Consider the following 124,078-nt stretch of genomic DNA (forward strand, 5'->3'; position numbering starts at 1 on the left):
TGAGCAGGGTCCCAATGACTGGGATGTTACATGTTCACCCTTCTACCCCCAACTCAGCTGGGCCTTTCTTGGTGGCCTCAGCCAAGGTCATGCTGTCAAGAGTCCCCACGTGGAGAGGGCGCCAAGGCACCCATAAGCGCGTGAGCAGCACATTTGGGGGAGAGGCATCTGTCACAGGCGCCTGAGGCCGGCCAGGAGGTGAGTGATCACCCTTGGCCCAAACACTCTTCCAGCCCCCCGCCCAGTATTGTGGGGCTGGACCCCACCCCTCAACATGTGAAGATGGTGATGGGCCTGCGTGTCCACACCCGCATTCATCCCGTGACCCAGGGCTATGCTGGCTGGGTGAGAAGGAGTGGCCTTCGGTGTTTCTGTGAATGTGTTAATGAGTTCATCTTCGTTTCCTTGCCCCACCTTGCCGGGGTGTCCCTGGCTGTCCTGGAATCACACTGTGTGTACATACTGGCAATGATGTCAAATGTAATTTATTTTAACCTTTTTACAATAAAGCCTGAGATCGACGGGCCAGTCTGGTGTGTGCTATGTCAGAGGTGGGGTGGGAGCGGGTGCTGGGCAGGGGCAAGGTGTGGGGGCAGTCTGGGAGGATTGGGGGCTCGGTGAACTGAGGACAGTGGGAGGGTCTCGACTACTGGGGGGAGTGTTCTGGAAGGGAGAGGAAAAGGAAAGAGGTGAGGGGGGGTGGAGGGGCAGCTTACTTAAGATGGGGTAGTCAGGGCAGGCTTGTAGGAGGAGGTGACAGTTAACAGGTCTGAATGAGGATTGGAGAGGAGCCTTGCAGAAAGTGTCCTAGAACCAGGAAGGAGTCAGGAGCCAGGGGAGAGAGGTGGGGGGATCTTGGCAAACTGTCAGCAGTCTGCCAGGCACTGTTCTGGTGCTTTATACCCCTCTGTGAATGAGCTCCTTTGATGGTGCAGCAGCCCTGTGCGGTAGGTGTACATGCTGTTTTACCGGCGAGGAAACAGGTACAGAGTGGTGACTCGGGCAAGATCTCAATGGATGGTGAGCCTGGATTCAAACCCATGCAGCCGTGCTCCTGGGTCTGTTCCCCAGCCACCGCGATGGGAGGAGGAAGCAAGCCTGTGCTTTTGTGGCGACTGACATCCCTGAAAGGGCTCCTGTCTCAGGAAGTTGGGACCAGCCTGGAGTTCGAGGGGTGGGCACCGGGGGCTGGAAAGAACGTGGAGGAAGGACTGACCAGGCTCAGCTGGGCATGTCTGAACCCATTTAACGAAAGGATCTGTCAGGCTTCTATGGTTCTGGGGCCCCCTAAAGCAGCACCACACAGGACATTAGTTAAACATTTGCGTCTGTAGGGAAACGTAAAGTTCTGTGGTTTCAGGGTGAGCCACATTTTTCACGAAGGCATGGATGTGTTCACAGAGGGTCATAGGTGTTTACAATACCACCGGTTCTAGAACTACTTGATAGCATCCCTACCTCTGCCAAAACATCTCTCCACCCCTCTCCCTCTCCTTGCCTGCACCGCCCCAACCCCCACACACAGGTCCAAGAGTCTCTGGCTTTGCTTAACACCGTTCAGCTTCAAGGTAACAATTCCATCACGCTAAGTGCTACCTTTATATCCCTCGGAGCATCCCCGTGGCACAGGTTATTTGACCCCACTTGCAGCTAAGCAGATGAAGGCTCAGAGTCTGACTTTACCCGGCACAGCTTCGCACAAACAGAAGCACAAATGGAAGCCTGGGGTGGAGGTGTGGCCTTGGGCCACTGTGGCTAAGATTAGTCAGGAGCTTTCTGAGCAAAAGGTCTAGAAACAGGAAGGTGGCAACAGCTGGAGCAGAGGGAGGGGCCTGGGAGGCCCCAAGTTGCTGAGGGATCAAGAGCAGAGGCAGGGTGCCACGTGGGGAGTAGGAGTGTGGTGAGGTTTCCTGTCACCCTGTCATTGTGAGCTGCCTGGGATGGTCGGGAGAAGGCCCTGACAGGGAAATCCCTTGTTGACACCAGATTCAGAACCTGGGTCAGTGAGACCCTGATAAAGAGGCCAGTACGTTCATGGGGTGCACTGCTCAACCCTGGAGGTCCACGGGGTTCTGAGGCAGACCCTCCCACTCAGTGGACCCACTCCCAGCAGCCCCAACCCCTGGCCCTCTCCTGCTCCCTCCCAGAAGCCCTCCTGCCCTGTGCTCTCCACCTTCATTGCCTGGACTCACATTCATCTGAATGTTTATTGAGCACCTACTGTGTACCAGACACTTAGAAAACTACAGTGTATAAAATGGACAAGCTTCCCCCCCCCCCACCCTTGCATTCATGGAGCCTATAGACTCATTCCCTTTGTTCTAATTTCTGGCTATTTTTCACGGCCTGTGCTTGGTACTGACGTCCGTATCCCTCAAGGCTCTTTTCATCTTGCCTCTAATACAGACCCTCTTCCACCCGGCTGGCACTGCCACCAGCAGGGAGAACCCTGAAGTCAAATCTGACCCCCTTTCTGTCCTGTCTGAAACTCCTCTGGGCTCCCACTCCTCTTTCGTGCACCTCTCTCTCCAGCCTCCTCCTCCTCCACCCACCCCCACCTCTTTCTGGGCTCCAGCCATAGAACAGTTTCTCAAATGAGCCAGACCTCCCCCCTCCCCGTCTCTGTCCACACTGTTTCAGGGATATGCCCTTCCTCTCTCCTGAGTCCTAAGGTCTGGATTAAAGGGGGACATCAGTTTCTCGGGGAAGAGTTCCGCAGTTACTTGTCCCCCTTCTTGGTTCTGGCTCAGATGTTTTTCCTCTGTGCCCAGAGCACCTCTCTCGACAAGCCCACTCTCAGGGCCTGTCTCCTAGTCTCCCGCACCCGGCCCCGGATGGGGAGCCCAGAGACAGCCAGGAGTGGCTTGTACACCTTTGGATCCTTACCGCAGGACCCGGCACAAAGAAGGGCTCAGTTTTTCTGGCGTTTACTGAAAGGAGGGGTGAATGAACCAGGGTGCTGAACCCTCCCAGTGGTAATTCAGTTCCCCCTCCTGGGGTAGAAGCCAAATCAGGAGGCAGGTCTTTTCCCACAAGGGCGAGTCTCGGCTTGTCGGTGGATGATCTTGAGGGACATTGTCCCAGGCTGTGGTGGCCCGGTGAGTCACTCAACTGTGCCAGGTCACCTCAGTCTGGCACGCAGAATGCGGACACAACACCCCTTACTTGTCCATACCCTCCTTTTGCATTTCCCCACACCTGTCTGCCCTCATGCCTCATCATCCCCACGGCGGCCCCAGCCACCACTCATTGATGACCCGGGGGACTGGGCCTTCGCCCCAGCAGCCCCCAAGTCCCTGTGCTTCCCGGGGGAATGCCTCTGCTCACAGTGACCCCTCACCTCGGTCGCCAGCTGCCTAGTTTACAAAGCCCTTTCACATGGGTTCCTGTGGGATTGTGCAACAGCCCTGGGAGCCAGGTGCGATATTTTACAGCCCAATTTAAGGGGCTTTTTTCAAGTGAGGAAACGGAGAATCTTGGTTTGGTTTCCCAGAGGCCTCAGAGCAGAACCGGGACGTGGTTGGAGGAAGCAGCAGAAAGGGAGGGGAGATGAAGATGGGGAAAGAGCAAAAGGCAATAAAGAGGGCATTGTTGAGTGGTTCAGCTAGTTCTACTGTGGGAGACTGGGGTTCAAACCTGCTGGGATCTCCTGAAAAACCTGTCCAATACACCTCAGAACTGTCCCTCTGAACGGGGGACATGTATCCACCCATGTATCCACCCATTCCCACCCCCTTTGCTTGAGGCTGACCCCAGGGGCATTAACCCCCACCTTCCTCCCACACAGGCTGGATGTGGCAGACCGCACTGTCCAAAGATCGCCGGGACAGTGTCTCCCATCCCACACACCAGTTGGCAAAGGGACCTGGCCGCTCCCCCAGCAAGAGGTGGAGTCTATTCCCTTTGCACGTGGTTGGGACGATTTTGGTCAATGGAACACTGAGGAAACGACCTTCTGTGCTTTCCGAACCTACCTGTTAAGAGGCCCGGCAGCTTCCACTTTGTGCTCTTGGAGAAGCCAGCCGAAATGTTAGAAATCTAACTACCTGGAGACCCGGTGCTGTGAAGAACCAAACTAGCCATGTGGAGAAGCCACGGGGACAGAGAATCTGCCCAGCTGAGGGGCCATCTTGGACACTCCAGCCCCTGCTGGGGCCACGTGGAACAGAGCCCAGCCATCCCCCCACACTGCATAATCACAAGCAAATAAATGATTGGTGGTGTCTTAAGCCTCTAAGTGTTAGGGTGGTTTGTCACACAGCAGTAGATAACGGGGACACAGGGTGGGCTTGCCCTGAGCTATGCTTCTGCCAGGCTTTAGAGAAAGCTCTGAGGTGGAAAAGCAGAGGAGCAGCAAGGCATGCTGAGGAAACACTTGGGCCGTGTGCATGGGGCTGTGCACTACGGCTGCGCCGACACCCGAGGTGGGCAGAGGGGTTGGGAAGTGGGGTACAGACAATAATCTGCTACCATGAATCTAAAACTCTTTTGAGGAAGTAGCACAGCTAAGACCAAACGCCCTCAGGTTTTGTAATTCCTAACCTAAGATCAAAGTTTTTTACTTTCAGGATATCAAAGCACCTTCTATTTTGGGGTCTCTAGCTATGTTCGGATCCTCTCTGCTATGTTTAAACAGTACCGGGACGCCTGGGGTCTGGGTCTGCTACCATCTAGCAGTGTGACCTAAATAGTCACACCTGCCATTTTTGGGATCCTCACCACATACGGGCACTGACCAGGACACTTTATGCCCATGGTCTCATTTAATCCCCGCAACATTATCTGCATTTGGAAGCTGAGGCTCAGAGCAGTTATGTAACTTCCCCAAAGTCACACAGCTAGACGCACAGCCTAAGTCCTAACCTGAAGACCCCCCAGCCTGAGCTACTAACTACCACACCAGTCTGCTTTCCTGCAAAACTCACCAGGCAATTCCTGAGCTCTGCCTTGGGAGATTCTGAATCAGAAGGTCAGGGGTAAAACCTTGGAAATACCCAGGTTCTGGAAACACCTGGCTGGAGACCTCAGAGGTCAGGTCCCTCTGCATTTCTGGCATCCCCTGCCAATGAATCCCTGCCTGTGTTTTCACTCTGCATTGAAATCTGTGTTTACCTCCAGTTATGGAAAACTTCCTCCTCATTCTTTGATTCCTTCACCTGCAGTCCCGGCCAGCTGAGCAGCTCTGTCTGGGGTGTTGACATCACAGTCCATTCAATTCAAATGACCTGTATTTGTGGCATCTCTCTTAGGTTACCTAGAACACCTGATGTTGGTTGAGGGCAGGAGGAAGCAAAATGAGGAACAGATAATTGCCTACCGGGCAGTCAGCAACCCCCCTCCACCCCATCTCTTTACTCAAATTCCCACCCTCAATTGTTCACTCCAGAGGAAAGTTCTGACCCAGTGTCCTGGAGCCTGTTCATACTGGCTCATGAGACCCAATGGTTATAGTTTCAGAAATTTTGCAAGCTGATTGCATTAAAAAATTAAAAATTAAATTATATAAATATGCAAATTATATTAAGAACAAACACAATGCTCAAAACTCATCCTTTCCTAATTCCATGCCACTGCTATTCATGCTTTGGAGGAAATTTGCATATTTGTAGGTATGTAGTGGGATTATTATATAATGGTATTGCTACTGTGTTTCTCTCCTCAACTTCATGTTTTGTGACATCATGTTGGTAGCTTAAAATCAGCCATGATGGGGGCACCTGGGTGGCTCAGTTGGTGAAGCGTCCAACTTCAGCTCAAGTCATGATTTTGCAGCTCATGAGTTCAAGCCCCACATGGGGCTCTGTGCTGACAGCTCAGAGCCTAGAGCCTGTTTCAAATTCTGTGTCTCCTCTCTCTGCTCCTCCCCCACTCATACTGTCTCTCTCTCTCTCTCTCTCAAAATAAATAAACATTGAAAAAAATATATTTTTTTTTAAATCAGCCATAATGGTTAAGCGTCCGACTTCGACTCAGGTCAAGATCTTGCATTTTGTGAGTTCGAGCCCCACATAAGGCTCTGCATTAACAGCTCGGAGCCTAGAGCCTACCTCAGTTCTGTGTCTCCCTCTCTCTGTGCCTCCTCTGCTTGTGCTCTCTCTTTCTCTCAAAAATAAATAAACATTAAGATTTTTTTCTTTTAAATCAGCCATCATGGAAGTATCTACACCATGGAAATGGGCGGACACTACAAATTAGGGCTCTCCCCTCCTCAGAGAGCCAGATATTCAACATTTACCAGCACACTGTTGCACTGACCTCCTTCTGGACTGGCTGTGTGGACTGGGTGGGGTGGGGGGCAGTGAAGTTTGCCTATCCTGGAAAGGAGCAGGCATGTCTGGGTTTCAGGGAGAGCATAGCTCATGAAGAGTCACTTTATCCCCCCTGACCCCTCAGACCATTGCTTACTAGCTGTGAACCATGTGACCCACATTGGTAAAGCTGATTGGACTAGGAGAGGAAACCTGAACCAAGATGGACCAATGAGATGAGCTCGCTAGGCATTCGAAATTAGGGTGTTGAGAGACTGAGCCAGTGAACCATGAGGAGCAGAGCAATGAGGTCATGGAGGCTCGGGAGTGGTGGCAGACATTTGGGGTTATGTGGGAGCCAGAGGACAGAGGTGTGCAGAGAGAAGCAGGAAGAGAGAGAAGACACATAGTAAGAGAGGCAGAGACAAGGGACCTGGACAGGCCTTGAGAGCTGTATCCTTATGTGGAATCTCACCTTTTATAACAAATGGGCCTTGATCCATATAATGGGCCTTGAGTATCCCATACGAAAGCCAATAAGCACGAAAGACCTTTATGTGCCCCTCACTTTGTCCCCAAGCCCCCACATTGTCCCGCTAAGACACTGAGCTCCCTGTCATTCAGAGTGCTCAGGGAAAGGCTTGGTGTCTACTTCTTATAGATGTTGGCAGGTTGACCTCATAGGTCCTGCTCAAACACATGATTCTGAATTTCCACAATGGGAAGGCATAGGGGTATTTTAAGATTGTTTTTTCTCCTTCTTGGCGCCCAGTGCCCCATGCCTAACACCTGGTCCCTGGCAAGGAAGCCTGTACCCCTGGGGATGGGGGTGGGGCACACAGTGAACAAAGAGCACAAGAAAGTCTCTTCTGTCCCTGCCCCCCACACACATCAGCACACACATCTCCATGGTGGGAGAATGGCAGGGGGGTGGAAACAATGGGAACCTATGAGTCATGGGGGTAGGCAGGATAATGTTTCTCCAAAAAAGCTCCTCTAGCCATGTCCGGAGTTGCTGACGTAGGCAGCTGCCAGGCAGTGGCACCTGGAATGACCCTCAGTTCTGGGCATTCACGTGCCCTGCCCTGGATGACCTGGGTTTTCTTTTTATCTTTTAATTCAGTTTTTATTTTTAGCAAAGTGATATATATATAAATACTTTCAAAAAGTCAAATAATACTACTCAAACGGTAACGGAAAACAGCAATTGCCTGCCTCACCCTTCCCCAGCCCCAGCCCCCAGAGGCAGCCTCTTTTAGACTTCTCAACTATTTCTTATTTTTCTTCCACTTCTTTAAATAACATCTAGATATTTTGGCACCCCATTATTATTTTTTGTTAACCTACTTTAACAATGATTATCTCTCTACTGGAAAAGATGAGGATTAGCTCCATTTTACCTCCCAACATGCATACTTCTTCCTCATCCCTCTACCATAGTTAGATTTCAATTTATGGTTGGATACCAATTCTGTGTTCATGTTATTATGACTGTGTAAATACTACCTAATGTACTTGGGTACCCTTTCTTTCCTGCATTCATTTTGTTTTCCATGGGTTTTGTTTGTTTGCTTAATTTTGCATGTTCCTGTCACTAGTTAATTTCCAAACTCCCTGCTACAATTGTAAAACTCCTCTTGGGATCATAGATCAGTCCCATTTGTTTATTTCTTGGTGAATTTCTTTCAGCACCAAACATCTTTCTGCCCCTGGGTGCTCTCCAGGCCTGCTACAGAGCTAGCTTCCCCAAGGGTCTCTTCACCCCTCACTGGGGATTCCCCTTGCGTCCTTCCTGCATTGGAGCCCCCTTTGTTCTTCTAGATCCGATGCCTTCTGTCTTTCTTTGTTTACTTCCTCGTTTGATGGAGCACTTCCATCAGTGGGTTTCTGAGAAATGGTACAAGGGAGGTAAAATGTTTGAGATCTTGTCTGTCTAAAAATATCTTTATCCAACCTTCAGCTTGACTGATAGCTTGGCTGGGTATCTAACCCTAGGTTGGAAATGGCTTCCTTCAGAATTGTGAGAGGGTTTTTTTCCCCCTTTGTTTTCTAGCTTCCTGTGTGGTTGTAGTGAAGTTCAGTGAAATCCTAATTCCTGGGCGTTTGTGTGAGACCTGTTTTATTGTTTCTGTTTTTTCACCTTGGAAAATTTTCGTAATCTCTTTATCTACCAGTGCACTGGTTTGTATATTCTTTAGTTCACTGTGTCAGGCCCTCAGGCTTCCATTCAATCTAGAAGCTCACACCATTTGGCTCCTTTCTGTGCTTAGTATGTTCTACATTTTTGAGTTAGAACTCTTGGGTTGGTTCTCTGATTTTCTAACCTATACTTTTTGTCTTCTTGTCCAACTTTCAAGAGGATTTTCCAAACTTTATCTTCAATACTCTTATTGATTAAAAAGAAACTCTTCTACTTTATTTTTATTGTTTATCTTTTTCTTTCTAACCTTCTATTCAGACAGATGCAGGGGTGCCTGGGTGGCTCATTTGGTTAAGCATCTGACTTCAGCTCAGGTCATGATCTCGAGGTCCGTGAGTTCAAGCCCCATGTCGGGCTCTGTACTGACAGCTCAGAGCCTGGAGCCTGCTTCAGATTCTGTGTTTCCCTCTCTCTCTGCCCCCTCCCACTCACACTCTGTCTCTTTCTCTAAATAAACATTAAAAAATATTTTTTAATAAAAAAAAAAGACAATTGCAAATATGCAGAAAAGTTGAAAAAAATAATATAGTTAACATTCTTTTCCTAACATTTAGGTCAGGGCTGTTTTAATAGACATGGGATGTGAGCCACATATGTAATTTTAAACTTTCTAGTAGTCACATTAAAAAGGTAAAAAGAAACAGGTAAAATTAACTTTAATATTTTATTTATTTCAAAATATACTTTAATAAATAATTATTTATTATTTATTAAAATAATTGTTGGACTGCCTGGGTGGTTCAGTTAGTTAAGTGTCCAACTTTTGATTTCAGCTCAGGTCCCACATCAGGCTCCAGATCTCAGGGTCCCACATCAGGCTCCATGCTTTCTTCCTTTCTCTCCCTTTCTCTATGCCCCTCCTCTGCTCTCTCTTTCACTAAAAAAAATTATTATTATTATTATTATTGTTATTAAGATATTTTACATTCCTTTTCTTTGTACTAAGTCTTTGAAATCCAGTGTACTTTATAATCACAGAGTATCTCAATTCAGATGATGTCAAGCACTTAGTAGCCATATATGGCTAGTAGTTACTATATGAGACAGCACAGGACTAGACTGAACATTGTTCTTACATATCTATCTATGAATTACCTATTTTGGTAGAGCCATTTGAAAGAAATTTGCAGTCCATATAACACTCACTTTTAAACACTTTAGCCTCCCTATCCTAAAATTAAAAGCATTCTGCTACACAATCACACCCCTGTTTTCAGACCTAAGAAAATTAACAACCATTCCATAATATCTTTAATATCCTGTCCATATCCAAGTTTTCCCCCATCATGTTCACAGTTTCTTTCAGAGCTAGTCTATTTGAACTGAGATCCTATCTAGTTTTATTTGGCTGTTGGGTCTCCTTAGTCTTTTTAAAATCTATGATTTCTCTTTTTGTTTCTTCTACAACAGACATTTGAAGAGCCTAGGCAAGTCTTACAGAATGTTCTACATTCTGGATTTGTCTGATTGTTTCCTCACGACATCATTTAACTCTTCCCTCTACCCCCTATATTTACCGGAGACTAGAAGTAAGGTCATGGTGAGATTCAGGTTAAATATTTTTAGCAAGGATGCACATAGATTGCTGTCATATTTTTAATTTTCAAGAGGTATTTTTTATTCTGTGAATGTAACTTTTTTATAGTGTCCTATTCTTGTTTCAAAGGTAACAGCATTTTTCTTATCACAAAGACTATTATCTCAAAGAGACAAAAAAGGATTCTGATTTTTGCATCCTCTCTGAGTTATGTTTTTTTATTTGCTTCTTTTGGTTTCCTTTTTCATGGTGATGCCTCTCTTCCATTACACAGTGACCCCCCGTTGTCTATCCATATTTAAGGCTGAATCTCTGATTGTATGAGCAGGGCTTGTGCCCAGGGGACCTGGTGGCAAGCTGACCTTTTCACTGAGAACTACCCCCTTAAATGTCAGTATCTGCAGAGTTTTTCTCTCAGGCCAATGTTCCTAAAGAGAATCCCCAGAATGTGCCAGGATCTACACACGTGTTTCCAATGTTCTGATGCTGAGTGGGGACGGGCATCTGGGAACTTACTGCTCCCTCCACATTCAGGACTGCACTTAATTCCCTGCCTCAGCTGTGTAAACTTCCCCAATGGCAAGCAAGCCTATTTTCCGCTAAGGTGGGGAAGGCTATGCAAGAAGTGGGAGGGGACCTGGTGCTATCACTGCTCCTTCACCCCTTTCCCACCAGTCCTCTTCAGCCCCACCTGCACCCCCTTTCAGAGGGATCTCGTGTGGCCACGTGCTGAACTGTTCAAGGCACTGGAGGCTCAAAGCAGCTTCTTGTCACCTTCCTGCCCATCCTTCCGGCCCCCACCCCAGGCAGTGAGGGTGCAGCTTCTGCTGGGCTAAGTAACTGTCCATCCCTTTTCAGCTTCCAGCATTTTGCTGCCTCCTATCCAGCTCCAGTCTTCTCGTCCTTGTGGGCGATGCTTTATTGTGATCGTCTTAGTGGGGCTCTAGGAAAGAGCAGACATAAAAAGCAGGCGACCTCCATGCTTTCTCTCCAGCAATGGCCCATTCTCTGGAGGCGAAGCTGAGGCTTAGAGAAACTTTGAGGCAATCCTACATCCGAATTCCAACCCAAGAAAGCAGCATGTCCAGAGACCCAAGAGAAGCTTGACCCCTAAAACCTCTGCTCTGCGGCCTGGCTACTGGGGAGTAGGGTGCCAGGGCCTCGATTTTGACCTTGACACTAGAGTGCTGAGATGGCCCCTGTGCCCCAAAGCCAGCTCCTGCATGGCCCCATTACATCCCCAGACTCAGGAACAATCCTTGGGGCCTGCTTGCCCTCCCTGCCTTCTAGGGCCTGGCCCTCTACACCCACTTCTCTCTTTGCTCCTCTTATTTCTTTTCTCTCTCTTTTTTTAAGTTTATTTATGTATTTTGAGAGAGAGAGAGTAGGGGACAGAGAATCCCAAGCACGCTCCTGCCCTGTAAGCACAGAGCCCAATGTTGGGCTCTAACTCACAAACTGTGAGACCATGACCTGAGCCGAAACCATGAGTCAGACACTTAATCAACTGAGGCACCCAGGCACCCCTCTTTTCTTTTTTTAATTTTTAATTTTTTTTAATTAAAAAAATATTTTTTTAATGTTTATATTTATTTTTGAGACAGTGAAAGACAGAGCATGAGCAGGGGAGGGGCAGAGAGAGAGGGAGACACAGAATCTGAAGCAGGCTCCAGGCTCTGAGCTGTCAGCACAGAGCCCGACACGGGGCTGGAACTTGTCAACCGCGAGATTATGACCTGAACCGAAGTCTGACACTCAAGAAACTGAGCCACCTAGGTGCCTCTCTTTTCTTTATCTCATTTTCTCACTCTTAGTATTTCTTCTTCCTTCTTTTTTCTCTCTCCACTTATTTCTCTCTTTTCCTCCCCCACCTCCATTCTTCTCTCCTCTCTTTTTCTCCACCCATCCTCGATGTTTCCCTTCAGTAAATCAGGACTTTTAAATCTACACCAGTGGCTCTCAGCCAGGGTTGATTTCCCCTGTTCCCCCAGGAAACATTTGGCCCCTGGGTAGGGGGTTGACCTTACTGATACCTAGTGGGAAGAGACCGGGGATGTTGCTAAACATCACTGGATGCACAGGGCAGCCCCCACGACAAAGAACTATCCAGCCCCAAATAGTACCGAGGTTGAGAAACCCTGATCTCCTATAACCCCTCCTTCATACACACTCCCTAGCTCCTCTCCGAGAAAACAAGAGTGGAGAGCAGAGGCCCAGAAAGGGAGCCATTGCCAGCGGCACCCAGCTGTGATGAGTAGCCCAGACAGTGGGTGGGACGCAGCCCCAGGAATCGCTGGTGTTGGCTTTGGCCTTGTCAGGGTCAGACAATCTGGTGGGAAAGTGCTCCTTAGCCACTCCAGCTGCTGCCGCCAGCTGTTTGCCTGGCTTTTAGGACCACCCCTGGTCCTGGCTCAGAAGCAGGTAATGAAAACACAGCCAGCCCACTCCCCACCCCAGACTGGTCTCTCCCACCACTCTGAGGACAGAAGCCTCTGACAAGTGTGAGCAGTGGAAGCCTACCTCTTCCTGAGCCTGTCTGGCCAACCTACCAGAAAACCCCCTAAGACCCGGGGTGTGGCGTAATGAAGGGCCAGGCAAGAGCTGGGGCAACGTTCCATGACTAACCGTATACTACCGATGCCTCCACAGGCTGCGTCAACTTCCTGACATTGGTAGGAATGGGGGCAGGTTGTGGGGCAGGACAGAGCCCGGCCCTGGTGAGCTCAGTAAAGGGGGTCAGGGCAGCTCAAAGCCAAGAAGCGAATCTTAGAGACACTTGGTTGGGTGTCCTGACTCCAACAGTACCTTCAGACTCTGTGTCGCCTTCTGTGCCCCCCCCCCCAACATTCCATTCTCCCATTTTCGCATTGGAATAGAATTTCCAACTGGACACACGCTGGCCCCAGCTGCAGACTTCATTTCCCAGACTCTCTTGCTGACAGGTGTGGCCACAAAACCTAAGTTCTGGCCAATGAGATATGAGCAGAAGGGCTGGGTACAACATCTAGATGGCACCTCTAAAAGGAAGGAGGGTCCAGATGTGATGGCAGGAGCCGCAGCCTCCATTTGGGATCCTTTGAGGCTATATGTTGAAGATGGCAGAGCAAAAAGGTTGAAGCCACTGCCTGCCCATCACCATTGATGGAGCTGCCCTACCAACTCTGCACCATCTACTTAGATTTTTACCTGAGAGACAAAGGAAACTTTCTTGTTTAAGTCAGTCTATTTTAGGGTCTCTTTTTCAGTAGCAACCTAAATGTGTCCTAATTCCTAATTCCTCGCTGGAGTCTCACACGAGCTACTCCCAGCCTGGGCAAAGCAGGTGTCACTTCCCGCAGTGCACCCGCAATACTTTTCAGATGAGAAACTCCTGACCCATGGTCACAGTTACAGTTAATTTATGATGGAGCTGAGGCTTGAAGACAGGTTCAAAGCATTGGAATGAAGCCCAAAGTTCTTCCCATTTCTGGCATTCTAGGATTCTCTGAAACTTATGAATCGACAGGTGTGGCAGGTACCAGGGAGCTCTGACTTCCTGGAGACTTTCACATGCAGTGTCATTTGATACAGTGGTCTTGCCCACTCTCTGCCCTCCAGCCACACTGATCTGTACTGTCTACTCAGACTTTTACCTGAGGGAGAAAGGAAACTGTTTCTGGTTTACGTCAGTCTATTTTGGAGGCTGGTCTCTTTCTAATATCAGCTTAAATGTGTCCCAACTACCACCAGCCATGTTCTGTCTTACCTCAGGGCCTTTGCTTGTGCTGCTTCCTCTGCCTGGAATATGCTTCTCTCCCCTTTTCACCAAAGTAACTTCTTCAAATGCAGCCCAAGTGACACTTCAGGAAATATCTGTCCCACTAGGCTGGAAACTCCAAGAGAGCAGGGACCAGGTCTGTTTTCTGCTTATTATTGTATCTCCCACGCATAGCATGGTGCTACACAAACACTCGTGAGGTGAGCGAATGAATCCATCTGGGAAGCCAGATACGTAGGCATGGCCTGGGGGCTGGGAAACGGCTGGGCCGACTTCACAAGGTGACTTCCAGACTCCAGTGAAGTCTACTGAGATGGTGTTGTCATCCAAGCCTTGCTCACAGGGAAGCTGTCATCCAAGGCCCAGGAAGCTCCTAGAGAAGTCCCTCCAGAAGCTGAATATGTGCATAGATAACCAGGCTCTGATTCAGTGCACCCGGGTTTGACCCGAGACTCTGCATTTCTGAGAGGCTCCCACGTCATGGTGCTGTCCATGGATTACCCTTTGAGTGGCAAGGCCCGAGGGGCCTCAGATTCCCTCTAGGGGTCCATCTGCCCATCTGTCCACTGTCCTGCTCTGTCTCTGCATGGGGCTGCAGAGTCTGGATCCTTAGTCCAGGGAGGCAGGTCCTTTGTCCTCTCAGCCTCCCAGGACAGCATTCAAGATCAAAGCCCAGTCTGTTTACCTCAGAGGTGCCACACCGCAGACCGGGCGACCGCGGCCAGCATGCCCTGTCCCTGCCGCCAGCTACTACCTCCTTCCCTCTCCAGGCCCGTTCTTCTCCATTTTGACACTGGCAGCTGCTGCAATACCCTGAGACCAGAGCCGCCCCTTTAAAACACAAAGGCTGTGTCTATGTTTGTGTCTGTGTGTATATGCACATGTGTGTTTAGGAAGGTTATATCAGAAAAGTGCATTGCCTGGTCCACAGGTGTCCCCTGGCTATATGGTGTGTGTGTGTGTGTGTGTGTGTGTTCCTGTCCTGTCTACCCATGGATCTTTTGGTGTGACTGGCCGGGCCTCTGACCCTAGGGCAGTGGTTTGAGCGTGTGTGGCACGGGGAGGGGAAGGCAGGAAGGAAGGGCTGAGGCCCCAGCAGCTCCATTCCTGGACCTCCCCTTTCACCTTCACCGAACAAACATCTTATTTGTTCACCAGACAGCAGCCCTAAGGCTTATACCCTACCTCTTGCCCCCCAGGGCTCGGGACTGGCTAGACCTGCACAGGAAGTCCACTGGTTGGACCATAATCCAGTGTGGGAGATGCCAGGGCGGGGAGGCGCCATGCCAGGCCTGTCGATAGGACCAGGCAGTGCCGAGGCCAGAGGTACCTGCATCACACCGTGGCTCAGAATACAGCCTTCTCACCTCGCCACTCTCACCTCCCTGGCGCCACCCAAGAGCACAATGGGGCCACTCATCTGTGACAGCTGTTTGCCCAGGAGGAGTTCCCCGAGGCAGCCAGGAAGGCTCTGGGACGCCCTGTAAAATGGATTGCAAGCTCCCATCTTCTTTGCCAGGGTCTGCTATTGACCAGGTGGAGGGCAGGGGACCCAGCAGCCTCGCAATCCAAATCCCCCCTGCAGAGGCGTCTGGTGAAGGCAAAGGCAGCTTTGAAAGAGAGTGAGCTCCCTGTCACTGGAGATGTGACCTCCTGGGAGATGGGCGGTCTTCCCAGTTCGGGCCCTGCAGTTAGAGATGTCGATTCTTCATTTTTCGGCCTCCAGCCTGATCGAACTGCAAGGAAGACAACTGGTCCTGAGTGCACAGAGTCCTAGGAAGGCTGACTCCACCGATTCTCTGCATCCCCAGATCACTCTGACTTCCTTTCCCCCATCTCTCATTCGGACAGTGTTACTTCTGGGGCACAGACTCTGTGTTCTATGTTTATAAATGAATTGCAGTGGTCCTTTTCTCAGAAAGTGACTAAGGTCATGCAAGTGACAGAAAGGTGTTTTCTTTAAAAAAAAATTTTTTTTAAACATTTATTTATTTTTGAGAGACAGAAAGAGACAGAGCATGAGCAGGGGAAGGGGAAAGAGAGAGAGGGAGATACAGAATCCAAAGCAGGCTCCAAGCTCTGAGCTGTCAGTGCAGAGCCCCACGTGGGGCTCAAACCCACGAACTGTGAGATCATGACCTGAATTGAAGTCAGATGCTTACTTTACTGAACCACCCAGGTGCCCCAAGAAAGGTGTTTTCTAAACATTATTGGAACTGAACCCCATATAGGGTCCCTTCCTTCCCACCTCTTGGCCCTTCCCAGCATAGAGCCCCAAATGAGGGCAATGGAACACATCCCTGGAAGATGCCAAGGCCTGCTCTCTCCTCTGTGGGCTCTGGAAGTCAAGACAGGTGTGTGTGATGAAAAGATGCTCAGCATGACTCATCATTAGGGAAATACAAATCAAAACCACAATGAGGTACCACCTCACACCTATCAGAATGACTAAAATCAACAGCACAAGAAACAACAGATGTTGGCGAGGATGCACAGAAAGGGGAACCCTCTTGCACTGCTGGTGGGAATGCAAACTGGTGCAGCCACTCTGGAGAACAGTATGGAGGTTCCTCAAAAGGTTAAAAATAGAACTACCCTACGACCCAGCAATTGCACTAATAGGTATTTATCCAAAGGATACAAAAAATGATGCTTCGAAGGGGAATATGCACCCCCAATGTTTATAGCAGCACTACCAACAGTAGCCAAAGTTGCCCAAATGTCCATTGACTGATGAATGGATAAAGAACGTGTGGTATGTACATGCAATGAAATATCACTAGGCAATCAAAAAGAATGAAATCTTGCCATTTGCAACAACATGGATAGAACTAGACTGTATTATGCTAAGCAAAATAAGTCAATCAGAGAAAGTTAAATACCATATGATTTCACTCATACGTGGAATTTAAGAAACAAAACAGATGAACATAAGGGAAGGGAAGGAAAAATAAAATAAGATAAAAACAGAAAGGGAGGCAAACCACAAGCAACTCTTAAATATAGAGAACAAACTGAGGGTTGCTGGAGGGGAGGAGGGTGCGGGATGGGCTAAATGGATGATGGGCATTAAGGAGACCAGTTGTCGGGAGGAGCACTGGGTGATGCATGTAAGTGATGAATCACTGAGTTTTACTCCTGAAACCAAGACTACACGGTATGTTAACTAACTTACAGACAGGTATGTGTGTGCGTGTGTATAGCGGGGATTCCACTTTCTTGGCCTGGCCTCATGGGGAGCTTGGACCGCTAGTGGTCAGCTCCACCTCTCCCATCCCAACCTGCCCCTGTGATGTCTTCAGTCACTGCACATGCTTCCTGTCCTTCTAGGTTCTGCTTCATTAGCAGCCAGACCGTGTAACAGGCCAGATGGAGGAAACATGTCCAAGACGGTGAGGCTCACACCCCATTCCAGTGACCACAGAGGACACCTCTACTGGAGACAGAAGTCATGCTCAGAGCCTCAGGGGCATTCAAAGCCCCTGAGTTCAGATGACCTCTGGAGCCTCACCCCTAGCAGCCCGACCTCAAGACTTTCCCTAACTTACCACTGAACCTGGGTCTCCTTAGTTCTTGGAGTCGGGGCTGTGTTTTGGCATCTACTGAGATTTGGTCTTGAGTGTTTTTAAGACTTCTTATGAATGTCTGCATGTGGGTGTGTACACGTGTGGGTTTCTGCATGTGTACACACATGGCGAAGGGAAAGATGCAGAGAGACAGAAATAGAGGCAAGACAATGGCAGGGAGACAGAGGATATCCTATCAGAGACCTTTCGAGATCAGAAAGTTCTTCTCTCCCCTCAGACTGTCTCTTCCCTCATCAGGATGTGTCTCCCCACTTCGGATAGAAGCCATGTCTCCTCTCAGATTGGAACTTCTGAGGACAGGACCATGTCTCCTCCTTAGACAGGGGCTCTTAGGACAGGGCTGTGTCTTCCCTCAGACCATTGCTCCCTGCTCCCTGCAGCAGGGCTATGTCTCCCTCTCAGACTAGGACTCCCTGAGAGAAGGACTGTGTCTCCCCTCAGAATGGGGGTCCCTGGGGTAGGACTGCTTCTTTCCCTTCAGACAAGGTCTCCCTGAGAAGCTGATCTACCTGGGAATGAAGAACCACAAGTACTCTGTGTGCGTAGCATGAGTTGTGTGACTGGTATACTTATGTCTTCAGAAGTTTCTGTAGAAACACTCAGGAAAGGTACTCTGTTTCTGCACTCGTGTTTAGGGAGGTCAGCCTGGATGTCCTCATCACCGAGATAACTTGGATGAACTTTAAGACCTGGAACATCCCCACAGGGCTGCCTGACCCCTGCCCAGTGAGTCCTGCCCCTCCCTCCTATTCCTTCTCTTTTCCCCTCTCCCTGCTGTGGGGCATGGAGGCTTGAGTCTGAGATCTGTGGGCATGGCAGTCCCTGACGCAGCGGTCCTTCTCAGGGAGTGCCAGTAAACTCGACTCATGGACGCCAGTGATGGGCCTCGGGCAGCCTGCTCCGGACTCAGCTCAGCAGGGCCTCTGGCTTCCTGCCTTCCGCCTGGCCACCCGCATGAATGGCCCTTCCAGTGTTCATCCTTTGGCCCTGTATGGATCCAGAATGGCAGGCCTCTTCTTGTCCGCCATGATGCCTCTTTGGAGGAGGAAAAAGATGGATCCAGGGAGTAGGAAAGGTATGGAAGAGATGGATGAGGGGTACTAGGAAAACAGGACAAATCATGAGGGTGGCATGCATGTGCAGCAACTACAAAATTGGTTAAGGTAGGGGTGAGCTTTTTTTTTTAAGTTTACTTATTTTGAGAGAGAGAGAGAGAACAAGTTGGAGAGGGACAGAGAGAGAGAGAATCCCAAGCAAGCTCCTCACTGCCGGCACAGTGCCCAGGGTGGGGCTCAAACTCATGAACTGTGAGATCATGACTTGAGCTGAAATCAAGAATCAGAGGCTCAACTGACTGAGCCACCCAGGCACCCCTATGGGTGAGCTTTTAATCCTCTATCCTGACATCTGTTTTTTTACGCCCAGCACAGGGCTTGAACTCACAACCCTGAGATCAAGACCTGAGCTGAAATCAAGAGTCGAACACTTAACCGACTGAGCCACCAAGGCACCCCGTCTTGCCGTTTTTGCTTGGTCACAGAACAAACAGAACACCCACTAGAATGTAAGCTTCTTGAAGGCTGGGATCTTTGTTTTCTTCACTGTTGTTTTGTTCACTATGCCTGGTACATAGTAGGTGCTCAATTAATATTTGTCCAGCGAGTGACAGATTCTTAACTAGTATGGTTTCATGGACCTCTAGACCGTTCTATCATGTTCCTGACAGTTACAGGGGTTTCCTCTGCTCTACCCTTAGCCCACTCATACACCCCATACGCCCTTCTCCGGGAGCTGCTTGGGGTGGGCCTGGTGGCCAGGAGACCTGGGGTTCAGGGTTGACTCTGCTCTTCTTGAGGTGTGTGTTTCAGCAAGTCTCTCTGTCCTTGGGTCTCAGTGTTTCCAACAAAAGGAGGATGGATTAGCTGAGAGATTTGCAAAGGCTTCTTCTCTGCCCCATCAATCATGCAGCCCTTTCTTCAAAAGAAATCCTAAGAAAATGTCCAAAATACAAAATAGCAAATACTAGAAGGTCCCAAAAGGGAGTGGCAAGACTCTAGTTCACTCCCTCCCACTCTCCCTTCCCCTCAGATTCCCTGGAGCAGCTCTAGGGATCCAATAAGACCTGTTGAGCCCAGTGTGAGAATCCCTGGAGGGACTGCTCTCTCAGAATTGTAACATCCTGAGGAAGGGGAGAGAAGCGGGGAGCACACAGGGATGGAGCCGACCCTCTCTGCCCACAGCGCCCCGGGAGCGAGGAGGTAGCTGATGTGGACTTCATCCTAACGGAGTCCCCGTGGAGGCCCGGGGGGAGGGGCTCCAAAGATTCTGAGTTGGGGCTTAAAGTGTCTGTTTGTGGTGGGAGATGGGGTACTCCTCCGGCACCAAAGCCAGCCGCAGCTCAGGAAACTCTGGAAAGATCACTCCAGTCCAAGTTATGTAACCTGAAAGCCGATGAGTCTCTCTGCGGAGGAGGGGGGTCTGGGAAGGGTCCCGGCAGCGGGAGCCCTGAACATCCGGGGAAGCAGAGCCCCTCCCCACTCCTGCAGACCTCAGGCTCCCACCAGCCGGCGTTCATCACGTGGGCGCTACTGCCCCCTTGTGGTCACTCTGACCACAATGCCAAGGCTTCTGTCCCTCTGGGATGCTCCAAGTGCCTGGGGAGGAAGACCTCCCAAGAGCCAGACTTTCTGGCTGGGGTCAGGACTGGGAAACTCAGGTGACTCTGCCTCTGGCTTCCCTTTCTCTCTCTTAGGCCAAGACTCCCAGGACAGCAACCACCAGAAACTGAAGCCATGTGGTGTGGTGGACCCAGCTCTGGGCTGAAGTCTGGACACCAGGGGCTTAAACGCTGCTGCCTTCAACATGCTGTGTGTCCTGGATAAGTCTGATAACCACTCTGAGCCTCCACATCCTTATTATAAAATGGAACTAACCATTTCCGCCCTGCCGGCCTCACCACCTGTGGTGGGGGCTTGTGAAACGCCCTTTGCATAAAGAAAGCCCAGGGTCCCAAACAAGAGTCACTGTTAAGAGGGGAGCAGGAAGGAGAAGCCTGGAGAAGGCAGTGCCAGGGAATTTGCAGGAGACTATGTAAAACATCAAGTAGGAAGGAGGAACTCTGGGCAACCGCAGAGTCAGGCCCCAGGATTCCTCGCCCCTTGCCTTGAAAAAACTCTGCTCTCTCCAGAACTTCTTACCCCCCTGCATTTCCCCACCAGGAGCTGCGGCCTGTCCCTCCAGGCCTCCCCTGTTGAGCCTCACGCTGACCCCATGGCAGGACACCGTAATGGGACATCAGAGCCCTCACGTTTGCCGCACACTTGACGCCCAGGGACCATTGCCTTTATTCTCCCCAGCCCTGAAGAGCGCAGAGCAGGGGCCGCCCTTCCTCCAGTTTCCAGCAACAGGCTCCTCATTTCCATCCAAGACCTCACCTTTAACACATGGATTTCTAGCAAGTCTCTTTCACCGCAATCTAGGCTTTTCTATCAGCCACCTTCAAACTCCTCCAGCCTCCATCTGTTACCCAGTCACAAAGCCACTTGCACATTTTTAGGTATTTGTTACAGCAGCCCCTCAGACTCCCCTGGGAGCTAGGAGAGAGGCGTGGATAGATGGGTTCTGCCTCTCTGCCCTCAGAAGGAAACAACCCCACCAACCCCTTATCTCGAACTTCTGGCCTCCAGAACTGAGACAATATGCGTCCTTGTTTTCAGCCAGCCGCTTGGTGGTCACCGTGTTCCGGAAGCCCTTGCAAACTAACACACACCACCTCGTCCTCCTTCAGCTACTTGCTCTGCTCCTGTACCCCCCGACAGCCCCTCTTCTTCGGTCCCTCCAGCCGGCCGCATTTTCCTAAATGAGATTCTCAGTGCCCTTGTGGTTCCACGTGTTGGGTCCCCATCACTCTGGTGACAACAATCGTTAATAGCTCACATTTCCAGCCCTGATCATGTGCCGGGCTTGGGGTCCGATGCTTTCACTTGCTTGCTCTCATTGAGTCCTCACGTGACGGAAGTGCCCACGTTATCCCAGTTTCCCAGACGAAAGTGAGGTTCAGAGAGGCTAAGTAACTTGCCAGAGTCACACAGCTGGAATACACCCGCAGGTTCCTGTTGGTTGAAAGTCTGCTCCTAACTGCCTGTGCCCTCCAAACTCCCACACCGCCCTCTCTCAGAGTCACCATTTCTACCACCGGCAGCACATTTCTGCCTAGACAGCCTGAAGTCTCCTCAAGTTCAGAGTGTCTGCAACAAGCTTGATGGTGTCACTCCCTTCATCCCCCTAACCCCCTCCACCCCTCACACACAGCAGCTTCCCCTGCCACTTCCTGTAATGGCCTCACGGTCACCTGGGCTGGACACCTGGCTTCCCTTCAGCTGTGCTCCCTTCAGAGTTTGGAAGAGACTGGGACCCACTTCTCCTATTTGAGATCACGGTATTTTTTTTTAATTAAAAAATTTTTATCAACTTTTAAAAATTTAAATACAGTAGTATTCACTGTTTTTGGTGTGCAGTTTTCTGAATTTTAACACGCCTAAATTACTGGTTTTTTATTGAGGTATAATCGACACACAACATTATATGTGTTTCAGGTGTACAATATAGTGATTCAGTATTTGATATATTGCAAAAGGATCACCACCACATAGTTACAAAATTTTTTCTTGGGATGAGAACTTTTAAGATCTGCTCTCTTAGTAACTTACAAATAGGCAGTACAATATAATTAGCTATAGTCACCATGCTGTCTATTACATCCTGAGGGCTTATTTTATGACTGGAAGTTTGTGCCATTTGAGCCCCTTTTATTCATTTTGCCTACCCCCACCCCTACCTCTGGCAACCATCGATTTGTTCTCTGTACCTATGAGCCCCCCCCTTTTAAATTTGTTTCCTTGTTTGTTTTAGATCCCACACATAAGTAAGATGACACATTATTTTTCTTCTATATCTAACTTATCTCACTCGGCATAACGCCCTCAAAGTCCATTCATGTTGTCACAAATGGCAAGACTTCTTTCTTTTTTATGGCTGAATAATATGCCATTTATATATACATTCAAGTATATATATCATATATATATTCCATATATATATTCCATTGATTTTATCCATTCATCCACTGATGGACAATTAGATTGTTCCCATATCTTGGCTTTTTAAATAATGCTGCAATGAACATGGGGGTGCACGTATCTTTTCAAATTACTGTTTTCACTTCCTTCAGAAAATACCCAGAAATAGAATGGCTGGATCATATGGTAGTTCTATTTTTAATTTTTGAAGAACACCCATACTGTTTTGCATAGTGACTGCACCAATGTACATTCCCACCAACAAAGATTCCCTTTTCTCCGCATCTTTGCCAACTCCTGTTATTTCTTGTCTTTTTGATCATAACTTTCTAACAGGTGAGGTGATATCTCACTGTGGTTTTAATTTGCATTTCCCTGATTAGTGATGCTGAGCACTTTCACATGTACCTGTTGGCCATCTGTCCATGTCTTTTTTAGAATAATGTTTATTCAGATACTCTGCTCATATTTTAATCAGATTATTTGTTTTTATGTTACTGACTTGTATGAGTTCATTGTATATTTTAATACTAAGTCCTTATCAGAGATAAGATTTGCAAATATCTTCTCCCATTCAGTGGGTTGCCTTTTCATTTTGTTGAATGTTTCCTTTGCTGTGCAGAAGCATTTTAGTTTGATGTAGTCCCTTTTGTTTATTTTTGCTTTTGTTTCCTTTGTTTTTTATGTCAACTCCAAAAAATTGTCACTGGATGTCAAGGAGTTCACTGCCTATGTTTTCTTCTAGGAGTTTTATGGTTTCAGATCAAGTTTTTAATCCATTTCGAGTTAATTTTTGTACATGGTATAGGGTCCAGTTTCAGTCCTTTGCATGTAGCTGTCCAGTTTTCCCAGCACCATTTATTAAAGATATTGTCCTTTCCCCATTGTATACTCATGGCTCCTTTGTTGTAAATTAATTGACCATTTATGTTTGAGTTTATTTCTGGGCCCTCTATTCTTTTCCATCAATCTGTGGGTCTGTTTTTATGCCAATACTAGTTTGATCACTATAGCTTTTTAATATAGTTGGAAATCAGGGTGTGTGATGCCTCCAGCTTTGTTCTTTCTTAAGATTGCTTTGGGTATTTGTGTGTGTGGTTTTGTGCAAATTTTAGGACTGCTTGTTCTATTTCTGTGAAAAAATGCCACTGCAATTTTGATAGAGATTGCATGATAGCTGTAGATTGCAGGGGGTAGTATGAACACTTTAACAATATTAATTTTTCCAATCAATGAACGTGGAATATCTTTCCCTTTTTTATGTCTTCTTTAATTTATTTCATTAATGTCTTAGAATTTTCAGTGCACAGGCCTTTCGCCATCTCGGTTCAATTTCTTTCTAGGTATTTTATTCTTTCTGATGCAACTGTCAATGGGATTGTTTTCTTAATTTCTCTTTCTGATAGTTCATCATTAATGTATATAAGTGATTTTTGTATATTGATTTTGTATTCTTTAACTTTACTGAATTCACTTATTCTAACAGTCTCTTGGTGGAGTTTTCTATACATAATATGTCTTTGGCAAAACAACAGTTTTACCTCTTCCCGACTGACTTGAATGCCTTTTATTTCTTTTTCTTGCCTAATTGCTGTGGCTAGGACTTTCCAAATTATGTTGTTTTCTTTCTGGTCTTAGAGGAAATGTTTTCATACTGTCAAGTATGTTATTTGTGAGCTTGTCATATATGGACTTTATTATGTTGAGGCACATTCCCTCTATACCCACTTCATTGGAGTTTTTATCATAGATGCTGAATTGCATCAAATGCCTTTTCTGCATTTATTGAGATGATCATATTAATGTCTACATTCTTTTTTTAAGTTTATGTATTTATTTTGAGAGAGACAGAGACAGCTTGAGTGGGGAAAGGACAGAGAGAGAGAGGGTGAAAGAGAGACAGAATCCCAAGCAGGCTCTGCACCTACCTGTGCAGAACACAATGAGGGGCTTGAACTCATGAAACCATGAGATCATGACCTGAGCCAAAACCAAGAGTCGGACCCTTAACCAACCGAGCCACCCAGGTGCCCCAGTGTCCACATTCTTGTAACCACCACCACATATACAAAACAATTTCAACATAAGGAATGTTAATCTCTGAAAACCATTGATCTGTTTTCTGTCCTGTATTAGTTTCTCATGGCAGCTATGACAAGTTCCCATAAACTTGGTGCCTTAGAATAATGGAGATTTATTCTCTCACAGTTCTGGAGGCCAGAAGTCCAAAATAAGTATCACTGGATTCAAATCAAGGTGTAGGCAGAGCTCCAGTCCTTCTGGAGACTCCAGGAGAGAATCTGCTCTTTGCACCTTCAAGCTTCTGCTGGCTGACAGCATTCTTTGGGTGTGGCCACATTAACCCAACCTTCAAGGCCAGCATCCTCAAAATTCCCTCTCTGTTCCACCTTCATATGACCTTTTCCTGTGAGAAAACTCTTTCTGCATCCCTCTTGTAAGGACACTTATGAGTGCATTTGGAGCCCACTTGGATAATTCAGGGTTATCACCCCATCTTGAGAATCTTAAATTAATCATACCTGCAAAACACTTTTTTTTTTTTTGTTAGATGAATTAATATCTGAAGGTACCAGGAAATAAGTTGTGGATACTTTTTTTTGGTGTGCGGGTGGGGGGATAGCTTAGTCTACCACGGGTCCCTATCACCTTTTTGGAAAGTCATATAAATGAAATCATGTAATATTTGAGACTCGTTTCTAAAACTGATCACAATGTATTTGAGACCTGTCTAATTTGTTGCATTCATCAATTGTTTATTCTTTCTTGTTGATGAGTAGTATTTCTTTGCATGGATATATCACAAGTTATTTATCCGTTCACTAGTTGAAGAATATTTGGATTATTTTCGATTTGGGTAATTATGAATTTGTGCTGCTATAAACATTCGTGCACAGGCTTTGTATGAATATAAGTTTTCATTTCTCTAAGGTAAATATCAGGAGTAGAATAAGTAGGTTGTGTGGTAAGTGTATGCATAGCTGTGAGACACCGACAAACCATTTTCCAGAGTCCCTGTACCACTTGGCATTCCCACCGCAATGCAGAAGACTTCCAGTTGCCCCATATCCTTGCCAGCACTTGGTATTCTCAGTATTTTTAAAAATGTAACCATTTTAATAGTTATAAAATGACATTTCATTGTGGTTTTAATTTTGTGTTTCTTTTTAAAAATTTTTTTAAAGGTTTACTTATTTTTGAGAGAGAGAGAAAGACGGAGTTCAAGTGGAGAAGCCACAGAGAGAGAGGGAGACACAGAATCTGAAACAGCCTCCAGGCTCTGAGCTGTCAGCACAGAGCCCGACGCGGGGCTCGAACTCACTGACCACAAGACCATGACCTGAGCCAAAGTCAGACGCTTAACCGACTGAGCCACCCAGGTGCCCCCATTTTTGGGTTTCTTTAATGACAGAGAATGTTGAACATCTTTTCATGTGTGTGTTTGCTATCTCTATATCTTCTTTTGGTGAAGTATCTGCTTAAATTTTTTGTCTTTTTTAAAAAAATTAGGTTGTTTTCTTGTTGTTAAGTGTTGAGTGTTCTTTATATATTATAGATATATTTGTCAGATATATGATTGGCAAATATTTCTCCCATCCTATGACTTGAATTTACATTCTCTTTTCTGTGTCCTTAGCAGAGCAAAAGTTCTAAAGTTTAACAAAGTTAAATTTATTTTCTTTTTCTTTTATGAATCATCATTTTGGCGTCATATCTAAGAACTCTTTGCCAAACTCAAGGTCACAAAGATTTTATAATGTTTTCTTATAAGAATTGTATTGCCTTACATTTTATATTTGGATCCATGGTTCACGTAGGTCAATTTTTTGCATCTGGTGTGAAGTGGGTTGAGGTTGAGGTTTAATATATGGAGATCCAGTTGTCCCAGGACCAACTGTTGAAAACATGCACTGAATTGCCTAAGCACCTGTGTCAAAACTCAGTTGATCATATTTGTGTGAGTCTGTTCCTGGGCTCTATTTTTCTCCACTGAACTGTATGCCTGTTCTTTCCCTAATACCACATTGTCCTGATTACTGTAGTGTATAGTATGTTTTAAGATCAGGTAGTGCAAATACTTCAATTTTGATTTCCTGTTTCAAAATTATTTCGACTATTCAAGTTTCTTTACCTTTCCATATAATTTTTGGGCTCAGCCTGTCTTAAATCTGCAAATAATCTTGTTTGTGTGCGTCTTTGTAATTGTACATTCAAATCCATTTGGTGATAACACCGAGAGTTTATATTTGATTCTCTTTTGAATAATCGTGGCCTCAAATCTAGCACATCATTCCCCTTTAGGTGCCAGGTCACTCTTTTTGGCCATCCCACATGCAGTCACCAGGTTCCATTAATTCCTTCTTCCATTAACTGTCTCACTTCAGTGCACCCTTCCCTGTCACCGTCAAGGGTGTCGCAGAGGCGGGCTCAGTCCCTTAAGATCTCACCCCTGAATGTGTGTAGTGGATTCCCACCTGTCCTTTCTTAGCCCATACTGCTCTTCCTGCATCTGGCTGAAATCCTCCTCACTTGTAACTCTTCACCGGCTCCCCTGTGCCTACTGCACTAAGCCTAGATTCCTTAGGTTAACATTTAAGGTCTGCTCCTTGCCCACCCCCGTCTTCTGTCTTCCTCCATGCTTGTGACACCTTCTCCCTGGTCACGTTTGGAGGCATCACCTTCTCCTGTGAGGACCTTGACATTTCCTACCCTGGTGTCTTTGCTCTTGCCATTTCTTCTGCCCAGTATACCCCCTTCCCTACAACTCCTGTCTTATTGTTTATACCCTGCCGACTGAGATATTCAACCAATGTTACTTGTTGGGCATTTTACTAAATATGCCCTGGCAGATGGAAACACATCCCTGTCCTGCAGGACGTGACTGGCACACACGTAGCTGAAAGTCTAGGTAATTTATGCTAAATTCCAGATCACAAGAACTTGGGAATTCAGACAAAACAAATACTTTGAACAATAATCAGAGAAAGTTTCCTTCAAGGCCTAATGCAAACTCAACTTCCTTATAGAAGCCCACCTACCTACCAACAGCCTAAAGAATGGTTGTGTGTGTGTGTGTGTGTGTGTGTACATGTGTATGTGTTAGAAGTGTGGGCCAGGGGCATTTAAGAACAATGCCTCTAGTTTATGAAGACAGCTTAGTGAGCTCTTTGGTGACTAGTAATACTTCTTCATCTGTATAATAGTTAGCTAGTTTAATAAATAATTCTTGTTGCATTATTCAGAGAAAAGAGGCTACATCATCTCAGAGTTAAGGAAATTCACAGGGGAGAAAATACCAGGTATAGCTCACACAGATTTTGTGAAATTAAAGGGCAAGGTATGTATGTACTATTTGACTCTGAAAGGGAAAATGGTTGAAAGAATTTCAGGAATGAAAATCTAGCCCCATGATGGCTAACTATTGCTGCAGGAAATAAAAAGAATGGATTGTAAAGATACCAATGTATTTTCTTTATCTTTGTACCCCTGATACCTAAACCAGCTGTAGGTTGTTGGTAGGCAAGTATTTGGCTCTCTGTATTTGTCCTTCAGTTACTGAACAAGTTGAACGAAAAAACACTGATTTGATTTTGGGACCCAGATATATGCACAGGCAGGCTTACTTGGAAGAAAAGCCATATGGCTGCAGCACCGCCACCTTGTGGCAGCATTGATAAATTGTAGGCTAAACTTCCAAGAAGATACACCTTTTTGAATGGTTAGTGTTCCTTAGTAAAGACTGTGCTAGCACATCCCTGCCAATGTCCCCCTTTTTCCCCAAGGTCTCAGCTAGCAGTGTCCTCATTAATGCTTCTAAGGTAGGTGATTTCCAAGTTGCTCCCTCATAATGCAATCAAGGCCTTCAAACACTCTTTAAAATGCAAAAAGGACAGCATTAGGTGTTATCATTTAAGTTTCTAGGGTCCTCTCCAAAATGACTTCCATTCCAGGCTCTAAAGCAGGTGTGTTTTTTTATTTAAAAAAATTTTGTTACTTGAAAGAGGGGGGGGGGGATGGGGAGAGGGGCAGAGGAGACACAGAGAATCTTAAGCAGACTCCACACTCAGTGCGGAGCCCGATGTAGGGCTCCATCTCACGACCCTGGGATCATGACCTGAGCTGTATTTAGCAGTCAGATGCTCACTGACTGAGCCATCCAGGCACCCCTAAAACAAGTGTTTTAAACTTGGGATCCAAGGATGGACTTCTGTATGAATCCTCTGAAACTATTTATCAAAGCGTGTGAGCATATGCATATGTGCATCTTTTCTGAGGTGGCGGTCCCTATCCTTTGACCAGATTTTCCAAAAGCATCCGTGACTCTGAAAAGTTATAAAATCCCTGCTCTGGGGTGACACAGGTCACACTGACTCTTAAAAGGAAGACAGGGACTTTTGTTTAAATAAATGAGAGAAACAGAAGACATTACTGAACTTCTGAACATAATGAAAGATTTGATCTCTCCTCCTCTTTTTCCTCTCTGCTCTTGACTTGCCCTCTTCCCAGACCCCATCCCTCCCCCCACCCTCATGTCCCCTATTTCCCACCCCCCCACCATGGGGAGTAAGGAGGGAAATCAAATTTCACTTGCAGTTGAATGACCATCTGTCCTTCCAAAGGTTTATGAAGGAAAGGAAGAATTTTATAGCCTCCTGGGGAGATAGATTAATCCAAATTAGCTTGAGGCAAAGGAATCAGGCTATTCAAGATAACACCATTTTAAAAAACAGCCCTCTTATTTGTCTCCAGATCAGGTGCCTGGGCCCTGCATAGGAAGTTGATAAATGACTTAGTTATGTTTTCTGTTTGGGGCAAGGGCCTGCTTTTATCTCTGTGATTGCTTCTTTATTTGGTAACTCACAAACTTATCTGTTTTCCCTAATATAATTGCCTGGCCCTTCTCCACAGCTTAAAGTAATGTCAGCAGGGCTATCTTTCCATTTTCCTCTGGAGTTTAATATTGTTTAAGCAAACGAATTGGACTCTATTTCACTTTGCTTATTTTCCTGTACCAGACCCAGTGATCGGTTATTTGGATTTTGCTTATTTTGTTCCTTCACCAAATTTCACTTGTGAAGTTCCCAAGTATATTGGTATTGCCCCTTCCCCCGCTCCCTTATTTCCTTCTGTAAACATTTCTCTTCCTCCCCTACTGGGATAGGCACAGGTCTAGATGAGGCAGAATTTATGGGAGTAAATAAGGCTCAGGACCTGTCTTCAGGGATAAACTTTGCATTTCCGTAGCCAGAGCTACGGAAATCATGAAGATGGTTCACTGGACAAGGGTGCCCTGCCCAAGAGCCAGCAGGAGCTGAAAATCCAGCTGCCTCTCTGCTTGTCAAGCCATGCACCCTGGAGCAGAGCTGTGTCACCAGGAAGAAGGGATCCCTTTTCTTACTTGCAAAAAGGCATCCTGTGGGCTAGAAGTAGTCCTTCCTCTAATAGATAGTTGTTTTTTACTAGAATGAAGGCACGTTAACATAGGGACATCCAGTCAGAAGTCTTGAAACCCAGAACCTTCTCCTCTCTGAGCCTCAGTTTCTTCATCTGTATAATGAGGGTGTTGGATTCAAAGATCTGTGGGGAGATCTTCACTTCCGACTCAATACTTGTCATATTTAACTGAAGTGATTCCATTCACCCATCTATTCATTCCATCCCTTTCAAGAATATGGGCATCCAGGGGGAGGAATGGGGTTAGGCCATTGTAGGAAAGAGATGAGACCTGATGAGCCCTTTTCAAGTAAAGTGTACTCTCAGGATCTCTGAGGACACATTTCTGCCTTTGACAAAGATCCTTTCCCTCCCATCTGAGAGTCAAGGTATTTACATGTCCCACTCCAGAGAGCAGCCATCATGTCATTATAGATGCAGTCAATACCATCAGTGCCTGCAGCCAGCCATGCAGAGCAGAGAGGCTGGAGCATGCGTGGGCTGAGCCACCCTCTACCTTGACATAAAATATTATCATGGCTGTAAAGACTAATGAACTTCTCCCTCCCAGCCCCTGATCCCATGAGGGGTGGTGGGTGTTTTTACAATCAAAGCACCAACAGCCCTAATGAGAGGCAACAAACAATTATAAATACTGGATTAAATTGACCTTGGGTGTCTGGGGAGGGCATAGAGCATAAGCAAGCATTAAAGCATGGAGGGTGTAGGTGGCAGGCTGATGTAGGAAGTGAGAGATGGCTCTGCCGTGGCAGTCATTCTTCCGGAAGCCCCATCCTGGGCACTAGAGCAGGCAGGCCAGGAGTTTTCTATTCTGTCGGGACCGTTTGCTTTCATCTGCCTGATTTACTTTTTCTTTTAAATATTTATTTTACTTCTGAGAAGGCATGCGAGCAGGGGGGGGGCAGGGGGGGGGGGGGGATAGAGGATCCAAAGCAGTCTCCGTGCTGACAGCAGGGGCTTGATGCAGGGCTTCAACTCACAAACTGAGATCATGACCTGAGCCCAAGCCCTCAGTTGGATGCTTAAGTGACTGAGCCACCCAGGGACCCTGATTTATTTTCTCTTTTATTTTTTTTTTAATGTTTATTTATTTTTGAGAGAGAGAGAGCCACAGTGCAAGTCGGGGAGGGGCAGAAAGAGAGAGGGGGACACAGAATCTGAAGCAGGCTCCAGGCTCCAAGCTGTTAGCACAGAGCCTGATGCGAGGCTTGAACTCACGAACGGTGAGATCGTGACCTGAGCTGAAGTCAGATGCTTAATTGACTGAGCCACCCAGGTGCCCCTTTTTCTCTTTTAAACCCAGCCCTCTGCCAAAGAGGATTTGCAATGGCTACCAATAAAGACACCTAAAAGTGAATTTAAAATGGGTCGGGAAACTTCAAAGCCTCACTGTAGGGAATCATTCATTCATTCATTCATGGATCTACCTGTTGAAATAGCAATTCACTATGTCACACCAGCCTTGTGCTGGGTACACAGCTTGATTCACGTGTTCCTTGTCATTTAGGAATTTATATGATTGAGGCTTGCATTGTCTACTAGGAAACTGGGGGTGGGGGGCACTAGGCACCCTGGTATAGAGACGCAGGATGGGCTAAAAGAGAACAACCTGGCTTTTAGTCCCTACCTCACTGCTTCGGACGTAGGTGACCTCAGGGCCTTAATTTCCTCAAATGTAAAATGGGTGGTGGGACCAGGTCAGTGGGCATTTGATTCTCTAGGGAACTTGTTAAAGCTGAAGATTCCTGAGATTCCCAGAGATTCTGCTTTCAAATGTCTGCAAAGGAGGCTGAAGTCTCTAATAGTCCCCTGACCTCCACCCCTGGAGGGATTCTGATGTTGGGGTCTCCGGATATACTTTGAAAAACTCTGGGCCAAATACTCTAAATAAAGGATATTTGCTGAAAAAAAAAAAGTCAATAGTTCACTGGTAGGCAGAGGTGATCAGATGGGAAAATGAAGGAGCCAAGAGGGCTCAGAGAAGGGTGATTTCAATGTGTGGGGTAGACCGGGATCTGAGGGCCCCTTAGAGGAGCTGACAAACTACCCCTTATAAGATGTGTGAGGCTTGGCTGTGGCCTTTCTTCATCTTCTACGGTTAGGATGGGGCCAGTTTGTTGGAATTTGGAAAAGAAAAAGTACTTAAATACATTACATTTTCATAACATTTAAAAACATTTATCAGGGTGCCTGGGTGGCTCAATTGGTTAAGTGTCTAACTTCGACTCAGGTCATGATCTCATAGTTTGTGAGTTCGAGCCCCACGTCGGGCTCTGTGCTGACAGCGTGGAGCCTGGAGCCTGCTTCAGATTCTGTGTGTGTGTGTGTGTGTGTGTGTGTCTCTGCCCCTCCCCTGCTCATGCTCTGTCTCTCTTAAAAATAAATAAACATTAAAAATATAAAATAAAAAAATGAAATAAAAACATTTATCAAGTACCCAAACTTTAGGAACTAAGACTAAAACAGATAGGTAGCAGGATAATGCTTAAGAGGTGATCTTTATTTGAATAAGTACAATTTTTTTTCCCAACTACAAAACTCAGGGATGACTTTCTTGGCCAGGCTAAGGCACAAAGGAAAGGAACTTTTAAAATGGAAAACACAAGTCCAGTACTCAAAGCAAATGCATATTTCATTCTGAAATATGAAATGTTCCAAAAATTCCTTTCACTGGCTCAGGCTGAAAGGCCAAGAGAAGCCTCTGGATTTTCCTGTGTGTGACACTGAAGGCAAGTGTGTGCATGGGGCAGTGCATATGCTAAAATGTGGAGGCCACCCTTGGATGGCAGTGAGGGTGGGAGTGGTTAAATGGGAACCAGAAGGAAGGTATAATTTTACACTGAGAAACTAAGGACCTAGAAGGTGGATATCTGTGAAGTACTTGAAGGACCTTTATTCCTGGTGACAGTCCAGGAACTTGGTCTCCTGGTCTGGAAGGGCTTTGACAAGGAAAATGGGTGGAGGCCCCTAAGGTAAGTTGGCCACAGGTTAGGAGGTGGTCCGATCACCCAGGGTGGTGGCATCCTCTTACTGGCAAGATCATGCTAGTACTCCTAGGACAGCATCAAATATGTCATCCATCACGGTTAAGGAGAGAGGCTGCTAGAGCTGGGTAGAGGCTGGCTGACAGCCACACGTTCCCTTCTAGATCCAGATCTTAAAGATCTTCCCCCAGGAAGCAAATCATGGTTTGTGGGGGTAAGAGTCAGGGCTGTCTCTGTGGGCATGCAGCTTAGACAGGCCCCATGTTTGGTTCAACGTTCTGCTGTTGCCATTTTGAAATTCCTAATAATTTTCTCTTTGAACTTGTGTTTTAGCTTCATGAGCACAGAATTCCGGGGGACCCACAATGTGTGGGAGTTGAGTGAGGCAAGGTAGAAAGCAAGGACAAGTTAAGCAGCGATTTAGGACTAAGCAGAGCTGCTGACAGCCTGGAGAGTCCACACTTTCCATTAGAACCAGAACCTGCTTTGAACACAGAAAGAAGGCCGTGATGTTCTAAGAAACATGAATGACTAAGGAACTCTGTCATATCTGCATTCGCCAATCACTTGATGCCCAAAATGGTAGCACAGAAGGTGAAGGCAAAGACATGGTGAAAACAGCTCCCTTTCCTTCAGTCCTTCCTCCTTGGTCAGCCGAAGGTAGCGGGTAGGTAGAACACACATGAATCAAGAAGTGAAGTTTAAAAGTTTAGTTTTGTGCAGTGTTTCCACTATTCTGGTAAGAACTAAACACATACACATGTATAAGCTACAAAATGAGAACCGTATAATTCTGGTGACTCTGCATATGACATAAAGTCTCTTTTATCTACTCTTGGGTTCGGCTCAGGTCAAGATCTTGTGGTTCATGAGATCAGGCACTGCACTGGGCTCTGCACTGTCAGTGCAGAGCCTGCTTGGGATTCTCCCTCTCTCCTCTCTCTCTGTTGCTTACCCGCTTGTGCTGTCTCACTCTCAAAATAAATAAACTTTAAAAATTAAATGCCAGAGGACAATATAAAGATGAATGGTAAAATTCATGCTTAATGAAAAAAGTCTAAAGTTTCGTTACTTACATTGATGTTAAATAACAAGTGAAAAACACCATGCCACGTCAAGAGACCCCAGGAAAAAAGAAAGAGCATGTGTTTTAGTACCTTTAATGGTATTTTCCCATTGGCAAATGCTTTTTGATCAAGGGACCTGAAATTTCATTTTGCATGAAGCCAGCCAATTATGTAGTTGGCCCTGGGTAGAGGACAGCTCCAGTTCTGGAAGAAGCTGAGAGGATCTCTCTGTAGTAGGATTTGATGATCACGTCTTCCTGGAGTTACAGCCACAAGTGTTTGAGGCCCTGGTGCCTTGGTTTTACTTGTATTCGTTTCTGTCCCCAGCTGGCAGCCTGCCTTTCCCTCCAGCAAGAGCTCTTTCTGCAGCACCTGCTGTCACTGACTTTCTGATCCCAAAGAGCAATTTAGGCTTTATTGCAATAAAGCCTCATCCCCCTCTTCCCCACCCCCCCTTTCTCCTAATTCATCCTCCTGCTCCTAAGTTCTCTGCTTATAAGCTTTTACTTCCTCTGCAGCAAAGAGCACCTGCTCTCCACCTTCCCACCCATGCTCCCGCAGAGTCAATGCCTCTCCACCTGCCAGGTCATTAAGAACTTGGGCTTTGGCTGCGAGGCTGTGCATCTATTTTCCAGGAGAGCTTTGATGGAATGCTGTGCCCTAGAGTCAGGGTCCAATTTCTCTGTGCCTCTCTGACATCTCGTCACTCAGTTTAGACTGGAAACGGACTCTCCTTTTTCAACCATTCTTCATTTTGTCTCAGAGGGAGACCTGTCTACCGCCTGTCTCCTTGGACCATGTATCTTCTCACCCAGGTCACCGGGTGTTTCAGCATCCCAGTGCAATTATTCTGAATGGGAGTTTCATGCTCTTGGTGCAATAGAGCTTCTTGTAGGACTTTCTGAGATTTCTGATAATATTTGATTCATTTACTGAGCTCAGTATTTCATTCATTCTAATCTTCTCCAGAATAGTTCCACGCCAACCCCAAGCCTGAGATTTTCTTTTCTGGAACTGAATAGCACACAGACATCATCTTCACTTTACTTAGCTTATCTTTATTACAGATTCTTTGGCTCTCTGGAAGTTTTTATAAAATTGCTTGTAAAATTGTGTGACCTTTCCACAGAGTGCCAGCTTTCCAGTGAATTCTTCATATTCTGCTCTTCCTCAGTTCTCCAAGCAGCCAGCACATTTCCTGTGCATCTGAATAATTTCTTCAAGTCATCTGATTATATCTTTGAGCCCAGATACTTCCTTAGGGAGATGTTTTTTTTAGGTCTTGATTTTCCTAAAAGATAATCTTTGCTGTTTTGATATTCTGTTTTAAATTTTTTTAAGTTTTATTTATTTATTCTGAGAGAGAGCGAGACAGAGTGAGCAGGAAATGGGGCAGAAAGAGAGGGAAAGAGAATTCCAAGCAGGGTCTGCACTGACATGGAGCTTGGACCCACGAACCCTGAGACCATGAGCTGAGCCACAACCAAGAGGTGGACATTCAACCAACTGAGCCACCCAAGAGCCCCTGATATTCTGTTTTTAACTGGAAACTTTTTACTTTGGAAATTTCATACCTACAGAAAGGTCAAGAGATTAGTATGATGAACATCCCATATACTCCTCAATTAGTGAACAAGATTCACTAATTGTTAACATTTTGTCATATTTTCTTTTTATGTATGATGTATACATTTTTTTGCTGAATAATCTGGAAGCAAATCATAATACGACTCCCCATCTCTAAATATTTCACCATAAATCTCCTATAAATAAGAACATTTTCCTACTATAATGCCATATTCACATCTCAGAAAATTAACAGTAATTCCAGAATCTAAAATATGACCTATAAGAAAATTTCCTTATTTGTACCAAAAATGAATGGGACAACTTTTCAACCATTTTTTAAAATTTTGCCAAGATAATTAAATTTTTTTTTTTTTATTTGAGAGAGAGCTCATGAGCAGGGGAGAGAGAGAATCCCAAGCAGGCTCCACACTCTGTACAGAACCCAATGCAGTGCTCAATCCCATGACCCTGGGATCATAACATGAGCCAAAATCAAGAGTCGGACACTCAGCCAACTGAGTGCCCCAGGCTCCCCAGCCAAGATAATTTTAAACTACTATGCAACCTGTTATTTGATCACTTGATACCTTTTACTCTTTATAGAGTGTTTTCCCCCAAAAGAAGTGGGCAAACACCACTCTCAAGGAGCAGTAAAAGTCCCATGTTCCAAAGGCATGTGATAAAAATCCAGCCTGGTGTCAACTCCTCAGGCAGAGTGGCCCGTAGTATCATGGCATATCAACTTAGGAACTCATCATTTCCACTGCCTGCATTTATTCTTGGCCATATTCTGAGGCACTGATGCTTCCAAGTTCACATACAATTAAGTTCCCAGACTCTGCTAACATATTTAAATCTTTTTCAGTCATTTCCATTCTAACAATGGACTTCTCTCTCCCAGGCAATGCTTGCTGTCTTGTTATAATTCCTTGTTATCTTCCATTCTGAGTGTTATTTGGGTTAAAGTTGGTCCTCCAGTAATTTCTTCAGGAAGAGTTCGTAAGAACAATCTTTCCTAAATTCTTGCATGTTCACAAAATGCTTATTACTATCTTTTAAATAAAAATTTATATGATTTTAAAGGGAATTTTAAAGTAAACATTTTAGGTTGCACTTTCTTTCCTTGAATGATTGTTAGGATTTGTTCTACTGACTTCTCATGATGGGCGTTGACTTAGAGACACCTGAAGTCAGCAAGTCACTAATGTTGTTTTTTTATCTGACTGCCCCAAAGGGTCTGTATCTCTGAAGTTTAGTAATTTCACTAGAATAGATCGTGATAATAAGAATCCTTGTTATTTATTTTTTTTTCTGGAACCAGCTATCCCTTTTAATAGCTAAATTCAAGTCTTCCTTGGTTTCTGGGAAGTTTTGATTAATTGTATGTATCTTTAAATATTTGTTCTAGTCCCGATTTCTGGGGTTTTTTCCCCCTCCAGAGCTGCCATTTATTTATATATTTTTTAGTATATTGTATTTACTTGGCTTTTCTTGTCCTTTCCTTCATTTTGGGGGTTGTATTTTTCTTCTGGGGTAATTATATACAAGAAGCAACACAAGTTTAAGTGTACGATTTGATACATTTTAACATCTATATATACCTGAGAAACCACTGCCACAAAGAGTGAACATATTTATCACCCCTCGAACTTCCCAGTACCTTTTATAATCCCTCCTCGTGTCCTTTCCCACCCTTTCCCCATTCGTGTGCACCAATGGTCTGCTTTCTGTCACTTTAGGTTACTTTTGTTTTCTAAAATTTTATATAAATGGTATCATACAGTATATATCCTTTTTTGGTCTGGATTCCTAGTATAATTATTGAGATTCATCCATGTTGTTAGATATATCAGTAGAAGTGGGGAGGGCAGACATCCTTGCCTGGTCTTTTTTTTTTTTTTTTTTTTTTTTTTTGAGGGAGAACGGGGGAAGGGCAGAGGGAGAGAGAAAGACAGAATGTGTGAGTGAACAGAGGAGGGGCAGAGGGAGAGAGAGACAGAGACAGAAAGAAAGAGAGAGAGAGAGAATCCTGCAGATTCCATGGCCAGCATGGAGACAGGCATGGGACTCAATCCCATGACCCTGGGATCATGACCTGAGCCAAAATCAAGAGTCGGATGCTCAACTACAGAGCCACCCAGGCACCCTTTTCCTTGCCTGATCTTAAGTGAGAATTTTTTCTCTAATTCTTAGATGGTTCATTCTCTATCCTCCCTAACCTCCTCCCTTGGCCTCCTCAGGTGGTTTCCTCACGTTGCATGCCCTTATCAGAATTCAGCTGAAGACTCAGGAGGGCTTTCAGTACATTTCTGGAGTGTGTGCCTGCTCTCTCTCTCTCTCTCTCTCTCTCTCTCTGAAGCTCCCTTCTGTCTCATGTTCTTCTCTGAAAACTAGTTGCCTTAGCATCTTGAGCCTTCCAGCTTCTACCAAACTGATTAGGTTTTTCCTCTCTGTGCCATGACCTAAAAAACTCTCAGTGGTAACCTGGGGCAGACTTGTAGGGCTCACCTCATATATTCCCCATCACTCGGAAATCAATGAATACCACCAAATTATATCCAGTATTTTGTACATCTTCACTGCAGATATTTTGTTTGCTTTTTCGTTTTTTTCTTTCTCTTCAGGCAGAGAGTAATTCTAGCCCTTGTTATCCCATCTTGTTCCGAAGCATAAGCCACTGTCGCACAGACCTTTGATGGCTAAACTGAGTGAGGAGCGTTTCTTCTCCATCTGGTACTTGCAGGAGTTCATCCAGGAAGTTAGGTTCCAAATCAGCAGGAATTCTCCTTATAATCTGGGGATGGAAGTTTGGTCTTTCCTTCTCTTCAGACAGTAGGTACAGACAGCCAGTGGGCTGATACTAAAGAAAACCTCTTCTCTCCCCTACTGTAACACTGAGAGTTTCTTCTCCTTCCTTCCTCAGGACCAAGCTAGATGCAAGCAAGCACTGATTCCTGGTATAAGCACCTACCTCTCACTCTTCTAAGCAAAGGATTGAGGTTCTATCACTTCAGGTGTGCCCCTCACCTCACATGAGTGTACTATGCAAACCTTGGACATCTGCAGCCTCTGCATTTTCTCCTGTTCCCTCCCTTGCTCCTGATGTACGTCTTTGGACACTCATTCAACCTATTAGAGTTTGACTTTCTTATAGTTTTAACAAAGATAGAGTTTGAATTTCCATTTCTTGTTCTCTTTGTTCCTTTTAGATGATTTCTAGGAGAACAGAGACACATCTACTTGAGGCTCTCATCTTCCAAATGGAAGTCAGTTAGTTGGGCCACTTAGTTATGGCTGTTTTGCATCTTCACTAAGCCTGACACAATCTCTGATCCCTAACAGGTAGTTAATAATGTTTGAAGAATGACTAGAAGAACCATACAGCAATCCCCCCTTAACCTGGGTCTGCACAGACAGGCCATGGCTTCCTCTCCATTTGAGGTATCCCAGAATGCATGGACATCTTTCTGCCATGGAGTCTGCAGCCCCCCAAGTGTTGACAGGGCTGATGAGAGTCTAAGAACATGAGACTGTCTGAGTCTGTCTATCAAGAGCATGGGCTTTGGAGTTGAACTGAGTCTGAAACTCAACAATAACATTTACTGCTTGTTGGACAATTATACTCAATAGGGTTCTCCAGAGAAATAGAACCAATAGGATGGATGTGGTTAGTTAGATAAAGATTTGGATACTATTTATTTATCTATTTAACTGTATCATTTTTCTGCCTACCTACCTACTTACCTACCTACCTATCTGGGGAGAGATCTTAAGGAATTGGCTCATGTGACTGGAGAGGCTGGCAAGTCCAAAATCTTCAGGGAGGTTCAACAGGCTAGATATTTTGTCAGGAGTTGATGTATATTGAGGTCTTAAGTCTAAAGGGAGTCTGGAGGCAGAATTCCTTCTTCCTACTCTTAGGCCTTCAGCCATCTGGATGAGACCCAACCACATTAAGGAGAGTAATCAACTTTATTCAAAGTGTCTTGATATAAATGTTAGTCACATCTCAACAATACCTCCACAACAACATTGACTGGTGTCTGACCACAAACTGGCCACCATAGCCTAGCCAAGTAGATACATAAAATTAACCATCACAGACTGAGTAATTCATTTGATCTCTCTGATCCTCAGCTTTCTCATCTGTAAAAAGAGGCTATTACATATTCCTCAGAGGACTGTTGTGAAAAATCAAATTGGATATATATGTAAACCACCTAACATAGCATCTGGCAAATCACAGGCACTTGCTAGATGAAAGCTACTGTTGTTTCGTCTAGAAGATGTCCCTGATGTGGTCTCCTGGAATCCAGTCCACTCTCTCCCATGCCCCCCACCCCCAACCTTCTGTCTGTATTACAAGGGCTGGGAGTTCCAACATCTACTTGGCCAGACTCCCTTGCAGCTAGAGATTTTAGGCTGAGATAAACTTAGGCAAAATTTGGAAAAAGGAAGTAAGCAAGTTTGAACAGATGTGGTTACAGCTGCCAGAGGCCAAGTCCAAGTTCCTGGTCACCAGGTTCATGGGTTCACATCAAAGTGACTGCACAGCAGAAGCAGCAATTTCCTGACCTCTGGCTGCAGCTGTGGAGGTATGACCTTGAACCATTAGTCTTCGAGTGGTTCCTGACTTCTATTCCTCCTGGAGGTACCTAATTGCTCATATTAAGTCTAATTGCTTTGGGCTTGAGAAACCAAGAGTGGTTTCTGTTTCCCACACTAAATCCTGATGGTTAACTTAAGACTTCCCTGAAGGTCACTTCATTATGCTTTCCTGTCTATATCTGGAAGGCTTTGTAGGCTGGCACTTTCCCCACCAGGTCCAGGAAGGCTCCCTGGTCCTCCTCAACAGGCCATGTGAGAGAGAGACAAGGCCTAGTGATTAGAGCTTTCATAATGATACAAACAGAGAACATCAGCACCAACCAGCCCGCACAGGGCATTTTACTACCTGCACTGGAGCTCTGGCTTTGCATTTGGATCTCAGTGTAGAACAGACACTTCTGCTAACTGGAATCTTACATCAGCATGATGCTCTGCCTCTGGATGTTGCTCAGAGCAGAGCTTGGGCATCTGTCTTTCAGCAACCAGACTTTATTGCATTGTAATATTTATAGCTATAAACACTTGGGCGCACTTAAAGGAATATCTTCTTAAAACAACAAACAAACAAACAAACAAACAAACAAAAACGAAATCACATTTCCCAGGTGAGGACACACACTGCAAACTCTTCATCATAGGTGAAGACATTCATAAAAAGTGGCCTTGCCTCCTCCCTGGCCCCCCCACTCCCACTGCAGCCCAGGAGGGTGCTATGAAAGGTTGATTTTTAAAAAAAAATTTTTAACGTTTATTCATTTTTGAGAGATAGAGACAGAGTGCAAGTAGGGGAGGGGCAGAGAGAGGGAGACACAGAATCCGAAGCGGGGTCCAGGTTCTGAGCTGTCAGCACGAGGCCCGATGCAGGGCTCGAACACACGAACTGTGAGATCATGACCTGAGCCGAAGTCAGACACTTAACCGACTGAGCCACCCAGGTGCCCCGAAAGAGTGATTTATAAAACATGGCTGGTGAGAATCTTAGACACATGGGTGGGCTGGGAGTGCTGACTTAATGAGCCCCAAGTTGAGGGTTAAGAAAACAGGGAGAGACAGGGAGATAGGAACATGCAGACAGACTGGTTATGACTGCTGAGGGCAGGAATGGCTTTGGAAGGAAGGACTTCTTTAAGATTTTTTAGTAATAGCTTTTACCTTTATCAAGTGCCTACTGCCTATATTTCACGTATGATATTATTTTATCTGTACAACAATCCTATGAGATAGGATTATTAGCCCCGTTTTACTTATGAAAAAACTGAGGTTTAGAAAGATAAGAACCTTCCTTCAGGACACTAGTGGAGTCATTTCTAGAGAGTCTGTGCCCAGAGCCAGGTTTGTAAACACTGTGCTACATTGCTGACTCTGAGAACGATCAGAGGTATTATACCAAAGAAGGGAATCAAAGCCAGTTTGGAAACAGGTTTCCAAAATTCTGGGTTAACAGAAGCAAAACAGGTTGAATGTTTTGTCTGTTTTTGCTGCAGGACTTCTCAGAGCCTTCAATGTGCTGTTGTGACTGATGGGAGGGAGAGCCATTGAAAGATGAGGAGGAAGAAAGAAAAGTCTTTTTTTCACAAGTGTTGAACAGCAGTTACCTAAGAAAGTATTCTGCATCCAACCTCAGACAAAATACCATGCATCTAAAACATAGACAAATTTGTGTATCCGGCAGTAGATAGCTTTTTAGTGTAAGTGAGAATAAACACATACATACAGTGAATAGACTACACACACCGGGAAGAGAAAACTCGGCTAAAGTGGCCATCATTAAGTGAGTTACACCAATGTGCCCATTATTTGTATATATTTTTCTTTTCTTTTCTTACAATGGAAACATCTGCTGTTTCTACACTGCGGCCAACAGAGCTGACTACATAATTTGTGGGGCCCCTGCAAAATGAAAGTGCAGGGCTCCTTGTTCAAAAGGCAGGAGAAAATGTTGTTAATGTTGTTAGGTGTACAAAAAAATAAATTTTTCCTTTCTTCTGCAATCCCTCAGCCTGTCATAGTGGGTTTTTTTGTTGGTTTTTGTTTTTGTTTTTTTCTTGCTATGTAAGGTCCTTCCAAGTAAAGAAAAATTAAGGTTTTAAATTATTAGCGTGAATTTTACTTCTTTATACTGTGCAATGCTAGTTTAAGAACCTTTTTTAATGTTTATTTATTTTGAGAGAGAGAGATCTCGTGTGAGAGACAGCATGAGTGGGGGAGGGGCAGAGAGAGAGGGAGACACAGAAGTTGAAGCAGGCTCCAGGCTCTGAGCTGCCAGCACACAACCCGATGCGGGGCTCAAACCCACAAACCATGAGATCATGACCTGAGCCAAAGTCAGATGCTTAACTGACTGGGCTACCCAGGCGCTCTTGTGCAATGCCACTTTTAAATGCAGACTATTAGACCAGGAACAGAGCCCTCCTGAGCACAGGACTCCGTGTGGCTGCCATGACTTTATGCATTTCAGACAGTAATATCAGGCTTCTGACATTTACAGTGTTTCTCCTGTGGGAAGTTATGGACGTTTTTGACTCACAGGGTCCACCTTTGGAAGACTATAATGATAGCTTCATTAGAGAGAGAGAGAGGAGTCAGCAAGAAAAATGTTTCCCTTGCATTTCTTGAAGCTGTAAATGTCACTGCTCATTGTAAGAAAATGTTTCCAGGGCCAGCGCTGATAAACCAATCAGGCGACTTCAGGTGAAGACATTCATAAACATGTTTGAAACTTGCCTGGCAGCTTTTAGGCCAGAGGCTGAGGAAATGACTTCCTTGGGAGAGAAGGAGAGAACAAAGACACCACTCTTCCAGCTAGGAAAGGCTGGGGAACTGGACCTCACTGGGGAGAGCACTTTTCTTTCTAGAGGCTGCACTGGACAGAGTTAAGACTGCTGGCTGCCTTTTCTCTCCATCTTTCCCTGTCACATGGAATCTGGTGTAATATGCCTTACATAGAACGAATGTTCTGCCCACTGGTGCCTCTTCTTTGCTCATTCATAAAACTAGCATTTACAATCCTCATAAGAACTTTATGAGGCTTGTGCTATCTGCCCCCCTTTTCCTGGTAAGTGAACTGAAACTTCAAAGGATGATGTGATTGACAGAAGTCACCCAGCCAGAGTGGACTGCCCTGAGCCTAGAGGCCAGGTCTGGCTGGCTCCGAAGTGTACCCTTGCCTTCAAGGTCTCCCTGCCTCTGGGTATCATCCTGAGCCCTGAAGCCAGGTACTGAATCAGCATCACAGTGCTGGCTGCAGGTCTATCTGCTGGTCTCACAGGGGTCGAGGATTTTATTAAATACCAAATGTATACGCACATGCGCACGCGCACACACACACACACACACACACGTAATGTATACTCTAAAAGAGAAATCTTCAAAATCTGAGCACATTCTGTTGACTGGCCTTCATGATACCAAATCTCTACCCCTGAAAGTATATTTGATTTTTGGAAATGGAAGAAAATAATTTGGAGTCTACGATACTGTGATTTATAATGAGAAATATATATTTGGTCTTCATCCCCAGTCCCTGACACAGGCTCCTAAAGCCCTTATAAATTCTTTTAAAAAATTTTTTTTAAATGTAGTCATTTTTGAAAGACAGAGAGAGACAGAGCACAAACGGGGGAGGACCAGAGAGAGAGGGAGACACAGAATCCGAAGCAGGCTCCAAGCTCTGAGCTGTCAGCACAGAGCCCAACGCGGGGCTCGAACTCATGGACCATGAGATCATGACCTGAGCTGAAGTCGGACGCTTAACCGACTGAGCCACCCAGGCACCCCTAGCCCTTATAAATTCTTAACTAATCTGAACACTAGAAGCATCTTTTGTTCTAATGAGGTGGCCTTGGGCAGGGTCCTCGATGGCTCCTGGATGGGGACTGGTCACCAGAAAGACCAAGCCATGATTAGAAGCTTGGAATTTTCAGCAGCCTTCCCCACTTCTCTAGAGAGGGGAAGGGGTTGGAAATGGAGTTAATAATTAATCCTTCTTGGGGCGCCTGGGTGGCTCAGTTGGTCGAGTGTCCAACTTTAGCTCAGATCATGATTGTGCAGTCTGTGAGAGCCCCGCGTCAGGCTCTGTGCTGACAGCTCAGAGCCTGGAGCCTGCTTCGGATTCTGTGTCTCCCTCTCTCTCTGCCCCTCCCCTGCTCATACTCTGTCTCTCTCTCTCTCTCTCAAAAATAAACATTAAAGATTTTTTAAATAAAAAAAATTTAATCATGCTTATGTGAGGAAACCTTCATAAAATCCCAATAGTACACAGCTCAGAGAGCTTCCAGTAGGTTAAAGCATCCATGTATCGGGAGAGTAACATACCCCACCTCCACAGAGACAGAAACTCCTGTGGTTGGGACCCTCTCAGACCTCACCTCATGTATCTCTTCATCTGTCTGGTCATCTGTATCCTTTATCATCCTTTAAGAAACTGGTACATTTAAGTTAAGTGTTTCCCTGAGTTCTGTGAATTGTTCTACCCAATTAATTGAACACGAGGAGGGAGATCATGGGAATGCCTGATTTATAGTCAGGTCAGACAGAAGCTGGGGGTAACCTGGGACCTACTAGTTGTGATTGGCATCTGAGGCAGAGGACCGCCTCGTGGGACTGAGCCCTTGACCTGTGGGATCTGTCGTTGTCTCTGGGATAGTCAGGGATCTGACTCTCCTGGGAGATAGTATCAGAATTGCGTTTCATTGTAGGACCCCCAGTCACAGAGAATTGCCAGCTGGGTGTCCCAGAGAAACTTCCTTACATTTGGTGATCAGATGTGTCAGAAGTGTTTTGTGGGAAAGTAAAGGGAAAGACTTAGGTTCTGCCTCTACAGAGCCTGATAATTCAGTGGATTAAGTGAGCTGTGAATTTATTTAGTGGGCAGAGTGGTAAAGGGAGGGAATGGCAGAATGAAGGTGTGTATGGATGGATGTGTCCATGTGTTTTACTGCCTGCCCTGAGCCACACACCCTGGCTGGTGCTGCTGTGTTCATCTTCCGCTCGTCTATGGCCACACTACAATGTGGGTATTATTATCCCCATCTTCCAGGTCAAGGTCAAAAGAGGTAAAATTACAATTTTCCACCAGTTAGTAGCAAAATTGGGAGTGGAATCCAATTTGCTTTAAGGGAATGAGAACCTTTTTTTTTTTTTTTTTTGTCAAAAAACAAAAGATATAAAAAGAAAAAAGAAACTCATGGCTATAAAGCAAAGAGACGATTTTCTCATTTGGCTCCAACAACTGGCTCTGCAGATAATTTTAAACCAATGAATTTGAAAATGTTTGGGGAAATGGAAGCATTATTTTAATGGGAGTAAAGCTCCCAAGGAGACCAGCATGATGGGAACGAACACTTCACGTAGCTGCTTCCGCTTTATTTTTGTTTCAAGTCAGAGAATTTCCTAGCCACATCTTGGATATCGCTCTTTAGAACCCCAGATCTTGACACTAGAACAAACTTCGGAGACCTTGTTCAGCACCCTCATTCCAGGGAGGCAAAAGTCAGCACCCGAGACGGGGGGGGGGGGGGGGGGGAGACTTGCTCAAGATCACACAAAGAATTTGTGCCAGAACCCTGACTAAAGAAACCCCAGGTGCTTCGGGCGCCTGGGTGGCTCGGTTGGTTGAGCTTGACTTCAGCTTAGGTCATGACCTCACAGTTGGAGAACTGGAGCCCCATGTCAGGCGGGCCCTGTGCTGACAGCTCGGAGCCTGGAGCTCAGGTCATGATCTCCCGTTCTGTGAGTTTGACCCCTCAAGGAGGCCTGGGGCCTCCTTCGGATTCTGTGTCTCCCTCTCTCTCTGCCCCTCCCCCACTCGCACTCTCTCAAAAATAAATAAACATTAAAAAAATAATAAAAATAAAAATAAATAAATAAACCCCAGGTGCTTGGCAATGCAGCAGCACACAGCTTCCTCTCCACTTCTCGGTTCCTCACTCATACACCTTTCTAACCAGACCTTTCTATGTGTCAGACACTTAAAGTGCATTCCCTTATTAAGTCTTCAAGGAGCCCTTATGAGTGAGAAGTATCATTCCCATTTCAGGGGTAATAAAACCAAGGCCCAGAGAAATTAAATAATAGGGCCAAGTTACAGAGCTAGGAAATCGAGGCCCTAGGACTTGAACCCAGGTCTGCCCACCTCCAGGTCCCATGTATTTAACACTCAGCACTGCCTCCTTTTGTCCAAGCTCCTTCTCCTCCTTCCTCTTGTGTCCCAAGGGGCCGAGGATAAGGCCCTGAAACCCACACTCCCTCCAGCCAGTCACTTCCCTTCTTTCCGCGTTTAGCAACACAAACAGCCTGTCCAGCCTGTCCTCCTCGCACGTTTGTTTTGTGTTTGTTTTGTCCGAGGCCTGTCTTATTCCCTGGGAACCCAGAGAAACAATGAGCTGTTACCCAAGCCCTCCGGGGCTCCGCCCCCATCCTGGACTGCTTCCTCAACTTCCCCTGCTCACGCTCATCCCCAGCAGAGACTGCACTGCAGCCCCTCCAGCTAGTCTACAAAGTGCGTCAATCACTTGTTTACTTGCTTTTCCTGCCCGGCTTTGGGGGTTCCGCTGGCTATTTCTTCTCTCTGGAAGTTCTCCTGAGGTGAGCTTTGATCTTCACAGAGGAAGAGGCAACGGGAAGATGATGAGAGATGCTAGGAGTCTATCAGCATCTGACTCATTCTGTGGGGGGGAAAAAAGCCCTCTCTTAAAGCAAGCAAGTATGCTTATGAGAACTGCATCCTGGCCAGTGTCTGGATGGGGGTCTCCCTTTTTTCTGGGATGGAGTTGGAAAAGGAGTAAAAATTCCACAAGGCAGAAGCCAATTCTCCAAAGCCATTCTACACTTAGCTTGCAGTAATACTCATTGAATAATAAACCAACATACAACCTTTTCACAAAAAGCCACGGCTGCAGACCGCCCCCCCCCCACGCCCCGCATTGGAGAGAGATGTTTTTAGACGTTTATCTAAAAGGTTGGTTGTAAAAAAAACAAAAAACAAAAAACAACCAAAAACAAAACAAAAACGTGCTGCCTTCAGGTCCTCAAAAATCCATATTAACGTGAAAATGTACCACTGGGTAAGGACAAGTAAATATTGAAATAAAATGTTAGGGTCCCAACAATAAATGGAAGAGACACTCAAAATGGTTCGGCTGAAGAAAACTGCATATGGAACAATTCATAGAGGTGTGTGTGGAATTAAGAAAACACTAAGGGGTGGTGAGGTAGGGAGGGAGAGGGGGAGAAATATCCTTGACCTCTGTCTCTCTTTCCTGCCTTCTATTCTCCTAACAGTGCTTCCCATTGACAGAATCCAGCTAAAAGCCAAAGAATAGAGGCGCCTGGGCGATGTAGTCTGTAGAAATCAGCCTCTGGGGCACAGAGCAAGGTGGACAGGGCAGAGAATGCATCAGGAAAGGCAAACGGAGAATACACAGCCTCCTACATCATACCTTCTCACTAATAGCCTAGGGGGTGGCTCTGGGTTGCTTTTCTATGCAGAGCAGTCTTTCATGGAATCCAGGTTCATACAACAGGATTCCAAGTGCTGTGAAAACAATTTATTAAAGTGGTCTGAGAAACCTGTGTTGCGCTGCTGGTTGAGTATTTTGCTATTCCTGTTACCTCTTGATTAGGGCTCTGAGAGAGGGAGAACCTTATGTCCTTTTTCATAGTTCCCTCTGTTTGAGACCCAGAGAGTACATATGAACATATATGATTTCATGGCTTCACAGGGTGGCTTAGCTTGGTATGTAAATTTTTATTGTAAAGTGTACAATATGTATGGAAGAGTATTTTAGATACATGTAGAGTTGAAAATATATTACATTTAACACCTCTGTACTTACAACAGAAATTAATAGAACAGTGACCAGTGCCTCAGAAGTCTGCCAAATATCCCTTTCTAAATAAAACCTCCAACCTCTTCCCCAGAGGTAACCATTATCTTGACTTTTGTGCTAATCATACTCTTGGTTTTACTTATAGGTTTACCACCTAGGTATATTTTTCTAAATAACAAGTATTGCGTAGAAGCATAAATCTAGCTGAGAATGAAAGAGCGATGTTGGAAGGCAGCCAGGAGAAGATAAACTAAACAGTCATTGGTCAGTCTGGTTTCAGTTCCCTCAAGTATCTACTTACAACAGCCTCTTCTGGGGAAGTAGGTGGGCAAGGTAAATGAGTGGGTCTTGGGGAAGCAGAGTTGGACATCTGGTAAGGCTGTGGTGGGGGCCAGGCACTGGGTATCCAAAAGAAATATGATCCAGAGGTGGACTGCTCTGGATTTTCTGCTTTACCACAGCCTACTTTCAGCTTCTGAAGTAGATCAAAGGAGAGGGCACTTCTGTGGGGGGTGAAAAGAGCATCCTCAGCTGATCTAGAAAATAGGCCATAGTAGGAAAAGCAGCATCCTCTACATCAGAAATGATTAAGGCAAATCACAACATACTATCTGCTCAGCAAGAATCACCTGGTAATTCTAACGCTCAGGTAAAAAAAAAAAAAAAAAAGATTAACAGCAGTGGGGGTCTTGGTGATGACAGCTTTAAACACATCTCTTTTGAGGCACTCTGCTATCACTTGGTCTGGTTGTCCTCCAAGCCTGGTTCACAGTTGTCAATCTGAGACCACCATTTACCATCCTGTTGGGTATTTCTTTCATCCCTTCCAGTGCTGGAGCACACGATTCCTATATTCAATGTATTTGTCTTTCTTGGTGTACTATTTTTTGTGGAGTATATACTCTAGTAATTCCCTGAGGAACGGTACATGGGGAGAGAAATCTGTTGAGACTGTACAGGTCTAGAAATGTTTTTATTCTATAGTACTTGGTTTATAGTTGGGCTGGGTATAGAATTCCAGATAAAGGTTAATTTTTCCATCAGTACTTTGAATTTCTCTATTGTCTACTTGTTTCGAGTGTTGCTGTTGTGAAATCTAAAGTCATTCTGATTCTAGATCTTTGAGACTATCTATAGTTTATTTAAAATATTTTATATTTATATAAATATATTTCATATTAATATTTATATATTTAAATATTATATAAATTTACTTAAAATATATCCATATTTATTTTAAAATAAAAATTTTAAATATACTTAATATTTGTTTCATATTTATATTTATATATTTAAATTTTATATATAAATATGTATATTATATAAAACATTTACATGTTTAAATATTTATATATAAATATTTATATAAATATTACATAAAATTATTTAAAATATATTTTTATATTATATATGTTTACATTATATGTAATATATATATATTATTATATGTATTATATTATATATATAATATAGCTCACTGCTGGTGGCTTGTAGAATTTTTTCTTTGTCCCAGTGATCTGAAATTTCACAATGATGTATGTGTCTTGTGAGTTTCTTTCTTTCATTCATTAGGCTGGATATTTGGTGGGCCCTTTCAATCCATGCCAGGAAATTTCTTGCATCCATTTGTAAGAATTTTCTACTCTTTCCCATTTTCTCTATTGTTTCTCTTTAGAACTGTCATTATTCTAATGTTGGACATTTATGATGGTCCTCTTTTCTTTTTTAATGTTTTCTCCTGTTTTTCTTCTATGTATATTTGCTCTTTTAGTTGGAAGGTGAGAGTGAGATGAAATTTCCTCAATATTATCTTTCTACCCAGTTGTTCATTTCTGCTATCAAGTTTCTCATTTTCTAGAGCTTTTTAATGTTCCTTGAATGTTCTTTAAAATATATATATATATATATATATATATTCCTGTTCTTGTCTCATGGAAGTTCTTTTATTTCTCATAATATACATTGGGGAACTTTTCTTCCCTGCATAGTTTTTATTTCGTCCAAATTGCTTCTTCCCTCTGTTTTTGATCTCCCATAACACAGAATTTCCTTAGATGTAAACTTGGCTGTATGATCACAACAATGAATGGGAAAGTAAAAAACTAATTAGAAGTTCTGAGCAGGAAGTGGGGCCTGAAAACTCTGAGATTTAAAGTAGGGTGACCCAGCTTAGCTATTGGTTGGGAGAACACCAAATATAAGCATTTACTTTTCAGATGGTCAGATTACCCAGGGAATGATCTTCCAGTATCCTGTCATGAGGGTCAGGGGCTAGATGCTAATGTACTGGGAGCCAGATGTGGAAATAACATAAACATATTAAGAGTTAGTTCCATGGCAGAGCTCTGTTTCTAATGAAGTCCTCACTAATGGGAAGTGGGGAGGGCACTAACTGTCCATGCATGCAAAACCTGTTGCCACCCTTGTTTTACACCAGGCTTGCCCTTGCTGTAGTAGAAAACTGAGCATCCAAGTGATGGGGTAGGAAATAAACATTTGCTGAGTGTTTGTTTCTTTTCTTTAAGCAACACAGTAGTAGATACATGTGCTTGTGCTTATTTAATATCCTCAAGAAGACTGCATGGTAAGCATAGGGGAATTATTGACAGTTTGTCCTTTTTTTTTTTTTTCTGTTTTGTAGTTCAGTAAACAATGGCTAGTGAAGATTAAATTAACTGACCCAAGACAGCTATTAAGTGACAAGAGTTAGGATTTACATTTCAGTCCTTTGATTCCAAAGCTCTTTATTTTTATTTTAAATGATATTTTTCTGAGTAAAGAAATACATGATCCTATAGACATCTTAGAAAACACAAAATTCTAAATAATTTTTTAAAACATATAAGGCCACCACTGTGTAACATTCTTTCACAGGGACACACCATAATTTATAATAAAACAATTTAGCATTTATTTGACTTTCCCCTAATATGAATCATTTAGGTTGGTAAACTTATGCTCTTTCCACTACATAGCTTCAGCCAAGGGAGCAGGCATGGGCAGGAGTCAGGTACAGGAAACAGCAAGGTTCTAGGCAGATCCCTAGGTACAGAGTTGCTGATTAAAGGCAATTTATATGGATATGGTCAGTACCTTGGAGAGCTCCACACAGTCACACTCTATTGGGGATTCAACAGAACAATGGCTGGAGTTCTCTAGGGTTCTGAACTACTTCTCCAGAATGGAATTAAAACAAACAAAAACAAAAAAAAAAAAAAAAAAACAAGACAAAAAACATCGTACACACATAGCTGGGATTGGGGGTCTTTTTGTCCCTGAGGCATTCAACCTCACCACTCTTCAGTTCAAACAGCTTTGTGGGAGTAGGTCATTTTTCTCACCACTAGCCTTTTTAAAATGCTGTCCCATTAGCTGAGAATGCCTAGCTAATTTCTATTCATCCTTTCATGAAAAAGCTTTCTGAGCTTTTTGTCTTCTCCCTCAAAAAGTTTTCTCACTTCCTTCCTCCACATCTCTCCTAATTATTATATATGCCCCACTAGATTATAATTATCTGTCCTCGTAGCTAGACTTTGAGTTCCTTGAGGGCAGGGACTGAGAATTGGTTATCTTTGGCCAGTACCAATAAATAATATTTAATATTTAATAAATGATGCATTTTTGGTAGGCAACAGGGAGGTTTTGAAGGTGGTTCTCAACCAGGGGCAATTCTGCCCTGCAAAGGACATTTAGCAATATCTGGAAACAGTTTTTGTTGTTGCATCTCAGTGGAGTGGGTGTTACTCAGTGGGATAGGTAGAAACCATGGATACTTCTCAACATCCTACTATGCACAGGACAGCTCCTATAACAAATAATTATCTGCCCCCAAACGTTATTCATGCAGAGGTTGGGAAACCCTGTTGTAGAATAATGAAATGGATTTAATCAAATTTAGTCTTCAGAGAGCAGTGAATTCAACTGGCTCATTTTACAGAAGAGAGAACTGAGCTGGATGGTTGTAGGGTCAGGACAAGAACTTGAACCATGGCACTCTTTCCACACAGTTGCACTGGCTAACGTCTTTTTAGCCATCTAGTACTTTAAGTGGTTTAGGAACAGAATAGTTTTTGTTTTTGTTTTTGTTTTTTTTTTATGCACATTGTCCTGGGTTTATCAAGCAGGTTTGAGGGACAAGGATGAGACTCTTTAGGCTGGAGAAAAAAATTTGGAGCCACATAACAGGCACAGCCAGCCTCATTCCCTTCCCCTGACCCCGAACCCACATTGGCCTCTCTTTTCTGGAAAGATATGCCATAAATCTAGGACTGAGTGAGAAGAAAGAGTTCTCTCAATGGCTCATTTCTGAACAATTCAGTCTGCTCCGGGAAATGAGAGATTAGCTTGTGGAAGAGTGAATTATTTTAAGCCACTCTGCATTAGAATCAATTAAAGTTCTAGAGGGCTCAGCCTGCCACAGGAGAATTCACACTAATTGCCACAGACCAAGGGGATCCAGCATAATTTTCCTCCTATCAACAAATAATAGCATTTGTGGAGATGAACTCAATCTCCATGGGAAGCTTTGAACCAAATGTGATGGTTATCTCCCTCTTCAAGTGCCTCAGATTTAGAAGGCTTCTGATCCCAAAGAGTGCCCCATACATACTTCTCATGAGCCAAACCTGCCATTTTCCCAGCAGTAATCATAGGCTTGGGTCTCTCCCATTCAGCTCTGTTGGCTTAAAAAAGCCAAATGATTCAGGCACAATACACAGTGAATCAGCAAAGGAAGGAAATGTGGAAAAAAGAATGTGTGTGGCATCTTGAATAAAAGTGCCTTCCAATAAATTTGGTGAATTGTCTTCAAGGGAATCAGCTGAATGTGTTAATCACTTATTGTATATCATAACTGTCTGGCGTATATGTGATTAGCTGGAAATTATATTTGTGGGTCTACTGAGGCTCTGAAATGAAGCACAGAGAAAGCTAGTTTCTGCAGAAGGAGCTCAACTTTCTTTGCTAAAGTTTGCCTTGGAGCATAAAAAGCTTTTCCTGTATTGGCTGTTACTGGCATAAGAACATGAGGGGCTAAGGCAGGTGGGGTGGGGATAGAACAGGATAATAAGCATCAGGTCCCAAGAAGGAAATTCTATCTCACCACCTCTGTTCCTTGTCCTCCTCTCTAACCCTCCCACCCCCAACACGCACACATACACACACCTGGGAGAAGTAGTTTACTAACTCAGAATTTGGACTGAAATATCTGAGTTTGAATCCCAGTTCTGCTTCTTTTCTGAGTCTGATTCTTCATGCATAAATTTGGACAAATAATCTTAATATCCCCAGCTTGTCAGAGTAGTTCACATGAGATGATATATACAAAGCACAGGGCTCATGAAGGCACTAAATAAATGTTCTATTATCACCATCGAATTCAGTCTCAGCCTGGGTAATTTTCTAAAGACAGAAAGCTTGATCCATGGCACTAGTGAGATGAGAATCATAGATATGGATGGTCAAATCTAAGAAAAAAATCTCTACCAGGAGTCCACTTTAAGTTTTGAGATCTAATGATTTTCCAAAGCCCCTTACAAGATGTAAAACAGTTGGGTTGGAAGTTAACCAAACATATAAGTTTCTAGAGAATGGATCTGTCATTGAGCAGGCTTGGAGGCCTAAAACTTTTGGGACATTGCAACAACCTGGGGCTTAGAGTTCAAAGAGAACACCAAACAAGAATCAACTTGTCAAAGGTCCAAAGAGAGAAAAATGTTTTCTCCATGAAAGAAAATGGAGCTCAACCGGTGAATCTGCAGTTAAATACAGGGTGGTTATAGGTCTTCTAAGTGCAAGGGTACCCACATCCAACTCTTCATCAGAATCACTGAAAGAATTTTATAAAAATGTATAGATTCCTGAGTCCCACCCTAGAGATTCAAGGGCCATTGAAGGGCTTAGGATCCTGTTTCTTTTTTTATTGAAGTGCCTCTTATTAAAGTTTCTTTTTTTAATTAATTTGGATGATGAGTCAGGTTTGGAAATAGTTCAGAAGGTAGATGGATCAGGCCCATTGGCTCCTGTTTAGAAGTCATTCACTGAGTATTAGCTTCTCCACTCCATTTCCCTTTGTAAAGACTTGACCCATGTCTCTCCAAAATAATGTAAGAAAGATTTAGGGGAGGCACTTGGAGCTGATTCTCACTTCAGAGGCAGTGATTTTGGAGTGTGTGCTTGAGGAATGGCACTATCCAACAATAAAGGTCACTGTCATCATCAGATGTGTGTTTGACATTCAAGTCCTGCACAATGAGCCCCAACCTTCATGATCTCATCTCCTTCTACCCTCCACTGGCACTCAAAGTGTCTCCCAATATACCTTGAAATTTTCTAACATTTTTTCACATCTTCCTCCCCAATCTGCAATGAGCTCAGCTTCACTAATCGAAGTAATATGACTTAGTGGTTAAGAAGTTGGCTTTGAAATTAAGGCAATCCACAGAATTCTGGTTTGGTTGTGAGCCACTTGCACTATACTGGCCAATACACTAGGAATGGCAGAAGATCAAAGTAGAGGAGGCCTGGGTCACTGCCCAATGGTACTCTCAAGTGATGCCTAGAAGGAAACACAAACTTCTATCTGGTTCAAGCTACTATTATTTTTGGTCTTTACTCAAAAATCTTAAACTATAACCTACTAGAAACCAACCGCTGTAATCCAGGTCATAAAGGCTACTCATAAAGAGGATACAGTTGGTGCTAGAAGAATATCTGGGGAACAAGATATTCTGGGGAATATCTAGGACAATTTCTAGAGAAGGAGATATTTAAGTATGTAAGACGAGTGTCACTTAATAGCTGAGGAGGGAGGAAAGTGTGTCCCAGATAAAAAGAAAAAGTGTGGACAAACGTATGGAGCCAGGAAACAACATAGCACGTTTGAGAAATTATAAATTGGCATAAAGAGTAGGGTTTTAAGGGGCAGCAGGGAGTAATGAGGCTTGAGCTTGGGAGTGGGTTTTGTGTGTGGTGGGGGGGGGAGAAAAAAAGAGGGTGTGGTGATGTGATAAAAACTCCAATCAGAGAATCGCTCACTGTGCAATCTCTCCATGTCTTGAGCAGCTCCTGGTAAGGAAGGAGACTGAAAGCCAATGATAAGTGCCACATGGTTTCCCCTATTATTATATGGTTTCCCCTATTATTAACTTCCTAATGGAAATCCCAGATTCATAAAGGGGCTCATTCCAGTATCCTGGCCAGCCAGATTTTTTGTGAGGTGGACAGGAATGCCCAATGGCTCCTACAAATAGACTGTGGGAGGCTGGCTGATTGACAGGCCTATCAATACCACCTCAAACCAACCTCAAAGTGAGGTCACTTGAGTACATTTAACCCAAGCCTATTAAGGTAATGGAAGAGGTTTATTTTAGTTCAAACAAGCTCTGGAGGGTGATAGGAGTCAGGGAAGAAGACAGAAACAGAAGCGATATGTCAGTTTTTTGACATGGAAACAATCTGAATTCAACCATCTCAGATGAATAGTATCTTCCTTGGTCTAAAAACCTACCAACATACCAATTCTCCACATGCATTCCATTATGTCTGGCTTAGGAAGATGTTCTTTTCTTCCCTCTGTTTCTTCCCAGGCCTTTGGTTACCCATTGGGTATGGACATGCTGGTTTCCTACTCTCTTAGCTGTCTATGTTGACTAAGCATCTACAATGATTCAGGTACTTCCAGGCACCCTCTATCAGCTCAGCTCATCCTGATACCCTCCTGTGAGGTATCATCCCTCCATTTATAGATAAAGAAACAGAGGGACAATTTGCCTTGCTTAAGGCAAAATAAAAGTTAGAAGCTAGGGTTTTTTGTTTGTTTGACTTTTACCACTCAATGGATTATCATGGTGATTACTCAGAGAACCACTACTTGTCAAGAGAGAATTCTGTCAACATCCTGGCCCCCTTAAATCACTACCCCCTCCCTCCCCACCTCTCTGAGGTTTCTTCTGGTTCCAAACTTCTGCTCTCCCCACTATTCCATGTCACCTTTTGAGCCTTTCTCTTTATAGTAAAGGAAATGGGGCAGTAGAGGATAAGGACTTTCCTTGGATTGTACAGATAATGTCAGAGCTGGGACTTGAACCCATGTGTTCGAAGTCCTCTGTACCTTAGTTGATTTCCTCCTGTCAGCTTACCTAAGTTCTCTCTGTCTGTCGAGGCCAGTCAAATGCCATGCTCCTCCATGGAGCCTTTTAGACCACCCTGGCCTCACAGATCTTCTCCTCTGCCCGATAAGTTCCTGCCTGTCTGTTCCATGGGCAGAACACTTAGCAGATGGTGCTGGGCATTATTTAGCATTTCATGTTCTCGTTTCATCTTCTCAGCATGTCTGTAAGGTTTCTGAAGGCCAGGGATCAAAATGTATACCTGTTTGTATTCATAGAACCTTGAAAGTGGTTTGCACAGAGGAGAAGGCAGAATAAGTGGATTCCTGGGCTCTGGAGTCAGACTCGGGTTCGAATCCTGGCCCTGCTCGTTGCTTGCTGTATGACATCAAATCACTTCATCTCTGTCCAGGTGCACTCCTGAAGAGTTGTTGAGAAAAATTAAAAAGCATAATGATTTTCAGGGTATAGCAGAGTACCTGGCACACAGAAATCACTCCACAAAGATCAACTATTATTGGAGCGCAACAAGTATTCGTTGTTGATAGTGAATTACTCAACTGGTCCTCAAGGTTAAAAAAAAAAGTGTGATTGTTTATTTGTTTGTTTCAGGAAGAATTTAGATAGAAAATCTCCTTTCTGTAGGATACGAGTCTAGAAAAGTAACACACAAGTTGGAAGGAGGCCGGATGTTGGGTAAGAATTGCCTCACTTCACCTCCATCATGTCCACCTTACTACAGGAGCAATAATGGCTCCCCAGGGTGCAGAGCATGGAAATGACTAAGAGCTGAGCAGGCGACAACCAGGCAGAGTCAGGCGCCCTGGCAGTGTTCCTGCTGCTAAGTCACGCAGAAGGGGCCAGCTTTCCCTCCAAGCCTTAGCAACAGCTAATGCTATTAGGATGAAAGATGGGTCCATTTGGACCCCTAACCCCCATGTTCAGGCAAGACTCTGGAAGGTCAATGGCTAGAGAGAAATGCAGGAGCAGCTATTCTTGTCAAGAATTAGGATATACACCATTCTGGGCACTTGTGCATATATTTTAGCAAAGCAGCCCACTTCTTCAAAGGACTTTTTTTTTTTTTTTTTAAGAGGGAGAGAGGGAGGGAGGGAGAGGGGTAGAGGAAAAGAATCCCAAGCAGGCTCCATGCTCAGCGCAGAGCCTGATGCAGGGCTCGTTCCCATGACCCTGGGATCATGACCTGAGCTGAAACCAAGAGTCAGACACTCAACCAACTGAGTCACCCAGGCACCTCTCAAAGGACTTAAAAGGGCAAAATCTTGCCTTCCTCCCAAGTTTATTCCCATATATAACTAGGGAGGAACAAGCTTACCTAAAACACAACACCTATGGCATTTTGTGCATCCTCAACTTGCAAAATGTTCTTCTCCAAATACTGAGAGATCATTTTAAGAAGAGTTTGGGGATGGGATTTACATATAGATTATCTTTGCTATAATTCTGTGGGCTTTGTCTGATCATCTGTCCTACAAACCCCGGAGGCATTTCTCTGAGCATCAGAGCTAAGCACAAAAGGACTCAAAATAGAATAATGCAGGGCAAGTCAGGTGGGCAGGGAAACTGTCAAAACCTGAGATTTGGGAGCTAAAGGGATTTAAAGACAGGCTGAAGGAGGTAATGAGGAAGCTTCAGATAATGGGATTGGGCAGAACTGACTGGGAAAAACTGCAGAGAATGCTGGGCTCTTTAGGAACACAGGATCCCTATAAATTGGGTAGGGGACAAAAAAGGCAAAGCTCAAACCAGCAGTAGCTGTCAAGCAAAAGCAGTTGTGACCACTAAGCCAAGAAGAAGTGGCGGGGGGGGGGGGGGCGGGTCAAGGGGGTCATGTGGCAACATTTTCCAATGCAAATGCAAAAGGTAGTTCTATAAAGAAAGAAACTATCGCCAGAAATATGTATTGTCTACAGCAATGCCCAGGGATTATACCTCATCAGTTTGCCGTTGCTGGCCTCAGTTTCCCCATATTTAAATCTAAGGAAGTCATACTTCTCCCCAGCCTGAGTTAGTGACCCTCCTCTGCTCTCCCAGACCTTCATGTATAGTTGTCTTTTAATGAGTCTGCCTCCTCAACTAGACCTTAAACTCCTAAAGGCTGGGACTGTATTTTATACCTCTCTGCATCCTCAAAGCCTGGCACAGGGCCTGGCCTATAACAAGTTTTTAGTCAACACTTGCTGACTAATTGGTCTCTAAAGTCCTTGGAGGATTGAATCATAGAATGACTGGATCCTGTTCTCCACGGGGCTCAACATAACACGTAAGCCAACCCATCTTCCCAGAAGCTGGCCCAGGCTGCTTTAGTTGAAGCACTGTGGCCTTCTCTTCCTCTTTTTTAACTTCTTTATTCCCATCTTCAAATATTCTCCTTGGACTGTGCTAGTCAAAATCCCTGTTTTGCTTGCTTTAAACTTCAAGACAGGGGTCTAGTAAATGTGAACTACCAACTAGCCTTCTGGTTTACTTCCCTTTCTGCCTTGCTTAGGTCTTGCAGTGTGGTCTTGCCTTAGATTCTCTTGGAAGAAGATCTTAAGATAATGATTTGAATGGAAGAAGTTTACTGAGGAAGTGAGTCCCAAGAGCACTGACTGGACAGCAGGAAAGTGAGACAGGAAAGGGAAGAAAAGTGATATAGGATGCTTTAATGAGCAGGTACTGCTGTGGGCAACTGAGGCTCCTTTCTTCTGAAGATCCCTGGGAGACTCTGTGGAAGGTACCTCAGAGTCATAACCCATGAGGAGTGAGGGGGGAAGAAAAAAAGGAGTGAGGGAGCTGGGGTATTTATCTACTAACTCCCACCCCCAGTTGGTTGAAGGCTCTTTGAGGGGTGGTGGGAATACCCTCCAACTGCTGCCAGTGTGGCTCATGCACTAGTTGAACACATTCATGCTGCCAGAGAAAGCCCACAGGTGCTTATAGAAATAAGCCATCAGCAGGTGCAGCCATAGTGAGTTCTGCCCCAGTGGTACAAACACCTTCTATGACATATTCTTAGCCTGATGCCCCAAAGTATTCCATTTAGGCTAACCAAATCTCTCCAGTTCAGAAAGCCCCTCTACAACATTCCTGAGAGATAGTGGTCACCTTCTGACTGAATACTGCTAGTACTGGGGAGAGCTCACTACTCTGAGGACGCCATGCTGTCACTGGAAATAAGTCAGTTGCTGAAAAATCCTTTAATTTTTTAAAGCTTCCATATATATTACCTTGTAATTTCTTTTCTTTTCTTTTTTTCTTTTATTTGGGAAAGAGAGAGAGCACACGAGCAGGGAAGAGAGAGAGAAAGAGAGACAGAATTTTAGGCAGGCTCCCTGCTCAGTGTGGAGTCCAACGTGGGGCTTGATCTCATGACCCTGGGATCATGACCTAAGCTGAAACTAAGAGAGGCTCAACTGACTGGGCCACCCAGGTGCACCATATATTACCTTGTAATTTCTGACCGTTGGCCTCAATTCTGCCTTTTGGAGCCCCGTAGAATGATTCCCCTCCCCACCCCACCCCCACAATATCTCTTTTAATAGTTTCTAAAAATAACTGGTATATTTTCACTATGACTCCTCTTCTCTGGCCCAAATCACCCACTGTCCTTACCACTCTTACTACAATATGGTCTCTAAACTAGTCATTCTCAACCTGGGGCAAATTTGACTCCCAGGGTACATGTGACACTGTCTGGAGACATTTTTGGCTGTTAAAACTAGTAGGGAGCATTACTGGCAGCAATGTGCTGTGGCCTAGGATGTTGATAAGGGTGCTACAAGGCACAGGACAGCCCCCACAACAAAGAATTATCTGGCCCAAAGGTCTAAAGAACCAAGGCTGAGAAACCTGCTCTAGAAAGATCATTATCCAGGTCACTCTGCTCTGCATATGCTATGGCTTGTCATATAAAGCATAGTGCTAAGAACCCAACATGCAGTACCTACAGGGATAGGACCTGAAAGAGCATAGAACATGGGGGGGGATCCTTTCTCACTATGACAACAGGATCGACTGTAGCAGCTGAAGCACCCACAACACACGCCCCCCTCCCCTCCAGTCTGTGGTCAGGGAAAAGCTATGAATCCTATTGAAACAAACTGGTCTCAAGCAGATGACTAAGAAACAAAAACAAAGACATAAAAACACAAATGCAAATCTAGAAGGAGGTGGAGTTCCCTCTAAGCATCTCCACAATATTTTCAACATGAAAAACTGGATCAAATTTATTTCAGTTTTCTCTACAGACATAATTATAGATCTTCTCTACTAAATTTTTGTCACCTGAAATTATGATAAAATGCCTTTTAAAATTTTCATCCAGGCCACTCCCAAAAACATCAGACAGGACAGACTAATGTCGATCCATTTCTTAACACTTTTTTGGTAAGGCTGTGTTGACTAGTCCATTTAACTGTAGCTTACATTTATTTACTTGATTAAGGAAACACCAGTTTTCTGGTGTTTCTTTTACTACAAAGTCCTACCAAACCTTCAAGAAATAGGTTAATTCCTATTTTATTCAAACTGTTCTAGAAAATGGGAGTGGGGGAGAAGATGGAGCCACCCTTCAGCTTATTTTATAAAGCTAGTATAATCCTAAAACCAAAACCTTTCAAATATAGTACATGAAAAGAAAACTACAGAAAATAATGTCATTAATGAACACGGATGCAAAAGTCCTTTAAAAATTACTAAACTGAATCTAGCTTTGAATTTTGTATTTTATAAAGTGACTGAGTTTTGCTTATTCCAGGAATGTAGGATGTTTTAACAGAAAATCTATTAATGTAACTCACTACGTTAGTAGATTGAAGAGGTGGGAAGGAGTCAGGAATAGACCACAAGCACACAGAGAAATGTTCTTATTCTTGAGTAGCTTTTTCTGTGTAATAAAACCCACAAAATTTCTGTGACATAAAATAAGCATTTATTTTTTTATACCTCTTGGGGTAAGCTAGGGTCAGCTATTTGAGGTTGGGCTCAGCTGGGCACCTCAGCTTTAAACTGCAGGTCTGTATGTCAGCTGGGTGACTATATATCCACCTGACTCTCATTATTCTTAGACCAGCTGGCTAGCCGTTACAAGTTCAACTCATGGCAGTACAGAGTATTAAGAGGGTGCATTCAATAAGACAAAGATGCTTCAAGCCTCTGCTTGCATAATGTTGCCATTATTCTATTGGCCAAAGCAACCTGTGTGGCTGAGTTCAAAGTCAAGGAATGGGAAAGTATACTCTGCCTTTTATGGCACAGATGCAAAAAATGAAGTATTGAGGCCAAAGACTTAATATATCACAGGGCATGTGAATATTTTATTCCTTTTAATGTACAAATATGATATATATGTATAAATATACCAATTGGCCCCAGGTGTGTGTGTGTGTGTGTGTGTGTGTACACATACATATACACTAAATTTATTATGTACAAACTATTTTATAATAAAAATTAAATTCACACATTAAGCACACTTTGGGACCTTTCTTATTGACTTCCTTTATAATCTTATCCAAAAAGAAAATATAAGTTATTAATGCAGCAGGAATTGTTCTTCATCTCTTTCACCATAACTTTTCATTCTATCGACCTTTTCCAGAAAAGGATTTAAAGAGGTTTACAAAGTTCTGAGACAAAATCAACGTATAATAAATCAGAAGACAAGGCAAAGGGAAAATCAGGTTACCAAAGCAAGATGGGCCTGGAATGGCATTAGTACTTGGCTGGATAGTCTCCATTTGCTCCCTCTGATCCTTTTTCCCTCCTTCCCTACCTGGTCTGTCCTCCTTGAAGGGCTCCCCTTTCTTGGGCTTTTCCTATAGTACAGGTCTCAAGGGGTCTGATGACCACTGTGTCCTCTTGTTGCTTGAAGCCCAGAGGCTGGTAACACTTCCTGTGAACCATCCCCAACTGGCTCCCTTAATCATGTCACACCTTTGTAATAACTCCTTCATGAAACTCTCCCTACTTAATCTGTTTGGAAGTGTTATTTTTCCTGCCAGGGACCCTGATTACAAGAGCCCACAAATTACATGCCTTAAGTGTAAATACCCACTAGAAGTAGACCATAAATATAGCTCTAAGGTCTCAGAGTGATTATCAAGTGGGAAACACAATCAATAAAAGAACCTCCAGTCTCTCGAGAGAAGCAGACCTACTCCAGACACCAAAATGGGCAAGAAATTTTCTCTGTGGTTTCTCTATCAAAGGTCATTGTGTTATAATGACCCCATTCTTTTCTGTCTTACAAACCATCTCTATTCAGGGCTCAGTCCTCCAATATCTTTCCTCCTTATCCACATTCACCTTCTATTTGATCTCTTCTAGTTTTATGGCTTTAAATATCATACATGTGGATGATTCCCAATATGTTTCTCCAGTCCTGACTTTTCCCTGAACTCATTTTTACCATCCAATTGCCTACATTGGATATCCAACAAGCATCTCAAACAAGCATCTTGGCACATCAAAAACAAAGCTCTCCATGTTCATCCCATACTCCTCCCTTCCTAGTCTCCCCTCATTTCAGTAGAGGGTCCCAGCACCATTCCCTTGGTTGCTCAGGGTATGTGGTCAGGAGGGAGAGAGAATGGCAGAAATCTATCATGCTTGATTCCTTTTTTGCACATTCCACATCCAATCAATCCACACATTACGTGGCTCAGCTCTTCAAAATATATTCAGAATCTGACCACCCCCATTACCACTACTGTAGCCCAAACAGCCAGTCTCTCTTGTCCTACTGTGCTCCTAACTGGTTTTCCTTCTTCTACCCTTGCACTCTTCCAGGACCCCATCTGAAGCAGCCTGTGTACTCCTTTAAAAATGTCATGTCATGTCGTCTCCTATTCAAAATCTTCCAGTCACTACCATCACACTCAGAATGCAATACAAAGTATTCACGTTGGCCTATAGGGCCTCACATCTGGATATCTGTGAGTATTTATTTTCTACTATTTTCTTCCCTCTGCACTGGTTACACTGGCCTCCCTGATGTTCTATGAGCAAGTCAAGCGTACACTTAAGGTCTCAGAACCTTCGCACTTGCTGTTTCCTATCACTGAAACATTCTTTTCCAGATACCTGCATGCCTCACTCATTTCACTTAGGTCTCTGTGGGAATGGCAATTCCTCAGAGAAGTCTTCCCTGGTCATCAGCTGTAAATAGTCCCACCATCTCTATTCCTTACTTTATTTTTCTTCATAGCACTAGTCAGTATCTGACATTACATTAAATATAAATATGTAGTTACGCATTTGTCTATTTAGAATGTAAGTAAGTGCTAATAAAACGGATGTATTTCATTCATCCCAGCATCTCTAGTGCCAGACACAACACCTGACATACAGCACGGTCTTGATAAATATTTGTTAAATCAATGAGACTCCATTCTACTTCATCTAGTTTCTTGACTCAAAAACTCAGCAAGATCCAAGAAATACTTGAGTCTCAATTATGTGAGTGGCACTTCGCTAGATGCTTAGAGCTTTAAAAATCTAACAGACACCTGAGTCTTTTGGGTGAATAGTGATTGGGAGAGGGGATAAGGGGCTCCTCAGTGTACTAGAAACGTTCTTTTCTAGATAGTACAATACTTACAGAGGTGTATTCATAATTACAAACCTATTGAGCCCCACACTTAAGATTTGTGTATTTTAAGTTGCACACTGATAAAAGTGTTTTTTTCTTAAGTCTCTGACCTATCTAGACACATCGAGAGGTAGTTTGCATTGTGGTAAAAGCAGTGACAATGATCTGTATGGCCTGCCTGTCTGCTATGCGAGAGGTGAGTCACCTCCAAGTGCTAAGATCTGCGTATCAAAAGGAAAAGGGGAGACTATACTGTGTTCCTTTTGGCACCAGAACTCCCAGATATGATGGGCCTTCTCTAATGCCCTGGGACCACCTTTTGAAACTGGCCTGCAATACTAGCGCCTAACTGCTAAAGGGATGTTCCCTTTAGATCCCCGAAGTGAGATGGAGCACTTGGAGAACTTTCCTCGGAAGAGCCCGCGGAAGAGAGGGGGCCAATGGAACAGTCTTTATGCTTTAAAAAAAATTTTTTTTAAGTTTTTATTTAAGTAATCTCTAACTCAAGGTGGGTCTTGAACTCTAACCCTGAGATCAAGAGTCGCATGCTCTTCCGACTAGGCCAGCTAGGCGCCCCTATGCTTTGGATGCTTAGCCATTTGCCCTCAGAGGTTGACACTCCGTCCACTAGCGTTTAGAGGGCATTATTAGCTGTACATTCAGCCCAACGAACGTCACAAACACTGGTACTCGCGGAGTCCCTGGCCCCCAGCACGCACGCGCGGCACAGAGCCGCCGCTACGCAGGCGCACTGCGGCCAGGCGCCGGGCAAAGCGGAGGGCAGGAGCCCGGCCGGCGGGTGCGCGCTCCAGGGCGCGCGGGGAGCGAGGCGCGCGCCATGGAACAGCGGTTAGCCGAGTTCCGAGAGGCCAGGAAACGGGCCGGGCTGGCGGCCGAACCCAACACTTCGAGCCGGAGTGCACAAACCTCAGGGAAGAAGGCGGAAGCAGCTGCGACTCCAAAGGCAGCTCCAGGCTGGCTAAAACGGTTCCTGGTGTGGAAACCGAGGCCCGCGAATATCCGGGCCCAGCCCAGCCTCGCTCAGGTGAGAGGAAGGCCTCGCCCCCCGGGACCTAGCTTCAGGGACGCTGTCGTGTCCACCCAGTAAAATCCGGCTGAGGCCACACCCACTGCCCGCCCACCGCGTGGCGGCCTTCAGGCCACGCCCCCACCGAGGAGCCGTCCCCGCCCACCACGCGAAGGAGCGGGAGTCCAGCCCCCTCCTCTGGTTCCCACCTTCGCTGGCGGGGCGGGGCTGCCGGCGCCTCCCGACTGTTGAGGGCCGGAGCCTGGCATCTCGGGCCACACGTGTCTGCACTGATCCTTCGCTTTGACATTTTCTTTCCAGCCCGCGACCCACGCAGATCCTGATTCCGGTCGGGAAGCGATGGTCTAGGGTCCTGGAAGAAAACACCTCTGCCCTTGAGTTACTCACAGCGAGTTGAGTTATTGTGATGCCCTGTAGCCTCCGGGAACTTCTCCACCACCGCTTTCATTTGCAGCCCTCCGCTAATGGAGGGTAAAGGTCTAATTGGATACTGCTAAAAAGTGGCAGTAATGAAGGCTTCCTTTCATTTCGCACCTGGGACACATGCAGCCAGTAGCCCAGAAAGCCTGTGCTTTAGAAATAGCATTTGAATACAAACGTGCAAAAGTGTGGTTTGTGTAACTGCCAGAGGCCGCAGATGCTTGTGCACCTCTATTAACTAGGGAAACTTACTCAAGTTCTCTGGTGAATTTTCAGGTGAAAGCATTATTTAGATTAGTATGATAGCCTTTCCACCCTTTGATTCTTTAGTATTCTCTTAATGTTCAGATGAACTTGGTATTTTCATTTCACATCTTGTATTTTCATTTCGTTTCCACTCAGGAGTAGAGTGGCAAGGTGCCCTGTGTGTGAGATTAGATTACCTATGTTGGAATACAGGACACAACATAGAGGGAAAATAGGTGCCTTGAGACAGTCTGTGACAAAGCCTTCCTATCTCAAAAGTGTAATAGGAGCCAAAAAATTCCTTTTGAAAATGAAAATGTATTGGAGCAGAAATGTATCTTACTCCTCTTAAAATTATTTCTCTTAGTTCATTTATTATTGCACAACATCTGGTTTTAGGCAATTTTTTTAAACCAAGGAGAACTTATGGCTACTCAGTTTTGATTAGATACTATTCTCCATACCACGCAGGGTTCCATCAGACTTGCAGAAAGAGAGTGCAGCAGGGTTCAGACAATCTATTTCCTTGCATGCGGTTTATCTCAGGATAACTTCATTGTTGATTAGAACTCACTGAGCACAATTGGTTAAGATTTTAGAATCTACTTCCCTTACCCTTTTTCCTCTCCACAGTTAAAAAACAATGTCTAGCCCACACAATGAGTTTTTGCCTGTGTGTCTCATTTCCAAAGGAGTATGAGATCATTGAATTGGACCCAGAGAAGCTGAACTTGGAGAAAGTTTCCATTATTAAAAACCTAAAAGCTGATGTCCCGACAAAAGGATGACAGGAAATGCTGGATCTCCAGTTGTTCTTATTAATTACTCTGTTTTTCATAAGGGACTCTGTCTTAAGCTTATTTTCATTGGCTCAGTTATCATTCGTGGGTTTGCTCTGGTGTGAAAATTCTCATTAAATTGTTTTTTTCTTTCTCCCAATTTACAATCCATCTCTCTTAATCATTTTGGAGACACACAGTGGCTGTCAGAAATTTCTCTAGCCTTCTATTTGTAATTGCTTCTTGGTTGTCATTGATAAGGAAGCATCCATATCCTCCTTCCTCCACTCTCGAATTCAGCTTGAAGAAAGCAGTCCCCAAGATCAAACATTTCTTTCTGTGACAAGCTTGTTCCACATTGGGACCAAAATGCTTGTGACTTTTTTCAACCCCACAGAAGCCCCCTGTCTCCCTGCCCAGGCATACCCTGCAGCAGTCCCCAGCACCTTCTAGCCCCAAGGTATCTTCTCTCATCCTGTGACTCTGCCCCTCCAGCCTTGGCTTGGACTGACCCACTGCTCAAATGCTCTCCTTTGGAGTCACCTGGCTAAACACAGCCTTTGCATCACTCCCTCAAACCCAGGAATCACCTTCTAATTTCTTCCCTTTCCTTGCCATCATTCATTCATTTATTCAGCAAAATTATATCCTGTGCCCAGTCTGTTCCAGCTACTGTCCCGAATCTGGGAAACAGTGGGATAAAGGCAGATGAAGCCCTGTTCTCACAGAACTTGCATTTGGGGCAGCAGATGATAAACAAAGCTGAATGATGAATGCTATGAAAGGGGGGAAGAACCGGATGCTATGATAGTGAACTGGGGGTGAGAGGTGCAGAGTGCTACTTTATTTTTTTTTTCAACGTTTTTTTTTTTTTTTTTTTTTGGGGGGGGACAGGGAGAAACAGAGCATGAATGGGGGAGGGGCAGAGAGAGAGGGAGACACAGAATCGGAAACAGGCTCCAGGCTCCGAGCCATCAGCCCAGAGCCTGACGCGGGGCTCGAACTCACGGACCGCGAGATCGTGATCTGGCTGAAGTCGGACGCTTAACCGACTGCGCCACCCAGGCACCCCCAGAGTGCTACTTTAAATTGGGTAGGCAGGGAGGACCTCCCTGAGGAAATGGCGTTTCATAAGAAGAAGCCACTCTTCGAGAAACCCAGGACAAGGACAAGGGCACATGTGGTCACATTTTTGCTGAGATTTGTAGGAGAGGAGGGAACCATCCAGGTCATGTGAGGGGAAGGGGGCATTCCTCTCAAAAGGAACCATAGGTGCAAAGGCCCTGAGGTGGTAAGCAGCTTGGTATTTGAGAAATGGAAGTATTTGCCCTAAACTATGCCTCTATGTGCGGTGACGACCACAAACACTTCCATACACAGCTTTTATAGCAGAAGCCACGTTGGTCCTAAAGCAAATGCCAAAGGAGGTAGAGGAATTTCTGTATCTCTCCTCTTGTTTGTTCCCTTTGCCAGTTGGTTTGACCCATTCCCCCATCTCCTAGCTCTCTAACCCTTCCCTTTACCATTCCTCATAAAGGCCCCTAATTAAGTACAAAGAGCTTTGGAGGGAGGCTGTGCTGGGATCCTACACCAGTCTCCTCTCTATCACTAGCTGTGTGACTCTAGGGGAGTTACTTAACATCTCAGTGTTTCCCTATCAGTAAATTGGGATTAACAGTGCTTATCTCCTGATTATGGGAGATGGGGTGTCTCAAAGGTGTGCCAGAAATCGTGGCCATAAGCATTATTCTTTTTTTACTCCTTCAATGATAAATTCAGTTTACAGTAAATTTCAAGTTGTACACATTCAAAATGTATTCTGCATTCTTCAGTCAGTCATTTCTCTCTGACTTCTGTGTCACCACCCTAGTTATGCCTGGCCCTTCTCTCTCACTGAGCCTCCTGCGTGAGCTACTCACAATTTCCCTGCTTCTAGCCTTGTAGCCCATTCTCTACCTGTCAGCCAGAGTAGTCTTAAATATAAATCAGATTATATTAGTTCCCTGCTGAGACTTTCAGTGATTTCTCTATTGTGCACACTGGTCAAATCTGAAAGGGACATTTATTTACTTAACAAACGTGTGTGTGTCAGGAGAGGGTGTGTTGCTGATGGCATGTTAAGGACTTTTCCAGTCTAACAGAAAAGGTAATAATTACAACCTTAACACTAGAAAAGAAGGTTGCAACAAAACAGAATGTAATGTAAATCAGATGACCTATATTTTTTATCAAGACCAGATAATATTTGTGGTCCCGTTTTAAATTATCATGGGAGGAATGGGGATATAATTGAAGAAATGAACTAAAAGTTATGCTTTGTATTGAGAACCTACGTGTGGGGTGCTCTCTTTGGCTCTGGAGACGCTAAAAGATAAATGGTAGTCCATTGGCCTCCTGGTAGCAATCTAAGGACACATGTGAACTGTATTAAAAGAAAAACACTTGGGGTGGCTGGGTGGCTCAGTCGGTTAAGTGTCTGACTTTGGCTTAGGTCACAAGCTCACGGTTCATGAATTCGAGCCCTGCATTGGGCTCTGCTGGCAGTGTGGGGCCTGCTTGGGATTCATTCTCTCTCTCTCTCTCTCTCTCTCTCTCTCTCTCTCTCTCTGCCACTCCCCCACTTGCACTCTCTCAAAATAAATACATAAGCTTAAAAACACAACACTTAATGAGCATATAGTTTGGTGCTCAATGAGACAAAGAGGCAGTAAGTGCTCTGGGAGGCAGAGGGGGAATTCCTCCTTGATAGCTGCAGAGGTCAAGCATACACAGTTCACCAGTCATGCTGGCCTGGAAGGAAGGCACAGAGCTGAGAATGGAGAGGAGGCAGGGCAGGAAGGGGGGGGGGGGGGGGGCAGTGTCTTTGGGTAGTAAATCCTGTTGAACTGGAGTAGAGCAGTGGATTGTGGATTGTATCGTACAGTTAATTTTTTAGATCATTGTTTTACAGACCGTACGTTGTGACCCGTTAGTGGGTGGTGAAATCAGTTTAGAGGATCTAGTCCTCTGTTAAAAACAAATGTTAAAAAAGTGGAATGGAAGGTGAGAATTTCAGGTGTGGTGAAGGTATTTGTTGATTTGTGAAACTTTTTCATATATACATGCATACATACATACATACATATATATACATACACACACACACACACACATATATATGTGGGGTCACAGTACAAAATGTATTTCTTATTATGGATCATACCCAAAAAATTTTGGAAAATACTGGACTAGAGATCAAGCCTCCCTAAAGCTATCTGAATATCTGTATCTCCCATTCGCACCCAACCCAGGGGCCTGTGTGCTGGCATTTCTATCTGTTGAATAAATGGAAGGCCTTGCATGCATTCCAGCCCAAGAAGTTTACATTTTAACCTGTAGGCAGTAAAATTTGTTGAAGGTTTGTGAACAGAAGGTTGGGGGGGGGGGTGTTTTAGGAAGTTCATTTAGCAGCTATACATAGGATGTTTTGGAGAGTCCAGGCGGGGAGGAGGTAAGGAGTCCAGTTAGGAGACACTGCCTGGGCTTGGTGGTGTGTAAGACAGTCCTGGGATGGAAAGGTTGTGGCTATAATGGTGATTTGTTTTTAAGAAGTGAAAGGGATTTTTGTTTCTGGTTTCATGTAGTCCTCATTTTAGACTCATGCCACTCACAAAACTGTAGCTCATCTAATCCAGTCAATAAGCATTGACTCTGTGTGTGAAGCACTAGGTGTAGCTGCTGCATTATCACTTACTGGGGAGTTTCTCTATGGGGCACAAATTAGCTCTTGTTAGCAGCAGACTGATCTGAGGAAATGACTCCCATGAATGGGAATCCACCTGAATGCTGTAAGGATTTTATCAGGTCACAGCTCACTAAGTGCAGATCAGTTTTGATTCAGTTAGAACAGGGCACGTGAGCTCTTTGGAGATGATTGTTTTAGGGAGCAGAGCAAGAAAATAGAAATCAATGAGCCGGAGGCCTTCCCAGAGCAATGAGAGCTGTCTTTCCAGATTGGTTTTTATCCTTTGAGCCCCATTACCCTTTATTCTTACTTCTGTTTGTTTGTGTGACCTAGGAAGTGGCTCAGCCGGGGAGCAGCACGTCACAGCCACCACGGAACGAAGCCATTCCTCTGCCTTCACCACAGGACCAGTCTTTCCTGATCAACATCACTTTCTTGAAGGTTCTTCTCTGGTTGGTCTTGCTGGGATTGTTTGTGGAACTGGAATTTGGCCTGGCCTATTTTGTCCTCTCCTTGTTCTACTGGATGTATGTCGGGACACGAGGCCCCGAAGAGAGGAAAGAGGGAGAGAAGAGCGCCTACTCGGTATTCAACCCAGGCTGCGAAGCCATCCAGGGCACCCTGACAGCAGAGCAGTTGGAACGCGAGTTACAGTTTAGACCCCTCGAGGGGAGATAGGCTCTGCTCTCTTGCAGGTAGCCTCCCACATGGCTCCCTCATAGCCTCTGGACATGGGCTCGTGGGTTTGATTTCAAGTGCCCAAGACCTTATAAGAACAGCTTGCAGGTTAGTTCTCTGGCTGTGAACTTCTGCATTCTTTCCCCAATCCTCTGCTGCGGTTTTATCATTGAACTTCTTTTTGGTTTTGGTGAAACCCCTTGAATGACACTCAGTGTGGATATGATGCCCTTTATAAAAAGTACATACTCAAAAAAGAGAGCTGTTTGTCTCATTATTTGAGAGAGGTACTTGTAAAGCAGTAGAAAGGGATTGGGGAGATAACTTTAAAACACCCAGCTGTTTGAAGGAATGGTGTGTCAAAATAAGTGTTCTCTTTAAGTCTTTTCATATATGCTATAAAGCATTTTTCCCCCCTGAAAAATTTAAGTTGCAAGTTTTTGTTTTTTGGGTTTTTTTGTTGCTGTTGATGATGTTTGTTTTTTCATTGTTTTTTGGTTTTTGTTGTGTGTTTTCTGCTTTAAATCTTGCTTTTTTTTTTCAGTCATTAATGGTAATGAAAAATAAAATAGCTTTAAAATACCTGCTTTTCAGAAACAGATCCCCATTGCCCATCACCATCTTCCATTCTCCTCAGTTATTCTGCTCCCACTTAATGAAGGAAGATTAAGAGAAGACAGAGTCCTAAGTGACAGGCGAGGGGAGGTAGATTGGTAGATTTGGTAAGTGGGTTATTTATGATGAATTCAGCAAGAAAAAAATTCCTGAGTGTGTTCAGATGAGAGCTGTGGAAGTGGAACTCTAGACTTATTGGCTGCGTGGGTTGTTTCTTATATTCTGAGGGCTCTGGAGTAAGCAGTCCCTTTCTTTGCCTGTGGGCCTCTGGTGAGAAATTATGTAAATAGGGGTAACCAGACATGATTTCAGTCGTTCTTCCTCTTCCAGTACAAAGTTAGTGTTTGGGTTCACTAAAATTGGACCAAAGCAAACCATTAAATACTTTTTTTTTTTTTTTATGGATCATACTGATGAGTAAGAGGAGTCTAGTTTTAAGCCAATACTTTTTTTCTGAAACTTTTAAAATTTTAAGAAATTAGTGATTCCTCAGTAGGATTTCAACTTCAGAATTCAGTTATTCACTCATTCTGACAGTAACTTTAATATTTATGAGATATTCTTAAATAATGGATGCTTATTGCTGAAATTTTTTTTTCTTTCTTGCCTGATTTGCTTACTATAGCCAAACCTTAGCTCCATTTAAATTTAACTTTTACTCATTGAATGCCAGCTCCCTGGTAGGCACTTGAGGGAAAAAGCAGACATATTCCCATTGCGCTGAGCATATAGTCTAGCTGGGAGGGGGATTGGTGGACAAAATAAAACAAGCAATAGCAATAATAGAGTGAGATGTGGTGCCTAGCTGGCTCAGTTGGAAGAGCATGCAACTCTTGACCTCAGGGTTATGAGTTCAAGCCCCACGTTGGGTATAGAGATTACTTTAAATAAATAATTTTAAAAAATAATAGAATGAGGTAAGTTTCAGTTTTAGGAGCGTACAGAGGGGATGTTCTCATGAAACACACTTTGTAGCCAACCACGTGTGTTCCAGCCCTTGCTGAAAATTCTTCTGATCTGAGGAGCAGCTTTGTCTAGCCCTTTGCTGACTGGCACTTTGGCTGTCCCTCAGAAGCCTCACTTGACCAGAAGTTCTCTATAGTTCACGAAGAAGTACTTTCTTTCTTTCTTTTTTTTTTATTTAAAAAAAATTTATTTTTATTTTTTTTGAGAGAGAGATAGAGCATGAATGGGGGAGGGGCAGATAGGGAGACACAGAATCCAAAGCAGGTTCCGGGCTCTGAGCTGTCAGCACAGAGCCCAACACAGGGCTCGAACTCACAAACCGAACCATAAGGTCATGACCTGAGAGGAAGTCAGACACACTGACTGAGCCACCCAGGTGCCCCACAAAGAAGTATTTTCTTCTGTGACTTCTGTCTCAGCTGGGCCTCTGGAAAGTATGGGAAACAGGTGAACCCCTATTAAACAGGCAAGGTTTGATCATGTTTCAGATACATGATTTTGTTTCCAGATTTATTTTCTTCAGGCTTTCTTCATTTCCCTGGATATTTTACTTGGGCTTTGACATTTCATAAAAGCCAAATACAAGGAATATCCTTATTCAGAGACTCACTACAATGCCCCGCTCAATAAGCATTGTTCTAGGAAAGAATTCTCATTTTTAAAATGTGTAATTCAGGGGCTCCTGGGTGGCTCAGTAGGCTGAGTGTCCAACTTCGGCTCAGGTCATCAACTCGAGGATTGTGAGTTCGAACCCTGCGTTGGGCTCTGTGCTAAAAGCTCAGAGCCTGGAGCCAGGCTGCTTTGGATTCTCTCTCTCTCTCTCTCTCTCTCTCTCTCTCTCTCTCTCTGTTGCTCCCCCACTTTCTCTCTCTCTCAAAAATAAAGATTAAAAAATTTGTTTTAAAAATGTGTAATTCAAACTTTTACTTAAAACAAAGCACCTGTAACTCCAAATTGAGAACACATGATCCGATTAGCAATCTCAGCAAAGTGGAGACTCTGCTTGGCATAGAAGAGACTCAGCTTAGGAGTGGATCCCACTAGCATCTTTAAAAATGTAGCTGTTTATAATGAGGTGGAGCTTGATTGCCTTAAGCCCATCTTTCATGGGATTTTCTATGCACGATCTGTCACCTCTCCTTGCTCACCTCTCACCAAAGGTTGCATGTAATGACAGCATTAACTTCTAGGAAAAGTGGGGTGTGAACCAATTAAATGCGTGGCAGGGGAGAGAGGAAAGGACAGTATGTATTTGCTGTTCTTATCAGACCATTAAGCTTTAGGTGCAGTCTTGATTTCCTGAATTTAGAAAGGCCTATTGATCTCAGAATTTCCACTCAGGGCCCGACCATTAGCTCAGCAAGCAGCTTCCATTAAAGGCTGCTTCTGTCACCAGGGAACTTGAAATCCCAGAGATGCATTCAGTCCCTATGATTGCTGTGTGCACTGTGCATAGGTGAGGTCATTTCTGTCCAAATCTTACAAGTAAATTGGCTTTTGCTTCTATTCACATTGTCCCATCTTGTCTACTCACAGAGACTGTTAAATGAACCTCTACTTATAGGGCTGGAATGGACCCCAAAATGCTATCAAATGCATCCCCCTTGCCTTGGGCAAGGACCGCATTTATTCCTGACCAAATATTTTTTTTCCTGGTGACCCCTAAAGAAGAAGAATCCGGGTACAAGATTTAGGCACTTCTTAGGAAATTCTTAACCGAAAGACTTGACCCCCAATGCCACCGCAGGTTATTTCTTATCTAATCTCAGGGGACATGGAACATTCTCCAAACTGGTGAACTGTTACTCTGTTCTCGCTCAGTTTTCTCTGTTCTTCAGACTAAATCATCCGCATTGTACCTCTGGACAATCACTTTCAAACTAACCCTGACACATTCTGAGGGTTCCAGTTCAGGGCAGAGGTGAATGTCACAGTTTGTGGGTACAATGACTTTTCTCAAAAACTCTAGAGTTGTAACAGTGATGATCTGGGCATATGTATTTTGTGCTATTAGGATTGTACTTTGAGTCTAGGAGGTCTTTGACATTTGCCTTTTGACCGATCTCTGCTCGTAAGCTCTGTGCTAAAATCAAAAGAATAAAAAATAAAGGAAGTTATACAATTGACAAAACCAATGATCGTCATCTGGGCAGAAGAAAGTGAAGTTTTGTGTTTTGTTTCCTGCCACTCACACTGTTAACCAATATTTCTATTTAGGCTTGGCGCTGCTGGGGAACCCATAAGTGAGCTTGGGCAGACAGTGCATCCACGGTAAGAGCCAGGATACCTGGTGGAGCTGGGATGCCAGTGAGCATCTTGCCACCAGGGGGTAGCATAGAGCTGCTGCTATACATCCTGGTCCCTTCTCCCCACACTTGGTAACTTATGTAATGTGGAAAACCCACTGGGATGTTTATCTGAACCATTTGTGCTGCTTTTTCGGATGTTCTTTTCACTTCAAGATTCACAAAGGAAAGGGCTCATCAAAGGTCCTGGAAAAGGCACGGAAAGCTACCAGAAGTGATTTATACCAATATTTTAAAATAAAACAACAACCCCCCCCTCTAGACTTAGCAGGCAGTATTGCCCATCTGCCCATCTTTATCCATTTATCCATCAGTCTGTCTTCAGGTTTGGGTCATTTCTTATGAAGAGAATCAAAAGCCTAACATAGTATCAACTGTGGATGTTGGTGGAGCAACTGATCTTTTCTAGGCCAGGTGCCCGGCTCTGATGATCAGTTATCACATTGATAATGAAGGCAAAGTCCCTTTTTTCAAGGAGCTCACAATCAGATGGAAGGGGCAGCCAATAATCAGACAGTTACCACAGGATAGTGTGGTAAGTGCTATGAGAGTGTGCAGTCTAAATGAGGGCCAGAGCAGAGAAAAAGAGCTTTCAGAACCCTAGGGTCAAGAAGGGCCTCCTGAAGGTGATATTGTATTGAGTTTGAAAGAGCATCCGGTACTCCCCAAAAAAACAGGGGCAAAAGGGCTTTTTAGTCACAGGAAACCACCTGGCAAAAAGGTGATAATCTGGAGGGAGAATTGCTTGCTTGGGAAAAAGTGATGCATTCTGAGAACATATATTATTTTTTCCAACTGGTTGTTAACATATATATAAGCTATTGATTTTGGTGTATTAATTTTGTTATAGCTCTTGTCCTTGATTGAGTTTTCTTACTAATTATAATGGTGTTTTACTCGTTTTCCTGGATTTTCCATGTAGATAATTATTTTCTTTTCCAGTAATATAAAATTTAACTCCTCTTTTTCCAGTTTTTTTGCCTCTTGTTTTTTCCTCTTTGTCTAATAACATTGGCTAGAACATCCAGAAAAATGTTAAATCAGAATGTTAGTCAGTGATGTCTTTGTCTTGTTCTTGACCTTAATGAGCATGCTTTAGTATTTTCCCATTAAGCATGGTGCTGTCTCTGGGATAAATGGAGAGATAATTATTCATCTGTATTTATGTTATTAAAAGTTTTTTTTTTTCCTTCTTAAATTAAGAATGGATTTCACATTTCACAAAATCTCTTTCAGTGTAGTGGAGATTATATGACTTTTCTCTTTGACCAATTAATGTAATCAGTTATATATTTACACGTATTAAACCATCCTTTTATTCCTGGAATGAGTGACCCTTGATTTTAATGTACTGTTCTTTTATTTTTTTTAATTTTTTAAGTGTTTATTTATTTTTGAGAGAGAGAGCAAGCAGGGGAGGGGCAGAGGGAGGGGGAGAGAGAGAGAATCCCAAATAGGTTCCTCACTGTCAGGGCAGAGCCAGACACAGGCCTGGAACCCACAAACCACAAGATCATGACCTGAGCCAAAATCAAGAGTCAGATGCTTAACTGACCAAGCCGCCCAGGTGCCCCTGAACTGTTCTTTTGGTACTTAGTTAAAATATTAATAGTTAAAATTAACTTTTTAAAATATCTCTGTTAATACTTTTAATCCATAATTTTCATGAGATTATAGTATTTTTTAAGTATTTTCAGGTATTGGAATATATAAAAGCATAATTTTTAGGTCTTCATTAAAAATTATTCCCTTTTATCATTATAAAAAAAATCTCTGCTTTCTTTATTACTTTTGCCCTGAATTCATCCTTATCTGATAGTAAGATTGGGACCCCTGCTTGCTTTTTTTTCCCCCCATGGTAGTCTTTTATTTGTTTATTTTTAAAATAAAATTTATTGTCAAATTGGCTATCATACAGTGTGTACGGTGTGCTCTTAATTTGGGGCTAGATTCCCATGGTTCATCGCTTCCATGCAACAGCCAGTGCTCATCCCAAGTGCCCTGCTTTCTTTTTGTTTGAATTTACCAAGTCTGCCTCTGTCCATACTGTGGTTTTCAGCCTGAGTCATTTTTTTTTTTTAACGTTTATTTATTTTTGAGACAGAGAGAGACAGAGCATGAACGGGGGAGGGGCAGAGAGAGAGGGAGACACAGAATCGGAAGCAGGCTCCAGGCTCTGAGCCATCAGCCCAGAGCCTGACGCGGGGCTTGAACTCACGGACCGCGAGATCGTGACCTGAGCCGAAGTCGGACGCTTAACCGATTGAGCCACCCAGGTGCCCCCTGAGTCATTTTTATCAGGTGTGTTGCTTGTATATAGACAGTAGTTGGATTTTACTCTATAATACATTGTGAGAATATTTCTTTTATTAGGTGAGTTTCACCCACTTATATTTATTGAAACCTTATCTATCTCATCACATTTTATGTTATGCTTTGTGTTTATATTGGTAATTTTACCACATGGTCTCTGGTTTTGTTTTAATTTTTTTCCCTTTGTGTGTGTGTGTTTCTTTCGATAATTTGGAAAACTTATATTTCTGTTCCAAAGTTGTTGGGTTTTTTTTTTTTTACTTTAATGGCTTAATCCTTTCGCATTTTAGGCAGTATTTATTAATATCATATGAAAAATAAATATAAGAAGTTAGTATTTCCCCCTTTACCCTACTTCTCTCTGCTCATCAGTTGTCAATTCTACTGACTGGTTAATTGACTTTACATTTTTAAATATAATTGTAAACTGTTACTTGATTTTTTAGCCTTAAATTACAGTCACCTTGACTATGAAGGATGAGGAACTCAACACACCTATGCTGCTTTACACCTCCTATCCATTTTCCTTTCCTCATTTTATTAATTATACCATTACTATATTTAAATTAACAAGAGCTACATTACGTTCTCTAATCATAATTTATACATTTGTTTTTGTCTTAGTCCTACCTATAATTGATTTTTTTCACTTAATGATAAGCTATGAATAAATTCTCATGTCTGTCTTCTACAATATTGATTTTGACAGCTGCCAATATCACTGCATAGATAAATGTATCCTTTATTTAGCCAATCCCCTATTATTAAACATTAAGTTGTAGCCAGTGTTCACTAGTATGAATAGTATAAATAGGCTAACCTCTTTGAAATTGAAAACTTCAATTCAAAGTTTGAATTGAAATTTCTACTGTTAGAAAAGAGTAATTAGAGGCCAGTCAAGATAGTGGTCTCAAACTACAGTGACCATTCACATCTCCTGGGGATCTTTTTAAAATGAGGATTCTGGTTCTGTAGGTCTGGTCCAGGGCCTAAGATTCTGCATTTCAAGTAAGCTCCAAGGTGGTGCTGATGCTACAGGTGTTCAGACCATACTTTGTGTAGCAAGATCTTTGAATACATTTTATGTCTGGAATTTTGCTTGAATGAAAAAAAATGCTAGAAAACATAGTCTGTAGCATTGCTTCTTGGGTCTTATGACACATTTAAAATATTAGGTTTGTCTCAATTTATAGCATATTATTATTTGTGAATGTTCATTTTGCAGTTTTTTTTTAATGCACCTGCAAGGTTACCTTAGGTTATACATCTGCTCACTTGCCTGGGCCTATCAGGGCCGTGTTCATGGCAGCCTATCAGATGTGCACATCGCTGTCACGTGGGAAAAAAGGCTGAGAACCTGAGGACCAGCAACAAAGCAGAGTTCAGGCAGGCACACTGGAGTGAACTGGTGAGAAAGAAGTCTTATAAATGATGTCTGCACTCCTAACCCTTCGGCACGTGTCTCTCATTTGGTGATTGGTTGGCTATTTATTGGTTTTATCCTAAAAGGCCCTAAGTGATCTGGCTCCTTCTTGCCTTTCCCAGTTATATTCACTTCCTTCATGTTCATCATACACAAGGGTTTAGCAAAAATGGTTTGGCCTTTCTCTGTACGGGGCCAGACAGAAAAACTTTTGTTGATCATACTGTCTCTGCCACAACGACTCAGCTTGGCTATTATAGAGCCAAAGCAGCCATACGTGACAATATGTGAACAGATGAGAATGCCAATAAAACTTTGTTTATAAAACCAGGCAGTGAGCCGTAGTTTGCTGACCCCTCCTCGAACACACACAATAAGCTTCTGCTTCAGGGTTTTTCCACTAGCTGTTCCTTTGCTTAGAACTCACTTCCCCTAGATGATCCTGGGACTTTTTTCCCTTGCTCCGGTCATATCTTTCTGCTGTCACATCATCCGAAAGACCTTCCCTGTCCCTCTGCCGCCCCCTCCCCGACCCCCAAGTACAAGATAGCACCACTCCTCCATATCTCCATGTCCTTTTTTTTTATTTTTACCTCTCTCCTATGGGAAATACTATATTTCGTTGCTTTACTAATATCGATCATATTTGGATAATTTCTAGAGAAAAGCATATGCATTTATAGGCAGAGTATTTTTATACATTTAGCAGTTCCTTTGCAGTGAACCAAAATAGATTTGTTATGCAGAGTTTGTTTTAATCATATTCCTTCTAATGATTTGCCCCCCTGAGACTTAGACTGACTTCAGCAGTGCTAAACATACCATATGGCGAAATGGCACAGGATGATATGAAAACATTGCTTTGTTCTAAAGTCTTATCAGTGAAAAAATGTCTTTGGCTATTCTGGCTCTTCTAATGGGTTATACCAGGTTCTGCACCTATATGTGATTTTCAAACTATTTATGGAAAGAGGAGAATTTCCTACACATTCATACGTTTCCCAGAAGCAGAGGAAGCCTCACGCCTGATGAAAGGCTGGTAAATGCAGGGTGAGTAAGGGAATCAGGAGGACATTTACTAAGGAGAGATGATCAAATGGGAAATTCACATTAGGACTTGATAGCTTTGGAGGATCCAGCCCCAGAGAGGAGAGAGGGGTTGGATTCCAAAAAGTCTACACAGGGTGTCCGTGATCTTGCTGCAGTCTTTGGAAATCTGTATCAGTGCACCATTTTGAGTACAGCTGAAGAAAGTCTCTTCATGTGGGCTGCTGTGCACATTTGGGGGCATTGCTGGGTTTCAGGTGACGCCATACCCTCAGGGGCTGTGCACCACAGATGCAGAATGTCTCAAGAGCGGTTGGCATTTCTTATGTGAGGAGTGACACCAAGACTTAACGCAGTGAGGGAAACAAGAAGCAAAGGTCGCCTCCTGCTAGAAGAAGGGCCGTATCTGAGAAGCAGGCACAATTCAGGGCCAGGAGAACATGAGAAAACGTGGTTGCAGCTGACGCCAAGACTGCATGAAGGTGGCATCTTTTCTGGACTTGTGGCCTCATCATGCTTTGGTTGGCAGGCTTCATGAACTTTACCACTTCCTGAAAGAAGGTGCTTTTGTAAATACCTTATGTAAAGTATGGTGTTATGGATGTTTTTCCTGATGGCTAAGAATAGTCCAACACAGTATAATTTGTAATGTAAGCTGATTCTTTTATATGAGATGTCTTTTCATCTGATTTTTTTTACTGTACCTTTCTAAAGGATGCTGTTGGAAGGACATTGGCTTAGCTTAATCAGAGTGAGATGTCTTTACTTTTGTGTGTATCTCCCACATTTTGGTTCTCCTGATCTCCATTTCCCACACCAGAACTTGAAAGATGAAAGAGCTTGAGGGCGGTTTCATTGTATAGTGACATCTAATCGGTAGATATCAGTGGGGTTCAGTAAAACCATAAATTTAATTTCCTAAGCATTTTTTTAAATGTTTATGTATCTATTTATGAGAGAGAGACAGAGACAGAGTGCAAGCAGGGGAGGGGCAGAAAGAGAGGGAGACGCAGAATCTGAAGCAGGCTCCAGGCTCTGAGCTGTCAGCACAGAGCCCGATGCCGGGCTCAAACTCACAAACTGTGAGATCGTGACCTGAGCTTAAGTTGGACGCCTAACCAACTGAGCCGCCCAGGAGCCCTGATTTCCTAAGCATTTTTAAAGTTATGAAGCTTTCGAGAGTTATGAAGCTTTCGACAATATTTGGTCGTAAAATACCTGTCTCTATAAGCCAGAAATGTACATAAATGGTTCTAGATTGTTGAAGATAGGACCTAAAAGGTAAAGTAACTGTGACCTTTTTGTTGTGGTTGTTAAATGTGTGTAGTTAAGGTGCCCAAGTCCTGAGCTGTGTTTCTAATTCCTTAGAAGTAGAATTAGAATAATTCCTTAGGTCATATGGAACTGAAAAGTCTTATATAAACTGTATTTATTATTTCAAGTCCTTGCTCTTTCACTGTAGAGATATGGAAAGTTAAAAAAAAAAAAAAAGTTGCTTGCAAATATCCTCTTGGTGTTACCTGCCTGCTTCCACCCCAGAGCAGTCCATCTCCTGGCACGGGACTGCTCAGGGTTTGTAATTCTCAGCTATTGATTTTATTCTTGGAGGTTGCAACACAGATCAACCCTGAGGTCCGTTGGTCCTACATGAGAAGGAGCCACAGTAATTCATTCTACCACTGGTGCCTGTATCAGTGGGAGAAATAATAAAAAATCTGTTGGACTTACTCTAGGCTGTGATCTTTTTCTCTTTCTAAAATGATTATGTTAGTTAAAATGAGCCTTTGGACAAAAGAAAAGAATCTACCAAGGTTTAAGATCAGAAAACTCTTCAGAGAAAGAGCTCAGATTTATGGAAGAAGGAGTTAAAAATACTGGCTGGAGATGGGGCTCCTAACTTGGCTCCCTATAGCTTCCCACTGGTAATTCCCATTATTTTTTTTATTGTTTACTTATTTATTTTGAGAGAGAGGGAGAGAGCACAAGCAGGAGAGGGGCAGAGATGGAGAGAGAGAATTCCAAGCAGGCTCCACGTGGTCAGCACAGAGTCTAAGATGGGGCTCGACCTCATGAACCATGAGATCATGACCTGAGCCAAAATCAAGAGTCAGATGCTTAACCGACTGAGCCACCCAGGCACCCCTAGTAATTCCCATTCTTTTTTCCACCTCCACAATTTCCTTGTGGCTTTTACTACAGCTCTTTCCCACATTTAAAGGTCTGTTTTTTTTTTCTTTATTTACTTTTTTATGTTAGGGCCTCATCATCTTTCCCACCTACTCTTCCCACCTTTGGGGACACTCAATTTCTACTTCTTCCTTGTCCCAGTATTGGTTCTGTTTTTCCATGCTCTTCAATATTTTGCCTACATTGTTTTCTATTCCAGGTTGCACTGCTGGGGTTTTCTCCCCACTAGTTCCAGTAAGGGAGACCCCACTGTTTTCAGTATTGTCTTTATTGTGTGTGTACATGCATGTGTGTGAGAAAGAGGGTGGTGGAGGGAGAGAAGGGAGGGAGGGATTGAAAGACACTGCATTGCACATGCCTAAGGCATATGTTTTTGAGGGGGTAGTGAGAGGAGATTTGGCGGTGGGAGCCAAACACTTGGGAATGCTTCTATACAAGGCATATGAGTGACATTCTTCACAAATGCTATTTGGAACTCAGTTATCCCCATCTGTGGGGCATCAGTCCCTGGAATGTGGCTCTATATTGCATGTGACCACGAGTGAGTCTGAAGGCCAAAAATTCTCATTTATTTCCTCCAGGAGAGCAGGGAAACTGCCCTTATCCCTTGTTCAGGCTGAGGTTAAGACCTGTTAGGCCCAAGTGCACCCTCTTTTCCTGAGGTTGTATCTGTCTGGCTTCCCTACAGATGTGGTGGTCATTATTGGTTTGGGCAGGTGTCTTCGTTGGGATGGGGAAGGGAGAGAAAGGTCTGAGATCCATCTTTCTTGTGCTGCTGAGTGGTGGAGTAAAGACATAGAACGCTGAGAACATCACAGGAGAGTGAATGAAGTCAAAAGCAAGACTGATGCAGACAAGCCAAAATGCAGATATTCTGTCTGCAGATACCAGGAGAAACGACATCTCATTTGCTCTCAGAGTAAGAATTATTATTAGGTTTGAAAGAGACAATCCCCAAAGCGTGTCTAAAAAACAGGTGTGTTTTAGGAAACCTTCAGATGAGCACATTGATCTTCAAATGGGTAGCTGAAATGGTGGCGGAACTGGGGAGAATCTGCAATTCCTCTGCTCTTCTAAAAAGAGTCAGCTGCAAGCTCGGAGAGCGAGCGATTACTTAAACTGGAGAGAAGTTCATTTTTCTGAAGATGAATCTCTAAACAGCAGCTCCATTCAAATTCTGTGGCTACTTTGCAAACAAGGCTTGTGCTTTTATGACATTAAAAAAAAATGGACTTAATGGACTGAGTTCATTTAGACAGGGGAGATCAAATGAATGAGCGGAATTAGAATACGCGTCCATTTGGCCATCAGTCATTGTTTAAGCCACTCGACCACCCAACTTCTCTAATTAAATGGCAGCGCAGTCCCTGTATAAGGGCTGCGACGGGTAAATTAGTACTTGGTAAGTGCTTTGAAGATGAAAATCACGACATGAGTAATGAGCAAGGTTTTTTTTCTTGGGCTGGAAACGGCATCTTTTGTGTTTTCCCACTGCACCATGAGTCACCTGGGCTGGACGCTGCAGAAAACCTCCTCTCCCGAAGGAAGAGCAAGAGAGACACAGTAATGACAGGCCTTTATTTGACGTTTACAAGGCAAATTAGGGAAGAGCCTGAATCCGTTTCACATCTGTGCAAGGAATTATAACACCATACACGTTTGCTACCTATATATGCAGGGTGTATTTTATATGAATTTATACATTAGGAAGTTGCATGAAAATTATCTTGTTTAAACATTCATGAGGAGCAAACATCCCCCAAGAGCACTGAAGACAGAAACCCAGCTTTGTCCCTCCCGAGAGCCTGGCTCCCCTCTCTCTTCTCGCATTTAAAGCTCCGCATCGAATCCCCTCCAAAACCAAGGGGATGTGGAAGTTTATCTGCTTTGAGGATGTGATCACTTTTACTGGGAGGAGCTTCAAATTGCAGATTTGGATGTGAAGTGTGGACCATTTGGCAAGGTCCAGCCCTATGGGTCTGGGGTGGATCTTGCTCCCTTGCAAGGAAGCCAAGACCCTAACTTGTTATGTGTTCCAAACTTTGCTGGGAGTTTTCACCACATTCAAACATTCTCATTTATATATGTTTTCCTTCTCCCGGATTGCTTTGACACAGTGGCAATTAGTCATGCTCGATTGTCTGGGTTGACTAATTACTGATAGTTTTGACAGGCCTCATCAAAAAGGTTGCAGAGCCCCAGTGTAAGTTAGGATCCAAGCCCCTGGCTGCAATGCTCCTCGCTGTGCCAGAGTATGGAATGCGGTGCATCATTTCAGCCCTGGCAGTGCCTCACTCTCAGCTGCACCCCCAAATTGGTCACAGCTGAGAGAACAGCATTCCTAGCAAAGCTAGTTGGGGGAGGAGTGTGGGGAAGTTCATTATAGGGCTGGCAGGGGTGGGGGAGAAGGTAGTGTGGGGTGGCAGGGGTGGGGGAAGTAGTGTGGAGATGGGGAGGAGCTTGGGTGCATCAGAGAAAAAATGCACCACTGGATAAGGTCCTGAGAAACTGGCTTAAAATGGCCAAAGGGGAGAAGAGAAAACTCTCCCCTCTGATAGATTCAGATGTAGGTGAAGTCCAAGAGATTTGGGTCATTAATGGGAAAACAGTTATGCTTATCTGCTTCCTGCCAATCTGTATCCATTGACAGAGCAAAAGTAATTATAGATACTGTAGACACACTGTGGCATTAAGTGTTTGAATTACACTGCTTCACAACACTTCCTGATATGGCCCTCCAGGCGCGGCCAGAGAGCTGGTTTGAGCCAGCAGCTAACACTGTAGGGGCATGACAATGTTGTCTGGGGAAGTTTCCCACATTTTCTTTCCCCCCCAAAACTCCAGCAACAAAAAGAAAAAAAGCCTGAGTTGATACTCATTTGGTTTCTGTTGAGTACTTAGTATGTCATTCACATAGCTGTCTTAGCAGAGGAAGCAGGCATATTTCATTTGAGGGTTTTCATAGTTTGGCTCCTCATAGGACCCAAAAGCAGGGTCGGCACTCTAGAATCAATTCAGTGGAGGGAAAATAAACCTTTGGAATATATTTTACCTTCCCTGAGCACGTCGCAGGCATTAGCAATAATGGGAACCCTGTCTGCGCATGGAGAGGAAGCATCTACAGCTCAGGCCCCCGCCTATCTTCGCCCTGGGCTGTGCGGTCCCATGACCTTCACAGTGGGTGGGATGATTCTGGATTCATCATCTCCTAACTTTATGCTGCTATGCACAGGACACACACACACACGCACACACACACACAATGTTCTTTCCTTATGGATGGAGACAGAAGCTGCTGAAACATGGCCCACACTGATGAGATTGAGCCTTTCGGGGGTAAATGTGAACTGACTCTCTTTGCCCTTGGTGGTGGCTGTGCCATCTTTGCTAGGCTAAAGCTGCCCAGTTTGCTAGTCTTCTCCAACTTCAGGGAGATGAGAGAGCCAAAGGGGGAGGCTTAGGACCTTTTTCCACTTCTTTTAGTTCACTCTGTGCAGCCAACAGAACAACTTGTCAAATAAGCACAGATGCATCAGGAAACCATTAAGCCAACCCATTAAAAGGGCACTGGATTCGCTATTCAAAGTGGCTCGCTTGCTGTTTCTATGTATATGTGTGCTCTGATGCATTTCAGTTTCTTAATTTTAAGACAAGGATGAGTGAGGTACTACAGTAGAGATAGTAAAGCACAGCCTTCCGCTCCTCTCAGGCTAAGTCACTGAGGAGACGGCATCTTCACTGGCTGATTTGTCTACCTTCGCTGTTGTATTTCTTTTTTAACAGAAACTCCAGATAAATAGTGCCAGCTTTTACTAAGAGCATCTTGAATGGCTCTTTTGTATTTCTTACCTATCCCTCCCAGAGGTCTCATTACACTCGGAGACCCAGCCCAGGACCGCCTAGCAAGTCATGTGCAAACCTCCCTCCTCTAGGTCAGGATAGGGGAGATGCCCAGGGTCTTTCCCTGTTCTGAGTCTTCAAGAGCTCCACTGGTGTGGGCTTCAGCGGGAATTGTATTGAGGCAATTGAAAATCACACGGGCCATCTGGAAAGTCATCTTGAAGGCAACTTTGCGATGTCAGCAGTTTGTTTCAGTTCTGGATTTAGCTGTTCTAAAGGTTGACGTAGTCAAGAGGAGTTGTCATGATGTCAGCCACTAAGAAGTGGAGCTGACCAGAGTGCTGAACCCAGTCTCTATTTACCAAAGTCCTCAGACCTTGCTGGCTGCACAGCTGATACACACATCACCCCCACCCCCCCCCAACCCCCACCAGTCAGCTATAGTACCCCCAGGACAGAGGCAGATAAGAGTGTGCAGAGCAAAAGCTCCACACTTATGGCAATATGCATGTAAACAGCTGGTGGAATTTGGGAGTACATTGCATGTGATAGTTCCCAGCTCTATTCGAGATATATTTGGCTTAGGAGAGCTCAAAAATTCTTTAGAGGGAGTTCACTGCCAATCAAATAAATATTAATAGTGTGGGTCTTGGAGCAAAGAAGATAGTTCTTCAGTATCTAATATGTATCTACAAAGGAAACAGTTCCTCAGTGTTACAAGGCTTGGAGCATGGGGTTTGAGGAGCCTTTTGAAATCAGGAAACACCAGTACCAGTTGGGAAAAGAACTCTATTTACAGTTTAAACCAAACTATCTGAGCTTCCCTGGTGCCTAACTAAACACCTTCTCCCTCCAATTTCTCCCCTTAACAATTTGTTTCTCTCAGGTTTTATCAATCTGGCTCTTTTTTTGTTGTTGTGCAGTGTATTAATGATTCTCAAAATCTTCCAGTTTACCCAGAACTGAAACACTTGTGCCAGAGCCATACCCCACATCAATTCACCAGTGCTCATCTCCCCTCTACCCACTCCAAAAACAAAGCCAAGGAGTGGTGCCTGTTGGAAAATCTTCCCTTATTCTGGGGAAGCAGGGGTGCTCCCGTCCCCCACTTCTCTACATTTTCTCCAGGAGTCAGTCTGCACAATTCATCTTTAGCCTGAGGTTCAACTTCCCCATTAACATAGACACAACACTTCACTGAAGCTGAAGTATAAGAAATTTTCTGCTTGATGTGTTTTATGTCCCATTATTATTTTCCCCGTACATCACATGGCTCTCTGAGAGGCACAGGAAAATATGTCTGGTGCAAGGCTTTGGGGAGGGTCCCCCACCACTTAAAAAGGGGAAGGAGGGAGAAATGGACTCATAAAGGAATTCATCCGAAGCTTCTCTCTCTGCCTTCCCAGGAGGTCGGGACTCCTAAGAGTTTTCTCCTGCTCTGGAAACTTCCTTTGCATCCACAAACTCCCTTGGATGGCTGTTTCCCTTTTGTCTGGGTCTCCGTGGTGCTGCTACAGGTCTGCCCTCTCACCATGGCTGGGGCAGGACTGATAGGTTTCTCCTCTCTAGCCTGTCTGCTGGTCATTATTTATGGGATCAAACTAGAGGCAGGGAAAACATTGATTAGCTCAAAATGTGGGTGAGTCAAATCAACTACCCCACTCCCCCCAAAAATATCACAATCACAATGATTTAGTTCTTTTTTCCATCAGGTGGGAGGAGTCAGAATTGCACACTTGCACATGCAGACTATTCACAGCAATAAAGAAAAATGCATTAAGTATATATACAGGCTTCCAAGCGGGAGAATTTCAAGGGGGAAGAAACCAACGATAGGGGAAGACTGCCTCCATGGTAACAGTGGCGACAGGTAGTTTCCCCAGAAGTCTCTTTTTGGTCACATCTCTTAGAGTTAGAGGGCACCCCCAAACTCCCATAATCTGGTCACAAATAAAAAGCATTTCCATGGAGAGGTGGAAGTAAAGCTCTCAGCCTTCTGGGTTCCCGACAGTTGCAGGTACACTGTAGCCCCCAGTGCAAATATTCCTAAAGTTCCCTAGTTGAACCCTAGAGGATTCTGGAGCAACTCTAGAATAGAATTCAGAGTTCATGCCAAGAGCTGGGCTCCTCAGCAGTGGACTTGCCCTGGTTCCCTGGACATAGTGGGAGCAGCCACCAAAGCAGGTCAAACACCCACGGGAGAAGTGGGCACCAGCGAAGGAAACCATCAGGCACCTTCTCAGTGTTCATTGTCAACACTTCTAGAAACAGCTGCCAGTGGCCCAACCAAAGGCCCCCAAAGACGAGGTGGCGAGATGAGGGAGCGAGATGAACAAGCAATGTGAACAGTGCCCCTTAATGAGGAGGCAGTGGGGGGTGGCACTGGTGACCTAACTGGAGGCCAGCAGACTTGGCTCACGTTCCCTAAGCTCTGTTTGGCTGAGGTTATGTGAGCCTCTTTCAGAACCACCTCCTCTTGCAAGCCCAATCCCACTAATAAGCCACTGACCTTGAGTGCAAGTCTGGGGCTGATTTGCTGCTCTGTCTTGGGGAACCCCAGGGACCTAGTGGCTTAACGGGAAGAAATCCTCCTCATTTTAGCAACATTTTTTCTCTCCTGCCATAGTGATCAAATTAGTAGGCTGTTTCTCCACAGAGGAAATGTAGCCACGGGTCCCAGGAGGCACTGCCCATTGCCTGCCTGATGGGTTTGGGAAGGGAAAGCAGGAATGGGTGTGTGCATGCGTCCCTCCCTTCCCCAGCCCCGGCAGGGTCTCTCCCACCCGGGGTGGCCACCCAGCCAGCAGTGAGACCACAGGAAGGGTAGGGGCTGGGGGGCTTAGCTGCAGGAGGCCTGGCAGGTGGCTGCATACATACTGCTGCCCACCGTGCCCCCGCTGGTCAGGCTACTGGTGGGACACTTGAGGGGCTTCATGCTGCTGTCCCTCTGGATGTGCAAGTGCTTGAGCCGCCAGCGCTCCCAGCTCCTCCGAAACTCCATCTGGACCTTCCGTGGGAAAAGGAGGGAAACAAAAGCCATCATGCAAACCAACTGCCCACAAAATGGCCCCATTATTACATTAGCAGGGAAGGGAAAAAAATCCACTGCATTATATTAAGAGACACAAGTCAAGGCCTTCAGGCACCTAAATTAATATCCCAATAAAATTGTTTATTGTTGTCTCCTATTTTCCGCCTTTCCTCAGGAGAGAGATGAGCTTGATGATCTAATTGGTCTCCTCCATCTCTAAACTCTGTGACTCAGCTCAGTACCTTTCACAATCCATCACAGTCTTATTCAGCGGAAGATAACAAGAGCGAGAGAAATGTGGGAGACGGGAAGGAGAAGACGAGGAGGGGGAGAATCGGACTTCAGCGCACAGCGGAGCCGAGACGGCCCAAGCCAGCCTGCCAGGATGTGCCTGGTCTCCTGGGCAGCGTCACGGGGCCCAGGCTTGGGTGCAGGAGGGGGCAGAGCAGACACGACCTGTGACCACCCTGCGGTGTGCCAGCTCGCTGCCTGGCTGAGCGGTTATGGCGAGTGTGCTGACAGGTGGGATGGGGACACCCCAGGCTGATGCGGCCTCTGCTTGTGAAGCAATCTTGTCTCACAGTCCTTCACTGGGGAGGGAGGGGGAAGGATGGTGAACCGAGGCACATGTGTGGGAAGCCACCTCAGGGAACGAAGCAGTTTCGTGGACACCAGCAGGGAATGGGACGGGACTGGGGCTTCTAAAAGTGTTGACACATGGTGCCCTTTCTGCCTCCATCAGCACTTTTCCTGGGCCTCTGTTATGCCCCCAGAATGACAACTGTCATTAAAAGCCACCATTTAGGGGTGCCTGGGTGGCTCAATCAGTTAAGCATCCGACTCTTGGTTTCAGCTCAGGTCACGATCTCATAGTTTGGTTGGTGAATAAGAGCCCCAGTGGGGCTCCACATGGAGCCTGCTTGGGATTCTCTCTCTCTCTCTCTCTCTCTCTCTCTCTCTCTCTCTCTCTTTGCCCCTTCCCTGCTTGCACTCCCTCTCTCTCTCAAAATAAACTTAAAAAAAAAAAAAAGCGCCACTTACTACATGCCCAACACTTTCCACTGATTATTTTCGTTAACTTTCTCAGCCACCCTGTGAAGTAGCTTCCATTATTATTGCCTGCTTCAAGGTGAAGAAACTGAGGTGCAGAGCATTTAAGTATTTCCCTCGGTCTCAGCCAGGTCCACACCTAGGTCTGGGCTGACCTCCAGGTTGGTCTCCTAAGCACTGGCCCCCTGGCTTCCACGACTCTTTAGGTTGTGCTGGTCCCTGGCATGTCTCCTCCCCCAACTCAGCTGGGAGCACCGTGAGGGCCAGGGCCACCCCTTCCTCACCTGGGTTCTCTGGACCCTAGTACAGTGCCCAGCACACAGCAGGTCCTCCGTGCGTGCTTTGTAAATGCGCTGAAGGAAAGAGCGAGTGAGTAACTGAGCATCTGACATGCAGCTCCTTCGGCTACCGAGGTATTACAGTGAAACACTAGGGGCGAGGACATGAATCCCAGACACCCCTCCCAGTGCTGAGTGCGGTGCACTTCCTCACACATGAAGTTTACCCTCACCCCTGCCTCTGAGGTCCTCTCTGGCCAGGCTCCAGGTTCTGGAATCTGGGATGAATGGGTTCAGCTCGTTCACTTCTGTTTACACTGGTGGGGAGAGGTAAAGTGACTGCCCCGCGTCACACAACTGGGTAGTGGCAGATCTGGGGCCAGTATTCTGGCTCCTGAGTCAGAGCCATGGCGAGAGGACACAAACCATGGCAAAACCACTCCTCGGCCTCCCCTCCCCTATGCCTACTCTCCTGGAAGCTGACGGAGGACTGATGTCCAGGCCATCTTTTCTCTTTGGGTCACAAGTACCTGGCATTGCCATGGCGACCCGGGGTCTGGAGAACAGCTTTTGTGGACAGAGGTCTCAGTCCAGGAGCTGGGGGGTGTTTTTATGGCCCAGTGATGGTGATGTGTCTGTTCTTGTGCCTGGAGGAACCAGGGCATGAGGTGTCTCTGAGGAACTGTGCAGTGCCCCTCAACAAGGCAAGTGTCCGAGCAGTGTCCCGGATCCCACAGCATAAGCCCGGGAGAGCCCGAGGGGACAGGCCAGCTGGGGATCTGGTGATTCAGGGGTTGTTAGTTGCCAAGGGGCTGAGTGGGATGTGTGCACTCCCCCTGGGCCAACCTGGGGGCAGACAAAGTGGGGAGGTGACGGGTGACAGGCTTTGAGGAATGGAGTCAGGGGGAGACTCGGCTAGGGTCTGGGAGACTCTCCATAGAAGTGGTGGGGAAGCCTCGCAGGTGCGTGTGTTGGGGGCAAGCATGTGCTGCCAGCATGGCTTTGGGGAAGAGGAGGGAGAAGTGGGAAATGGGAACCTCGGGGGACTGAGAAGATGAGAAGGGGCAGAGAAGAGCCTCACTCTCTCCAGTGTGCATAGGGACACCTGTCACCCTGTCCCTGTCCTTGGGACATAAGGCAGCAGAACATAGGCCCAGGGAGCGCATCACCCCCCTGGCTGAGAACCATTCCTGAAGGGAATGCCACCTGTGTTCCTCATATCTCAACATTTTCTTCAGTTTTTTAGGAAGTTCTTTGTAAGGGCTCAGATGCGGGGGAGAACCAGGGCTGGAACATCCTACTGTCCCCCACCCTCTCCCCCACCATGGATCAAGGGCCTGTAGGACAAAGGCCCCCATGAGTGTCCTCTACAACAGCCTCCTCTCCTTCCGTGGCCCACCCACCCCACAGGGAGCCTAGCCAGCCCTCTGAGACTGGCCCAGAGGAACAGCCAGAAGGCATTAATGGGCCACGCTGAGCCTGGCTCTACCTCCCCTTCCCAGTCCCTGCGTTAGTGGAGACCTCTCCCAGCCCCCAGCTCTCCCATCTTCTAGCTGTGGAACTGGGCTATTCGTTTCATTTTGCCAAGTCTTACTTTTCTCATCTGTAAAATGAGGATAACACCTGCTACGCAGGACTGGCTTTAATAAAACATACGGGCACCTTACACAAAGTAAACATTCAGGAAGTGTTTCCCTCCCTTTTGGAGCTCCACATGCTCTAAGCATCATGACCGCCATTTCACAGAAGAGGAAACAGGTTTCAAAACTTGCCCAAAGTCACACAGCTCACTAAGCAATGGGGCCTGGATGGGAGCAGAGACCTGACTCCAAAGCCCATGTCCCGCATCTTTCCTGCTCTTTGAGTCATCTCACAGCATCCTGAAATACCAAGGTCTCCTCCACAGCCACCCTGTGCCCTCCACACTCACAGTACAAGTAAATTAATGCATTAATGCAGACTCTTAAGCCCTCTGAACTCTGGGACACCAGACTCTGTGACAGAAGCCACACAAGGAGAGCCAGGGTCTTTGAGGAGCAGGGTTCATGGGTCATCTGAGCCCAAGACTCACTGATAGAAACCCTCACCTGGGCCTGAATGGAGTCAACAGAGCCCTCAGTTTGTCCCCCAGACTCTGAGGTGGGGGGTTTCCTACCCCCTCTTCCCTGCTGGGGTTAATCTTCTTGTGAATACTTCCCCTATGGTGCCACGTCCAGTACTATAATTTGTTCCCCCTCTGGAAGGAATGGGGTGCGGTGCTGTGGCATTTGTGATACCCAGTGATGATGGGGATCGCTCCTACTCTGTTCCAGCACAAAGCTGGGTGCCTGAGCAGAAGGGGCCTTCCCCAGCACCACAGGCACAGACATCCCGCCTAGGAGCTGACTATCTTGGACAGGGGAGGGCTATGGTCCAGCAGGGTCTGCAGGAGAGGACGTGGGACTCAGCAACAGCCCGCTTCTTCTACCCCTACAGCCTGAAAGCCACAGAAAGAACACACCCCTTGGCCATTGGCGGGCTGGGGCTCTCACCTGCACACACAGGGTGGGTGCTTTCCTCTTTCTATTAGGATGCATTTGAATCCCATCTCTGCCACCACTTCTAGACCAAACCTGGGGCATGTTTCCTACTCTCTCCGATCTTCAATGATATCATTGTGAAAAATGGGAATATTAAAACCATAGGGATTAGCAGAGATTTTTTTCTTGGGGGTGGGGTGGGGAGGGAGGAAGCAGTGACGATTAAATAAGATAATGAGTATTAAAGCCCCAAGGATGTGACTTGGGCATGTCTGCTGTTGAATCAACTTGTAACAATCACCATTGCCTGTTCATTCAGGACCCCCTTAACACAAGGCTGGGTCTTCCCCAAGTTCACATCCATTAGGGTATGCCCGCCCACGTGTGTGTGTGTGTGTGTGTGTGTGTGTGTGTGTGAGAGAGAGAGAGAGAGAGAGAGAGAGAGAGACAGAGACAGAGAGAGACAGAGACAGAGAGACAGAGAGAGAGAGGAGATATCCATGCATAGAAAACAATACACGGACAAGATGCCTTCTCAGCTCTAGCGCCCAGCGGGATGGATAGGGGGTTTCCGCTGAAAAGATTGATGGGAGCCACCACTGACAACTCTAGAACAGCCAACAGTAGCAGCCCACAAGGGTCCCCACATCCCTTCTCAGGCCTTACCTCATTGTTGACAAAGCAGTACAAGATGGCCACCATCAGCCCCTGGAAACAAGAGTCATATCAGCAAAGAGGAAGCAGGAGGGAGGGACCCTGTAGGTAGACCCTGAAGCTCCTTGGGGCCCCAGCCCCAATATCCACCTCCTCAGACTGGGCATAGCCAAAGCTGGAGTGGTGGGTTCCTTCTCCTTTCCTTGCTGGAGGAACAAGAAGCCTCCTTGCTCAGATACTGAGAGGCTCTTCAACTACCCTCTCCTTGAGGAAGTCTGACCCGAGAAAGTACACCACCTCTGATCGTGGGCCATTTTCCCCTGCCATGGCTCCATCTGTTCATTCAGCAGACCCAGCATTCCCAAACTGTGATCTACATGCGTGTGCACATATGTGTAAGGGCACATGCATGCGCTTACATGCTTGTGGCCCTCCCACAAGCCTCCTGAGGGGCTGAGGCCAGGTTCTCATATATCTATGCCCCCCAGTGACACTCATACACCCTCAGCATCATCTGATACTAGTGGGGAGGTTGAGTTCCTGACTTTGGAAACTACATAACCTGGAAAATCTTATTTCAGCATCTCTGAGTATCAGTTTCCTCCTTGGTAAAATCGGATGATCCTGCCCACCTCCTGGGATGCTATGAGGATTAAATGCACGATGTGTGCAAAGCCCCTGGTGCCCAGTAACAAACAGCCTGGTAGATGGCAGTTGTGATGCCAGGCTGGATGCCCACAGTTACATCTGGGAAGGCTTCTTGTCCCATGTGCTTATAGAGAAGACTGGCCTGGGTGCTGGACACCGATTTAGCCCTGGCTCTAGTCCACCCATAGCCCTCTGGGCATGGCCCACTTTCCCCCTAGGCCGCAGGGTGCCCATCTGCATGGTGCAGGCTGGTCTCTGCCCCACTCCCACTCTGACACTTGGCAAGTGAGGACCCCCAGCCATGAGGTCACCTGGAAGGAGGTGAAGGAGAGCTCTGTGAACAGCTTGATGAAGCGCAGCGTCCCCCGTGCATGTTCATCCATCACAAAGGCAAAGACGACCTCGTGGGTTCCCAGCAGGGGGATGAGTGTCAGTGTGGACTTGGCAAGTCTGGGGGTGGGGTGAAGACATCATTCTGGAACTCTCCCATGGATGTGTATCCCCTTTCTGTGCCCCAAACCCACACCTGAGTGACAGACATTCTCCCACCCCAAATATGCTGGGATGGGATGCCTGGTGGGAAGTACACCCAGGTCAAGACACCCAGAAGCCCAGGAGATGCCCAGGTCCAGGGCTAAGGGCAAGGCTTGGGGTCCTGGGCTGGGCCAGGTGGGAGAAGAAGGTCACACAATGTTCCAAGCTCCGAGCCCCAGGATCTCTATTCTGGAAGCAAGGGTGAAGGGCGCCCATGAAAGCCAGCTCAGGTATATCACCTGCACTTGATGTCCGTCTTGCACATGAGATTGGCTTTCAGTTTGGACACCACAATGCAGATGACCCGGACAAAGATGAGGAAGTTCACCTGCAGGGCAGATGGGAGGGAGTGGCTGGAGGCCCCTTCAAAACACCGCCCTGTTTCCAGGCCTTCCCCCAGCAACACCTGTCCAGCCAGAACTGCCACTCCCATCCCCACACCATCACTCACCCCAATGGCAAAGAGAATGGGCAGCCGGATAATGAGCCAGTAATTCATGTTTGAGTTTCTGGTCCAGCAGCTGGAGAGGAAGAGAAATACACAAGTACCCAGTTGGACACAGAGCCCCCAGCTCACAGTGCAGGTACAGGGGCACACAAGCACATGTGGCCATGCAAAGTGACCCTCACAGAGCCACATAAATGCTGCCACAAGGAGCTACCCAGTCCCATAGACTCATGCAGAGTCCTTCAAGCCACAAACACACACACACACACACACACACACACTCCTAAATACATGGTCACACAGAGAGATACACACAGCCCTTTGTGAACCAACAGTCATGATGCCTAGCATCATACACAAAATAGCAGGAACATTTCACAGTTATTATAGAAAAGTCATTGCATACCCCATGGACCCAGCACCATTTGTTATCACCCAGTCCCAGGAAGGGATAAGGAAGGGGTACTAAGGAACTAAATTCATAAATTAAGCTCCTGATCCCTCGGTTTATCCTCCCAACAGGTGGTAGCCACGTACCCCAGGGGCCAGGGAATCCCAGGGGGTTTGAGGATGGGGACCTCAGCACACCCATGCCCAGGAGCAGGACACTCACCCTTCATCCTCATAGAGGTACTTGACAATGCCCCAAGGGATAACAAACAGCAGGGGGACACCTAGAAGAGAGAGGGGAAGAGAGAGGGGAGAGGGCTGGCAGGCCTGACCCACCACCATGCACACCCAGAGGCCTCTATTTACCCAGGCCTCTCCCGCCTCCAGCCCTTTCCCTCACCTGACTCCAAAACCACTTTCTAGCAGGTTTGGAACTTGGATGGTCTGGGAGCCTGGGGGAGTGGAGGCAGCAGGAACACCTCCGTGCCCCCACCCCCCATCCCTGCCCAACTCCCTGGAGTCTTCCTCAGAGAGAGGATCGCACCACACTGTGGCTATATCTGAGATAAGATGAGATCGGGCGCGTTCAGGGTGGTATGTCCGTAGACACTGTGGCTGTATCTGTCCTAACCAGTCCCCCCCATCCCAGGCACACTGTGAGAGCTTGCCCCCAAGTCCAGGCTGAGACATGAGGATGCAGACACCAGAGTAACAGAGGACAAGGCCATGGAGTGGGAAGAACATTCTAGATGAGGTGGAGCAGGCCAACCCACTGATGCCCTTCTCCTCCTGCTGCTGCCCACGTGCCCATCTCAGTCAACTCCTTCACGCTCCAGAAGCCCCTCCAGCTACCTGTTCTCTACCCGCATGCACTACAAGTGGCTGGGCAGAAGCCTGGAGTAGAGACAGGGGCCCCGTCCTTGATGCCAACAGCCCAACTAATGGCACAGTGGCCCACGGTAACAACAGCTCCAATGTAACACTTTCCACTTGGCTGAGACTCAAGTGGTGTGGCAGACAGCCTCTAGGAAGGTCCCCAGCGACCCTCACCTCCTGGTATCTACACCACCATACAGGCTGTGCTGTATCGGGATTGGTCTGTGTGACCAAGAATGTACTCAGAAGCGATGGCAGGTCACTTCTGAGATCAGGTTATAAAAGACTGTTAAAAGGTTAAAAAAGGCTTGTCTTGGGCTCTCTCTCAGTCTGATCACTTGCTCTGGGGGACACCGGTGGCCATGTCATGAGGGCACTCAGCCAGCCAGTGGAGGCCCCTGTGGCAAGGAATGGAGGCCCCCACCCCACAGGTAGCAAGGACCTACACTTCTTGCCAACAACCTTGTGAGTTTGCAAGGGATTCTCCGACTCCACTGAAGACTTGCTGTGACAGCAGCCCCAGCCAACAGCGTGTCTGCATCTCTGTTAGAGACCTTGAGCCAGAGGCATGCAGCTAAGTTAAACCAGATTCCTGCCCATAGAAACTGCAATAGGAAATTGCTGCTTTAAGTGGTGAAGTTGTGGGGTCATCTGCTCTGCACCCGGAGCTAACGCATCCAGCTGGTTCCCAGTTCCTTGAGGGTACAGCGTCACTCATTCTCAGAGCCTCAGGGCTCGGCTCAGCCTGAGGGTTCAATATGTTTGCTGAATTCAAATGGACTGTCCGTCCTCACGACAGATGGAGATGAATGAGGAGCTCTGGAGGGTTCAGGTGGGACTAGAGAGCAAGGCTGCCAACCCACACCCATGCCAACCACCTTCGGTGGCTTTCTGCACCAGCTCTCCATGCCTGTCTCTGTGGGCGCCCCTCCCGGGGTTGGAGATGTGGGCGTCAGGTATAGGTGAGAGTGTGTGTGTTAAGGTGTGGACACAGATGTGAGTGTGTGGTGGGCAGGGCCATGCACAGGCATGTGTAGCTTTAGGGGGTCTCTCCCCAGAACACATTGCCAGGGCAGAGCCCTATTGACAGTCCTTCCTGTCATCACGATCCATGTCCTCAATAGCCATTCCCAAGCAGTTCATCTGCCAGGAGCTACTGTGCATGACAGTGAAGACAGGGAGGAAGCCGAGAAACTCACAGCTGGTCAGCATTCTTCATCAGGTACCTTCCTCCTTGGCCATTTGTTTTTACACAAACCAGACCTCTGAGCATCCACGATGCTTTAGTAACAGGCCTTCATGAGACTGGACAAGGGATGGGTGGCTTCCAAAGGCCTCAGAATATAGCATGGAGCCTGCCACAATGAAGATGCTCAGACAGCATGGAAGGAAGGAATGATGGGTGGATCCACTGGGAAGGGAAACTCTCCTGGCAAGAACATGCCAATTCCCTGAGCCACACACACATGCGGAAACCTCCTTTCTGGGCATTCCCAGCCACCTTTTGTCCTTTTTCTCTGAGATCCCACTCAGAATTGGGGAGCTCACTCATGGCATCAGCAAGACCTGGTGAACTTCACTCATTTACCAGCCTCTCCTTAACAAGGCCTTTTCTGCCACATGCAACCATTACACACCCCCTCATTCCCTGCTGGCTGCATCTTTCTCCCATTTAGAAAATCAACAAGACAGGCTGGAGAAAAATCGCACATTAAGAAACACAGAACTGGCCCCGAGAAGCAATGACTCCCTCGTCCATCACTTGCCTCCCTCCCTTGCAGCCTCCCTGTGGTGGGTAATGGGGCACCAGCTGCCCATGGATGGCAGCAGGAGCTGACGTCTTTTGGGACTCTCCAGCTGTGTCAGAGTTATAATTTTAATCCTTCTGCTTGCATGTGAAGCTAAAAGTTGTTTCCAAGCATCCCAAAGTGGGCTAGGTCTCCTGGCCCCACAGAAGAGCTCTTTGGAAAGCTTTCTCTCTGTCCTCTGTCTTTGTCCCTCTCTCTCTGCACCTCCCCATCCCAATTCCACAAGATAAGGGTGTTCTTATTGGGAAGGAAAGTCCCCCAGGTCCTACCCTGGTGCCCCTCAGACTCTGAGCCCTGAGCTGCAGCATGAGGTGGTGGGAAAGGATGAGCTCCCCTTCCCCCTCCTCCATTTCCCACTCAGAAACCTCCAGGATGCCATGTGTCCCCACCAACCCTCCAGCAACCACCCCCGCTCCTCTGCACACAGCACAAGGTCCCCTCTGATTGTTCCTGCCCTCAGGTCACCATGGAGACAGGCACTAACAGTGTTGACGCTATTTCCCAGAATGGACAGACATAGTCCCCCACCTTAAGGACAGCCTTCCCAGAGCCCCCTCAATGACCTAACACCGCCCCACCCTCCATTAGCTGCAGGGCTCTCCAGCTGCCCACTGCCTGGGTGACTGCCCTACCCTCGGAGGGGCGGAAGAGCAGGGAAGGATGGGCCCGTGGGGAGGTGGGGGAAGGGTGGGAGCAGGGAGTTGTACACAGAGGAGAGACCCACCTGCCCAGAGGCCTGAGCTCGCTCACCTTGGCTATTAAGGGACCAAAGAGGCAATGCAGGACAGAGAACTTTCCATGACAGGCAGCAGCCCAGGGCCTGGGAGTCAGGAGGCCTGGTTCCAGTGCTTGCTCTGCCTGCAAAGCCCTGCCCTCTCTGGGCCTTGGGTGCCTTCCAGACACTGATCGCCCTCTTTAGAGGTACTCTTCTACAACAGGGCCACAAAGAGCCAGGTGGCGGAGGGACACCGGTAAAAGGGAATTCAGGGTGAGGACAGGGGCAGGGAGGCTGAGAGGGCCAGAGAAAGCGCACAGCCAGGGGGCCAGACAACCTGTGGAGGCTTCCTGAGGAGGCGGGCTGGACCGAGGACAGCCTTGCAAAGGCTCAGAGGCAGGAGCCAGTATGGGAGGGGGACATCACACGTGGCTGTGACTGAGGCGGGAGGTCCCCAGTGGTCAAAGTAACCTGAGGCAGGCGAAGGAAGGAATGACAGTGGTGAATGAATGAACGGCAAGCTTGAGGTGGAAGGCAGGCTCCTGTGGCGTGGGCAGGGACACTGGCAGATTAGGAAGGGCCAGAGGGCAAGGCCCATTCTCTGGCTCCATCCAGGAGGGGGCTCCCGCGGGCCTCTCCAGAGTAAGTGCTGCTGCCTGTGTTTTCCCTGTAGTGGGGTGGGGGTTGGGGAGCTGCTGGTGGGCTTCTCAGCCCCTGTTCTCATCAGAATCGCACGCGGCGAGAGGCAGAAGCACAACCAGAAATGTTCCAGCAAAAAAAAAGACACGATAGTTCTCGGCAAACTTTTTTGGCTAGAACATTTCCAGCTGGGCTCCAGGCACATCCGCGGTCCACCCTTTCCTCAGCTGGCTTCTGGCTGCCAGCCCTGCCCTGCCCGGCTCTCCTCTAAGCCCTCCTCTTCATCATCAGCTGACAGAGCCACAGCCCCTCAGCCCTCACCTCCTGACCCCTTACCCTGAAGCCCAGGACTCTCCCCTTCCCTCAGGGCCTGGGTACCAAGGACTGGGTATGGGGCTCCATCTCCAGGGGTCTTAGCAGTAGAGGTGTTTGAGGACAGTGCATGGCTGCCCATGGTGTGTGTGTGGTGTATCTGGCCAGAAAGGGGGGAGACCTCTGTTTCCATTAGGTGGGGCAGGTGATGCAGAGACGGGAGGGTAACCATAGCCCTCTGCAGTGAGTCCCGTGCCCAGGACAGAGTTATCCAGTGGGCCCTGCCCTTGGCCCAGCAGTGTGTTCTGAGCACCAAGAGGGCTTCCTGGGGGCAGCCTGAGGGCAGTAGTCCCAAGAGAGGTCAGGGTCCCCCGCCTCCCATGCCATGGATTGGGGTGGAAGAACACGTAAGATGAATGATAGTCGACCTTACCCCAGCCTATGCTCAGATAGAGCCTGAAGATGCGCTGCTCGGAGAAGACTGAGAAGGCCAGCAGCGTGTACAGGTACACGCCCTCCACCAGGAGCCAGTAGTAATTGGCCGCCACGCAGTACTGCATGAGCAGGAACACCAGGCGGCAGCCCAGAGAATCCTGGGGGCAGAGGAAGAGTCCCCAGGGGACATAGCTCTGCCTCCTGCCTCTCTTGATCCCCCTCCCCATCCTGCCCCAGATGCAAATACCGGATGAGAAGCCCTAACACCGTTTTGCCAGGGCCAGGGCCAAGAAGTTGACCTGCTTTAGCTCACTGAATCACTACCCTGAGTAGAAGCAGCTAATATTATCCCCATAGAGGTGAGGAAACGGAGGCTCAGAGAAGTTAAAAGACTTGTCCCAAAACTATACAGCTAGTAAGTAGCAGAGCTGGGATTCAAGCCTGGGTCTGTTTCCAAAGACCATTTCCTGTGTCAGAACTTCTTAAGCGCAGGGAGGGTGTCTACATCCTTAGACTGGGGGCTCCCCAGGGTGGACTGCCTCTCCCATCCGACTGGGGACTCCCTAAGGACCAGGTGTGGCAGTTCTTGCCTTTCTTTGTGCCTGGCCTGGGTGGGGTTGGGAAGGCTTGCCTTCACTGACTGTCCATCCCTCCCCAGGCCCTTCCTGAACACATCACACACCTGGTAGGAGAGGAGCCCATCCCATTGGTGCTGCTGGGGGGCTGTGCTGTACATCCACTTGAGGACCGCGTCCCTGATGAAGACGGACAGCGCTCGGAGGATGAAGGACGCAAACAGGTTCAGGTGGATGTAATTCCGGGTGCAGTGCAGGTGTCTGTGGGAGAAAACAGGGCTCTTTCCTAGCAAGGTGGCTAGCAGTTCTGCTCCACAACCCCCCAGTTCATGCTAACATGCACCACAGGCATGTTTCCGCATCTGGGACTGAGCCTCTGTCTTTTCTTCCTCTGAAAATGCCCCTCTGCCTCGTATCCTTGAAAGTTCTTGGGTCCAATATGAGTCTTGCCTCTCCATGGAGCCTTCAGGTGTGTGGTCACTGCCACCATCCACCCTCATCCACACTATCTTCCTCTCTACAGCATCTTCTTCTCTACAAAGTCATGTATAATCCAAGTGATTTATGTGTGAAGACCACCTTCCCCAATGGAGACTTTGCTTTGCTTCTTGAGGACAGGACCCACATCTCACACGCTTCAGGGGCAGACTAGGGCTAAGCACGTAGTAGGAATTCAAACACTATTAGACACAATTTCAATATCCTTTCATGTAAAAACACAGAGCAAACTGCAAATACAAGGGCGTTTTTTAACCTGATAAGGGCTATCTACCCAAACCCGGAACAAACATCATTCTTAACTGAGAAATTTTATAAGCATTTCCTTCAAAATCAGGAAAATAAGGATTATCTAGCCTTACAAAGCTATCATCACATCTATTCACCATTGCAATATAGATCCTGGCCACTGTAAGAAGGCAAGGGGGAATAATCCATACGAATTGGAGATAAAGGAACGAAATTTTCATTATTTATAGATAGTAGAGTATATTCATAGAGAATCTGAGATAACCTACACACAAATTATTAGAACTGATAAATTTCATTCAACATGGCTGCTGATGTGTGTTTATATATATCAGCAATAAACAAATAAAAAGTAAATTTTAAAGATTCATATGTAATTTTTTAATTGGCTACATAGAAATAAGTCTAACAGAAGATGGGCAAGATCTCTATGGAGGATACAATAACATTTGCTTAAAATAGTTAGACAAGACTTAAAATTACACATTCATGGATAGACTCACTATTTTGAAGGTGTCAATTCTCTCCACATTAACTGATAAATTAATAAAAAATAGCTATAATAAAAATTTCAACAGTGTTGATTTTTTGTTTTCCTGGAACTCTCAAAACGTATAAAGAACCAAGGGTCAAGCATAGTCTGGACCCTCCTAGAGACCCACAAAGTAGACGGGGCGCCTGGTGGCTCAGTCAGTTAATTATCCGACTTTGGCTCAGGTCATGATCTCACAGTTTGTGGGTTCAAGCCCCGCATCAGGTTCTGTGCTGAGAGCTCAGAGCTGACAACCCAGGCAAAGATAACTCTTGCTGCATGGAAGAGTAAGCCCTACAAACCCAAGGGGGAAAGGATGAGCTGTTACTAAATGGTACTGGACCAATTATACACACACACACACACACACACACACACACACACACACATACATATGAAAAATAAAATTAAATCTCTTATTTTCACCATAGACAAAAATTAATTACAGGTGGATTAAAGAACCATAAGAGAGAGAGAGAATCATAAATAGAGCTTGACATGGGGCTTGATCCCATGACTCTGGAATCATGATCTAAGCCCAAATCAAGAGTCAAACCAATTGAGCCACCCAGGCACCAAGGAAAGATTCCTTAAACAAGATCATAAAGGAATTTGGTCTTTGGAAAAAAATTGATAGTTTTTTTATCAACTGGCAAAATTAATCTTTATCAATTGATAACATTTAGTAATAAACTTTATTAATAAAAATGGATACACTGATATATTTCATTTCATTAAAATTAAGGACTTCCATGCATAAAAGGCACTATAACGTGAGTGAAAAAATCAACCACAGGCTAAAAGAGGATGCATCCTAAATTAGGATCCAGGATATATAATGAATGGCCAAAGAAAAAAGAAAAAGCCAAATAAGCCAATAAAAAAGTAAGCAAAGGATAGGAATAAGCAATTCATAAAATGAAACACAAAAATGCTCGATCTCTCTAGGAATCAGGGATATGCAAATTAAAATCATGAGATATCTCATACCCTTCAGATTAGTAACAGGTGAAAATACTAAATATTGGTGAGGATGTTAAGTAAAGGGAACTCCCATTTATTACTGGTAAGAAGGCAAACTGGTATGACCACTTTGGAGAGTAACTTCATCTAATAAGTTTCCTTTTTTTTTTTTTTTGTAACATTTTTAAAAAACGTTTATTTATTTTTGAGAGAGAGAGAGACAGACAGAGCATGAGCAGAAGAAGGGCAGAGAGAGAAGGAGACACAGAATCCAAAGCAGGCTCCAGGCTCTGAGCTGTCAGCACAGGGCCCAATGCGGGGCTTGAACCCACTAACCACGAGATCATGACCTGAGCCGAAGTCAGACACTTAACCAACTGAGCCACCCAGACACCCCTAATAAATTTTCAAAAGCACATGGCATTCAGACCAGGCAATTCTACTCAGAGGTACATGCCCCTGGAGAAATGCACAAGGGGTCATAAGTAAGAATTTGCCTTGTAGCAAGGTTTGTAATTCAGAGAAGAAAAAAAAAGGAAACACCTCAAATATCCATTAAAGTGATCAAAATAAATTGTAATGTATTATACAATAGAGTCTGGAGTGACGGTTAATATAAAACAGAACTACCTGCGTTAACATAAATGAATCTCACAAAAACATTGCAGGCCAAAAATAACATTGCAAAAGAGTATATACAACATACCATTAAAATACGCAAAGTCCACAGCTATCTATTTGTACAGATACTATAAATGTGGAAAAAGTATAGAGATGCCTGGGGATTATAAGTAGCCCCTTCAGGGCTTTCCTCTGGTTGTGGGGGTGGAGAGCAGTGGCAGGGTGGCTACCCAGGGCAGCATGCCCGTGTTGACTCTTTGGTAGGTGTTAGCTCTTGGGCTCGGCATTGGGTGTGCCAGTGATCAGTATCAGCCACTGTATTTTAATATCTCTGAAATACTTCATAATAAAAGGGGAGAATATTCACCGAGTGAATGCATCTATCAAACACTGACTGTGCCCAGCACTGACTGTGCCAGGTGCCATGGGGGTGACAGGAGGAATGAGGCTTGTCCTGTTTCTGTGGGGCTGGTATCCTGAGGTCCCTGCACTCAGAATTGCTCCTGACCTTGAACCCAGCCCCCCTGGCTTACCCTCCACCAAGTGCAGAGGGAGTGGGAAGAACATGGTCCTCTGGAAGGAATGGCTCATGGAGGTTAGACTTAAGGAAGACCTTTTCCAGGGGGCTGATAAGCTCCAAAGAGGGCAGAATCTCTAAATCCTTGAGCTCTTACCTAAAATCAAACTGAATTCCTGATGATTTAAGCTTCACATGCTCAGCTGAAGGGGATGTGCCCTAATCCCACCACCCACTATGAAGGTCTGGGGATATGTGCTTTGTGTGTTTGTGTGGTGTTTGTTTTTTTCTCTTTTGCAGTATTCTATGTAGGCTCTTACAGAGTAGAGATATGGCAAACGGGGCCATATCCCGTGTTTTCAGCCTCGTATTCAGTGGACAGGCTCTCCGGAGATCTCCTAAGAGAAGCACCTGCAGCACTGTCACTTTAGTTTGGTGCTCCCTCATCCACTGGGGACAGCGTGGGGAGCTGGAATGAAACAGCCCCTCCGGGCCCCCAGGCCCCTTACCTGAAGCTCAGGAGGATGGCCGAGGCGATGACCAGAGCGGAGAAGGAGAGTGTGTAGCCCACCGTGTAGATGATGGAAAAGGACAGGAGCTGCTCCTCTGGGGAGCTCTGTGTGCACACGAGGGATACAGTGCACGTGAGGCAGCCCACGCCCTCCTCTCCCACATCTGTCTTTCCCATGGGACAGGGAGAGGCGGGGCCCCAGGTCAGGCTGCACCAGGGACTTCAGAACTAAGAAAGAAAATAACCTATGGCAATGGTCCTTGGATTTCCAGGGCCTTGTCCCAAGGCCAGTGGGGTGAACACACATGGCCTCTGCCCAGCAAGCATGGTGTGCAAAGCCCCCAGAAGCAGGGGGATAGACAAGATGACCACAGGCCAGCCCACCAGATGCCCAGGGGCCCTGCTCCAGTGCAGCTGGGACCCCATTACCCCTCACTGACTCGGAGCCCCCATCTGCAACTCACTCTCTCCCCTCGCTTGGACTCCTCACACTCAGACAGGTTCCTCCAGGGCAGGCTGGAGTTGTCCTGGCGCAGCCACAGGCCCTCGGCTGTGCAGAACCGGTACACGTGGCCCTGCAGCACTGGGGCAGAGAGACGTGGGAGCTGAGCCCAACACCACAGAGACCTCATTCCTCCCTGCCCTGGGGCCCCCACTGCTCCCCCAGGACTGACCTCTTGGAGTTGGCAACACCTCTGAGACACACACACACACACACACACACACACACACACACACACACATTCAGGCCTTCCTCTCTTGCCATGTGCCCATTTGGCCCAGGGACAGGAAAGGCAGTCGCTAAGGGCCACCCAGCACCACCTTCAGCCTTTCCTCCTGGCCACCCTGGGATAGAGTTTGATGAAGCCATGTTTTTGAGATAACTCTAGCCCATTCCCATGTCCTGCCTCCAGCCTCAAATCACACTGCTGACAAGGTCTGGTGCTGAACACCAGTGGCCTTCAACAGCTCCATAGCCACCCACTGTGACTTCGAATTTTCAGGACTAGCCCCTGCCTCCCTCCAACACTTCATAGACAGAGTAGATCCTGGGAACAGATGGGCTCAGAGCTCCTGAGAGGAAGAAAGAGGCACAGCACTGCCTCCGGGAGCCTGTCTGAGGGGGAGACACAGTCCTGCCCTAGGGAGCTCCAGTCTGAGTGGGGGAGACACAGCCCTGCCCTCAGGGAGCCCCAGTCTGAGTGAGGGAGACATAGCCCTGCCTCACGGAGCCCAAATCTGAGGGGAGACACAGCTCTGCTCTCAGGGAGCCCCAATCTGAGGGGAAGACACAGTCGTGCCTTTAGGAAGTCCTAATCTGATGGAAATGACAGTCTTATGCTCAAAGACAGTCTGATCTAAAAGGAATCCAATGTCAATGGTAGAGGCACAGCCCTTGGAGACTCTCCATTCAAAGAGGGAAAACCCAGCTCCTCCCTTCGAGTAGCCCCTAGTGAGATGCTGGGGACAGAGACTGCCCTTGGAGACCTCCCAGTCTGAGAGGAGGGAGAGATCCAGCCCCTGTCCTCAGAGAGCTTTCATTCTGAAGGAGGAAGCACAGTTCCTGGCTCCAGGGAATCAAGACTCTCACAGGAAAAAAACAGTCCTCAGAAAGTAATAACATAAATGCAAACCGAGAGAGATCAAACACAGGCCCAACAGAGCTGGGGTGGACGCTGTCTGTGCTCATTCACACACATCAAGTCTGACCTGCCCTGCTGGCCCCCTACCCAGGGAGGTGAGTGGCTTGTGGTCCCTGGTTCCCTGTGAGGTCATGAAAGGGAATAAGGGGTTTACTTGTGCCTGGGAGGAAATGCCTCATTGCCTTCCTGGAGGAGAATGTAAGTCTGACCCCAGAGCCAGGAACCCGGGGACAAAAACGAGGTTAGGGTTAGCACAGGAAGATTAAGGAGGGAAACTGGAGCCAGGACAAAATGTAAAAGATTTAAAAATTCTAAAGGACTAAAAGATTTTAAAGACCAGTCATGGGATGAAGGTGCAGTGGGAGGGAGGGAGGAAGGATGGGAAGCATTGGAGGCCCTGGTCACAAGTTTCCAGGTGGAGGAGTAGCAGTAAGAACTGTGTGTGGGAAGAGGCTCATTAACATGTGTACATGAGGGTAAAAGCAGAGGGAGGCAAACCTTAAGAGACTCTTAAACAAAGAGAACAAACTGAGGGTTGCTGGAGGGGAGGTGGGGGGGGGGGTTGGGCTAAATGGGTGACGGGCATTAAGGAGGGTACTTGTTGGGAGGAGCACTGGGTGATGTATGTAAGTGATGGATCACTGGGTTCTACTCCTGAAACCAAGACTATACTGCATGTTAACTAACTCAAATTTAAATAAACAAATTAATTAAAACAAAAACAAAAAAAATGTGTGCATGATGGGAGTGAGGCAAACCCCAGGGCCTGCCCTGAAAGGGCCCAGCAGGGACGCAGCCATCTAGGCCAGGGATGTTTTACCTTTCACAAACTGTCAGTCTACCCACTGTTGTTATGTATCAGGTACCCGCAGGGCCTATCGCTCAGACCCTTTTCCTTCCAGACCCCCAACCCCCAGTCACCCAGTGCAGCGTCCCTGTTCACTCCTCTCCTTTCTCCCCCTCTTTCATAAAACCTGAACCAAGGCCTTCTTCAGGAGACTGAAACATCTTGTGATACAGTAGAGTAAATCACCTCGCAGTATCAATGCTTCTAGAAGAACATTTTAAGAGACTTTACCTGGAAGAGAAACAAAAACCTAAAAATCTAGTGACAGGACTTCCAGCAGCGAAAAGAGCCTGAGTCCCAATACCCCTCAAATGCATTTATGAACAAAATCAGGCAAAGGCAAAGGCGGAGGAGGGGAGGCATTTTAGGGGAGGCAAACCAGTCTTCAGAGCACTGATGGGGATCTGGGCTGACCCCAGAGGGAGTGAGACTGATGTCAGGGCCTTCACTGGCAGCCCATTTTGATGACAGCAAGGAAGGAGGAAGAGAAGGCAGAGGGACCAAGGGAAGGGAGAGGACATGGTAATGGAGCACAAACCACCGAACCGCCCATTTACCCAGGACTTAGCCCACAGCAGTGTGACCCCGATAATACCCCAATAATACCACAGCTAGATACACCCACAATTGCTGGTTCCCTCCCTACATGCACCTTATACAACCTCTCTACAAGCTACACACAGTATTGGTTTTCAAACACCTGCTGTACGCTTGACAACTTTGAACATCACGACCAAGTTACAAGGTAGGCATGTTAATCCCATTTTATGGATGAAGAAGCTGAGCCTCTTAGTGTCCAAGTGACTTGCCTAAGCTCACCCAGCCAGGAAGTAGCAGAGGCAGGATTCAAACACCTAGCTCTTTGCCTTCAGAGGTCAAAAGTTAGCAGCCAAATTCACTGCTAACAGTCAACAATGGCCATGTGCCATTTCTCTTCTGCCCTTCAGGGCTTGGGTTTGCTAACATTCAGCATCCTCCCAGTAGATCCTCTTACCAGTGTGGATCCCCAGCAGCCTGCACCATTCCTGGGCCTTCTGCTGAGGGCCAACAGGGAAGATGGGGAGATGGTAAATGCACAGATGTGTCACTGGCACAGTATCAAGAGATCACTGCGTCCCCGAGAAGCTCGGGGAACCTATGAGAGTGTGTCTGTCAATTATCCCTCATTAGCAGCCAGTATTAAAAGCCAGGCTGATTCTTGGCCAGGCCTATGGTCCCCAGATGCCCATCTTGGCTGGAGGTAGGGAGGGTCCAGGCACAGCCCTGCTTATCAGCCCAGCTTTATCTGGCCCAGGAACTGCTGGTAAATCACAGCCAGGGGATTGGCTCTGGTCTTGTCAACACCAGGAGGCAGCCGGCCACATGCCAGGAGGCCCAAGGATATTTCATTAAGTCAGACCCTGGTGCTGGAAATAAAACCCCCAATTAAACACTTCCCCTCCCGGAAACTGCAGCGGCGTCTGTAATCAAGCTAACAGCTGCCCTTCCACGTGGATGCAGGCTCTCAGGGCTGTGGAGAGCTGCTCATGAATCCATTAGTTCTTGCACCCTTAGCAACAACAGCGGCCAGCAAGGACTACTGGGCCCCATCTGACAGACGGGGAAGCTACGATTCAGAGACGGTAGTCACAGCCCCATCCCATCGTGGTGGAGTGAGGGTCAAAGGCAGGGCTAGAACTGAAGGCATCAGCTTGGGGTGGGAGACAGCAGGGGTAGTGCATCAATCATGACCCAGGAGAACTACACAGACCCAAGATCAAATCCTGGTTCTGCCCTCAACCAGCTATGCAGCCTGGGGCAGACCTCCCCAGGTCTCAGTTTTCTCATCTGTGAAATGGGAACCATAATGGCTTCTCAGGTCTGTGGTGTGAGGATTAGGAGATAAAGCACGAGAAGTGCCTGGTGCATAGTAGGCCTTCATGACATGGTCACATTGAAAGCCCTGCCGATGCCTTCACCCTAATTTCTCAAAAAAGGCACTCCCCCACTGAGGATGGGGCTGGAACTCAGGACACCACCTCGGCCACAACTCCAGGGCCAAGCTCTGGCCTCGGTCTCTCTGTGGCAACGCTGGCCTGCCATGAAAGCTCCTGGGCTCCACATTACTCAAGGGAGGCACCTGTCAGAGTTTCCGAGAATTGTGAGTTATAGGCCATTTTAAAAGCATTTTATGACTCTCATGTAATGAGAACTAAACTAACAAACAGGTACAGATCAGGAGGGGGTGCAGCTAATGAGACCAGAATGATTTGTAACAAGCAGATCAGCTGTTTGTGGGTAAATGAGGCTGTTGGATGACCCTCAGGCGGCAACAGGCTCTCAGAAGCCACTCAAGCCTTCTGGTTTACAAAGTCTTACTGACACCAGGCATCTCGTTCAAACATGTTCCTTCCTTGACTCATCTGCTTCTGCCCTCTAGAGTCCCAAATTCTGAATTAGAGGGCTCAGAATTCGAGGATGTCTGAGGGCATCCTGTCCCTAGGACATCGTGTGGTTCTGAGGCCTGAGGCCTGGCCCCATCTACAAGGTGATGCCTGGATGTCCTCCCTTCCTGGAGGGTCCTCCTCTCCCCTTCTCCCCCCTTCTCCAACTCCCTTTTGTTTCAGGCCTGGCTCTGATGTCACCTCTCTCTGGAAGCCTTCCTGATGCCACACCCCAGGCAAAAGAGGTGGCTCTGACCTCCCTCAGCACCACTTCCTGAGCCGATAAGCTGACCTCTTCAGCCCTGTGGTGAGGAGTCAGCCCTCCTCCCCAGAGCTGACCTCTTCAGCCCCATGGAGAGGGGTCACCTGTTCTCCGCAGCATACCCACACACACTCCTGAGGTCTCATTAGTACCCCTATCTCCTGACATAGGCCTGACCCGAGTGTCTGGTAATTGTTTTAATCCTTTCTCTAGTCGCACATTCCTCTGACCTGCTCTGCACCCCCTGGGGACAGCATCACTTGGGCTCCCTGCCCTCTATGAGTTTGGCCAATGGGAGGCATAAGTAAAAGGTAGGAGGGCCCCCTGTGTGGCCACAGCCCTGCTGGGTGGCCTCCCCATTCCCACTCCACTCAGATCTAGGAATGCTAAAGCTTCCGCCTCTTAAAAGTCCTTGGTGCTTTATACACCTTACTGGCCCCTTAACCCTGCCCCGCCCCCTGTAAGTGACCCCTCCATTAAATTCTTCTCAAATTCCCAGCTGAGTGTGTTTTCCTCCAGGACCCTGCCTGCGACACCCCTGTCCTTCTTGCTGCCCACCGCCCCACTAACTCATACTGTGAAGTTTCTCCACAGGCTGTTCCCCTTGATCAGCCCAAGAATGCTCCAGTACTGCCCCCTTCTGCTTTCACAATCCCTGGGTGGGTGTTAGGGAAGTCCCTGGTGCCAGCCTCTGCCAAGGGGACCACCAGGACAAGCCAGAGACCACCAGGACAAGCTGTGGGAGCCCATGGTGGGTCTCCCTACAGGTCCCTAACTCAGGGAGGGGAGAGTCCCTACAGGTCCCTAACTCAGGGAGGGGAGAATCAGATCCTGAGTGTCAGAAAAGGGAGTGAATTAGCCTGGTGAGTCAGGGAGGGGGTGGAGACTGGCAGGGGGCCTATGCAGTGGCCAATATCTTCGTGGAGAAAGCAATAAAACTGTGTTCACTCATAAACGGGCACCACCAGGACCTATTTCCTGCTCAAATAAAATTAAAGGTGATGGATGGAGCTGCAAGTGGCAGGCAGAGCTGGGGGCAGCTTAGTGTTGAGTGATGGACCCTGTCCTGGGCCCGGCTCCCTGGGGTCTAGAGGCCCAGCCCAGGCTGGCCAAGCAGCTAGTCCCAAACCTCTCGGACGCAGGGAAAGTCTGTGTATTGGGGGAGGTGGGGGAGGTAAGTAGGGTGGGTGGAGAAAATTAACAGCAACCATTCTTCAAGAACCTGCAATCCTCCCAGCGACCCTTATCACCGGATTTATCCCATCTCCCAGATGGGCGAGTGAGCTGGGGCACAAAGCGGTCTGGGAATCCGCTGAAGCTCACACAGCCACTCACAACATCGGCAAACAGAACCATTAGATTGTAGGACTCGACTTTTTCATTTGTAGGGAGAGGCCAGGCCGCTCACCGCCCTCTCTTGGATGGAGTGTGCCCAGCCAGCAGAGGCCCAAGGCCACCCACCTGTCGTCATGCCCAGAGCCACAGCGACACGCACACATGCGCACACACGTGCATGTAGGCTCACTCAGCCTGGTGCAGCAGTGAAACACACTCTCAGCCAGACTCCAGACCTGATTCCTGGGTCTGCTACCCACTAGCTTGTGGGCTTGGAAAAGGCACGTAGCATCTCTGTGCCTCAGGTTCCTCCTCTATAAAATGAGAGCATAATCAGAGTACTTGCTCATGGGGTAACGCTGTGAGGATGAAATGAGTGTAGGTATGTAAAGTGCTTACAACAGGCCACAGAAGTGCTGCGGGGGTGGCGGGGGTGGTGGTGGGCACAGATCCACCCTGCATCTTACCAGGTGCACGTTCTCCCTGCACACCTCAGGGTGAGGTGGGGGTCCTGAGAGAGCAGAGAAGGAAACAGCCTCCTAGCACTCCTGCTTGGGCTTCATCTGACCTCAGTCCTTTGTTCTGAGGTGATATCCACGCCAGGCCTTCCCAGGTGCCCTAATGTTCCAGTAAGGGGCTGCCTCCTCCAGGAAGACTGCTGGCTTCCCATAATATGAGGACATTTGCTTTTGGGTTGGTTTCTGCTTGAAGGCCTCTTCGAGGCACAGTGGTTAAGAGCACAAGGCTGGCTTCAAATCCTGGCTCTACCATTTACCACATCATCTGGAGCAAGTGGCTGAAACTTTCTGGGGCCTCAGTTTCCTCAGCTGTACAACAAGCATAACCACAGGGTAATTGTAAAGAGTAAATGAATACTCTGCTTTTAAGGCAAGACTTGGCATGTAGGTCGTCAGTACATATTAGCTATCATTATTATGAGAGTCTTTTCTCCCCTTACTGAGACTATGAGCTCCTTGAGGCCAGGGTGCTAGTCTCCTGTTAGCCTCCCTGGTGCTTGGGATAGACAGGTAGTGATGGGGGCGCATTAGGTAGCCCTCCGAGCAGAGTGCCCCCCGCAGGCTCTGGAGGTCCCTGCACTCCAATGACTCTCGCACCCACCCAGACACACCTTTCCTGGTGCAGGGTCCGCTGCAGGCAGGAGTGATCTAGGGAGGGAAGCCCACTGGGGAGGGACAACCCCAGCAGCACCCTGATGACTAATCCCATCTGCGTTCATCTGACCAGTGAGCCTCTGAAGAGTCAGGAGGTAGCCAGGTACCACTACCAGGCATGGGGCACCTACAAACACACATCATACGTACATACATACACACATACACATACCCAGAGTAGTGATGCCTCTGGGTAACCCCCAACCCTAAGTCTGTTCCTACCCAGCTCCTTTCCTGACTACTGGATGGAGGGGGCTTACATTTCTCTCTTAAGTCAGGGGCTGAAACCCCACACTCTACCCTCCCCCTGTCACATGCCAGCATAGGCCCTAGCCTAGGTTACACCTGACACCCCCTACTGTACCCCCCCAGAGGAAAGACAGGGAGCCCACCCATTAGGAGGCCTAAAGATCTTCTGGGGTGGGAACGGCTGTGCCTCGGCAGAAAGGCAGCAGTGTGCACCCTGCTCCAGCTCCACCCCCCTACCCCCCAGCCTCCTGGACACAGGGAAAAGGAGAGAGGACTTACCACTGCTGGCCCAGGGCAGGTACCAGGGGCAGCTGACATTCACAAAGGAGCCCGGCAGCCCGTCTGGCCAGCAGGCATACTCATCGAAGGTCCGATTGCAAAACAGGCCTGGGTGCAGGAGGAATAGTCTCTGAGTCCCCACCCGGCCTGCCAGTGGCACATCCCCTCCACTGCCACCATGGAGGCTGGCAGGGCAGAATCCCTGCACTCGGCTAACCTCTGCTGAGCACTCGCTGTATGCCAAGCACTGTCCCCACCCAGCAGGTACCAGGCCAGGGGACTCAGCCACTTATCAGCAGTGGAACTTCGAGCAAGTTACTTAATGTCTATTTTCTCACCTGTAAAATGGGACTAATCCTGTGCCCACAGGGCCTTTTGGAGACAAATAGTGTGTTATATAGATACTTGAGCATGGTAATTAAGTGCTCAATAAATCCCTATGGGCCATTCCTTTTTTTTTTTTTTTTTCTTTTTTGGAACTTTCAGTGGACCCATGATTTATTCAGACTCCCTATGAAGGCAGTATTCAAACAAGGGAAAGACTGATTATACAATTGCTGAGATCAAAATGGAAGACTGCCTCAGTGTGAAAATAAATTGCAACGCAAACATCTAAGAAGAGTGCCTATAGGCCTATTCTTAAAGTATACATCATAGATGAGGGGGGAACGGTAGCTCATGAGGCTCGAATAACCCTCTACAGCCGCTGTGCTGTGATTGCAGGGTCCAGCCAGCTCCAAACTTCTGCTCTTTAGACCACCCCATAAACTCCTCTGAAACATTTATTCCTATAAATATGTTGGTTGGGCCTCCAGCCCCAGCACAGGCCAGAAGTGCTAAGGAGGACACAGAATGGAAAGGCCAGGTCCCTGCTTCCAAGAGGCTTGAGCTGGAGAAAAGGGGAATAAGATGGCACCCCCAGGTATAGGGCAGGTGTGACATCCTAGAGAGGCAGATGATGCCCAACCATAGCTTGGTGGTGGGGAGCGCCTTCAAAGTCTCCAGGGGATCGGTTGGGTGAGGGTCCCACCTGGACTCACCTGTGGCTGGGGGTGGAGCCTCAGTCAGGAAGCGTTGGCACTGGTGCCGGTATTCTCGCCATTTCTGCACTGTCTCTGAGAGGGACACAGTGGCACCCTGTGGGGGGGAGAGGAGAAATGGAGGCCCCTTGGGTCCAGCCAACCTCTCTTTTCCCCCCGGCCCCCACACTCCCTTTTTTTTGTTTTTCATCTCCAGAGAACGGTAGAGCCCGAAACTCCACCAGGCATTGGCTATCTCTGAAAGGGGGAGAAAGTCACTACCACAGAGGCACTCTGGTGGATCTTTTCACATTTTTATCCCCAAGTAGACAGATGCGTAGCTTGATGTGTATTAAGTGACCAGCACATGTCTACTGAAATGATGATTTGGGGGGCTGAGTGGGGGAAGGGGGAGTGTGCCGCATTCTGACCTCACCTAAGAGGCAGAGTTCCTGAGGGACCACGGCTTTGTGACTGCCATGGACTCCTTTCCCAGTGCCCAGTCAGCCTGCCTGCAAGGTTCTTGCACTTTCAACCATTCTAGAAGGGCACATGCCGGCCCAGAGTGGGAGAGAGACTCAGTCGAAGTCACACAGCACCCCAAGGAGCAGAGCTAAGGCTAGGACTCTGGCTCCCCCAGATCAGTGACTGTGATGGTGTATTGGGAGGCATGTGGTGTAGTGGGATTCAATGCTACAGAGCATTGAAATAGGTCATCATGTCATCCGGGGGGGGCCAACACACCACCCATTGTCCCTTTTTCTAGCATAACGTTAGAGATCAAATATTCAGCCCAGCTTCTATCACCTGAAGTAGTCCTGAGGACATGGGATCAGAAAAGTTCCAGAACAGGGAGATTTGGCTTACAATGGGAGGGGTCCCCCTATCTGTGAGTAAGGGGATATGAACCTCCATTTTTAGATAAGGTAACCAAACAGATTTTTTAGCACAGAGACCCAAACGACCCACCCGTGTGAGAAATGTCCCTTCTGAACACTTTCGTGCACTTCCTGTAGATATATCTTGGGATTGTGATTCTTTTTACTTGTATTTTTTCCTCAACAGGCTCCAAATGACAAATACTCCTCATTTAGAGTCTGCAGAGGCCAAGATGACCAGGGAGCCCCTTGCATAAAATGTAGAGCTTATACTTGATTTAAAACAAAAGTTCACTTTTTTGAAATCACAAAAATACACTCGGGTGCCAAAATTAAAATAGCTTCTTTTGGGCAGCTTGCACCCTGGACTTGGTGCTGCCCTAAGCACATGTTGGATGTGGTTTTGGGTAATCCTGCCCTGGTTTAAGCTGAGTCCTGGTTTATAGGACACCTCCCACAAAGACACAGGTTGTCCTGTGCTCATCCCTGCCCACAAGGGAAGCGCCAGGAAGGGGCCCAAGCTTGCTTGAGCCCCAGCACATTCTCCAAGTAAGTGTGCCCAGGCCACAGGTGGCACCACCTGAAGGAGTTCTTCTGAGGGCAAAGGTCAAGTGTATTTGTTTGAAAAACAAATAAAAGAACAAGGAATAAAACACAACAGCAGTTAAGGCAGTGTCTTGATTTTGGCTACAAAAGACAGGTCAGCAGAATTGTTCACTAGAGCCAGTCCTGGTGGATCAACCCCAATCCCCAGCCCACCCCTTTTCCTTCTACCCCCCCACCCCCACCCCCTAATGCAGCAGCTGGTGGTAAAAGGGCAGAGAGGCTGGGGAGAAATCCTCCTTGATCACTCTTTCTAGAAGGAAAGCAGGCAGAAAGCAAGGTCACAGCTGGGAACTAGGGCAGAAGGTGTGTCTGGGGCAGGGAGGGAGAACAGGGAAGCCCATGGAAACTAAAAGTCTTGGAGTGGGGATTGGAGTGGGGTTAAAGGCTAAGGACAGCACCATGAAGGTCAGCTTGGCCACCAACACTCCAGGGAGGTTCAAAACAGAAGCAGCCCTGTCACCTGCTCTGAGGAGAGCTTCAGATATAAAACTATCTTAGACAAGGACTCCCTGAGGCAGGATTGTCTGCCCCCTCAGACTGGGGCTCCCTGAGGCAAGGCTGTGTCTCCTCCCTTAGACTGGGGCTCCCTGAGGGCAGGGCTATGTCTCCCCTCAGACTATTGCTCCCTGAGGCAGGGCTGTCTGCCCCCTCAGACTTGGGATCCCTGAGGACAGGGCTGCGTCTCCCCTCACACTGGGGCTCCCTGAGGACAGTGCTGTGTCTCCCCTAAGATAGAGAGCTTCCTGACCTCTTCCTGAACCAGCTCAGGGTCTCCAGCATACTGCTTACTGTACAGCCCTGCCCTCCAACCCCCTACATAAACAGCATGAACTACTGGGACCTCTGGTCTCTCCCCGACCAAGTGTTTATGGAAGCCATATTGTGCCAGACTCTGGGAGGTGGTGGGGATGAGAAACGTGGAAAACACAAAGAGGAAAGACAGGGCCCTGACCTGAGAGAGTTCCCATGCTATTTGGGGGGTGGTGTCAAGGGCTGGGCAGCACAGAACAGAGAAGGCAGGGGTGAGAATGTTCAGAGGGTGGTTTGGCCCAGGCTCAGTGTAGACTCAGCTTTGGGGGACAGGCTGGGCTAGCAAGGGTGGAGGGTGGGCGTTTCAGCAGGAGGGCTCAGCAGGTACAAAGATGCAGAGGTGGGGATGTTGATGCTCCTGCCAGCAGAGAAAGGAATTTCTGGGCGAGGGAGAGAGCAGTGGCCAGGACTCGGACAGACATGAGGCTCTGGTCTGGGACAAGGCTGATGATGTCCAGTAAGCAGGGCCCAGGTGCTCCGGTGAACACAGAAACACAGTGGAGGGTGAATAACCCTGGCTTTGGGCTTAGATCCAGGCCTGACCCTGGCTCCCCCATAAATTAAGTTTGTTACCTTGCCCAAGAATCTTAACTTCTAGCCTCAGCCCGTACATGTGCAAAATGGGAATAATAATAGTCCCTACCTACCACCTGCCCAGGATTGTTGTGGGGATTAAGTGAGTTTATGCTTAGAATGGCCCCTGGCACATGGAAAATGGGCAGCCCATGCAGTCCTTCTCACGATTTCTGCTGTTTACAGGAGAAGGGGGAGAGCAGAGTGGATGGGGCAGCCTGGCTTCCTGGGGAGTCTGGGCGCTACCTCTCCCTCACTTCCAGGATCAACAAAGTCCCAGGAGGAAACGGACATATTTTCATGCCAAGGCCCCATCATTCTGCATCGTCCAGTGGCAAACCCAAGTGGGGATGCTCGGGATTCCATGCCCCTGGGCAGGGAACTGTGAGGAGGGGCAGGCCCTGTCCACCAGCCCCTAGCCCCGGTTCATCCTCCCCTGGCATGAGTCCCTGCTCCAAGCCTGATGAGGTGGGGCTGTGGGTGCTGGGTACTGGGAAGGACCCAGTTGTGGATGCTCCTGCCTCACAGGGCAGCAGACCAGGCCCACAAGAGGGCAGCAGTGGCGGGCTAAGGTGCCAGAGTGAGGGCAGGATGGAAGTTTTAGAATCAGGACTTGCCAGGTTTTATGAAATCTCTCTGAAGGGGATGGAGAGATAAAACGGAGACAATGCGCAGGTGGGAGTTATAATAAGGAGGGGCATCTCTCAGATGCAGGAGTTTGGGGAGGAAGCAGGAGGTGAGAAAGAGGACGCCAAGAGGGAGTGGTGTGCAGGAAAGTGCAAGTCTTGGGTTCAAATCCCAGTTCAATCTGTTAATGTGGGATTGATAAGATGCACTTTAATACTTTGGGGCCTCAGTTTCCTCATCTGTACAACAGGCATATTATTCTTCTCAAAAAGTTACTGTACTGGGGCGCCTGAGTGGCTCAGTCGGTTAAGCATCCGACTCTTGATTTCAGCCCAGGCCCTGATCTCATGGTTCCTGAGATCAAGCCCCATGTTGGGCTCTGCACTGAGCATGGAGCCTACTTGGGATTCTCTCTCTCCCCATCTGCCCCTCTCTCCCACTCACACACACTCTCTCTCTCTCTCTCTCTCAAAATAAATAAATAAACTTAGAAAAAAAGAGTTACTGTACAGATCCAGCAACATAAAGTAGATGAACACCTTTATGAATCATCAAGCCCTGTACAAATGGGCAGTCTTAGAAGGAAGAGCAGACAGGAAAGGACATAGCTGGCATGGATGCTCCCAAGGTGAGAGGCTTTCCAACACCCTGGGAAGGTACTCCCTCTCCAAAGACTAGCTCCTAACTGAAAAATTCCTCCTACAGTTTTCTTAGTGTGACTACATCTCTTCCTTTTCTGGAAGCCTTTTTGATTGAAGGAAGGGGGAAAGAGACCTTGGCCTCCCTGGGCCACCGAGGTGGGAAAAATGGGAGAGGATTCCAAAGGAGAAAGAGAACTCCAAAGACGAACTCTGGGGCCTCCTAGCTGATGCAGCCCTTATCTTCCCCAGCAGCTCCTCCCCAGACCCCCCAGACCCCTCCCTCTCTGCCCTCCTCCCAGAGCCCACAACATCACCCTGGCCCCAGTGCCCTGGAAGGGTGGGGCTGCCAGACCCCTGGCTCTTTGACCCCCGTTAGTTTTTTCTTAAGGGCTCCAGACATGTGAGCAGAAGGGCAAGGCAAAGAAAACTGACACACGTTGTCATATGCACAGGAACCTTACATGGGTGTCCTGTCATCCACATCATCAAACTCACCATCGAGCACATGCTCACATACCAAGACATGACAGTCTCACTCTCTCTCGCTCTCACACACACAGTCAGGTACACACTCACATGCTGAGACATCACCCCCAGCACCGTGCGTGCGCGCACACACACACACACACACACACACAGACTCCTCGACTGACATATGCTCAATTCACACTGTCACATACATGCATACAGGGAAACAGCCACACATTCTGTCACAAGCATGCTATCTCTCACCCACACGCTGGCACAGACTGGCAGAACCCATTCACACACAAAAATGTCTCTCTCACACACACACAAACCTCCCCATAGACACAGTATCATACATGGGGTTGCAAACACATATACGTTGCCAGACACACAATTACATGCTGAGACGTTTCACACACCAGTGGCTCCCACACCAGCAGACTGCCACACGCAGGATCACGCACAAATACACAGAGAAACAGGGTCTCATACAACCCACACCCTTCTCCTCCTGGACTCTCTCTCTCTGTGTTCCTCTACCTATCTCTACGTCTGTATCTCTGTGTCTCTCTATCACACACACACACACACACACACACACACACACGCAGAGGAATCTGCCTAGGGCCAGGCTGCAGCTAAGGAAGGGCCTGTTTTTGCTCAAAGAAAGGGACTGGAGGGCAGGATGTGGTTTCTTGGTTGCTCCTGTCCCGGGGCCCCCACCCGGGATCCGGGTCCGGGAGGGAGCCCAGCTCAGAACAAAGTCCACGCTGACCGCTGTGCACCCTGGACTCCCTCCGCCCTTCACTAGAGTACAGAGGCGCAGGCCTCCAACAGCCCCTCTCCAAGCCCTGTTCTGCCCTGAAGAAGGCTTCCAGATTCTGGAGGACAAAGGGGTCAGTTCCCCCATGTACCTCAAATTGCCATTTCAGGGTTCCAGGGTCTCAATCCTCTCCATGACTTTATGTGGTAGAGCTTCTGATCCCCGTTTACAGGTGAAGAAACTGAGGTTTGGGATGGTGAAGGGTGCTACCCAAGATCACCAGCTAATAGCAGACCTGATATTTGAACCTAGTTTTCTCTGGTTCTAATTTTGGGTGTCCAAGTCTTGCCTGTCTCCCCATAGACCAGGTTCCTCACAGGGATGGTGGGGAGGTAAGGAATAGGGGAAAGGGGCCTGGTCCTTTCCAGGAACAATGAAGCAGTGGCCTGGGTCCCTTTCTTTAGAGGTTGATTTGGCCACTACCACCTGCCCCCCCTCCCGACCCCGGCTGCTGGCCAGACCAGAGAGTGGACAGCTCACTCTGTATTCTTCCTTCAGCCCCACCTGGGAAGGCAGGTATTAGGTACCAGCCCAGCCCCACACCCCTTTCTCCTCTCTGAATGACCCCTTCCTGAATGACTGGGTCATCTTACACAGGAACTCCCCTTTTCTGAGCTTTTTCCCCCATCAGTGACATAGAGGGAGTAACTCTAGCATTGCTGACCTCATGAACAGAAAGAATGCAAAATTCACCCATTTTTAGAGTCATCTACATGGGCATGGGGTTGTATCACAATGACTGCAGTCTAACGTCAAAGCCCTTTTGCTCAGCTCTCTGTGGTGGCCAGAGATGTTCAGTGCCCCCCAATAACAGAATCCCCAGAAAGCGCCACCCTCTCTGCTCAGAGCCTGGCTCATCCTGCCCGTTTCTGACCTTCCAAGCCCAGGGCTGAGGAGTCAGGGGATCAGAAGTAAGAGCAGGTCCAAGGAGCCCAATTCTTATGGGAAAAAGAACTTTGGGGAGAAGCCAGGCAGCCTCCAGAACCTCTCCATCTCCCTGAATCCAAACCAGGTCTGCAAACTCGGCCTGGAACAGGACAGGGGCAGACAGCAAGGCCTTCCACCTCCACCCAGTGCAGCCCCAAGGCGGTAAAGGTGAGAGCCAGGCAGTAATGCTAATGCGTCTGCAGTCTTGGCTCCTGAAAGATCCCAAGTACACCAGAGAAGTCAAGGCCTGGCTGAGGGACTTGGGGAAGGTTCTGGGGCAGTAGGGGTGTCTCCTGTGGCTAGGGTCAGCAGCTGGGCTGGAGGACAGGGAGAGGAAGGGAATGAGTCCAGAAAGGAATTGGAAGGGGGGTGCTGAAAAATGGGCTGGCACTTAGCTAGGGGGCAATCTGTCCATATCTGGATTCTCAGCCAGGGTGGAGTCAGCCTTCACCAAGGCCATGCCCCCTCATCCTGCCCCCATCCTGTGCTGGGACAAATACCAAGGCCTGTACAGGTCCACTCCCCAAAGCTCTCAGTTCTTTAGGTCTGGGGGTAGGAACAAGAGATGGCTCCTTGACACCAGTCAGGCCACCCAAGCCTGCACCTCCTCTCTGCTCTAGCAACCTCACAGCATCTTTGGACATCTCTCCACTCCACAAACAGGCCGACTAGCCACCCCCCCCCCCAAGCCCAGGAGCCCGGAGGCAGGAAAGGCAAGGACAGTGAGGGCTGCAGAGAAGGACTGTGGAGGTCCATCTGTGGTCCGCTCGCCAGTAGCATCCAGGGGGCCAAGGTGTCTCTGTGTGTCCCAGTGTGCATCCCGGTATATGTTGTCACCCAGAGAAGTCAGAATGGGGGGTCAGACAAGTGTGTGAGGGGGACACGGCCGCGTCCACAGGAGCAGGGAGCTTCCTATGTGTTTGCCGCAGGGGCTGGGGTGGGAGGAGGGCACTCAAGTTCCATCTGGGAGGTCAGGAAGAAGGACAACTAGCTGCCTCCGCAGGGCCCCTGGGGCTATGAGTCAAAAGCTGTGCCGGGGGTGCTGCTGAGGGGGTGATGGAACCGGGTGTCCACACCCTGACCCTCTCCGTCTTCCCCGAGCCTTCTCGCAGGGTCTTTGAGGAGCGAGCAGGGTGGGCTGGGGGCAGGCACCGCGGAGAGGGGTCAGAGGCGTGGTGGGAGAGTCGGGGCGTACCCCGGAGGCGGGCAAGGGTCTCCGAGGAGAAGGAGTTGGGAAAGTGGTCTGGGGAGATGCGGCGCAGAAGTCAGCGCAGGGCGGCCTCGGGGCAGCTGGGGGCCTGGTGGAGGGCGGGAGCGGCGAGGAAGCGAGATCCGCGGGGTTGGTACCGTCAGCCGCCGTCCAAGCCCCCACCTCGGGCCGCCGTCCGAGCCCCCCTCCAGCCCCCGGGGCGCCCAACTCTCCAGTCCCTGCTCCACCCCCGGGGCTTCGGTTCCCACCGCCTGCGGTCGCGGAGTTTCGCTCAAGTCCCGGCCGCCCCTGCCGGGACCGGCTCCCGCAGCGCGCAGGGCCCCCTGCCTCCCCGCCTTCCCCCGGGGAACGCGGGTCTCACCTGGGGGCGGGGGCCGGCCCTGCCCACCGCCCCGAGCAGCAGCAGGGCCAGGCAGAGCGGGCTGGGGGCGCCGGCCATGGCGGGGGGCGCTCAGGACCGGGCCATCGCTGCCACCTGCGGAACCGCGCGCGGCGACTGATCCCGGGCGGCCCGCGGCGCCGGGGGAGGAGCCGGCGCGGGGCCGCCCCGCCCGCGGGAGGGGCCGACGGGGTCCCGCGTCTTCCGCCCCGGCCGCCCCGGCCCCCTCCCCGGCCGGGCCCCGCCGCGTGCGCCAGTCCGTCCGGGGCCGGGGGCACCGGACGCTGCGCTCCTGGCGAGCGCCGCTCGGGCGGAGGTTAGCGCGGGAGCCGGCCACCAGCCCGCCCCCTACCCCCGCGCCCCGGATTCCCCGGGCTGTGGAAAGCCAGGCCACCCCCCACCTATTCAGGATACCCCAGAGGAAACTGAGGCCGGAGGGGCACGTAGGACTTGTCCAAGGTCACCCGACCCGTCGGACCCCTCCCGTAAAGTGTAACCCCAAGAGCTGTGAGTGACTAGTATAAGATACAGCCACCCGGCGGGGTTACCCCCTCCCCAGATCCTCTCCTCATTTCCAAGTTCAGTCCGGAAGATCGCCCCGGGAGAACTAAGGTTGAGTGAGGAGCGGGGAGGCGAAGACAAATAGATCAGTGGAGCCCCGAGGCAGAGGGTCTAGAGATTTTCCCCACTCCTGCAGCCTCCACAGTCCTTGCTCTGAGTCACTAGGCCCTTAGAACCGTGTGTCCGTATGACAACGTGGGCCCGTCGCTATTTCCTGTGTCTCCTGGATCTTTGTCTTCGGCTTTGTAGGGACTCTGTATTTTACCTGCCTTCGTGTCCACCGCTCCCCGCCTCGACCCCCCAGAGTGCGGGCAGGGGATGGGGGCGGTGGTGCACAGGCCTCCCTCAGATTCCCTTCTAACGGCCAGGCTGTGGGAGGGGGTGCTAAAATGCACTGACTTTACTTCCCTAATAAACAGTGGGAGTGGGAAGAAGGGATTACTCCAGCTCTAAAACAACTTTGACGTCACTGTTGGGAAGGGGGGGCGGGTGGCTGCAGCACGCAGTCCTGGAGCCGCCATAGGGCATGTCTGGATCACTCCAAAGGGAAAGAGAGTCTGTGAGAGTAACTGCTCCTCAAGGGGGGAACAAAACTTCTCCAAGCCCTGAGGGGAACTGGAAGGGGTGGAGAGGAGTGGGGAGGTGGGAGGAGACAGCCAGTAGGAGGAGTCAGGGGCTCCCTTTCGGGAAGACGGACCCTCCTCTCCAGCCAGCCTCACCTCCTCTACCTGGGAGTCTTGTATTTCCTTCCCCGCCCAGAAGTCAATCTACAGTCACCTTCCTCGCGCCACATAAGACTATTAGCATGTTCAGGGGCCCCTGGGTGGCTCAGTCTGTTAACGGTCTGTCTTGGTTTCGGCTCAGGTCACCATCTCCTGGTTTGTGAGTTCAAGCCCCCAGCCAGGCTCCTTGATGACAGCGCAGAGCCTGCTTGGGATTCTCTTCCCCACCCCCCACCTGTCAAAAATAAATAAATAAACAACAACAACAGAAGGTTATTAGCCAGTTCAGCTGCACCTGACAGGAAACCCCAAACAACAATGGTGTAACCAAGGGCTCTGGTATAAAACGAGGCCAGTGATTCAGCCTTGGACTGGAGCAGTCGCTCCCTGATCATTAGGGCTTCCCCTGTTCTACTAGTTTCTACCATTCGCATGGCCCAAGCCTTCCACCAAAGGATCCAAGGAGGCTGCCCCAGCTGGTGTCATGACATCCAAATTCCAGCCAGCAGGAAGGGGGAAAGGGAAGAGGAGGGGTGCACCTCTAAGGGTAAGGACAGGTCCTGAAAGTGGCAGTTGTCGGTTCTGCACCCATTGGTCAGAACTTAGGCGCGTAGGCACTCCTAACTGTAAAGGAGGCTGGGAAAAGTTCCTTTTATTCCAGCCAGCCGCTGGCAAGGTTAAATATTGGGGATTTTATTACCCTTCTAGAAGGCAAAATTAGATATAGATTTGTAGATGATATGGACATCAATATAGATATAGGGAACAATTTGCAAGCTTGGGGGTTGGGGAAAAGAGGAGGGAGGAGGAGAAGACGCTAGAGGAAGTATTCAGACAGAACTGGGCCTTGGCCATGAATTTATCCACCTCCAAATTACATTTATTCAATAAATATCTATTGAACACCTTGCTATGTGCCAGACCCTGAACGAGGTCCCGTGGAGAATGTGGCAATGTTGCCCCTACCCTCAGGAAGATTATATTCCCTGCAGGTGAGAGACATTAAACAAATAATTATCGGAGCCATTTCTATTACAATCACAATCGTGATCCATACCGCTGTGAAACGCAGATGTGGTGGGAAGTCCCGTGGTCAGTACTGAAAAGACCACTTTCTTTCTGCCAGTGGGCTTTCCCTGACTGGGAGGAGATTTTTGTGTTCAGCCAGTGCAGACTGGGCACCCCTAGGAGCTGCTCTCAAGCATGGACGGACAGAGGTGGATGGATAACCACCCCAGCTCCTACCCCAGCTCTGAGGATGGGTGCCAGTCTCTCCGAGATCCCAGGGCAATGCGGCCCCAGCCTCCCACCGCTTCCTTCCCTGGCCTGGCCTGCTTTCCAGCAGTAGGGGACTAGTGCTTCCTAAAAATAAACTCCTTGTCCTCAAATCTTCACCCCCAGGTCTGCTTCTGGTAGAGCCCAACTGAAGTCACTGGACATATGAGAGCATCGAGGGACGGAGGTGGCCCCCTGAGCCCAGAGGCATTTGGGTGGCAGATTCCTCAACCTCTCCTGGAGGTCCAAAACCCCCGAGTTTTTTCCGACGCTACATCTCCTCTCAGCACATCCCCCCCCCCCCCCCCCCCCCCC

General features: G+C 46.9%; 2 protein-coding genes and 1 long non-coding RNA gene across 3 annotated transcripts; 1 reads left to right on the forward strand and 2 right to left on the reverse strand.

Annotated features, from left to right (window-relative positions):
- Positions 1-55,279: 55,279 nt before the first annotated feature.
- LOC125937861 (uncharacterized) lies at positions 55,280-64,654 on the reverse strand. The gene is made up of 2 exons (XR_007462530.1): positions 64,567-64,654; positions 55,280-56,465 (listed from the first exon to the last, which is right to left on the reverse strand). It is a non-coding gene; the product is annotated as an uncharacterized LOC125937861 (long non-coding RNA).
- Positions 64,383-70,793, forward strand: SAYSD1 (SAYSVFN motif domain containing 1). Its single transcript, XM_049652744.1, has 2 exons — positions 64,383-64,684; positions 70,190-70,793. Exons 1-2 carry the CDS (start codon positions 64,478-64,480, stop codon positions 70,532-70,534), a joined length of 552 nt encoding a protein of 183 aa, XP_049508701.1. The 5' UTR covers positions 64,383-64,477; the 3' UTR covers positions 70,535-70,793.
- Positions 70,794-86,388: 15,595 nt separating this feature from the next.
- GLP1R (glucagon like peptide 1 receptor) lies at positions 86,389-121,310 on the reverse strand. Its single transcript, XM_049652746.1, has 13 exons — positions 121,188-121,310; positions 113,285-113,381; positions 112,245-112,352; positions 104,499-104,617; positions 104,033-104,139; positions 100,251-100,404; positions 99,567-99,726; positions 95,007-95,067; positions 94,397-94,466; positions 94,185-94,273; positions 93,723-93,861; positions 92,776-92,817; positions 86,389-88,238 (listed from the first exon to the last, which is right to left on the reverse strand). Exons 1-13 carry the CDS (start codon positions 121,263-121,265, stop codon positions 88,071-88,073), a joined length of 1,392 nt encoding a protein of 463 aa, XP_049508703.1. The 5' UTR covers positions 121,266-121,310; the 3' UTR covers positions 86,389-88,070.
- Positions 121,311-124,078: the final 2,768 nt, after the last annotated feature.

The sequence above is a fragment of the Panthera uncia genome, assembly GCF_023721935.1.
Source record: "Panthera uncia isolate 11264 chromosome B2 unlocalized genomic scaffold, Puncia_PCG_1.0 HiC_scaffold_24, whole genome shotgun sequence".
In the NCBI taxonomy this organism is placed as follows: domain Eukaryota; kingdom Metazoa; phylum Chordata; class Mammalia; order Carnivora; family Felidae; genus Panthera; species Panthera uncia.

Excerpts from the sequence above, each read along its gene's own strand:
- SAYSD1 (XM_049652744.1), top strand. The coding sequence starts at position 64,478 with ATGGAACAGCGGTTAGCCGAGTTCCGAGAGGCCAGGAAACGGGCCGGG. Across the intron at positions 64,685-70,189 it reads CCCAGCCCAGCCTCGCTCAG|GAAGTGGCTCAGCCGGGGAG; the intron begins GTGAGAGGAAGG and ends TGTGTGACCTAG.
- GLP1R (XM_049652746.1), bottom strand. The coding sequence starts at position 121,265 with ATGGCCGGCGCCCCCAGCCCGCTCTGCCTGGCCCTGCTGCTGCTCGGG. Across the intron at positions 104,140-104,498 it reads AGTCCAAGCGAGGGGAGAGA|AGCTCCCCAGAGGAGCAGCT; the intron begins GTGAGTTGCAGA and ends GTGTGCACACAG. Across the intron at positions 95,068-99,566 it reads CTATCTGAGCATAGGCTGGG|GTGTCCCCCTGCTGTTTGTT; the intron begins GTAAGGTCGACT and ends TCTCTCTTCTAG.